Source organism: Aythya marila (assembly GCF_965140915.1).
Source record: "Aythya marila genome assembly, chromosome: 5".
Taxonomy (NCBI): Eukaryota; Metazoa; Chordata; class Aves; order Anseriformes; family Anatidae; genus Aythya; species Aythya marila.
This window is the reverse complement of record NC_139046.1, coordinates 51,782,756-51,906,132: the sequence shown is the minus strand read 5'-3', so window position 1 is coordinate 51,906,132 and position 123,377 is coordinate 51,782,756. Positions and strand designations below refer to the sequence as shown.

General features: G+C 43.0%; 2 protein-coding genes across 7 annotated transcripts; both read right to left on the bottom strand.

The window, feature by feature from the left end:
• Positions 1 to 3,802: 3,802 nt before the first annotated feature.
• On the bottom strand, positions 3,803 to 73,240 carry EXT2 (exostosin glycosyltransferase 2). Its single transcript, XM_082761332.1, has 14 exons — positions 73,172 to 73,240; positions 72,363 to 72,958; positions 72,126 to 72,215; positions 68,054 to 68,170; positions 64,720 to 64,915; positions 61,222 to 61,361; positions 60,348 to 60,441; positions 42,127 to 42,258; positions 32,998 to 33,187; positions 21,028 to 21,194; positions 13,601 to 13,744; positions 12,936 to 13,064; positions 11,682 to 11,764; positions 3,803 to 6,570 (listed from the first exon to the last, which is right to left on the bottom strand). Exons 2-14 carry the CDS (start codon positions 72,899 to 72,901, stop codon positions 6,432 to 6,434), a joined length of 2,160 nt encoding a protein of 719 aa, XP_082617458.1. The 5' UTR covers positions 72,902 to 72,958; positions 73,172 to 73,240; the 3' UTR covers positions 3,803 to 6,431.
• A 2,933-nt stretch (positions 73,241 to 76,173) lies between these two features.
• LOC309878769 (1-aminocyclopropane-1-carboxylate synthase-like protein 1) lies at positions 76,174 to 104,509 on the bottom strand. 6 transcript variants are annotated; one of them, XM_082761688.1, is made up of 16 exons: positions 104,470 to 104,509; positions 104,139 to 104,345; positions 91,207 to 91,814; positions 89,740 to 89,799; positions 86,917 to 86,987; positions 86,288 to 86,357; positions 85,102 to 85,168; positions 84,537 to 84,634; positions 83,876 to 83,953; positions 82,818 to 82,918; positions 82,021 to 82,110; positions 80,944 to 80,989; positions 80,653 to 80,794; positions 79,945 to 80,087; positions 79,408 to 79,561; positions 76,176 to 79,190 (listed from the first exon to the last, which is right to left on the bottom strand). In XM_082761688.1, exons 1-16 carry the CDS (start codon positions 104,492 to 104,494, stop codon positions 78,892 to 78,894), a joined length of 2,259 nt encoding a protein of 752 aa, XP_082617814.1. In that variant the 5' UTR covers positions 104,495 to 104,509; the 3' UTR covers positions 76,176 to 78,891. The 6 variants fall into 6 exon arrangements, with proteins under 6 accessions (XP_082617813.1, XP_082617814.1, XP_082617817.1 ...); XM_082761687.1 differs by lacking the exons at positions 104,139 to 104,345; positions 104,470 to 104,509 and adding an exon at positions 93,175 to 93,734 and having other exon boundaries at positions 76,174 to 79,190; XM_082761691.1 differs by lacking the exon at positions 104,470 to 104,509 and having other exon boundaries at positions 76,177 to 79,190; positions 104,063 to 104,199.
• Positions 104,510 to 123,377: the final 18,868 nt, after the last annotated feature.

Below are 123,377 nucleotides of genomic sequence, written 5' to 3'. Positions count from 1 at the left end.
TAAAGGCCTGGGGTAGAACATATTAAAAAAATAAAAAAGGTTGAAAAAGTTCAGGAAAAAAAAAGAATAAAAAAAATCATTAAAACTGTTGCCATTGTGAGGTTTGTGCCATGCGATGTTAATGCCTATGCAGCCATGTATCACCAGTTAATTACAGTGGAATATTAAAAAAAAAAAGAAGAAACAGCCTTGCAGCTTGGTCCTTTCCATGTTTTTTCAAAGTAAGTTATTGCACTTGCAGCAGCTTTTTTTTTTTTTGGGGGGGGGGGGTGAGGGCTGGAATTTCTGGGCACCAATTTTTATTTTTTCCTTTTTTTTTTTTTTTTTTTTTTAAAGGAGTGAAATTGCTGGGAAAGCCCCCGCTTCCAAGGCCCCCTGGCTGAGGAGATACAAACACTGTTGTTGTTGTTTTGGTTTGCAATAAACTCCTTCTCTTCTCCGCTCTCAACTGGGATCTGTCTGTTTTGTTCCTGACTCATGACAGATGAAATGCGATCAGAGGGGCCTCCAAAATCTCACGTTAATTGAAGTTGGCAAAAAATACTAACAGTGCCCTTTTGAACTGCTGACACAGTGCAGAATGGATTAGCCAGGGGTAGATTAACAACAGGTGGCAGCTCACGGGCCCGCTGCCTCTGCCCCTACAGAGACGGCCAGCAGCCCCGCAGCCAGCACGGGGACATGCGGGGCCGTGGGGCTGAGCCCTTTGGGTTTTGCTTCCCCCAACGCCAAGGCGAGGGCCTGGCTGAACCCCAGGGCTCCCCGTGCACGTCCTTTCCCTCCCTGTGTCCCTCACCTTCCCGTGGCTTGGCCGGCAGCACCAGCTCGCTTCAGCTGCGGCGTGGCTGTTTTCCATCTCGCAGAGAAAAGGAGAATGCAGGTGCTGTTGCGAGCTTATCCATTCCTCTCACTTGCAGAAGAAAAATTCCTTCCCTCTCCAAGCACTCGGAGCCAGATTCCCCAGATGTTGGCGAAGCTCTGACTATTGAGAGCCTGAAGCCAGCGTCGGTAACATCCCGGTGGTATGGGTTTACATCAGAAATCGCTCCTGGCCCGAGCATTGCCAAAGAGCTGAACAGCCTCTCTCTAAACTCCAGCTAGCAGCAGGACCCAGATGAGAAACGTGCCACTTCTGTCACAGCTATGCTTTCCCATCAGTATTACAGGAGTTGTTTAGAGCAGACGGAAACGTTTCTCACTGGGAGATGTGCCTACAGCACCTAGGTTAACATCTTCCTTCTCCGCTGGCAAATGCGACCTGCAGGCAGGGCAAAGTTCAGGCCGTTTTAATGAAAAACAATTTTTTCCTCCTGTAAACTAAACAGATCTGCCTTTTTTTTCTTCCTCTTTTTAAAGGCAGGTTATTAACCTTTAAGCAGATGGATGTACAGTAATCTTCTCGCTGGCAAGAAAGGTAACAGCCACGCAAGGTGCATCTGCTTACGGCCAGATGGAGGCCACATGTAAAGGTGTTGCATTTAATCTGAGACAAACAAGTGTTTATTATTTGTGAAAGGATCTTCCACTTTCTCCTGCTTTTCAGTTCGTAACTTACTCGCGGGGCAGGGACAGATGCTCCGAGTTAGCGATCTGCTCCTTTTGCTGCGGCCCTGCCGAATTCCTGGATCTCATTTTACAGCGCTTTCTGCTCCCATCCTTCTCCCCCGCCTGCCTTTGTATGAAGTGTGGCAAATGGGGGATTGTTCCCCACTGGCCCTCAGCCAGAGGCACCCAGCACTGCCTGTGCCTAGCAGGCAGCTGGGACTTGGCCCTCTCTTCCGAAGGCAGGGTTCACAAAAGAAGGCCTGATACATTTTCAGGCAGCCAGGCCATCGGGTAAGAAACAGCGTTTGGCCCTGAAGCCCTTGGGTATCTTACCAAAGGTAAGGCTGGTAGGTATTCTGCTCCTGCTGATGGGAGATGGTCACACTGGGCGGGTGGATGCCCATAAGCAGCACTTCACAATCAGGCCCACTTGCTGTTAGTTCTCTTTATATGACCTTCGTCCTCCTCCTGCCCACCTCATCCTCTCCTTCCCCACTCAGACAACCTAGCACCGAGCCCTGATCCAAGTTCAGAGACCTCACGAGACCACGGCCAAGTCGCATTGATCTTGGCTCCCAGCTATTGCAGAGCTGTCGCTCTCGGCTGGACAGGAACATTTCCTACTGATGCAAGTAAGCAGGCATTTAGCATGAGGAAAGGAAATCTGAAGAAGAATTACTGGATCCTTTTCCAGACAAATGAAGACAGCAAACAGGCAACCTTGCAGGGAATACCTTTGAGCCGTGCTGCCTGCTTTCAGTCGGAAAACTCCCTGCGTGCTGCGAGCTCCATGCCACTCCACTTAATTGCATCAATTGTCGCTGTTATCCTTTAATGGGAAACATAACTCGCTTTCAAAGCGACCACAAGAAGCTGCAGACAGGGCAATCCTGAAGATCAGCAGAGGTGGGACTGCATTACAGCCATTTCCATCAGGCTGAAATTACACAGAGTGCACCAGGAATGTCTCTAAATGGCTTCAAGCCAGGACAGGCTGCAGCACGCCGGCACTGAAAGTCAAGGCCAGCAGTCCTCTGCCCTGGTACTGAGCTACCCAAGACTCCAAAGCATGGCTGTTCTGCTAAAACACGGGCTTAGGATGCTGCTGTTCAATCCTGTTTTCACCCACACAGCTCCTCTCCATTTGCTCATCTGCAGCAACAGGTACGATGCTGGCCTTATCCAAGCAGGACGACTGGGGTGCTCAGTTTGTTGCCCTGCTCAGGCACAGCAGTGGCAAGCATCAGAAAAAGAAGTTAGGCTATCCTACATATATTTGATCACACAGCACGACACACAAACAACAGATCCACAACTCAACAGCAAAGCAAAAGCGTTCCAGATGATTGTTCTGCTGAACAAATGCTCTCTCTCTCTCTCTCTATATATATATATAAACATAAATATATATATATTTTTTTTCAGGAGGGTGGAAGTGCCCACCTGCTAATTGGATACCTTTCAGGTGCTACAGAAAGATCCAAACTCTGCGTTCAAGGTTTCTGGTTGGTTTTGACAGGAACAAAGTTTTGGGTCCTAAAATTTTTTTAAAAGTCAATATAGGTGGAACATTTCTCTAGTTTTTATTCTGCTCAACTGTTCCAGAACAGCCTGAAGTTAGCAAGTGGACCAGCTCAGTTTATAGTAGTCATCTAAGATGACTTTGCAAAATATTTTTTTGCTTTAAGTATGTGGAAGAAACTCTCCATGATTGCAAGAACTCCCTGTACGGCACATTTGGAGCTATATATTAAACATACTTTGCAGCAGTCTTAGCAAAAATTAAACTTGCAACTCTTTAAGAGTGATGAAAATAATCATACTTGCTCTGTCTTCTCTCTCAGTAAGGCATTTAAAATCCACTTTCTCATCAGCACTGTCAGTTTCAGTTTCTTTCCCGTGTTGTGCTGAAGAGTTGTGGCAGTAGCTTCCACATGAAAGGGATGGACAGGAGATCTCTGCAGTACAAATTAACCCTTTTGAGATCTTTCCTGATGCAAAGATGCTCTCTCTACCTGTGGTAAGTACGCAAGGTGCCAGACACTTGTTATGGAGCTTTCAGTGTAGGGAAGAATGAGTAGGCAAGACAAAATATGGACAGGTCTTGCTGAAGTACATTGTGGATATTTGAGTTTAACAGAGATTTATGTAGCAAAACAGCCTGTCATTGCAATTCTCCTTGTAAATGCAGTCGTCTTTCCTGATGCTTTTCCATATACCAGCGCAGCTCAGAAAGTGAAATACAACAAATGATCCTTGGATTTACCTTTTAATATACCAATGTTAAACTCTTTTGATAACATATATACAACGAAAAGTTAACAATGGTCTTAATTTAACGACTGACAACAAAACCATTCCAAATCAGTCATACAGATACATCTTACCTTTACAGATTTTGAACCAACAAAACCAAAACAAATACAAATGTAGTGGGGAAGCAAGCCGTTTTATTGTATTTATTTATTTATTTTTAAACCAGTCAACTGCCCATTTTTATCTATGGCACAGAGAAAAATTACCATGTAAATGAGACGGGGCTATGAAAGTAAAGTGCTAAAAGGCAAAACACGACTGATACAGGTCACTTGGCATTTTGAGGAAGGGGAACCCACTCAGATACTCTGGGATGCAGACACAAGGACCTGGTGCCTTTTACTGACTGGAGACCATAGACCGATTTAGGAGGGCTGGTTAGGCTGTCCGCACCTGAAAATAATCCACCAACCATTTGAAATCCTCCATGTTTTTTAAGATGCTGGGCAAAACGTGTATTTCTGGCTTTACAGAGAAAAAAAGCAAGAAATCAGAGCAGCTTCACAACTTTGTGTAAGGAAGATGCTACGGCTCAGTTATATTGCCAAAATATATCAGCCCCAAAAGAAAGGCTAAAATTCAAGTGACCACTACACTTTAATAGAATAAATGTGCTGAGCTTCTCTTGATGCCCAAGCACCAGGGCATAAAGCAACAGAAAGATTTGGAAGATTCACGTGAATGAACAAATGATACTGCAAAGGAGAAATAGCAAGCAACAAACCTTCCTCGATCTTGTCATACCCATTGTGCTGAAGCAGTTTTTGTCACTGCACAAGCTGTCCTCCTAGCTCCCTTACACCCCTTCCCACAGCAAATTCGGAATGAAACAAAGACTACAGTGAAAAGCATTTACTAGTAATTAAACGTTCCCAGAGTTTCGGACGATACAGTTTACAGGCACATCCCAGGGGAGTTATGAAGTGAAGCATCCCCTCAGAGCTATTGTTCCAATATGATTTTCATTCACAGCACATCCACTGCGTTGGGCAATAAGATAAGTCTTAGTGGGGGTGAGACAAATAGGAGCAGATGTTTCCTGTTTCTAGCCTGACTTTCATTTGGTTTCTGTCATTGCTGCCTATCCAGCTTAGGAGAGGGGGTGAACTGTGATGCCTAACACTTGTCCTATTGTTTGGGGTTTGGCAAAATCTGAGGAATAAGGCTGCTCATAGCAGAGCAGAAAAACAGCCCATCGAGGAGGATATCCCTGTAACTGGCAGCAAGGGAGGTTTCAAAAGACAGCCAAATCACCCTTATCTGGTAACAGACGTTTTATCAGTGGAGCTGAAAAAGAGATTCTTTTCTCAGCCCAACATGGAATCATCTTTAATATCAAAGGACAAGAGGTAATGGTCCAAGCAATTTTATTTCTATTATTGCTGCATTTAATTTTCTAATTCAGGTTAATTTTAGTATTGAGAAACAATTCCAATGCTTTTCAGAAATGTAAAGCTTCTCCAAAAGCTTTCCTAAGCAGCATGTTTCAGTGGCAGCCCATAGCAATGGGTTCCTTAGTTAAATCACAAGCTAAGACCCAGCAGTTTTTCCAACAGTAATTTACAGGAGTTTGCAAGTGTGTGTTAGTGTCTTGTGTGTACACATATCCCTGCACATCAAAGCTTTAACTGGGAGTTTCTGTAAATTGAAGGTTTTTACAAGTCAGTACTACAACACGCTGCTTGCTGAAGAGGATTCAGATGTTAAAACTTGCCTTCACAGCTGCCGTTCCAATGTATGGCTATGATGTAGAGTTGTTACCTGGCTGTTCTGTTTTGCTAATGAAAAGCAAACATGAAAGATACTTCTCTGTGAAATACTCGCTTTAACACAGTCCTGGTCTCTTGCATGGACGCAGCAGAAAACCTGAGATTTACGCAGAGAGAAGGGCTGCAGCATTTGGAGCTGCATCCTGCAGGTCTCTCTGCATTAAGAAGACCATCCTCCCAGCTGCTGTCTGTCTCAATTCACATAAAAAATAAGTAACACAAAATGGTTTGCCCTTTAAACCACGTGATAAACACAGATTTTGTATAAAAAAAATAATATTTGTCCCACTATGCAGAAAAACAGGTTTGGTATTCAATTAAGCCTACAATTAAGCTCAAAAGTTGCAGGCCCACCAATAACCCAGGAAATAAGCTCCTCCTGAAAGAGAGCACCTATACAATCCAGGCAGTTGTTTCAAATGTATGGGTGCTTAGAGCATCAGAGGACTGCAGCACATTCGATAGAAGAGGTCACTCATGCCACAGAGAGCAATATTCAGTCTTCTTCTCCCAGGCGCACAGCCTCCTTTGGGGAGAAGTGTCTGACATTTCTGGTAGGACGCATGAATATAATCAATCCTCTGTGAGCAACAGAGAGTCAGTTGTTCAGCTTTCCATTCCACCTTTGTGCAATATAAAGGTAAGACAATATACTAAAATACAACATTAGTTCCCGTTTCCCGTGGGTGTAACCCACCCTAGCGTTTTTGTTTTTGTTTTTTTTTTCTTCAGGGCCTCACGTTCCTCTTAGCACCTTTTCCACCGGTGTTTTCAGCACTCAGGTTTGTGTCACAGCTGCCGTTACAAGCTGCCGATATTGGGAAAGCTCTTCAGTTTCTCAGGAAAGTCATCTTTGTACAGGACGGGGTCGGCTCGGTGCTCCACCACTTTCAGGGGCATGGTCCCGAAGACAGAGGCAAACTTATTGATGCATTCAGATCTGGTGAGAGGGAAAGCAGCGTGATTAAGAACCACAATAACCAGGCTGGCTTCCAGCTCCCACACCAACACAACCGGTAGGAAAACAACGCAGTAACCTCCCCTCGTGTGCTTGGAGGTATTTCAGCCATGCTGCCTACTACTCAATAAAAAAGAGAGCCTCATTGCAGAGAGAACTGAAAAGGAGCTGGTGTTCTTTGATTTATCCGTTTAATCACAGAGAAGAGCAAGGGGATGCCGGCAGCAGCACATGTGCACATGGAGGTCAAAGCTGCTCCTCTCCCTCCCCCTAGAATTCCAGTCATTCTTAGAGCGATGTACATGCTGTAAACCAGAACAGATTAACTGCCAACATGTCTCTTAAAGGGCCGCTCTTGGGTCAGTTTGGCTCATAACCACAGCTCTGCAAAATGCAAGCCTTTGTGAAAGTGAAGTTCTACAAAAAGTCTCTTTTTTTTTTTCCAGACCTCTTCAGAAGCTCTGCCTTTTCCCACAAAAAATAATCATGCCTTAATGTATAGGTAGCACTGATTATACTCTAACTTAAAGGTGAAGCTGAATAAAAAACTATAAAAGAAAACCAACTAGCTTATTTTGTCTAAATCATGAGATACTGGGCAGTAAGGCCTCCCATTAGCATAAAGATGAGACCGCTGACGATTCTTTCAGTTTTAATAATCCCGGGTGTCAGCAGTGCTGTGGAAGGGAGCAGCCTTGTGCTCCAAGAAGCAAGCAAGCAGATGTTTAACCTTCCAGTGCTCCTTTAACTCTTTCACTGAAAGACATGCTACCTGTGGAAGCAAGGCAAGCAGAACGTGCCTAATCTCACCCTGGCCAGCACTCAGCTCACAATCACTCCCTACTTCATAATGCAGCTCTTAAAGCTTTCAGACACCGAGAATCATGATGACAGTCCCTTAGATGTAACACACCAGAGACAGGTACAAGAAAAAGGGTCACGTTTCTTCCACTGTTTAGAAACTAAAAGAGAAAACAAAACAGAGACGAGTGCTTTGACTCGGCTAGAGAGGCTGCTGTGCTGCAGGCGGTCCCGGAGCAGGTCTCTCGCCCCACAACCACTGCACTCCCTCCCCGACCCCTTCGAAGGGTTAGGGGGTCACTGCGGCTCCAGGATAATTTTCCTGAGCAGAGCCAGTCAATCACAGCAACCGAGTGTGACAGTTTTGTGATGGGGACTGCTCAACGCTGGCCCGAACACTCGTTTGAAGTAGATGGGACAGCAAAACTGGTTTTCAAAATTAATTCCTCAGCCTCTCAGCATCCTATGGCTCCCTGCTTAACTGGAGTAAATGACTGAAAAACACAGAGCCCAAGCTGTAGAATGGCACATCCCTACCTAGCTGTTTCAAGCTATAACGGTCATATTTCAAGCCCTTTCCTGGCCTGAGAAGGGAGTCAGAAATTGACTTCATGGGCGATATTTGAATAAAATATTTAATGGAGGTAAACACAGAGATTTGGCTTCTCCTCCACTGCTTCAAATCCTGCCTCTGCCAGTAATGACTGAAAGGCATTGTAATGTCACAGCTGCTGGGCTGCCTGCGCGAAATGAATTTGTTGTCTCAGCCTGCTGCCCGAACCCAGCGGCACCTCAGAGCAAAAGGCAAAGCTGGATGGAGAGAGGAGACAACTGACCTCCTCCCTCCACAGGCTGCACTGCTAAACCAAAGGCGAAGTCTCAGGAGAAAATATCAAGACGGGATCCCTCTACAGCTAAAATTATTCTGGTGGTAAAACCATTCAAGCATACCAGTACAGTACCTTCAACCATCAACAAACCACTTTGCTGTTAAAGAAATAATGTTAAAAAAATGGAAAAAAAAGCATGTTCTAAGCATTCTGGCTGAATTGGAAAAGCTGGTCCTCAGGAAACGTCAAATTCAAATATCAGAAGCAGCTTTTTGGATGAAAGAAATGTCACAGATAAACCACAAAGTGTGTTCGAAGGAAAGCTGCCCCTTTCCAAAAATTTCATTTCCTGCACTGAACTAAATCACTCAAATGCCAAAGCATTTGCCACTTTTGGACCACATAAAAGAGAAGGGCCATCCAGCACATTAAACATGCAGAGGTAGGAAGCCAAGAAAAGAAAACATGTCATTGTATACAAAGGGTAGGTGTTTGTCTTCGTTGTGCTGATATTTTGCAAATTCATACTGAGAGAGGCATCTTTGCTTCCCCAAATTATTCATCTTTTCTTTGCTTTGCTGACAATACACGGTTGTGCTCAACAAGGAATTAAGATGGTGTGAACTGGGAAACTGGGAGCCCCGTTGCCCCTGACAGACTGGATCAGCCTTGTTCTTGTTAAGGTCTCTCAAGCAGCTTCCTTTCCCTTCAAATATTTTTGGGGAGGGTAATTCTGCACCTACAGCCTCTGGTCAACCGTTACCCGGCCAGTTTGCCTCTTAAGGGAAAGTCCTCCTGTTTTGACTTCAACAACTATTTATTTACATGCCCTAAATAAGACGCTGTGTTAGTGTAGCTGCAGAAGCAGCTCAGCCTCTTGCCACATTTACTGTATAGACAGCTGCCCTCTAGGCTGCATCTTATAAAGTTCTCAATTTTTTGAGAGCCAGATGCAAAGCTGCTAAAGGCAGAAAACTTGTTGCTACTTAAACAACACCTGTAAATACATGGATTATGAGATCCTTTTAAAGTTTTTTTTCTGAGACCTGATGTAAAGGCTAACCCAGGGCAAGAAGGGGATTCTTGGTTCAAAGCTTCCTTTAGTTGATGTATTTTAATGATGGAGCTCGATAACCCTGAGGACTTAAGTCTTTTATTTATCTCAGAAAAATTGCACAGCAGGACAAATAGCAGGGTTGGCTTTCCCATGACTGGCTGTAAATATCTTCACTACTGGTCAAAAAAAAAAAAATAAATCCCTTAAAATAAGAGGCACAATTCAACCATACCACTGCACCATCTTTCCATCGTTGTCTCTGCTGAGTGTCAAAATGCTGAAGGTAGATAATAGTTGAGTGGTAGATAATTAACACAAGTGGGGTGAGAAGGTTTTATATTATCAATCTTCAAAATGAAGCCTGAAAACACCTGACTTGTATATGCCCACAGCTTTCCCTCCTGCACCCAGACTCCATTGCAGTATTTACAGCTTTGGCTGGATACAAAAAAGTATGTGGATTCACAGTCTACCTAGCATTTCTTGCACCTCAGTTACGTCCACTGTTAGAAACTGCAGAGGAGAAGCAAAGCAACATTTTAAACGTGTTCTCAATAAACTGTCAATGATATTTTACTTTGAGGATACGAGAATTGCTGGAGACATGGAAGCATGACCTTTACCCCGCATCATAATGCACTCTGGAGCAAAGACCACTTTTTCATCTTCTGTTTTTACAGTGCTAACCTTAATGAGAACCTAGTTCGTGACTGAAATTCCTACGTGGTGTTGTAATGCTACTACTACGATCATCGGAAAGCTCGACTGGGTTCAGGGAGCCCATCCTGTAAGCCAGTGCTGAATTGCTAGATAAACAATATCCTCCTGGGCTTCCTTCAGCTAACATTTAAGATCTACAGAGCTTCCAGCCCCTTCCTTAAGAAGTTTTCTGCAGAGAAATTTTTACCATCTTCATGGGGTACATTTGTACATCCAACTTATTTTTTTTATTATTATTTTTTTTAATCTAGCCTCATTATACATCCAGTTCAAACACTTTGTCACTGACCTTGGTGGTTATGCTCTTCAATGCCTGGCACGATGCTCAGTTAAAAATCAACCAGACAAACCATGTATTTGTGTGTATTGTTAAACGTGTCTACACATCAAACAGATAGAGCTATATACTCTTCTTACAAATAAGCCCCTGGACAAAATTTCAATACATAAATATCCTTTCTGTAGCAAAAGGCCAGGAGATAAATACAACACTTTAAATTTGCTGAGTACTGCAGAGATGGAGAGAAAAAAAAAGCTCATTGGTAAGACATAACTATGTTAATTGGTAAGATATCCATGTTATTTCTCTCAGTTCAGAATTAAACCAGTCTATTTTAAATGCACAGCAGGTTTGTTTTTACTTCGTCACCTCTTCTGCTGGTACATTACAGCACTATGGAAGCTACCTTTGCTTACCTACCCCATCAATTCTATGGCTGCAAATGATTTTTCCCATAGATTGCAGGGGAGATGCTACAGCCTAAAGAAGCCTAAGGGGAAATGCCTTTATTGGTTCTAGGTTAATTTCAACCAATAATTACTATATACACTTATTCTCAGGGTTCTCAAACAAGGGTTTCCAACAGCTTTATGAAAGCGAACAAACTTTCCTTCACTTTATGTATTCAGAAGCCAAGGAAAAAGGAAGCTTAGTGCTTGGTCAATGTTAGGAAGCCATTAAACTGTGAAGCAGGGAATGAAACACTTCTGGTTAACCAACTTTCAGTATTTCACTGAACTCTTTCTTTGCAAATACATACTTCATTTCAAAATTAATTTCTCATAAAAGCATTGCTGCCATTATTAGGAAGTGCCACAAGCAATTGTGCAGGCAAATGCCCTTTAGTAATGGAAACAAAGTGATTCAGAATGACAATGTACAAACATCCATTCAACTAGCATTATTAATATCCTTATTAGTCAATCAGTTTTTGGTAAGCTAACAACCGTCTGGACTAAAAAATAAATAAATCTCATATTCATTACAGCTGAAGTTCCATCATGGAACAGAAATGCGGCAGTATTGAAAATAATGCCAACCACCTGAATTTCATACACATCCTATAAGCTTTACAGCAAAATCTGCTAAAAATGGTACCCTCCTCAAGTCCTTTCTTGTAGTAGTCCACTTTTTGTTGTCACATCATCCTTTGTGGGAATGACTTATGTTGATTAAATGATCAAATCCATGAGACATTCTTTCAAAATTACTATTTTAGAGAAATATAATCACTTATGTTTAAATGAGCATTTTTATTCAAGAGCATTAAAAAAAATAAAACAAGCATTTTATTTTATGAGCATTTATATTTAAGTGAACATTTTGATCCTAATTTAATGAGACACAGAATAAAATTCTAGCACTCAGAAAAAGGCAATCAGAGAAATAAAGGGTGGTCACTCACCTTTCTACCATGTGTGTCTGGTCCAGTGATAACCCATCGATTGCTGTGCATTCTGGACATTTGAACTTCTTTCGTGGGGTCACCTGCACAAAGGCACGCCAGATACCATCAAATATCAACAGAAGGGACATTAATCTCCTTGCACAGAGAGCAGCACAATACCTCTGAACATGCCTGCAGTGTAAACTGAGCTGTCTCACCAAGGGGGGGTGGGGGGGTTGTTTGAAAAAAAAAAAAAAAAGCCACTTCATTCCTCCATTCAGCTCCATCTGGCCCGGCTGACTGCAAAATTCACAGGGGCCCAATAAAAACGGCTTGGAGGGGTTTTTCCTTCTGTAACTGAAAAGAAGTGGCGATGACAAGCTCCTTAATTCCTGTTTAATGACTGTTTTCTCACTGCCAAGGTCCCTGTATAAACACCATTTGTTCTTGCAGCCATAACAGCGATGAAATATAGCTTCCCATACTTCACCGTAACGTTAATCCAACAGGCGCTCTTTTGCTCACTCCAGTTAATAGCTGACTGGCAAACTCTGCAAGGCTCTCCGAATCGCACAGAGGTGCCAAATTACTCTGCCTGTGCCCTCGTACAGCTCAAAACCTTTTTCAGCAAAAACACACACTTTATCTTCTACAGACTTTTTTAGGAAGTGCAGCCACCAGTCCCAGTAAATGATGATGGACAGATGGGAAAGTGGACCCTGCTAATTGAAGTAACGCCTGGTGGCCTCTAAATCTCATTCCAAGTTGACACATTTTGAAATGAATGTACAGAGTGAATGTCCAGACTTGAAAACGTGTCGAAACATGTCAGGAAATTAATTCAGGGATAAAAAGTTCATTTAAAGCTGATCTTGCAATTAACATTCTTGCAATTAACATTCCTATAAATCAGCTGTTGCCAGTCCACGACAGAGAGAGCTGTAGACAGTTGGCTATTTCTTTCCTTAAGTCATCTCAAATAGTTAAAATACATGTATGTTGGTGTGGCTATCATTTAAATTACCTTCTTCATACTTCATCTAGTTGTTTAAAATAACCACCAGAAGCAAATGGCATAAAAAAATTCTGTGTTCCTAGTTAGCACAGAAGTTTTACTATAAAAGGGATTTGCTACTATGGAAGAATGAGACACCATACCAGAGGTACATGAGAGAAGAGAAAAGATTAAATAATATATTCAAGACTACTGAATTTACGTGAACACGCAAGTGTTTTTAAACTTTATAAAGCTAAACTGCAGAGAAGTCCTACCTTAATGACCGATTTGCCGGTGACATTTGCCACTAGGAAATTCATGGCAATATCTTCACAGTTCATATGAGCATCCACCCAATTCTTGATGTCACCAGGCATTTTGTATGTGTAAAGATAGTTGAAATACTGCATGACAGATGGAGAAGAAGAGAATTTTTAAATACAGATACAGTAATTTTAAGACTTTTAAATGTTTCAGTCACTGAACAGCAGGCAGCTAAGGATGGATTACAGGCCAACTGACACTGCCTTCAGATGGTCTTCTCTAGCAGACAAGAGAATCATTTTTGGGTGCTTAAGTGCAAAATTATTCCATTCCTGACCAGCACACGGATTTCTTTACAATTGTTGTGGATTTTGTTTGTTTGTTTCCTAAATGCCTAGCTCCATAGCCACATTAATTGCCAAATACACTATGTACTTTGTGGTCATGCAAACTGACTGTTCTTCTGTAAGTTCCTGAAGGTAAGTTATTTTGCTTGTTTCCACAGCAACAGAAAGAGAAAGAAGCTTAGGGAAAGTTTGCAGTTAGTTCTCAGATTGTTGTAGAAAATTATGGCACCACAAAACACTCACAGAATGACAAAAACACATAAAGCTCCTGAAGAGAGTCGTTCATAATGTATACTAGTCGTATACTACAAGTTGTCTATTACAGATACCTTGTGATAAAATGCAGCCCCAGTGAGCACCATTGAGACTTCATTTGTCCATTCTGATTCGTATTTCCATTTGTTCATCTCATGGTCCCAAAGATGCAGGCGACCTGGATATCCAACCAACCTGTCCGGGAACTCACGCCAAACCTGAAGAGAACAAAGACATGACATTGTGCTAACCAGGCTTGCACTCCAAGCAAACACGAATGTGCAGATGCAACCTCTGTTATGGGAAGGCAGAAATACAGAGGGGCAAAGACCACAATCCTCATTAAGTCCTAATTTCTGAAATCAGTGGCTGCCTTGAACAAGTATGAAAAAAACAAGCTTGCTTTGGAAGGACCCTACAGCTCAAGGATGCCACCACATTCCAGAGTAAACAGCCACTAAGCCATGCTAACTTCCTTCTTGTGGAGAAATACAACTGGCTATTCAAGAAGATTTTAAATGCTAACTAAAACAAAGCACAATTAAAATGCAACTTCTGATGTTAACTTCAGTAGATATGGCTACAACCTAACTACTTTCACAGCTGGCTTCGGACCTAACCAACCTGCTTCTTTTGATAGAAATAGGCTTAAAACAGGCTTATATTTTAATATTTCTGGTATTCTTTAGTGGGTGCTTGTATGGATCTGCTGCTACATGGAAGGCCTCTTTGCCCTTGACTTGTTCCAGACAGCTGGATGCAATCAAGATACCATCCTTGTCACTCCATACATTATTTTGTAGCTGACTACAGGATCAAACACAGTAGACAAGAACAAGGAGAAGGGCATCATTAACGCAACCTCAGTTCTCCACACTGCTGGCCACATTAAATAATGGACAATTTTTGCATTAGGAAAAAATAGAGAAAGGATTATAATTATTAAAAGGGGTCTGGATGCTATTTGCTTACTAAATACACCATATGCCTTTAACTGATCAATAATGAAGTTAGTATTTATCTATTCTACTTGAAAATTCAGAATTTATCCTTTATTTTGATTCAAGTAACTGCTAGATTTGTTGGAAAACTAAGTCTTGACTCTCTAACACACAATGTTAAGTCACAAGAGTTCCAACACATACCCAAATTTCATCATGCATGCATGATCAACAACAGCAAAAAATCCCCAAGGGGCAATTTCCAAGCAAACCTTTTCTTCCCTGAACAAAAACAAAGGAACCCTACAGCTGAATTTACAGTATAGAAAGTGTTATCTGTAATTCCACGATACAGCAAACCTCACTTTGCCAGCAGTTTGCTTAGGGCACCTTCCAGGTGCCAGCACGTTTCAGGTGGGAGGCCTGGGTTATAAGGACTCTATGCAAGTATATGGCCAAAGTAGTATGATAAAACAATCAGCATTAATTTACTGCTTCTCTATCTACATTTCTGTGATTTTGCATTACGATATACCTTTTTTCATCTATCCATCTCAACACATTTTATTGCTGTCAGTTAACATAGCTTCAAAATCCCATGATGAGAGCAGTTATTATTTCAAACGTACAGATGAGGAAGCCTGCCAAAAATCAGACAGGAAACAAGAATGGGAACCAGATCTTCTGACTCTCTGACTTGTACTTTATCCAGAAATCAATCTTTCTAGACAGTTCTAAGGTACAGGTACTTGGATAGTATATAGACAGGACAACCACCTAGCAGAGGGCTCTTGAAAGCAAAGATGATTTGGAGCTCAAGAAATAAGATCCACTGAATGTGTTACAAACTGGTGTCACCAACTAATTATTAAAAAAAAACAACAATTGTTTTCAAGACAAGCTAGCGAGAGAATTCAGATACTTATTTTGACACGATGTTAAAAGCACTAATAAAGAGCAAAAGGACAGAGGCATAGCCACTCCCAAAATTTGATTCCTCACTTTCTGGGACTCTAAAAGTAATGATTTTATATATATATATTTGACTCTCAAAATGCCCAATTCCCAGCTGTTGGAATGCAGCACCACCTGAGCTACTGAGGCTCAGCAAAGAATTTGACAGAGCAGTACAGATCTGTATCATACTGGGCTAAGAATTCTTGTAAAGGGAACAACACGCATATTAAACGCAGCTGAAGGAAAGATTAAGCTCAGCTACTGCTTCCCAAGGGACCTCAGTGCCTTCCCAACACTCATCGGCAGCTTCATATTCTTTCTACTTTTTGCTGTCAGTGTCATCTTAAAGAGTCCAAACAAAATAAAAGCCAACTCTAATGCATGTTACCAATACAGATTTCTTTGTATCACGGTAAAGCTCAACACTACCCTGACTCTGGCCTCTGAAAATTGTCAGTTTGCTGCATCTAAAAAATAACTTAGTTGTATTAAACAAAGATTCCTTTTAAAAGTAATGCTATCGAAGTCAGAGGAAAAGCTTGGCTTCTTCTTACCGTTCATCACTAGCTCATTCAATGGTAACTCCGGGAAAGGCTCCAAATAGCTGCATCCAGCTCATTGCCCAAATCCATACAAATGTTTTGTGCCAAAATTATTATGTACAGCTACTGCTTATAAGGAAGCTTTCAGAATAGAAATTGTGGTAATGATCTTTATACTACTCTCTGTTTTGTACTACAGTCCATTTTCTTGTTTGATGGCTGCCTGTAATTTATTAGTCTGTTAGGAATACATTCCATCTTAGACAGTGATCTTATTAGCTTTCACAGACTAAAGAAGGATGGCCTGAGTTAATACTGCTAAGGGACACATCCAGGGAAAAACATATTGCCAAGTGAAGAGGAGGTATGCTTCTTTGCAGACAACGCTATTCCAATGACTCTGCTAGACAACACTGAATATAAATATTTTTGGACAAACAATCTCCCAGATGAAAAATCAGATAAAAGCTCTGACTCGGCAGCTTTACTAAAAATCTTTTGAAAGACACCAAGAGAAAATGATGATTTTTATTTTCAAGTCAAATTCCCCAAGAGACATGGAAATTCAGCCTAGCTAAAATAGCCTTCACCCTCACTTGCCTACAAGTCTCTCTACTTCCTAACCAGAACTATTCTGCTCTATTTCTCTATACCATCAAAACAGCTACAACAGCTACATATAGCCAAAAGGAAGGAAAAGTGCTTCATTCTCCAGAATATACTCCAACACTTATGCATAAAATGTATTATATTATATTAGTGGTTACATGCAACTTCAGGAGCTAATTGAAATTTAAAAATATTCTAGTTGTATAAACTGAAAAACAACCTGTGTTTCCAAAGCTACAATGGCAATATCATAAGAATGAAACATGGACCATGTTCTACAAATTAAAAAAAATGCAGTCAATCAGCATTTCTTCTCTCTTCCCAGAGTCCCTTTCACTCTCAGTTCTCCCTCAGTCCTCAAAGGGATAACTTATGCTATTATTAAAAAAAAAAAAAAGCAGAATGTAAACACAAAGTTCATTAAAAAGTAAGTGATGTTTCACATGCACATAATCTGTAAAATAACTTTTCAATTTGAAGAAATCTGAATGTGGCCAACAGTTACCCATGGATATCTTATTTTGGTATATTACCCCTCTTATAAGGCAATCCAAAAAATACATTTTTAATAGTCAAAATGGGCATGCAAAAATTGTTCTAAAGAAGGCAAAGTTTTACGATGATCTTAGCTTAGTGGAGTAAATACGTGATTCATCAGAGAGGTGTTATTGTATTTTTTTTATTAAAAAAAACAAAAAAAAAAAAACAACAAAAAAAAAACTTTTAAAGAATGCCACAGCAATGAAGCACTGAAAAACTGAGCTCTGAGACCACCATCCACTAGCAGTAGGCGAGAAGTTTCCAACAGAAAAAATAAACTTAGCAAGGCACCAAACTATTCTGCCTACAAACAAAGAACACACAACTCAGAGCAATGATCCCAATTTGGATTATTTTTAATATTGCCGTCATACTTTGTAAGGACAAAGTGCTGTGTGAGTACTTCATAAGAAGTCTTCATGAACTTCATACTTGGAGTTATCCCCGCTTTTCAAATTGATAGAAATGCTAGCAATCTGCCCTGCCAGCAGAGCCTCAGAGGTGGGAATACAAGAATGCATGCCCTCAGTTTCTCATTCAAACACCAAACTCTTTGGAAGCAGCCAATGGTTCTGCTTTAATTTTTTAAGATTATGATATTCTAAATACTCACTCCTTTCCTTGCTCTCCGATATTCCCTCTGTGAACAACAATGATTGGTAAGTGGGAAAAGTTGTCTAGCCCTAGCAGTTTATTTCCAGGGCCTCAAGTCATACCTGTGATTTCACCATGTAATTTACAGAAATAGTCTTTTTTTTTTCGTAAGTCAGAATGTCACAGGCATTCTTATGCTACCTTAATGCAGCAGCACACAGGGACTATTTTTCTGCTTGCTCCAATAGATTTACGCAACGCAATAAATCACCGTACCATAATAGCTCACTTTTAACAAGTAAAAAACGTCTGACACTTTGAGTGTTACTATAATTTTTTATGGCTGAAAGTGTACTGAGATCAAAGTTTTCAGTTTTTTTTAGGCTTGCTCTATACATTCAGACAAGTCTGTGACAGAGGAGATTTTGCCACATGTTTAAATGTAAAGTCTCAAGGATGTCAGGAGGAGAAAAGAAAATTACCGAATGTCACGTTTCCAACCCTTCTTATGACCAAAGCAGAAGCAGACGTACTTTTAAAATAAAAACTTTCTAGTAACATTATATTCTGCTACTGTTCCCTCTGGATTCCCCTGCAAATGAGTCAAGAGTTTGAGAGATACTTTTCTGGTAACACACATAAACAGATAAATAAATTATCACAGGCTGAGGACAATTTAAACATCTGGGAGCCAGCTCAGGCCTGTCAAGCAAGTCACAGACACTCAGGGACAGGAAAGATCAATCTTCAACCCCTGTTTTCTGTGCCAGAGAGTAGGAACTACATCACTCACCCTCCTTAAGAGGAAAAATGTATATTTATAAAATAATTCGCTGTGCTTCTGTATTCAAAGACATTCTTACTCATTTATTTTACAAGTTTAAAAAAAAAAAAAAAAAGCAATCCGAGAATATAAGGGTTCAAACGACCCATGGGTCTGTCTCAACTGTCTGCTCAGTAAGGCATTTTAGTTTTCCATCTAGGCGGCTGTGTGCTAAGCTGGATTCTCAGAATTAAAAACGAGTAGGATTTATAGTCACAAAGAACTGCAAAAGCCGTAAGTTTTAGTCTTCCAGACAAAACAATCCCAAGTCCAAATGGTTACACACACACACACTGCATATAAGGGCTGTTACTCGGACAGCCCCTGCCACCAGCGCATGCGGTCCACAGAGGGCCGACAAACCAGGCAGCACAACCACCACCTGGCCTCAGCTTTTTCCAAGAGGATAACGCTTTCCTGGGCAACTCGTCTCAATATACATGACGTTACAGATGCTCTCAGCCATGGGTGTTTAAGTTAATGCCTCAGACACACGAGCTTTGCAGCTCTATTCTCACAACTGCTGGCTGACAGATCTGACACCCAACTGCAGCGCTGCAGTTCGAGCCTCTGCTCCGAAGCCCTCCACGCCTGCTTTCCCAGTAGCAGAAATTCATTTGGAACTACTTACACAGTCACTTAGATTTACTTGAGCCAGCTCTATGAAAATCTAACTAGAAATGGAGCCAGAATTTACACAGCATGCACGTTATGGATTTACTGTTTTTCATCACATCAGCTCACCCTCAAAACCAGTAGTTAGAAGCACCAACGCAGACAAAAGTTGGCTTGCAGAACTGCCAACATTTCATTGCTCTGCTGCTGTAACACAGTGCTTAAAGCACTCAGTGCAGTCACCATGATACCATATAGAAAAGAGGCATATGTGGCCACAAAAAAAAAAAAATAATCACCTTCCTTTGGTTGTCTTCTCTTCACTGTTGTTCACAGTCCATGTACTAACCTGTTACTCTTAACCTGGCAAGGCAAGTATTTCCTTTCTAGAGATACACGTGATAGATTAAACCTCTGTCTCCAGTACTTAACATCTTCGTTATGGCATCAGTATACCTACATTACCACATGCAACTTCTTGAGGCCAAAAATTTGTTGCTTGCTAAGAGTCTCTTTGACTTCAGAGGAAGAAAGACTTATTTTACCACTTATGTATTCAGACTAAATAAATACTTCTAAAATCTTTCAAAAAACATCATCTTGTGTTAGCAACTGCACTTGAGTATTAAAAATGATACAACTATCATATTTAGTTTGCTTTCTGGACTTTTGAATAGTGATTTTTGTTATTTCACTCAATTTAGATAACAGTCTTATTTTCTAGCTCTTGTGTAAGAAGCCTAGTGTTGTTTTGTCATTGATATTGCAGGTACAGATGTGAATAAATGATTCACACCTTTTTTACATCTACTCTTACATTTTGTAAAGTTTCTGATTTATTTACACATAGAGCATATGTTTGTCTTAAATACATGCACAGAACAGTAATGTCAGGTTATGGACTGCGTCATATACTCAGATACAAACAGAAGACAAAATTAACTCACTTAAGCCAAAGTTTTGGAAGGAAAACAACAGTGGCTTTAAATGCGCTTTTGGACAAACAACCCAAAAACGCCTATAAAGACCTTCACCTCTTTGTACTGCCATGGGTAACTGATTTGGACAAGCTTTCTTTTTGTTGATACCCTCATTACAACAGCAGCTGTTGAAGCTTTGCCATTTAAAGCATATGATACATGTGTCCCCTCTCTGACATTCTTCAGTTCCTCTTTTCACTGCACCCCACCTTACTTTGGCATGTCCTCAGGAGGCCTCCTCTGTTCCCAGCATTTAATCTCTAAAACTTGTCTTGTCCATCAATCTGTACAGGAAGAATCTGATGGCAACATGCCCCCACCAACAGGGAAAACATTGTTCTACAGGCTAAGAGACCAATTAACATTTGTTATGTTTCTTTTTTTTTATTCTAAGGTGCATGAATGCTAACAGATTAATAGTGGGACATCTAAACAAACAATTTTACTTGAAGAGAACACATCATAGCAACCAGTCCGATCAGATGAAGAGCGTGCAAAGATATGGAACTGCAATCCTTGTAATCCCCGCTTAATGAGGGGATTAATTGCAGAAATATCTGAAATACTAAATTGTATAGCAATTGAGTTGTCATGCTTGGAAACCTTTTTGAAACTGATCAAATTAATCCTATTCACAGTCTCCAGACTGTTTCCATTACACATCTACACAACATTTTCTGGAGTCTCTTGGCATCACTCTGCCAGTTATGGAAAGCTTTCTGTTAGCTAGCAGTGTTTTCTATAAAGTAATGACAATCTGTAAAAATACTTTGGAAAGCATTGAACTGCCACAATAAACAGAGATGCAAAATAATCAGCAGATTGCACAGTGCTTCCTCCATTTCAAATACACATACAATGTCAAATTGTGTGAGAGGGGAAAAAAGGCTGTTCTCTTACCTCGTAGCCAAACTGAAGTTCATCCGAGGTTAGCATAATGATATCATCATCAATAGCCAACACTGCTTCTGTTTCAATTTCGTCATAGGGGAAGAAGCGGTTACTAAGTTTGTTTTCTGCAGTCCTAACAACTTTCAGTGGAACACGAATCTTTGGCCAGAGGGAATCTAGAGCAGAATATTAGAAGAAATTTAATTCAATATGTTACTTTGCTTCTGAACAAGTCTGCACTTCAACCTTAGCTTCTTTTTACAATATAACCTGATTTCCATTCACTCAAAGCAAATATGAAGACAAGAGGCAGAGAAGTTCATTTATATTTTCGTCTTTTGCTCTCTATAGAGAGCTTCACAGATAAACTATACAGGGGATTAGCCTGCCCAAAACTGCAGGCTGGGATAACCACACAACAAGGATCAGTGATACTGTTCTGATTTAGGACTCAAAGCAATTTAAAAGAATTTGAAGAAATACATGATGACTGCAAGTCTACGGTCATAAAGAATTTGAAAATAATGTCAACTCTATTAATTGCTGAGAAAAAAACAAACTTTATTTTAACAATTAATGACCTAGATATACCTAAATTGTTAATCACTTCACAATTGGCCATTAATAATTAAGGAGTAGATTCTGTGTGAGCATATTTGAATCATTTCTTTCACCTTCAAAGTCCTGAGTGACAGTAATACATTAATCTGCATAAATGCAAAAGGATTCCAGTCATACCCTACACCCTCTTTACAAGTAGAACAAAGCACTAGAGTACAGAACAATGAAAAATCTCAAATCAAATGATGCTCTAATTAGTAACAAGAAACTGTAGATAGAAAATAGGACCCAATTCAGTCTCGAATGAGGTTACATTTTCATTTCTCGTTGTGTTTAAAATGTAGCACTTTAAGTGGTGCATTAACAGTTTCTGCAAGCTTTTACACATTGAAAATTTTGAAAGTCATATTCTATTCCTACAAAAGCATAACCAGAGGCTTAAGCTTTGAAGTACCAAGCTAAAACTAACACAGCAGAACTAAGAACTGTACATTAAACATTAATTCTGCATGCACTTTTAACCACTTTCCAGCACAAAACAGCAGACATTATTACAGTTTGATGCATCTTTAAAGCACTAAATCATCAAGGTGTAGTTGATGCTTGTCTATTTATTAAACTACAAATGTGGTGTGTTGATTTCTTCCAGCTTTCACAGTAAACATTTATTTTAACAAGAGCTTGAAAGAAAAGAGAGCATTGTAAGATGAGTATGCATTCTAAACGGCAAGGTTGTAGACAGCACACAAAATTAAGACAAGTTTCTTACACTGGTGAAATGTAGGGGCTGACAGAATGATATGTAACAAGAAAAAAAGAGAAAATACACTAAATCAACTACAAAGTGACTACTAAGAGATTTTATAAGTTGCTCTCTGTATCAAATGGAAATGTATAAGCACAGTGTGTAAGAACTGACACAAAGTCTGAAGCCATTGAAATAAATATAAAGTGATCTGAAATAAATATAAAGCTTGGAGACATGAAAAATAGTGTGGACAACAAGGTCATACAGAGCATTCCGGACTGTTTAGTGAACTTAGGTACATTTGAACAAAAAGCAGACCGACAGAGCATTAAACAGCAGGAAAGGCAACTTTTTCTCAAAAGCAGCTACTGACAAAAATTAAGAGGTCAGAGTAGACATTGGCTCTCAGCATGCTGCTTCAGCAAAATAGATTGATGTAGGTCTTCAGTATGTAGATGGGTAAACAGTAAGAAATGTTGGGAAGGAAGTGGAGGACAATTTTTTTGTACGCAGACAGTCAGATAGATGACAAAATACTGTTTGTGGTGCTTTTTGTTTGTTCCAAAGCCTGTCAGAAGACTGGAAACGATAGCAGAAAGAACCATGTAAGTTACCTGAGGGAAGGAGAACGCGTTATGGTGGAACTTGATCAACCTGCTTAGCTTAATAGAAGCAAGAACAAAAATTCATAGTATAGATAATGTAGTTGTCGTCTTTAATAGTATCAGGGGTTAACCTCTGGAAGAAGACAGTAGCTGATTCTGTACATCTTGCCTTTGAACAAGGCTAGGTATTTTTATAGAAAACGCGCTCAAGCTAAGTTGAAGTCACTGGGTTGCAAAGTAATGTGGTGACTGATGACTACAGGTCAACCCAGATGATCTTACTGTCCCTTCTGCCTCAAACACTACGGAGATTGTTGGCCATTGTCAGGATGAGAATAGAAAGCTTGAATGTAAATTCCTAGGACATGAGGATTAATACAGAAATTCAGAAAACAGCACGGGGAAACAAGACCCTTGCTTCTGTGTTTTAAGATCGAAAGGAAGAAGGCAACATGAGTGCCTATAAAAGGCCGAAATAAGGGAAACTCTAACCCTAGGAAATGCTTTTAGTTTGTAAACAAACAAAAGGTCAGCTTCTGGAAGCGTTCTCAGCAGAAGGATCTGAAGAATGCCGGAGTTCAGGCAAAACCAAACGTAAATGAGTTGCAAGGTGATACAATTATGCACACACACTTCTCATTCCATAAAAATCCAGAATCAGATCTCCTTTAAAAACAGTTCTGCCCTCTTTCCACTGTAACTAGGAAGACAGACTTAGCACTAGAGAAGAACAAAAGCTGCCTCAATCCAACACATACAAGTAAAACTCACTCCCAGGAGCAAGTGTCCACATCCTCATTGCCACTGGGCCTCTCAGATTTAACAGCTCACATAATGCTCTTAAATAAAACACAGAGCTACATGCTCCTTACAGATACCAGAGCCCAAGCACTACTTCACTGGGAAAACAAAATCCTCTTTCCAAACCACACCAGAAGTCTTCAAAGGGCAATTTTTCTTGGAGCTTTAGTTTAGAAAGAAGGATTGGCATACATGGGTGGCCAAAAGAAAGGAGAAGAAATAAACCGATATTTACTGGCAATATTTTTATTTAGTTTCCTACCCTGAGGTTATTCCTGTGAGACTAAAAAAGTGACTATAAAATCTACCTTTATCTGGGTGGTCTTGTAGACCATGGCTTGTATTTGACATGTATGCAGATTCTTGTTCAATTTTACTCACTTCTTCTCCTTCTAGCAGAAAGCAAGAGGCATCACCCCAAGTGATGTGACGCTACATCACTGAAGTGGCCTGTAATAACAATTAGTAGTCAGTCTGAAGGATTAAATCATGCTACCGATGGTCTCCAATGGAAGTCAGCCAGCAGCTGGGGGGACAGAGCAAGTCACCAGGGGCCAAAACAAAAATGTTGAAGAGCCAGGGATTCTAATTATAATGAAATGAGTGCGTTTTATTCTCCACATTGCTAATCAAATGCAAGGGCTTTGATTTCCCTGCCTCAGCCATAACCTGAAATGACAACTCCAGTAAGACAATACTGAATTAACTCCAAGATTTCCATCTTATTAGTCATCCTAACCTCAGGAGGCAGTAACACTGGATGAGAGAACAGTTTACTGCAAATTTGTACTATCAAGCCTACTCATTGCTTTCTCACTGGTTTACCATACAACATGCAAGCACCGTATTTGTAAGACAGTTACAGCCACTCCACGGGGACATACATCACAGCCTCCAAAGGCTGCAGATTGTTTAACATTTGCAAGCTACTTAAAGACCTTGGGCTAATTGTCTAGAATTACCCAATTATAAGCTGTGCATTGGTATAAAAGAATTTTAAGTAGCCTGCTGGATCCCCAAGAGATTCCACTGTCACAAGTGTTTGAGGCAAGGAAAATTGCCATAAGTATGTATGTACTTGTAAATTTGCCTTTATAAATATCAACAAACTTTATAATTTATACATGCTAAGTACTTTTTTATTTGGGCTTTTCTTTGACTTTTGCCTGCTATATGTATGAAAAATGAGAACAATATGGCAACAAAAATTTTATTTCAGTACAATAATACCATAAAACAAAAATTAAAACCGAAAAGCCACTAGGATTGTGAAATAATAATTCAGAATAAAATCAATCAAACAAAGACACTTTAAACTTCTAGCTCTTAAAAAAAATCAACCATTTGATGGTTTACTTACAGACATGCCACTTGCATTAAATTATGGTAACAGAAGAAAAAGTAATGAAAAGTGTATGAAAAATGAAGGTGTAATCTAATCATAATTGGCATGCATCTCAGATGTCAGCAAATCCTGTTAAACCCACATGATTTACTAAGGTCTTGGAAAGTCTCTCAAAATGACCAATTCTCAAAAAGAGATAAGTTACTCTAAAATATTTGTGCTTTGAGAAACGTAATACAAACTGTTCGAGTTTGGACTTATGTTAAAGAAATGAATGGAAAATAAGTGTTTTGGAGACACTCTGAATAACGTATTGGGCTATCAGTTACCCTTTCTTTCATTTTGCATACTGCAGAGTAAGACTACTTACTGCCTCGGACGCTAAGCGTTGCTTTACCTACAGAGAGGGGAGCACGTGAGAGACATAATGACACAAACTAACTTGGGTTGCCACCAGACTGACTACCTGAGCAAAAATGACCGTCACAGAGGACAGCAGACTCCATTCAGAGATCCTAAATATTTCTGGTTCAAAATTAGCCCTGCTAAAAGACCCCAACGGAAGTACACAGTCAATAAAAGACGACAACTACTTCAGAATCCAAAGTCTCAGAATCCGTCAGGAAGGTTAACATTGTCCTTCCTTAAAATTGTCCTTCAAATTAAAAAAAATATTTTAAAAGACAAAAAGAGAAGACAGTACTTTTCCTTTCTACGTGTAGGAGGAACGAGGCATAAAGAGAAGTCTGAGACAGGTTCTGCCACTTCTCTAATACCACACTGAGTTTTCATACACTGCTTGGAAAAGTAATGTTCTGAGAAACCTGAGCACTAGCAAAACATATATGGGGGTAATCCTCATTTTAGTAGACTTTATTATAACCAAGGCAAAAGCCCATGCCTTAATTCTTACAGTAAAGGGGCATTTGCATCATTTAACAAAGTATGACAAGGACAAAAGAAGCCCAAGATAAGAAGTGATGGACAAGGCAGACGAAGTCTGACAAGATGTCATGAGGACCTTGAAGCATACAGAAGTAAATACGCATGTTTGCGCTAGGAATCACTTCTTTTAAACTTGGTGAGGGCTTTCTGTGATGCAGCAGAAGACCAAGGTAAAATATTAAAACAGAGCTCCCTGAAGTATACAAAGTCTCTATCTATGCATGGAGCCTGAGGAGAAAGACAGGCCCTTCCTGTTGTATCATACTGAAATAATTACGAGAGACTAGCTAGAGTTTGGATAATACATACACTTGCTCTTTGGCAACAAGACTCCAGGCATTCTTGACACTTTGCTGTTCAGGACTACTGATCCACTGATTGCAGATGCTACCACAGAAAACAGTATGTGGTCTTCTAAAAACAAAATCAGCAGTTTCCAAACTTTCCCAAATGCGGCTTCCATTTCTAATGGGCTTACAGTCTGTAACAACCACATACATGTCTGCACTTCTGGCCAGCCCACAATCCTGCCATTAAGTCCTGCAACTCCACATCTCACAGCAAATTTTTCAAGCATGATTTCAAGATGATTTCCATGAACTTCAGGATTAAAATCAGTGCTAACATCCTCTATCCCAAGAAAAAAAAAAAAAAAGAAAAAAAAAAAGTGTTGCAATTACATTTCATTAATAACTGAGCATTTCAAATAGGAGAATGGCAAAAAGATAAAAATCTTCTAAATATGTATTTCTCAGCTACAACTCTCAGTGAATTAAATGAAAGTCATAATGAAGAGAAGGGATGATAGTCATGAGAGGCAATTTTGTCATAATCTGAAGGACTCCCCTTTCCCTGCCTAAAAATGTTTCCATCTCCATACCCCATAAATCCCTAGGCTTGCTATCTTGGTTGGCATCAGATGTTTGTACCAAAATATAAGTAACACAAGCTTGCAAAATGGTTATATATAATAATGAATTCTTGCTTTCAAATCCATACCTGCTTCTCAGGTATGAGGGAACTGTTAATCAATACATGAGAGAGAGAATTAAAAATAGCAGAGTGATATTTCTGTGGAGCATATTACCTCTTTTTGTCAGAAACAGCATCATCATTTTGTTATATAGCATCATTCACTGATCACTCACTTCTGAGAAACTGGTAAATTACAAACATCTGAAAGGGTCCTCCAGCAGTAGAAGCATTATTTTCTAACTTGTCCACAAACAGAAGTGTGTTTTTATAGGAAATTACTAGCTCTAATTATTCATCATCCATTTCTAGTTTCAGCATTCAACATTGGGAAAGAGAGAATCAATACAGCTGCTGTGCAGAGCCAAACAATAACCTTGGGACACCCATTCTTAGTAACAAGTTCAAAAATAGAAAGTGGTATTTGAATGCAGATGGTTTATTGAATTTAGAGTTGGAAGCAGCAGATAAGGATAATGAGGAGGAGCTGGAAATATGATGTATACTCCTGATGGCAAAAGCTGAATGCTTGCCAATATTAAGAGCAATATGATAAATTAAATTTAAAAAAAAAGATCCACTCACTGGGTACAATAATGGCATTTTGATGACTCACATGAAGCTACTCACACAAACATGTTCATACAAATATGCTTATTCTATTCTACTTTCTCAGTAAGAAAAACTAGGGGAATCTCACGGCTGCTGGTTACGTGGCACCAGAGCTCATACTCAGCTCCGATTTTCCAAAACTCCTCAGAAGTCTACTTGGAAGTGCAAAAAGGAAAAACTTTTCCAAAAGGTATGCAAAGTAGACTAAGATGAATTAAAAAAAATAAAAATCACTAAACATGCCTCTTTGTATGTATCTGTAATTGCTCAGATGCTCAATTCCTACCTGATGAGTTGATACTCATTCTGATTAGCCCATAGCAGCCTGTATGAATTCAACTAATGGAAGTGCATGATGAAAGCCTAATGAGGACTTTCTCTAGTCTTTGACTGAAAGACAGAACTCAGCTCATACCTGAAATTTCAAAAATTTGTCATAAAAACCAACATCGAGCATGTTACATTTACTACTAGCACTCCTTCAATAATGGCTGAAATTACTGAAGAAGCCTGTTCGGGTATTTCAACTGCTTACACTTAAAACTATCTGTCCAAAAAAGATTTCTACCTGCATTGCAATTTTTGTACAGGTCTATTGTAATACATGGAATTCCTCCTAGATATAAGGAAACAGATTACTGGTTTATAGGACATGATTTAGAGCCTCAGCTGGGTGTGTTAAGCTAGATTTGTAGACTTCCTTCAGAAGTAACATTAGATGATTCATGGAAGACTAAACCAGTCTTCAATCAGCTCTCCAGCTATCAAGGAAAATGGCAGTAAGCACATTGTGAAGAAACCAAATTAATTCAAAACTTGAAAAGTAGTTCAACAAAACATTCTTACCAGTGCCAGTAAAGTAGGGAAAAAAAATCTGCCACTGAAGGCTTTTTTTCTTAACACACAGTAACCCAGAGGACACCCAGGTTCATTATCCTCAATGTTTTATATCAATGTGGTCAATTAATAGTATCAAACAAACAAAAATGTGGTTGTTGCAGTAATATCTATAAACCTAGCAATCTGTACCTTATTCTGAAATTATCAGCAATTTAGCTCCAGGAAACACTGCTTAAAGAACTACGGAGAAAATACTACACGGTTTTTTAAAATCAATTTTTTTTTTTCATAAAACTGAACTTAAAAAGGAATCAAACTATCACATGTGATTCCTTACACATTGCACATTTACTAAAAGTAACGGACTTAAGTGTTTTTATACCATGTATATGGTAGACAAGATGATTTCTTCAACTAAAACACACATGATGAAATGTTAGTGGAAATTACTATCACAGACTGTTTTCTTGAACTTCAGAACTAGCAATTTAGACAAATTTAAATGAAAGGGCAAAAGTATTTGGCTGAACAGAGAAAATAAAAAAACATCCTGTCTACGCAAATATTCCCAGCAGCAGACAGTTGGACCACAATGTTTATTTTATTGGATGCAGAGCGAGTGAGAAAAAAATATTTTTTCCTATAGTATTTCAAAGCTTTTAACCTTTTTATTAATACTATACATGTAGTCATGGGCCTGCTGACGTTACGGCTGGGTTGACAAGCTTCTTGCATGCCCCATATGGCTGAGTATAAATGGAAAACTCAGACAAAGACGCAGAGATCGCATCTCCTACATTTACAGAATGCTTAAGATCAGCAAAATGATTCTGCAAAGTGTTGACGTTCCAGATTAAAGTCATTATCATACATATTTCCTCTCTGCTGTTGCACACAAGATCCAACGTTTTTACCATAAGCTCTCTGAAAACTTTGAAATGTCTGCACAAGACTTCTGTGTTTCTCTTACATTCCTCTGCTGCAGCTTTCTCATCCTGATGCACCCCAGGGCACACTGCTGGCTCATACTTGGCTTGCTATCAACCAGAGCCCCCAGGTCCCTTTCTGTGGGGCTGCTCTCAGCCTCTCGTCCCCCAGTCTGTACGTACAGCCAGCAATGCCCCTTCCCAGGCACGGCCACTTGCTCTTGTTAAACTTCATATTGTTGATAGCCCTCTAATTCGTCAAGGTCTCCCTGCAAGGCCTCTCTACCCATGAGGGAGTCAACATCTCCTCCCTATTTAATATCATCCGCAAACTTACTCGAAACACCTTCTAGTCCCATATTCAAGTCATTTATGCAAATAGTGAGGAGAACTGGCCCTAAAATGGAGCCCTGCTGAACCCCACCAGCAACTGGCTGCCAGCCTGATATAGCCCCATTTTCTATAATCCTTTGAGCCCAACCCATCAGCCAACTGTTCCCCCATTGTATCATGTTTTTTATCTATCCATATGCTGGACATCTTGTCCAGAAGAATACTGTGAGAAATGGTACTGAAACCTTTCTGAAATCCAAAAAGATTACGTCAACTGGCTTCCCATTCTCTCTGTTTACAATAAACACTTCTCGGATAACAGCATCAGGTGTAATCGGTGTCATTTTCAATTATGGTACTATTCTCATGTCACATTCGTGCAGCACTATGCCAGCTCCACCTCAGGAGGCCCAAATCCTATTCTCAATTTAGTGTGCATAATCAGTATGGAAGACAACTTTGATGCCCTCCACCCAGCCCCCCACTTACACCCACCAAACAAAACCACAGGGCTGCAATGACAAAAGCCAAGACCTGTTTCTATACAGAAATGTGTCCTGTATATGGAAACACCCAGGAAACATAGCACTTGATGCTCGAGGAGGTCAAGCGCCTCAGCTTTGCTACGACCAATTAAAAGAAAATAGCCATAAAAGTGCAGATACTACTGTAGGGTAATAAACTTGACTTTATCAGTGACAGTGGTGCACATTACAAACTTCAAACTCATTCCTTGCCCTAATCCATCAGAAACTTCCTGGCTTTAACAGGCTATAAACAGCAGAAGCTTTGAAGTCCACAGATTAGGATCGCTAATAGACAGACCGAAGGAGAGACTGGCTGAAGAGCCAAGTGGAATGCCCTGCATGGATCTGAAATAAAACAAGTTAATTTAATCAAACTGACCTCTCTTTGGCCATGGCCCAAGAGATTACAATGGTTATAACAGCAATAAAGAGACGAGGAACGCTGGAAACAAATAGTTATTTACTTCATTGCAATGCTTAGTCTAATGTAAGGGCAAAAGTGCCTGGGCATTTAACTATGCTCTCAAAACACTTGAGAGCAGGGTTTGAAACTCTACAGACAACAGCATTTTTTTTTCTGACACTAGTTTGTCTTCTCAGTAAATGAGGCAGAAAAAAATAAAACATGAATATTCAAGAACTTTTAAATGCAAAATTAATATGAATGATTTAACAGAAAAGTTATGCAATGTTTTATTTGCTTCAACTTTTTTTTTCCTCCACTCAAAGGAAAACATGGAAGCAATCCATTTGGGTCAAGTCCACCTGCATTCAGAGGATACATGTCCTCACAGCTTACATAACTGAATGAACGTTACACTAAGCGTTTTTGCTTTCAGACAAACTTCTTACTGCAAAAATTCCAGTATCATCAATTTATATGCAACACTTCTCACTTCAAAAGACTGCAAACATTTCATAAACCACTGAATTTGAGGTGTTTAGCGCAGCAGTATTACTGAACACTTTTCAAAGCAAACAATAAAGCTACTCTGCTTTGAACTGCAACAAGTTGCCAAAATGGCAAATGAGCCAAGTGAATAGTTGTAATAGCTTGGCTCCTGAGAAGCTGTCAGAAGATGGTAAATTGAGACAAATGGCAAGGGATTAATTTTTGCACTGCATCTTACTGCTGTGCCAAATAGCTAACTTCGAAGAGTGGAAAACAGCAGCAGCTGAAGCTGAGCTACAAAGCAAGGAGTCCTAACCACAAGCATGATTTGATACAGAAGATAGACGAATACACAACGCTCTGTATCACCAAATTTAGCATTTTTGAATACACAGTCCTAGAAGGAAACATTGCTTCTCAGACAAAAACATTTTCCGATGAGAATGACCAATACATACATATGACATGCAGTTGTAAATGAGTTTATTTCCTGTTATATCTATAGTCTCAGGAACAATACTATATTATAGTATCAGGAAAAATGGGAGCTGATGGCACACAGAATCATGGTATTACATGGAAGAGGACAGAGAAACACAGGATTAGGATCTGGGACTTGAAAACAGGCAGCAAGGTGTGAGGTCTGGGCAACCTGAGATGGAGGTCCTGGCACAAGGGTTAATATATGACAGGAGAGAATCTGGAGGATCACAGACCTGGGACAATAAAGCTTGAAGTCCTCACCTGAAGGAGGCACAGCAAGTGAAGCAGAATGCCTGAGCCAAGGCCTAGGGCAAGAACATATGTAACCCCTCTGCTGTTGTTGACAGATCGATGAAGGTAGAGCAGATCAATCCTCACTGCCATACATAACAGCAAAACTACACTTCCACATGTACACTGCAGTGTGGACAAGCTTATAAAGGCAGTTTTGCTACTTGAAGTTACATCTGAACTAAAACCAATTTGTTAATACAGTACAGCAGCATACCAGGCCAGCAAATACTCATGGCAATGAAGCACACCTTGGATACTGAAGATTAAACAAATTAATTCAGATTTATATCACCAAGTCCACACATGAGCAATTAACATGCTTCTGAAGCCAAATCTTCAAAAAAAGTCTTCAGATATAAATCATTTGGGGAAAGGTCTCTGAATATGCTCTCACTTTACAATAACCATGAATTCAAAAACTTAACACATCCTGAACTCTTCAGACTCACTCATATAAAGAACATAGTAGAATATGTGTTGGGAACCAAAACATTTAAATAAAGGTATGTATGGCTTGCTTTATTTGTCTAGCCTTAGTGTTTTCACAATACATCCTGGTGGTGTAGTAACTTTTCTTTAGATACCCAAAACATCTCAAGTTTTCATTTAATCAGTCAAACTACTCACTCATTTTATAGTCTCAAACACTCATACTACTTTGCTGCTCTGAACTGTGTTTGCCCCAGAAAACATCCCAGCAGAATAAAAGTTACAGCAATGACAAAGTGTCTAAAGAAAAATAAACCCAAGCAAGGTCAAAACCAAGTCTCCCTCCATACCACTCCCCAAAATACGGTGAAGGGCAGACAATGTTTCTGCAACTCCTGTATGTTACCTTTGATCCTAAAGTTTGTGCAGAACCATTCATGTGTTGTTTTTTTTTTTGTTTTTTTTTCTTTTCATCTACTTTGGCCTCTCATTTCACTTTCCAAAACATTGCCACAAAAATCCTAATTCGTTATTTTGAAAGAAGCTATGAAATATTTTTTGAAGACACATTAATCAACCAGAATACAGGTTATTTTGTAAACTGGTGCAAGTAGACACGCTACCCCAGGTTCACCCTTTTCCATCACACCTACCATGAGGTCTTACCTTCTGGTGGATTCTTGTTCTGATTGTTCCAGACAACTAACAATTTGGACAGACTAGGCACTTTGGACACCTCAGTGATGACTCGGAAAAGGCTCTCCACCCGGTCGTAGGTCAGAACTATAGCTGTGAATCCTTGGGACTGTGGTGGAATCAGTGGAAGGAAGAGCGGGTTGCTCACACTGCTCCATTTCTGTGAAGGAAAACAATTTAAATAAAGTGAATTATTACCGTACAGAGGAATTATTATGGCAAGGAGTAATTTATGTAGACAGGATTTAACCATCAGATTTGGAATGTGCTCAGATCAGACAGGATGATTCTCTAATTTCAGCAATTTTTTCCGTAACTTCCATATTTTTTTTCATAATTTTCATTCCAATCTCTTAATTCGATTTTTAGTTTTACCTGGCTGTAACAATACATGTAAAAGGATTTTCAGAGAAAAAATAAATTGGAGTAGGCAAACAGATTTGTGGAGAAGGAAAACTACCGTGAGTTTTGAGCTCAGCTACCATAACTCAGTTTTCATTCACTAATTACTATTTCAATACATTTATGTTTACAGACAGGACTTAGCGAACAAACAAACTTTATCAGTATTACAACTTCAGAAGTGAAAAAATATTAAAAACATCAGAATAGCAAAAACCATAAACGTGTCATAAAATGGGCATCCAAGCAAAAAAAAAAAAAAAAAAAAAGCACAAAAGCAGGCACTCCGAGGAAAAACGTACTAGCTCCCACAAAACTGCATTTGTTCAATGGGGTGAGAAAAACTATTGTGTTTAAAAAAAAAAAAAAAAAGCACGAGATGTGCAAAGATGAATTTCAGAGACTTATCTACCCCTCCTGAATTTTAACTAGGGCATCCCTTTTAAGACTTTAAAGGCCTTGTTTCAATACACTGCCAGCATACGAGGCCAGCTCAACTGGCAGGAGGCAAGACAGACAGCTAAATTCTCACTGCGTGTGCCAACCCCGCTTGGAACCGACAGCGACGAGGAGGAAGCAGTGAGGGGATCACTTGACAGGAATCAAAGGTGTTTTGGTCCCAGGTTTTGCATCCCAGCTGACATTCCAAGCAGATACCAAGGGTCAGACAGAGAAGCAAAGGGAAAAACAAGACCTTTTGGGACGAGGTGAAAAGCCGAGATGGGAAAGCCAAAACTCAGCGATGCTGTTTTGCAAGAAGTCTTGTTTTGTAACTACTAGGACAAGGAGAACAGATAGCCTAAAAGAAATCATAATATTTTTTTTTACCATTTTGGCAAAGGAGAAAAAAAATAGGTGAATATTATCGCCTTCTACAAGCACATCAACACTGACATGGGGGTAAATGTGATTAAATTTAAGCACAACGTTAGCACACTGTTTTATCCGTGATGCTCTAACGATATGTTCCAGGCAAGAATCTGGCAGCAGGAGTAATGTCTTCTATTAGACTTCCCAAAATAGCTGGAAAGACAGGCTGGTCTTCAGCTACACGTGTCCTTTATCAGGCCTGGTACAAGTAGCATTTGATAAAAACTGTCATAGAGGTTCCCAATGGAAAACACACAGCTTTTACCCACCAGGAGTAACAGGGTAACATAATAATAGTAATAGCACACCACGGAACTTCAGTTCATGAAAAGGACATGGCTACCTGTGATAGAGGAGGACTATGCTCAGTAATTCAGAAAATATACATCCATTACTTTATGGATGGATACAAATCTGCTTTCAGATTATTACAATTTCTAAAATTAAGGTTTATGTACACACTTTTGCTAATTTTTACAAGACAACTGGTGCCAGAAGAGGTCAGCCCTCTGCTTTTGTTCCAGCTTCAGTAATTCCTACAGCAACTCACAACCTAAGCGTTAACAGGGCTCAATCCACCTCATTAAAGCTTTACAGACTCATTTCCACACAAACCCCACCCCAAGACTGCTGTTACCCAAATGATCCTTGTAACGTTGAGAAACTCTTTAAAACAACTTCCAGAAAACTCTTTTCATTAATACTTGTAGCAAAGATTTAATTTCATACCCAGCAGGCTGCCGAGAAAATCTGATGTTTCTGTCCTGCAAGTAATAGTACCCAGTAAAGTAATCTATAGGCAATTCTGTACTCATGACTTATAGGCAAGTCTTGCCACCTAAATTAATAGCCCCTCCCTCAAGTTTAGTTTATTTAGCAACTTCTTCTCTGGCCACAGCATTTCCTAACTTGCTAGATATCCCTGGAAAAGGATTATCTTTATATCATTTTAAGGTGATTTTAGGTACCCACAGAAAAAATGCAGATGCATGACTGTGAGCACATGCATATGCGTCTATAAAAAGTTATAACTGGCCTTGCTGGTTATAACTTAGGAAAAATAAGACAACTTTTAAGTTTTTGCTCATGCATCTACTAAAGGATGACAGAGGGAGGGAAAAGCCTGTGGACCCACACTAATGGACGGGAGAACCAAGCCTCTCATTTGAGAACAACATTTCAAAACGGCAATTAAGCATCTCTCAAGTGCCATTAAAAGCCAACCCCCTGCTGCCTGCCTCAAGAGTGTGTCTACAGTCTGAGACCTATTGACCCCACTTTCTGCAGGAAATCGGGCAAATTCAAGCCTCCATAATTTACTAAAGTCTTCCAGATTTCTCCTTCGGAAAAGCAAGCCATACAGGCGATTAATTCAACAGCAACCTAATTAAATCTCCATTATGGCAGCAAAGCATGAAATGGGGAACGATGCAGGGAGGGGTTCTCCCAGTCATTGCTCAAGAAACCAAGTGCTGAAGGAACATTTGCTCCAGCCCCATCTTGATTAGCATTCATGATGGAATTCACAGCAACTTTCCCTCTCAGAAAGAGGAGCAAGCAGTAACAGTGGACTGATCATCCATCACCCCTCCCTGACAAAGTGCTGACATTCAGCTATCAATAAGACAATCCTTCAGTCTTGCCCTCCCAGCTAATATTATTACAGGAACCAGGATAATTAATCCAAGATTAATAGGTTGCTTGCTGTGAATTATTTTTATGGGCAAAAAGGATCAACTTCAAATGCCCGTTTCCTATGAATAATCTCTTGTGTCACTTAAATCTTGCAGTCTCAGATGTCTGACAACTCTTGTAGATCACACGAAAAGACAAAGTAGTGGGACCTGAATGACAGCAAGAACTCACAGGTGGCATGAAGCTGGGGAGAGAGAAGATTTCAGGAATGGGTATGTGTATAGGGAAGGATTCAGACTACTGCCGCTGTCACGCATGCTTTCCACAACTGTGCGTGTGTAATAATGCCCTTAGAAATAAGCACTTACCTTTACTGTAGAATCATTAAAAATTGTTCTCCCTCTCGGTCATTAATAACAACTTTATTCTATTTTAGGAGAAGTCAATGCATTGAGGATACAATATTAAGGGATTTGAATTCTCGTGTGAGATGCTTAGGGTTGGACTTGATGTGGAGCCTTCAGTTCCAAGTTAGCTGAGAAGTTTTAAACAGGCTGTTCTCAGGACACAGAGGTGAGACAGGTATGAGTTTCACAATGCTACTGAACAGAGCTGGCTGATCGTTATAAATACCACAGTATCTCAAAGTTACTGGTATCAGACACAACTAAGACAGGGTCCTACGTCAAATTTCATATTTGAGTGTACACTGGGTGTCACCAAAAGAGACTCGAAGAAACACACAGCAGCCAGATTACAAACTGCAACACGAAATGATCTCTAGGAAAACAAGGCTGTATGATGCTGTTCCATATTACAGAAAAGAGTCAAGAACTCCCCAAGCTATCATTTAGTGGGAAAATTCAGCAAAAGCACTTTAGAATAAAATTCCACTGTTCCCATGAACAAGGCGGAGGGTTTTCCTCCCTATGTATTTTATGTTCAACAACCAGTCTTAGAGCTTGTTATAACCAACAGCAGTGAAACCTCTCAGTTGGAATGACAACAATTCTCAATTAAAACCACAGAGGTAAGGCCAACAGTGCTGAACTTAATGCAGCAGCTAAGCAGCTCATCCATACATCAAAAAAGCATTCATAAATTCATAAAGCAAAGCAAAGATGCATCCCTGCCTCTGTGGGTAAGGCTTTTTCAGCTGGGTAGTTCAGAGTATCAATCCTAACCTCAATGTGGTTTCAATTATGAATTATCAGACCAAAAATGCCTTGATTTATTCTATTTTGCTCCGATTATTCGTGATAAGTTTTTATTGAATACTTTGAGAAAGTATTTCATCGTGCTTCCCATCCTCAAGTGGTCATAGGGCAGAACCAAAGGAATTAACCCCCTCTCCCTCTCCGGAGCCAACCACAGCACTCACACTCCACAGAATCACAAGTCAAGTTGCAGAGGCCAACATTTCACATTCTGGTCAAGATTATAAAACTTCCTCAACAACATGTAAGCCATAAAGGCACGCAGGAATTCCTACTTGAGTAATGAAATCTGGTATCACGAATTTTGATTGCCAAAATGTATCATGCAACTAAAACACTGTTATTCAGCTTTTTTTTCTCTTTCTTTTTTTAGCTGCTTAGATTTAGCCAGCCCTTCTGATAGGGCATCTATAGACTGAACACAGATTGAACATATTTTTTGATAGGAAAACTCAATTTCAGGTTTACCTCTTCAACTCTTATTTTTAGTAATATGCCAAAGGAAGCGATTTTCAGTGATAACAGAATTAGCTAGAATAAAGTTCATATTTAAGGTTTCCATAAGGCAGGTAAGTTAAAGAATCAACTGTCCAATCATGTTTCCAAATAATAATAATAAAAATAAATAAATAAATAAATAATAATAATTTTAAACAATCAATATTTATAACTGAATATCTGTGTTACAGTCTATTTGTCTATAACATCAACACTGCAAAAAGCATATAATTAAACTGAAATTTATTTATTTGAAGAAAGAATATGTATCTTCTAACATGGTAAATAAAGCAAAATTTCACCCAGCTGACTCAACCTATCACACAATGTAGCTGGAAATAGAGCAGGAACAGATATAGTATCGTTCAGTGGAAAAAAAAATAAATCCAGATGTGCATTGCCAAAAAGAGTGCTAACTTATTTTCATTTACAGGTAAAATTAAAAAAAAAAAAAGTATATTAATGATTGGTTAATGTTCTGAGGATGACGAGTGATAAGAGGATGGAAGTGCAACTATAACAATTGGCATAATCTGGGGACCATGAGGTATAAAAAAATTAGTTTAATCATTAAAATCAGTTTAATCATTTAACAAGTGTCAATTGTCTGGTAATTGGACGAAGCCCACGAATCAACATGTAGCTTAGGCATCACTGTTTGAATGGCACTTTTTGCACTGTTAATTTGGCTATTCATTTCGGTTTAAACCAAACGACGCCTCACTGGGAGAAACGACATCTGGTATGCTTATTGCTCAGCATAGTCATATTCTCAAGTGGTTATTAAAGTACAGCTTCTATCTCCCAAGGTCAAAACTCAAATGCAGCTACTGGCAAACAAATCCTAATGTTTTACAGGTCTAAGTTAGGAACAGGCTTAAAAGAATTTCAACAAAAACAATTAAAGAAAAAACGCAAAAAAGAAAACATCCGCATTTTTCAGCAACCCGTATATATTAGGAAGATATTATGCAAAGTAAAAGGAGAATTTAAATAATCACAATCAACTACAAGTGAGAAAGTGATTTTCCTCTATTAAAGCATAACTAAATACTTAACTAAGGTGACAGATCAAGGTCCTTAGCTCTACTGCAGCCCAAACTGGTAACAAGCAGGCTGCACACCATGCAAGTCATCATTTTCTGGCTTTCTTGAACATGACTGCCTCTACCTCACGGATAGTGGCTGGACCAACAAATCCAAAAGGCATTGAATTCACATGCTGGCAGCCAAAGACTAGCTGAGACAACAAGGGAGTCAAGTAGCCTAGGAATGAATTTGAGGCCCCCAAAACATCATTTGTCCCCTTCCCATTAAAAGGGGGAAACAAAGGACATTTTTATTGAAAGTTACATATTAGCACTACCAGCCATCCACTTCCTCAACAGGACAGCCTGTGAGGAGGCGAATTACCTACACTACATTTTTTCCTTTGGAAAAGGCCAACAGCCTCCAGTCAAATGATACAAACACGTACAAATGTTTGAATCAAATAATGTATTAAGTATGGAATTAACTGCATATGCATTTATCTTCCATGTACCTTCCACCCCCTCCTGCTGGAAAAACATCCTGATGCACTGCTGCTGTGCCCACACTGTGGTGAAGATACTCAGGCAACAGTGTCACAGATGGTCTGAGCCAATGTAAGCCAAACTAATGCCAAAAAACACTGCAGTAAGCTTCTTCAATTAAAACGGTTATTGCACTCTCTGCACCTTCTGCTAACCTGACTACGACTTTTACGTACTCTTTCTGCTCTCTGTTCCTATCTGAGCTGTGTAATGGGAACAAGAGCATACGGACGAGCACTGCATCTGATCCTTACCATCCACAACGGCACAGCAAACAGCAAGGAGAGACGGAGGAACTGGATGCTGAGCCAGCCTAGTTCCTTGGGAGAATGCATACGACAAGTTCTGGAGGTCCCGTTCTGGCCAGTAACACGAGAATTTATGGTGCTGAGTTACTCGCACATCTCACTGTGGCATTAATGTTAACTCACAGGTGCTCCACTTCAACAGTTACCTGGGTCCTGGCCCTCAGGCCAATCTGAAATAATTTTCTTTAAATGCTTCAGTATTGGAGTTTAGTTAGAGACTAATTCAGCAGTTCTGCTGCAAATGAGGAACACATTAAAGTCACCTTTAGTTACTTTGTCTTATCAGAGTTCAAGAATACACTTGGCATCTTCTGCTACCCCAAATATACAGGTGTACCTGCTTTCCAGCTATCATTTTTCAACTAACTAGCAATCGTAACAGTGCTATGAGTGCACGTTAGGCACAAACTTAGGTAAGAAACATTTATTTTGCAACAGGCAGAATTCTGACAAATACCACAATATATATATTTTAAATCTTTTTAAAAGAACCCCATGACTTAGCAGGTACGGTATATATCATCCCCTTCTAAATTGTCTTTAGCTAGATATTAGCTGAGTCCTGGAGAATATGGTCCCCTATAGATCACAACTGTAATGTGCTCTCACCTCAAAGAGATAATATATAATATATCCAGGGAAAAAATAATCTAAAAGGTAAGTTGGAGAAGGCTCCAGTTATTCACTTCCAAGGAAAGAACACTGTTCAAAGCCCAGCAGAATTAGATAGTTAAAAAATAAGAAGAAAGAGCTTGATGGAATGAACTTTTCATGCATGCTCAGAGTAGCTATTAAAAGCTGCAGTTAAAGGTATCACAGAATTGTGTACTTCTGTTCTACAAATTTAACTGCTCTTGAACACTTCCCGAACTGAATTCTATTTTCTTTAACTGACCCTGTGAGAAGAGGTCACAGGCACTCTGTATTGCTGGCTAATATGGAGCTTATACAGCCCATAAAGGAGCTTTTTTATGATGTTTCTGTTCCACACTAAAGCAAGAAATGAATTCATGCACATATTAAGCAATATCCATAGACTAGGGTAAACATCAAATTCTTTCAACCGAGACATAAAACCACCAAGGAACTGACCATTCGTGGCACGAGAGAGTCATGATACGAGGTGTTAACTCCAACATCCTGGACAAATTCCAGCCTGTCTAATTGCAGTCAGCCTGCTAACTTCTCTTAGCAGTTGCACATCGATACAACATTCCTGTTTACTCCTCGTGCTGCCCTAGCGTGGCACAGCTGCTATGTGTTCCAGCACAGCTTCAGTGCTCTGTTTGACATGTTGCTCAGTCAGTGGCAATAAACCTGCCTGAAAACCTCTAGGTTGAAAAACTAGTATAAATATTTTTTTCCAAGAATATATATTAAAAAAAAAAAAAAAGAGACGCCTGCTTGTTGCTCACAGTAAGAATTGCTTCCCCAGAAACTGATGAGTTTCCATTACACGAGAGAACCATAAATGGTGTTTTTTTAATTCCCTTTAGAGCCCCTTTAAGGACATTTTCTTCATTTTACTAGGTGCTTCCAGATGCTCAAGATGCTTAATTTGCTAGCATAATCTAAAGGTGTTAAGATGCCCTGACCCCCTAATTGTAGAATACATACTTCTGCAGCCTGCTTTGTTCCTTAAATACATGTGTTACACTTCCTCTCTAGACAATGACAACAGTAGACCAATGCCTTTGGTTAAACAACAGAAATTTGTCCTCTGAAACACAGCCATGAGCTTCTCACCCCTTGTAGCAACTGTTCACACTCTGTCAGTCTGAGGAGTTCAAAGTCAAGCACGCTCCTCCCGAGCACTCCTGCCCAGCTTCCAGAGAGACTCTCTCTAACCCATCATAAAGTGAGACAGTTAACAAGTTTGCTTTTATTAGTAAAACAAAACTATTTTTTATATTTTGACACAGAGAAAATTAACTGATTATGAGTGAAAATCATCTGCAGGCTTTTATATAGTAAAAAAATCAGAACCAGCTGCCTGGTGCAGAAGGTTAATTAATTCTCCAGCATTTTTTTTTCTTAACAGAGGCAGGTTTAACTGGTGAAACATTTCTTTAAGGGAAAGAAAAAACAACCCAGCAAAACTCTGATCATCAGTTTCTGCAGTAGAGAAATTACGTAGAAGTAACATGGAGGAAATTGCAGGCATAGGACTGATTAGCTATTTCAGCAGAATTACATTAAAGACCCTTGCAGATTAACATCTTCAGTATTTCCACCATTTCCATTGCAGTAATTAATTTTTAAGAGCACTAAACTCATACTAAATTCAACAGAAATAAATGTGTGGATGCACGCATGAAAAATAAATAAATATATAAATAAGCAAGCAATTTGGAGCGTGCAATAGCAGAAGTTAGAAGTTTGCATTTCACAGCCAGGACATAAAATGAACTGCTAGGTATTTTGCCAGCTGTCATAAAATATATTAACTTCATCTGCGCAAGTTACCAACACAATGCATGCACAAACACACACACAAACACACAGAATTATTACCAAGTTTCATACCACATACCTTTTATACGAGGAAAAAAAAAAGCAATTTGTTTTATGAGTGAATCAAATGAATTTACTTACCACAGCTGGGGGATCATTCCAATCTTCGTAAGAAATGGCAGCATATGGGTAAATTCTATCATTGATAATCTGAAGAGTAGCAAGAGCGATTGCTTTCATTGATCGAAAGTATGCTTCCCAGAACCACCTTGCCTGTAAAGAGAACAAAATTCACTTTCACATTGAACAGATGCAGTGCTTAATAATCCGTTTTGTCTTGACTTATACAATCTGTTCAATGCACTCTACAAGTCAGGTGGAAATTAAATCAGGAGGCATGTTTTTTGTAACAAGAATATTTTCATAGAGCCAGAAGACTTCAAACTCCGTCCCGCTCTCAAGAAAAAGATGACTTACAGCCCATAAAATGAAGCAGCAGCATTAGTTTGCAAGTGACTAAGTAGAATGGAAAAACCTTGCAGATACTTAAAGAAATCAGTTCCTTCCATACTTTTATCATTATTTTTGCTCTTCAAAAATGTCAAAAGCAGTTTGACCACAGAACGGAAGTTACCATTGTACTGTTTTTCCAAGGCAGAGGGATCCACAGTGCAGCTAGGAAGCTTCATTAGAGGGCATGCAGCCTAAAACATGGAACTTAAGTCATTTTTTAACATCAGTGTTAGAGACAGCCGATCAACTAGAGAATTTTAGTACTCCTAAACTCTATCAAACTAGTAACTTCCAAGTCTGTCAAGAAAAACCTCAACACTGTTATTTATACAAGTTAATATTAAGATTTTTACATAAAAGTACATACATGCATATACGAATTAGTTAAAAAGCATTCATCGGGTCTAATTTGCAACATGGGTAGTGTAAAACAATGCTGAAACAAAGCCTGTGATTTTCTTGTACAGAGGCACACTGAACTTCACAGACAAGTCAATCTCAGGTCCTGTATGGCAAGTTTTAATCTCACCCTGGTTTCTATGTAAGACAGAAATGCTGGAAGAAAAACAGGGAGTTGGAAATGAAAATGCTGAGTTATCTGATATCCTGTTAGATATAAAAACATTTTTTAAAAATACCTAGAATCATCAAATGATCCTGTAGGATTTCATCCAACTCATAAGGAAACATATTATGCCAATAAATATAGTTCAAGTGTTTTGGCCAAAAAATGTAAATTTATTCAACCTGCTTTTTCTTGAGGGAACTCCAGCACCTGAAGTGTCCAGAAGGTAATTTAATTTAAAATCTCCTCGTGGTTCAGTATGAACTGTAAGAGTATGTGTTTGTATCTTGGTGGTAAAACAGAAGAACTTTTTTTCCTAAGCTTAGAAGCTCTCACACCAGAATACAACTGAAGAAAACATCACAAATTTGGACAAACATTATTTTATTTTTGTTATGTAGTTTTTAAACAGCAAAAAGTATCTACAGAATGACCCCTTTTAGCTATGTGTTATGAGAATAATAACTAACGTTATTTAGAATATTAAGTTACTGAAGGAACACTGGAGCTTTTGGAGATACAGACTTTCAGACGAACAAAAACTAATTTTTCTTTAGCTGTAATGTTAAGTTGCTAGTGTATCTCCAAATGCAGTTAACAGCTTTTTCATAGAAGATGGAGTGATTCCTACTTGGATACTGTGCGCTGTAGTGTTCCTCAGCTAAAGCACAATGTAAAGGAAAGGAACAGGGAAAAAGGGAAAATGCAAATTCATGTGCAAACTTGCACAAAATCATGCATTTGTTACCCTGTATGTTACTCTGAGTATAAGCTGTGGGATTCAGAACTGAGAATCCATTGCCAAAACACTGGCCCCAAAACCCTGCTCTGTGGGTAGTCTGTAAAACTTGTTCTTCAGAATAGTTTTGTTAAATATCGAAGAAGAAAGAAAAAAAATCACGTTCCAATTAAAAAAACTAACAGAAGTGCTCTCTGGAGCACTATTTTTATCGTGAGAAAACAATAACATAAGACTTACTGGTACAGTTCAATATTTTATTAAGGAGACAGATGAGTGTGTCCAAAATATTACACTTCTCTGAAGCCTGTCAACCAGAGAAAATGTAAAGCAATTTCACTCTAGAACAGAATCACTTCTCTCTCCATATCCCTCTCCCTGGTGGACTTAACAGCTGGATAACAGTCTGAAAGAGTATTACCAACAACACAGTACAAAACAAATATTATGCCCAACTGTAAAAGCAGAAGAATTACATGAACAGGTAAGAATAAATATTGTCTGACTTCTTAAAATACCCAAAAGGCACTAAATAAACACCATGTTCTAAGAAAAGATATATTCTTTTTTCCTTGTCCCTTTTCTTAAGAAAAATGTATTATCCAGAAGCAAGTGATTTGAAAAGAAAAACAGTAGTAGATTAAGAATTAGAAGTAACCAGAGCAGCAAAATGAACCACTTCTCTATTCAGGTGTCCTAACTGAACAAGAGTAAGAACACAGACTCCAAATTTCATTGTCACATTGGACATCAGTTTGAGAAAATCACTGCTATATGCAGCAGTAACTGGGAAAAATAAATTATTTTATGTAGCCTTTTAACAGATAACTTTAAATAGTAATTGAGTAGCATGGGACTACGTATTTCATTCTTGCTAAATGACCCTTTCTTAACCTGTTCTAATTCTAAGATTATTTGTATTGTAATAATTGTAACTGACTAGCTTGGTACCAATGAACTCTTTCCTCCTTCAATAAAATTGGGATGGATCTGATCTAGCATCTCTTTGCTGAAAGAACGTTTGCAACGTCAGGCAAAACTACACCTTTATACCAGAAGCAGAAGTGTAGAGGAGGGCAGGGGGAATTTACTTTTTATAGACTAATATTTATATAATTAGTTTTTTGTAAGGAGCTAGAAAATGTTCCCACAGTTGGTTGTAATTTTTTGGAGTTGTGTTTCTTTAAGACAGAACTCAAAACCTTCTAAGGGGATTCTAAGTCTCCAAACAGATGTTTCAGGGTCTCATTACTTCCTCCCCACCTTGTTTGCTTTTATAAAGCAGAACTGATTAACATGGTTTGCTAGTCTCCGCTACTCAGCATGGTGAGTTGCTAAACATTTTGGGAAAGTTTTCTATTGGGAAGATGTGTGTCAATTCCATTTGAAATGTATTTTCTGCTCTACTTGGTGTGGTTGAAAAGCTTATGTTGGAATGTAACGAATACCTAGGGGGAATAAAAATCCCATGAACACATACAGGGATACCGGAGAGAAAAACAAGAAAACCAGCCCCGAGATATATTCCTGACTCTTATGCCAACTTTTAGTATTCTTGTATAATTTTTTCCAAGCTATCCATTTCTCTTTCCCTTATCTGTGAATTTAGGAGACTAATGGTTATGTAGCTCAAGAGTAGCTTTAAGATACTAGGTAATGGTTGTAAGAGATTGCAATTACAACATACTAATTAGAGCTGACCTGAAAGGCTTAGAGGACCTTGAAATAAATGATCCACATTTATAGATCTTGTCTTCCACACAGCATTAATTATACAAGGGCTACGATTAAGATATGGTCAGGATACCATTCCTTTCAACTTGAACTGAAATTCATTTCTAGTACTCTAGAAGCCTGCTTGATTAGACTTTGGAATTTTCTGAGGAAACACACACGATGTGGACCACAGATTTGTAGCGAATGCTAAACGTGTGTACACCCAAGTATTGCTGTGGTCACAGGCAATCTAAATTATAACCAGAGATCAAACGTGTAGTTTGTACAACTGCCAAAACAGCACAGATGAACACATGTTCACCTACTGGATTTTGTTCTGGGTGTATGGCTTACCTGGCAAGAGCATGGGACAGAAGCATTTGCAGCTATTTTCATAGCTGTAACAGGCAACAGTACGCAGCAGAAGGGTAGCCTACTCACAAAAAGTAACATTTATTTAGGTAAGGTGTTATTTTCCTTAGAAATAAATACACTCGGGGGCCTAGCATCTCTTTATAAGCCAGCATAGCATCAGGTTACAGAGTCCATTCATATAATGTTTATAGGTTCTAGTGTTAATGCCGCTAATGGTGCTCCAGCACAGAGCTCAAGACAGATCAATGTAAATCTTGTGATTAGTTTGCAAAAAGAAAAACACTAGGCATGAGGCAAGGAAAGGAATGCTTTCTGTAACGTTTAGATTAAGAGGAAAAATATTCCATGAAGGGAACTTTCTAGTCTCCTGTCCTTTCACCACCCTACAATTTGGTGGGAGTTTGTCAAGTTAGCAAAAGGGAAAAGACAAGATTCGCAGAAGAGCAGTAAAAGTTAATTGTCCATAAACCATCATTTCTCTCAGGCTTCTGGGTCAGGCGACATGATGCTGTAAGATCTTGCCCCACGGCAGGACTTCAGTGTTTCCAAAATGCCTTGAAAAGATTTATGAGGCCTCGAAACGTAACCATTTTCGCACTGGCTGAGGTGACTACTTCAGTGTTTTCCCTTTTCAATGGCTCTCAGTGTTTCTGATTTCTTACTCCCTGATCAATCGAGTTAGGGAAGTCTGGCTGAGGAGAAGAGCACGACCTAGCTCTGCTGTGTATACATACCAGCTCTAGTCGTGGAAGGTCATCCACAAAGACCTTCAGGCTCCCAAGTTACACATGATACTGCAGTATAATCAAATGCTTTCCTAGTTACTGAGATTTAACAAGTTATTGTCCATTAAGTAAGCTATTATAGTCAGCCACATTCACCCTATAACCTTTCTGTTGCGCAGTAAGATTAGGCAGGCTACTGAGGTTCAAGATAAACTGAATTATCATGTATTTACTCCACGCTAAAGATACATACGAGGATAACTGATGAAATATAATAATCAGATAGCAAAATTGAGCTCTCATCCCCTCCAGTCTATCCCCTTAAGGTAAAATGGGACTGAAGAGGGAACATACGTTCATCTTTTGGAAGAACAAACACTTTATACATCATTTTCCAAAACAAATCTTCAGTTTAGATGGAAAACCCAAAAACACCAAATTCACACATTTTTCTGCCAAAAATGTATAATTTGACTCCTCCTTCTGGAGCAATGTAACGTGTCTGCAGCTGGTTCCCTACCCCAACAACCTTCTTGCTGATCATATCCATCACTTTTAGCATGCAGTTCGTCAGCAAAACTGATACCAGCCGGGTCAGCTAAAAACAGCGCCATCTTTGCTTCCTTAGCAGGCTTATGAAAAACCCTCAGAAGACTTTATACAATTAAGAACAAGATGGCAGTTTGTTTCTATAAAGTGATAAAAATTTGGATTTTTTAAAAAAGTGCTTGTTTGATTTCGGACCCTTGGGAGCAATACCACACAATCAAATTCAACCTATCTAAGGTTGGCTGGCTCCCTCTTTTCTTACTGATCAGTGAGGAAAAAATGGGGTCCTTCAGAGAGAAAGTGAGAGCGATGGTGATTTCAAATACCTCCTGAACAATCTGTGCTCCTCTTAGTAAGGGAGCATCAGAGGAGGACAGAGTAAGTGACCAGCTTTGGGCCAGGATATTCCCCTCAAAGCCCTGAGGGCTCTCATTTTTCCAGAAGGGCACAAAGATTTCAAATGAGCAAAACCAAAAACATAGAACACACTTGTCAAACATAATATATATGTCTCAGGCTATGGGGAAAAAAAATAGTCACACTCTGAAAAGCCTGCTCTCTTTTGGGGTGCCAGTATAACTACTCTGTTATAAAACTAGAGGTAAGCTCTCTAGACAAGTCTGAAAGTGAAAGGAAAGGAATACTTTCTGTAATGTTTAGATCAAGAAGAAAAATATTCCATGAAGGGAACTTTCTAGTCTTCTGTCTTGAACACTTGATTCCCAAGTAAATAGGTCAATTAAAAATTTTGGGGGCTTTAACTCAAAGAATCTATATGACTGGCATATGGAGAAATATTTCTTTACTAGAAGACATTTCTCCAGGCTGAGCAAGCAAAGTATTTAGATTATTACAGTCCTACGCTTTACAAAACAGATTCTAGATGGACATTTTGTGGTGCTGTTTATCTATCATAATGCAATCTCCAAAAAATAGTTCTTCAAGAAGTAAAACAGAAGGTGAATGTTAATATAGTCCGCTATAGTAATTTCAGTCATAAAACAAGCATATTTGCCTACCTCAGATACAAAACAAAGAGCAGAAAATAAGCCTTTCCACTATCCATTTTTTTGCTCTTTTTCTTTTGAAGCTGCCAATTCATAAAAGGAACAGAGGTCAGAGTTCAAAATGCTAGTCTTACCCTTCAGATACCAGCCACTTGGGAGTAACTCACTTCTGCTGGCTCTCGGTTTTATTGCTGTACACTGCCTGACAAATGCTGACTCATATGAGAGCTCAGGGTAAAGGAAAATGTTAGTTCAAGAACAGATATTAAGTTAAAAATTTAAGTCTTTCTTCCATACTCTCAGATAATTTGTAGCTTGAGTATTTTTTTAAGGTTGTCATCTTGTTACAAACAATAACCTGCACTGCTTAATATCCTGCTCAAATACACAAAGTAGCTATTTTTATTAGAATGACATGGTAACATTTTATATTGTTTTGAAATCCTACATTATCCTGACCTCCTAGAACAGATTTGCACTACTTTTGATCCTAGAAATAGTTACTCTGTTTTTAAGATAGCAAGAACACAAGACCTGAACAGATACACCACTAAACACTGGTGATTTCCAGCAGATTTCTGGAGCTCAAACTTGCTTCTTTGGTTAAGGAGTACGTCAACATGACAACTCTGCTGCAGAATGCAATGCTGCATCAGTCAGGAAGCCTGACTTAGTGTGCTGGCACCCTCCAAATCCATTGCCAAAATATATCTCGGTTAAAGAGCCAACAAATAGATACCAACGCTAGGAGCAGCACAGAACCTGCCCCTTCTCAGCTGTGAATACTGCTGCAAAGCACAAAGACAGTCAGTAAAGAAAGAAGCAGAATGAAACAAGTGTAGTTTCACAGAGCACATAGAGCTTCGAAACTGTCATGCAGAAATGGCCACTATTTCCTGCATTCCCTTTGCTCCCACAGAACATTCAGCTCTGTCCTGCTATTTGCAGGCAAATCCATATGTTGGCACCACAGAAAAAACACAGCTGAGAGTAACACAAATTCTCATCTGGCTTCCAGACAGCCATATCTTCATAACCATCATTGATAATGACAAAGACAAAAATAAATAGCCTGTTCTTTCCCCTTGTTTCAAGGAGTTTGTTCCTGATCACTCCAATTTCATCAGGCTATGACTGTGAAGGAGCAGGCGGACCCAACCTGAGGAGCAGTCACAACGACTTGGGTGCGCATCATCCTTTTTGCAATAGTTTGGCCTTTGCACAATCCCCATTAACTGCATGAAACCAAACCAACGATAAGCTGGGGTTATGCTATCATTGATTCAACAGTGGTCCAGAAAAGAATGGAAAACAAATATGTGTGTGCAATGGTGGAGGATGTTCAACTACAACATGACCACGAGCTGGGGGCTGGGGGCAGGTTTTAGCCACATTTCTTGACAAATGATGGACAGCTCCTGAAACTGAAAGCAATAGGTTTCTAGTCCCAAGGGTATTGCCTTCAAATATGTCTATGTTCTCAGGGTAGATCAGTTTTCCCTGCTGCAGGCATCCTGCTGAGGGGTGAGGTCCCAAGCAAAACACAGGAATCTGACTGCGAGCCTTTGAGGTGGCAGGAGCCAAGGGGGGTTCAAAGACAAGGCTGGCTGGTGGGCAGCACCTCTGAGTATTGCAGAGGTTAGAGGTTAGTAAAGCAGGAGCCACTGGCCAATAAAACAGTGTTTGGAGAGCCCACTCTACAGATAAATTGAAGATCTGTTTACACCTTTCCCAGCTTTCTGAGTTACACACACTGATGCTTCCCACTGCGATCTTGTCCTCTGTCCACTAGCATCTCCCCTCCTCAGCAGCTGCCCTGCTCTCTGCTGGTTGGCTTTATAACATGGCTAAAGGATGCTTGGAAACTTTTAATCAGCATCCAGCATCAAAAATAAATAAATAAAAGCACAACTGCTTTTATTTGTGTCAACTGCTGCAACAAGATCTGTCTTGTTTGAGATTTCCCATGACTGCTGTACTAATGCTGGGAGAATAGAAGCTTAAATTCCCTTGATTAGAGAAGTTAAACACAAAGCAAGCCCAATGCCAATCACACACATGAAAGGACAGCTTTTTGAAGCAAGAAAAAAAAAATCTAGGTAGGGTTACCACCATATTATAGCATTCAAAAATCAGCACATACCTCATTTCGGAGCTTAAGCTCTGTACCAGGACAAACTTGTCCTTTTGATGAAGAAATGTTTTCGTGCTTCCTGTAAGCTATATAGTTCTATTTTAAATAAGCATAAACATACACATACTCCACCCATATGCAGTGCTCAACATTGGACAATTTTTATCCACAGGCATTACTTCAATACCTGTGAAGATAAAAGCTGAAGGACTGGCAGCCGTGGTTTTCTCCTCCGTATCTACAGTACAAATTTGGTTTAGAACATGGTGCTGCTTTTTTTTCCTCCACATCTCAAAAACAAGTGACATTAGCTCATGTTATGGAAACGCATCTCATCCCTCATTACTTGAGCTGTGTATGGCTGTGTGACTGTCTGATTAAATAGGTAAGGTCATTAATAATTGCCGGTTGTGTTCACATTGTGAGATGGTCACACTACAAAGGAACAGCATTGAAAATAATTTTACATGGACAAAATGATTTATAAATAACTCTACTTGATGTCTTATTTCTTCTTGAAATACATCCGAAATAGTGTGCTATACAGGAGTGTTCTTTACTGCATGAAGCCAGGTTTTGCAAAAATGGAAGTAATCAAAGAAAAGTCTTCTCAGAGAAGTCGCTGCTATCTCAAAAAAAAAAAAAAAAAAAAAAAAAGTACAGCACTGACCTGTGTTTGCATATTTATTCTGGTTTGATCTTTTGCTTCACCTGAACAATTAAGAATGTCAGGAAGGAGTTGTTTTTCCTCTCCCCTTGATACACATGTAACATGGCCTCTACAGTAGAGGCAGCTCGATTCCCAGTGGATTCCCTGAAGCACTGATTACTAAACACGGGTAACAACAGACTAGAAACAAACAAGTGGTGAAAGGAAGAATGCAAAGCCTGGGTTTGGTGCTGCTAGTTTACTGAAGTGCCCCAGACAGTTGGTTAATGGCTGTTACATTCATGCTCAGGCATGAATAATCACCAAATTCAGGATTGGGAAAGAGTTTTTCCCCATAACTCAACAGGGACCATTGATTTTTTTTGCTTTTGTTTGCTACAGTGTTGGGAAGCACTTTATGGTAGACCATGCTGTGTGAGGAAGACACAGAGACCAAATATTCTGTGGGCCCTGCGGGACAAGAATGCATTACCCTGCTGAGTCCAGTTGCAGGAAACTATTCCTTAAGTTTAACAATAATCGAACAAGGGGAAGAAACTAACCCAAAAACACAAGCTACACTGCTTGTGAGCCAAAGGGCATTAGAGCATATTCCTAGCACAGCCCGCATGTTCAGTTCTAACAAAAATAGAGTTTTCCTACACACAAGAATCTAAGAAATTGTTAGATATCTCTGCACAACTTAGGAAGACTAAAGGAAAGGCATCCAAAGATTATCCAGCATCAGGCTGTTTCTACTGAACACGCAAAGCCTTTGTAACTTAAAGCCAAACATCCCTACCATGTTGCAAGATACGTTTGATTTAGTTATTAAAACAGGATCCAGGACTTTTAAACTCCATTATTAATACTGTGATTTGACCTTGGAGAAGTTATATCTCTATCCACTCATCGGAAAAATGGATCCAAGACAAAGCTGTATTTACTACAACACACTCAAATGCAATTCCTGCAGCAATGCAGTGTGCTTATGGATAACTGCTAATGTTATAACAGTTCCAATAATGAAGGAAGGGGTAAGTGAAACAAGTAAATTTGACAAATAAATTTGATGTTTACAGACTAAGCAGCAGCAGTAGGAGAACAGAGAGCAATGGAGAATTCGTGGAACACCAGGAGAGAGGTTTGATCATCCATTTATCTGCAGCTAGCTGCTTCACGGGCATGACATGAAGATTCTCAAGTATTCTTTTAAAAGAAGTTCATGCTTTTCCAATTTTTGGATCATGTGGGTTTATCTGTAGCATATTCAAGCTGTGTATAGCAATCTGCAAGGGATAAGCACCAGAAGTTCACTTTACAACAACATACAGATTGATTTTAAAAAGTCTTAAAATAACACAATCTCCCTCCTACAGTTCAAGTTTAACCTTTTCAGGTTCAGAAGCTGCAAACCTGAATATTAAGGCAGCACAACTGCATCCCCCAAAAAATGACTCAATGGGGTGCTGATTGCTCTCAGTTTTGTGAGCCCTTGCTCAGAGATGCCATGAAGACCACCCTATAATGCAGCAAACATAAAAACAGCCTTCTTCAGTCAGGAAAGCATTGGCTGGAGAGACAATAGGAAAAAAAAAAAATCTAGGATAAGAATACTCGCCACAACAAAGAGGAGGAGAGGGGGAGCAATGAAAGCCTCATATACAAATGCCAAGGATTCTACAACTCCCCTGGTGACCCTGGCAATAAGCCAGGAAAAAGTTTTCTCTTTCCTCTGCTGTTTGCAGCAACAAATCTTTCCTCTGGGGGAAGGGTGAGAGAGCTGCAGCTAACTTCAGTGCATCTGATAAGATGGCAAATTGTCCAGGCCTGACATTTATGGGGGACCCGGAGCTCCATTGAAGCACTCTGGGAGGATTAAAGCAGGGTTAGCCTCTCCGATCGCACTCCTTAAAATGCTACAAATGGTAGACAGATGAAAGTTCGTTTAAATTTGATAATGATGAGTCCAAAGCACCCCGAGACAGAAGCTGTCCCCTGTCAGGGGAAGACTGGAAGTTGAGTATTCTCACTGAAAAGGAGTTGTAAAATCTAACTATACCCAAAGAGCATCCAGCGTCCAGACACTGAAATGAAGCTCTGCTTAATTGATTAACAAGAACTAAATCCCACCTCCTTTAGGTGAGCCGCACCACCCACCATCCATTTGCCTTAACTCCATCCAGGACCGTTTCGCTTGAGGAATGGGAAGTTTCACACGCCTGCACTCCTTGCCTGGAGCCAGCAGAGAGGCTCATATAGCTGTCAGCAAGCTGATAAGAGCTGAAATTACTCTGCAGAGCCCTCTTTAAAGAAGAGCCAAAGAAGCACATTAAATGAGAGGGAGGAGGGGTCAGAAAAGCCAGCCACTCATGTTGTCTTAACGTGGCACTAAAACAAGTCATTGATTTATGCATGTGTCTTCAGCTCCGTTTGACCTGGAGCCTGAACTTTCCTTCAGGTCAGGGCTGAGGCACATGGGACGTGCACTAGAAAAAACCTAACAGCTTGTCCAGGTACTCTGACTGTGGGAACAAACACTGCAAAACACACATTTTACTATCCACTTTTTTTTGTTGTTGTTGCACATTTTCAAACTGGATTTGTATATTTTTTTAAGCTTTCGATTGTCTATCCAGTCTGAAAAGACAAGAGGCTGTGACCACCTAAAGCTTTCGGTAACAAAATCAGGAATGCCACATTGTCACTATTTGAGGAAAACGCTTCGTGGGGCTTCAGGAATCTGAATTACAGATTCACACAAAGAAGGAAGCTATACATCATAATAAAAATTCTCTCACTGAATTGTCTGGCATTCATTGAAGTCGAGATATATTTGAAAATCTGCCAAGGCTATTCCACAAGGCATCATACTATCAAGGTCTTCTGCAAATCCGAGTCCTGAGTCACCAAGACTGCAACGCACCCAGCTGCTCCTATATTCTGACAACAGCCCACAGCAAACACCTTAGGAACTCCTACACACAGACATCACAAGCACAAGCCACCACGTCTCTAAAATATGCTCTAGCTCCCATAAGTTTGCAACTCAGGAACTTCCTAAGCCAGAGGGCATACCTTTTCATTCATCTCTGACAGATCTTCCTTCCCTGGATTTCCTCATTCGCCCTTTAAGCAGATTCAAACCCTTCACTCACAAAATCCTAAAGCAGTGAGTCCCACAGACTAAATTTAAGTTCTGTGACAAGGTCATTTCCTTTTATGTTTTTATAGAACAGATTCCCAACAATGAAGTCCTAGAGCACATCAAATGAAATCGTACCAGACAGCGTATAGCCATGTCCATTCATTTTACTCATGATCTTGTTTTGTAGTGCTGTATTATATTCCAGCTCCTTATCTTATCCCCAGTAATTCATTTTCAAGATGAAGAGTCTTAGGCTGCTTAATCACTCCTCTCATGAAATCTCTCATCACCCTTCCCCTACTATATTATCTTTACGATTAGAGAACTGTAACTATGGATTGTATTAACAGTGCAGATACACAACAGACTTGCACAGCAGTGTAGTGGTCTCTATTTTGTTCTCTACCTCTTTTCTAAAAATTCTTTATATTACTGCTTTTGACCGCGACTGACCACGGAACTTGTCTTTTCATTAACTGCTCATGGCTGCTCAAAGAGAACACACGAAGCCATCCTGTCTTACAGACTAGATACTAATTGAAAAGTTTTATTTTTGGAAGGTGGAAAGTGTTATATAGTCAAAAAGGAACAGGTTCATACGCTAAGCCTTCTTGTGAAAATCAATCTCCTTACCTAAAATCCATTCTGTGAAAAAGAATGCCTAAATAAATGAAGGAATAGCTCTTTCATTCCCATCTCTTGATCACTTCCACATTCTGATTCTATGCCTTAATGAGCCTCTCTCTGTTAGGGGACTTCCAAGTATGCTGAAAATTAGTGAGGAAAAACATTTACAGTATGTCCATATTTTCAAATAGATTCAGCTCACAAAAAAAAAAAAAAAAAAAGAAGGGGAAAAAGGCACAGAAGCTAAAATTTAAGTTGTAGAAAACTGTCAAGCAAGTCAAAGCATACATTTCTGTATCAACTACAGAAGTATGTTTCTATAGATTAACAGACTAAAAGCAAAGCACTAGAAAAAACTTAGTTGGAAGGGAAACTATACAAGACACGGGATAAGAAGATACTAGCAATGTTTTTAGCAATGTTTTCTTTTGCCTTTCTTTCTCTATTTCACTCTTCCTCTTCAGGAAGAAAGAAAAAAAAAATCTGATCTCCCTCTTCATCATATATATGTACTACATTTACTTCTTGCCCCTCCACTTCTAGAACTTTGCTACTAACTAGGTGCTGGTTTGTGGTGCAGAGAAAACAAAGCGTAAGGATATAGCATCAAGTCTGCTGGGTTAGTAGCCGTGCAGCTGAACTACTTATCAACTTGCCTCTGGGCACTTCTGCCAGTGTTTCAGACTCCATATGGAACTATTTGTGAGAGGGGGATGGTTCAAGGAAGCTTCAAAGAAAATGAGAATGACAACCTTACTGTACAGAACAGACAAGACAGCAGGCCCAGAGATGCATAAGGCGGCTATTAACTTTGTCAGCTCAACTAGCAGAGGCTTTTTTGATGATCAATACATGGGAGATTTTAAGAACTACAACATGCCGGCCTCCAGTTCTCACAGGCATGGTCCGTGCATGTAATACTGAAAATACATAACAATTTTTCACAACAGCATAGGCCAGGGTATGAGCACAGCATTGAATAACTATTCTGTTTGTGAGGAAAGGCAGGAAACTGAACCAGGAATCGTTGAGGGCAAAAAGTTCTGCAAGCTTGATTAATAAAAGTATACATTAATATAGCTCATCTCTAGAGATCTCAACGATCAGGTATAATTGCAGGGCAGTAGGAATTAATTCAGATTTCCCACACGCTAGACTCTGCTCACATGACTAAGTACTAATGCCCCTCTTTCTCAGCTCATACCACATACTGTCTTACAAAACTAGGCAAAATAAAGCTGTATTATAGGAAATTATAGGCCGAACCAGCAATATAAGGCACCTGTATTTTACCCTTCTCATGACAGCAGTGTGTGATGCTTATGACCAGTGTATTAAATCTCAGAAAATCTTTTCAAATACAATTTCTTCTATATTGTAAGTGTAGTACTTCTCTTTAAGATCCTCTTTTCTTCAGCAGTTCTACGACTAAAAGTGCTTCTAGAAACAAAGCAGAAATTAAGCATAGATAGAAGTTCACTTCCTAAAAGCAGACAATCTATGTCAACTTGGGAAAAAAAATATTTGTATACACCTTGACATGTCATCTCCAGAGAATCAAATGCAATAAAATACTGCACAAGTGGTACCTGATCAACTAAGAGAACTAGCAAATTAACACAAGGATTTTTGTTTGTTTGTTTTTTAATTATGAGGTTTTCCATGTATGGATAACAACTACTTCATTATCAAGAGAGCCACTGAAACCAAAGCAGTCAGATAGCAAGACTTCCCTACCACAATGATTATAACATCCAGAGTCTGATATTTATGATGAAAGTATGCTTCATCCTACTAAAAACCAGGACAAATTTAGAGCAAGGATTTGTTCTGTTTGGCTAACGAGAGGATGGTCTCAGCCATACTCATGTCAATTGATTTCTTAATTTACTGAGAAAATATGTTAATCGGCAGGTAAAAGCAAAGCATATTTCACAAGTCTTTATCAAAAATATATGGTTTCCCTTAATGGAATTCTAGTAATTCATGTGGAAATAAAACCAAGTTTTTAAATTAAAACCTAAACACAACCCACCTGTAAAGGAAACTGTGCGGTGGTGTAAAACAGTTTTTGCATCAATTTTAGTCAAAGCTCTTTGCAAAGGTCACTTTTTCTTCATTTTAATATCAGATATTGACCACCTTTTTTGTAACTGTTAGAGCAAACTCCAGGCATTTCACAATATAAATAGAAGAAACAACATGATTTTTGTTATCTAAATGAATTTGTTTCAATCTAGGCAAGAACAATTCTTAGTAAAAAAAAAAAAAAAAAAAATAGAATTGTCAGAAAAAAAAAAAAGGCTACAAGGCCAGTTTTAGTCAACTTTCTTCCACTTGACAAAAAAAAAAAAATCAAACTGTTGCATATAAACTGTTATTAGCTCTTGAAGTGGTTTAAGTTTTACCAAGAAACATGAGTTACTAGCAAAAACAGTATTTTGAAGTTTTGTTGCTCTACCATGGCTAGGCAGAATAAAATGTATTAATGCCTGCTACTGATCACATCTGAAAGCATGCATAAATCTCACCAGTTCACTTGCAGTTTTATTCCACAAACACGTATCAGATGAGTTTCACTTCAGTAGTTCCTTCCTAAGAAACTAAATTGAATGCTCATCACAAATTCACTTTGCTTTTGAGCAACTACAATGAGCACCAGCCTCCTCAGAAGATGCATGCCAACTTGAAATTCTCTCTTCTCCTAGCATCACTTCAGCTTTATATTGTGAATCTTTATTCATTTATCATTGTACGTTGTCAATAAGCCAAGACACTGAAAAAAACATGGGAGGAAATTTTGGCCAGCCAAAAAGTCCTAAGATTTTTTTTTTCCAGAAACATTCAAATTGAAAGAAAGTAAAGCATGTAACTGCTCCCGACTGTGAGACTGAGGAGGAGGAAGGAAACAAATCTGTAGCACAGGTGGAATATTACTGCACATTTATCAATAAGGAAAAGCAATCAAGTTATTGGTAGTCAGCACAATGTCAGTAAGTAGTTTTTCACCATATGAGATTTCTAGGACACAGAACCGTGTAACAGCAAGGGAATTTCACAGATGCTTACACTTGGACTCCACCTTGTAAATACAGCTGACAGCACACGAAACATATGGATAACACGTTCAAGTATCCTCAATATGCAGACAGAAATAAATTCAGGAAGACAAGAGAAAGACAGACCTTATAACTTCATTCCAGTATTCTCACCACCAAAAGACAAAACTATATTCACAACAAAACAATGTGTGAGACAGAGCTTTAGAAAGAGATGATTCTCACCTCCAGTCAATAGAATTGGTGTTTCCAACGTGTTCAGTGATGCTTTGGACCCAATGACTACTGCAAACCATCTATAATCCAAAAATTCTCACCAGACACAGACTAAAACTGCATTCTATGTATTTAAATATTTTCTATTTTAGCTTAATTTTGTAGAGAGTTACCTATAACATAGCTTACAGATCATCTGACTTAGGGTTGTTTTATTGCAAAGTATCCAAGAAATACATTGTAAATGTAAAGGGGAAAAGTAAAAGCAAAAATACACAAACCAGTGTGGTTTCTTCATTTCACACTTTAAAATCACTATTTAAGCTGTCCATGATGTAAAGCACTTTCTCTGTAGAAGAACACTACCCTAAATGATTATTTTATAATATTAGTAAAATGAACAAGAAAATCACTGCACACTTCAACAGACTATCAATGTCAGTTCTAAAGCTTTACTACACTTAACATCCTCGTGTTAGTATATCTACATTCATGTCAGTGAAAAATAAGAAAAATCAAGCAAAATTATGTTTCTAGGCATTGTAACAGTGAAGCTATTTCTCCTTCTGCTATTGCCCATGGCAATTTGGTGCTGCCACTGGGCCCTTCCAAAATAGATCATTTGTGTGCAGGGACTAAAGAGAAAGGAGACCTCTGATGGCTACTGTGATATTTGCAGCAAAGTGAAGCTGACAAAATAATTCAGGCATGAAAGATATGTACTGCTACCTTTGAGAGCCTATTTTATCCACACATATCCAGCATTATTAAACACAATGCAGATTTTAGCACTGTCTAGGTAAAAATAATTGAACTAGAGTGCTGTAGAAACCATGGCTTGGGTTACTTTTTACAAGTACCACACGAAAGATGACTTCGTCACTGAGGTTGTGCAAAGAAATTTCAGAAGTATCTTCACAACCATTGGAGAAACCTCACCACAGAAATCCTACACACCTCCACAAGTCACCTGAGCTCAGATAGTTTACTTTTTCATTATGTATTTAGCACTTAATTTCTCTATGCCTGGGTTCCTCATCAGGAAAAACATTAACAATATCTCCCTACCTTATAACAATATATGTTCGGTACAAAAAGATGAGAAGGATTACAGATCCTGGTTATAAATTTATAACATATGCTAACATCTTCATTCATCTCTGGCCCAAAAATGTCATCCATACAGTCCAACCACCAAATGAAACATGGTTCATCAACAGCATGGAATAACATGAATCCTGCCCTACATGTAATTTGGCAACAAATCTCTTCACACTGCTATCAGTGCTGTAAGCATGAGCTCTTGAATTAAAGCAGTCTATGATGGCTGTGCCCACAGCAGCAAAGCTTTGCTGCTGTTACAAACAGGAATCAGCATCAACTGGAGTTAACTACATAACACTTCCTTTTGACTCTACCCAACCAAACAGACTTTGTTCACAAGCTTGGATGATTTATGATCTTGGCTCTTCCAATTGCAAAATAAGTGAGATCTCCCCCTCTGAGGAATCATCAACTTAGCCAGAATATTTAAAACATTTTTCAATTCATGTTTCCCTCACATTTTGAGGGATTAAAATTTATCAACAAGCCAAAGTTTCTCTTGGGATAGACTCAAACTTTTTCTTTCAGATATCAATCAATTCAGCTACCGTGTAGAAAGAAGAAAACAAATATGCTCTGCAATTTCACCAGAAACATGTTAATATGTAAGAGCAGGCAGTAAACTTGCCTTCAGCAAGAGTTTCCATCCCTGTGTGCATTAAGAAAGCAGAGTGGATGCAAGAAAAAAGCTCATGAAAGCAAAGTTTGACTACCTTGGTAGGAACCAGTAGTCTCCACTCACGGCAAATACAATATGATCTTTACATGAAAAAGCAGGGGGTCAAAACCTCAATTTCACATTTCAGATCTGGATGGGGAGCCTTTGATCACTGTGGATCCTAAGGATCCTATAATACGTTTCACAATAGCATGTAAGTTAAAATAGAGGGGTTGGAGAAATTCCATTCTGAATAACTGAACCCTGCCAACTCAAGTATTCTGCAATTGCAATCATATGCAGTATTCTTAACTTCCTGACCTAAAGGGTAATGTAGTACTGCTCAACAGCTGCTGTTTAACAGATTTAGCTGTACCAGTGATGGCTAAAGATAAAATATTGGAAAGTAATGGTGAATGCATATGCTAAACATAAAGAAAGGAGAAGATAGACTAATCAAAATACTAGCATGGAAGTATAACTGATACTGCATTCCAACAAATTCCACTGCAATGTAGGCATATGAACCCACATGACCTGCAAATAAAGGATAATTTAAATACAGTACTTTATTTTACCTGTCTTTGCATCTCTTCGATCTGTCGCTGGGGAACACTTTGCAGAATACTGTACATTTCTGGCATCTTTTCTTCTGGGATGACAACAGAGGCCCTATAAGCAAACAACCAGGACAACAGTAAGGTGAGAACAAGGAAGTTCCATGTTAAAAGAGGTCAACCCAGAACCTTGTCCTATTCCAATACGATGTGCTCAGAAGATGTTAGCAGAAATAAGCAGTCTCCTCTCAGTGTAGTTAATTATTTTACCGACTGATCAGTGGAGACAAACGACTGAATGTGGAAAGGACAGACTCAAACTTCCTGAATTCCCATCCCCAGACTGCCACTGACTTGCTGATATCTTAGATCTCTTGGAGTGACAAGTGATAGCATATAGGCATAAAAATTAGTAATTTTTGTATGTATTACTCTAAGATAACATAACTGGGCATTGTTTATGCATGGCAAAAAAATCTAAACTCACAGTATGCTCAGCTGCAAAATAATTATACTTTTCAGTTTCAAACTAACCTAGGAATTCTGATACAATATAATAAATTCAGTGTTTATATGATTCCCTTTTTGGCACATACTTGGGGATCCTAATGCAGATCCGTCATCACACAGCGCAAGCGGAAGACAACAGAAGTCTGTTTTAGAACAGGTATCGCTGGCTACAGGATAACCAAAAGCTCAGTCATCTCTACCTCCTTTGTTTTCCACTCCTGTTTTTGATGCATAAACACATCAAGGACATCTGTCTTACCAAGTATTCTGTTCACTGTACCCTGCCAGTACATTTGACTTATTATAGTGATTCCACTCAAATCACTGAATGTAATCTGGGTATCTCTTATGCACGTGTTGGATGTACAATAATTAGCGTACAGACCTCTTCCAGTCCAAAACCTCAGAGAAAGGTAAAATGTAGGAGTCAGCAATGATGACCGGGACACAGCCAGCTTGAAGAACGTCACTTAGCACAGCCTGACCCAGGCGGGCTCCACGGAGAACGACACAGAATGTAGCTTCCTGTCAACAAATGATAAATAAAAAATAAAGAAATTTTATAGCTTTATTACATGCATAGGTATGTATTATGCACTCCTGCCTTGTAAAAAAAGGAGTAAAAAAACTTTTTAAAAACAAGTCAAAAGGAAAACAGGCTTGCTCTGTACTATCAACATATTCTGAGTTATCAGCAAATTCAAAATAATTACAGAACTTTATCTACTAGTGACTTATAAATACCAAGCGTAGAGTTAAGAAATCAGCTAATAGGACTATTCTATGCTTTGTCATAGTGGCCTAATTTAGAATTCTAACTGAGAAAATTCAGGGAGAAAAGCAACATTTTGCGAGTTTGGCATAACAAGATGAGCAACAGCCAATATGAAGTTATTGACTACACACTGCACAAAGCCAAACCAATTTCTTTCCATTATAGGGCAATCCAGCTCTATGGACAGCAGAGAAGTTACAGGTTTCATATCTCAACTTTAAAAGGCGCTTGACGTAATCTTTGATAATATTTTCACAAGCAAATTCAGAAATCATAGGCTTGTTAAAGCCCTCATAAGCTTTCTAATTACATAAATTACAGTTACAAAACTCTAAATATAAAGCACTTAGCACTGGTTCACAGGTAAAACGGAGTGATGGATCAAAGAGTTCCAAAAAATCTCTCCTAGATCTAGACTTAATGCATCCCTTAGGTTAGGTGAGCAGCAGAAGTAAGACCATACTTACTAGACGTGAAAATACTTATATTTTTGTTACTAATCCTGGTAACAGGATTAGAGTTTGACACCATATGGAGAAATTGACTAAAAATACTGGTATGTAGGGTTCAATATTTAGATAAGAATCACCAACCACACAAATATAAAGCAGGAAGTAATGAGCTATGTTTCGCACTCTGCAGAAAAGGTTATTTCATACAAAAGGCCAGGAAAATGAAGGATATTCACATGCAACAACATCAATGTTGCAAAAATGAACCACCCCACCCAGAAGTGCTATTAGAATGTAGACAGAAGCACAACCTAAGAGACCAGCAGTACTCACTCGCTCTACTCAGCAACGTTAAGACCCCAGACAGAGCAGCGTGTCCTGCCTTGGGCAGTACACTTCCAAGGAATAAATCAATGTATGATTACTTATCTCGAGAACATGATCTACAAGGAAAGACCAACTTCATCAAGACTACCTATTCTGAAATGCTAACAACAGGAGGAAGATGGCTAAAGGAAACTTTGATGATATAAAAAACTGCTAAAAAAAATGAGTGTTATCCATTTATTCACATCCACAACAAACACACGAGTTTAAATGCTCATCCTGCAAATAGGGACTTTAGTTCTCACTGTCACTGAGGAACCTCGCTACAGATTCAAGATGGCAAAACAAACATGCTTGCAGAGTTTAGCTGCACAAACAAAGAAAAAGCCCAAGTCAGTGTTATTCCCAAGTCTAAGAAAGAAAAATTATGAAGTTGATACAGGGGCTCCCACAGATAAGAAAACATCTTTTCGGCTTGCATTCTGTTGCCTGAGGAAAAGGAGCCAGGAGGCACAGCAGGGCAGCAAAACATCAAAATGGAACGAGGAAATACAACAGGGTTTGCTGGCTCTTCACTTGTTTCCTAGTGCAATCGTGGGACCTGCGTTCATATCTACATAGCAGCGATTAGTATGAAAATCTCATCCAAGAGAAGACTGCAAGCAGGAAGCATTAGCAGCCCAGAAGCCCAAGAGCCTGTCTAGTAGGAAATCTGTAAAGGCAGTGCTGGAAAGGATGAACTGTGATCAGTCCTCAGGCTCCCCCCCTTCCCCCACCACCAGACAGGAAAAGAAGGCTTGGGGGGAATGGAAGGAGCAGAGCGAAAGAGCACACATTTTAACCATTCACTCGCTAGACCGCGGAGGAGCAGGTGGAAGAGACCCCAGTAAGGTCTCGGAGAGGGGGAGAAAAAAAAAAGAAAAGCCCAGATGTGGACACACATGCTCATCTGCCCAGATAACCATTTTTCCTGTCTAGACAAAGGTTACTATAAATACTTCTCCTCACATCACCACCGTTATCAGCCAGACATTCCAAAGGGAGATGCAGGGCTCTGCAAAGGAAAGTATTTTAACAATCTCGGCATGTGCCAGCTCCCTTCAGAGTTATAAAATAATACATAGCAAGATAGAGATATAGATCCCCGATTTGCTATCCTTGAGCAATCCAGCCTGTATTTAAAGAAATAAAGCAAACAGGCTCTTCACCCCCCTCCTGGCTGCAGGCTTCGGGCTCACGGTCACCCGCGCCTCCCTCTCCCCCTCCCCCCCGAGGAATTTTAAACATATTTCCTCCAAAACATAACAGGAGGGGTGGAAACTTTCCCTTTCTTCAGCCTGTTTGTTATTTTACCATTATTTGTTGAAGTTCAAAGACAGATTATGTGCTGGTGGCCACAGACGGAGCACAGTGGCCTGTGGCATAACTCACTTCACCACGCCGCATGCCAGAGCACCTCTCCGTCAGCGAGCTGCCAGGAGACCCAGGGGTCTGAGAACGCTATCTGGTTTTATCTTCACTGACACATCAAAAGGCCTCTGGAAGTTGGGCCACGGCCATCAAACACATTTCACCTAGATGTTTTCATAGCTGCATGCTGACAAGTCTTCCAGCTCAGTCTGTTGTATCTACAGAGAGCATTTTCTAGGGTTTAACTACTAAGTTGCAAACAAAAAGATATAACCCAACCTACTCTCGTTAAACATAGCACCATTTCCTCCCCCAAATTAAATCTCTACATAAACTCTGTAAAGCTCATTTTTATCCACCTCCAAATGACAAAGCAGGCTGCTGTCCTAATCTTCATCTAACAAGGCCTGAACTGTCAGAATTTAGATATCAATTCCAAATTCATGCCTGCTGAAGCTCATTTTGCCAGTTATTCTGGAGAGCGTAGATTCTGAAGTTCTACCCCAGTTTTAAAGAAACCCCAATTGTGTCTGACCTTCCAAAGTTTCACCCCTCATTGCAGCTGGATTTGGTGGTATTTCCATATCACTTTTTAAGTTTACATCATGTGGTACTAGAAGACCACCACAATCAACCCCACGAAGATGTTATATATAAGCAGTTTTTTCAGACTGCAGAGTAGCCTTTATATAAGTTTGAGTACACAGTTCTCAGCCCTCTTAAAATAAAGTTTTGGATAAATAACAAAGTTAGGATATAACATCCAAGCTAACGTAATGAACTGTGCATTTTCAAAACACAGTCACCATAGCAAGTTAAGTAAAATACAAAAAGTTTCCTATCAGTGCTAAACAGCAACAGCTCCACAGGCAAGACAGGCACCAAGGAGAAGAGAAGATTGCAGGAGAGACAGCCTTACCTGAAGCACTTGAGGATAATCAAAGATTTGATTGTTGTGACAGCGTTTGCGAACAGCAGGGACCCCGTCGGACAGATTTGTGCATTTGTCTAAGACTAACACCGATTCCCCGTTCTCAGCCTGAAGAGCCTCCAACTCAGACCGGTACTCTGGGTGCAGAGCCATCTGAGATGACAGAATGAAATACCTGCGGGGACTGAAAAACACAGCGAGGTTACTTGGCAGCACCGCAAGTTCACTTCCAAGATGCTCTACAACACATTGACTTTTCCAGGGCGGAAAGCAATCTCATTCTGCTGAATGTGGACGCAGTACTAAGAGAGTATTTTCAGACAAGAGTGAGAAGTGTAATGGTATGTGGGAAGAGTGCTTATTATATTAAAATCAGCACTTGGATTATAATATATTTTATAAACTGAAATAAACATTATTTGGCTATATATAAAACAGCTTACTGCTGATGCTACCATTGTTTGTTTTATTATTTGGTGCTTGTGTACTGTTACAAAGTAGACACTGAATGCTGCTACTAGTTTCTTCTCCCATATATTTTCTCATCAATTTCAATGGAAAAAAGATGCCAAACTGTCACCTCAGCTACCCTGCGCATATTTTACCTTGATATGGTGTCAGTAACAACAGGACAAGCTCATCTCATTAGCTGTGATTCAGCTCTGTCCCTCTAGGGCACCCTGAAGGCAACACCTCCAGGACAAAGAAGGCGGCTCCGTAGCCTGCTCACTCTCAACTCCTACCATGTCCTAGAAATATGCACAGTCAAATTAGATGCTCACAGCTTTAACAAGTGGGTTTTGTTAATGATGAAATAGAGCACGCCTTATAAACATACTCACTGACTTTGATTTTTTTTTTTTTTTTAACAGATAAAATAAGTCAGACTACTCCACTGCTTCCCATTCAAGGGAACACGCAGTGAGAGCCTGCCCTCAACTCAGCCAAAAGAACACAGGAAATAGGAGGCCTGCACTTAGGATTCCAATTCTGCTCCACGTGATGCTATTTTTAATTTACAGCTTTGGGAACACACACAAACACACACTTTATAAAGTCAGACCTCTCCCACTGCTCTTCTCACCTCTATTACTTATTTTCCTGCTGGTCACTTTAGTTGATCCAATTAACAGATAAGATTTACACACTATTTTTTTAAACACTCTATTTTTCTAAGTCTCCAACTGCTACCATCTTGCTACGAAAAGCTTTCTAGAATACACATTACTAGCAGAGTTGCAAGTAAAATAATCTAAACCACTCAACTAAAAAGGAGAATGAATCAAAAATCCTCAGCTGTTCTCTGTAAGAGGAACAAGAACAGATTTGCCTTAAAAAAAAGGAAATACTGCTACACAAGTGATAAAAAAACAACCAGCTAAGAATTGTACAGGATTGTTTATGTGTTTAAAACCAAATTTTGCCTTTAAACTGTCGTCAACGTATGACATCCAAATGTAGTGATCGAATCTTGTTACGAAAAAAAAAAAAAAGCACAGTGCAGCTACCAGGAAATAAAGCCTTAGTGTAATGGAAAGTAATCATTTACCCCAATCAAGCCTGAACTCCAAGCACTGCTCCCTTGTCACACCCTTCCTGCGTAAAGCAAACAAACTTTCACGTTTCAATTCGTTAATGCTAACTGGCCACTAGATGGTACTCTGGAGACTACAGTTTGCTCCTCACAAAAAAATTGAGTGCCTTTGAGAACACGGAACCTACACACATCCACGGAACACGATATCCTGCAGCATTTAGCTGACTACATGGACAGGAACAGGATGACCAAATCTCTCTTTACAGCAGATTCTACACACGCTGAAGCCTATCATCATGTTCATGCTTCCCAGACAGAAACACAAAGCATGCTCTCACTCTGTGTTTAAATAATACCAGGGATATATGAAGAATCGACTGGGATTCAGATGCCCCTATACCAGCCAGGTCCAGGAGTATCATAATCAGGATCATGAAATGTGTGACTGAAGCAAACCACTGCTGTACATGTCTGTCCCTTACTTGGAGCAGCACAGAGCAACAGCAGGAACGCTTCTCTTACCAGAGAAGAAGACAAGGAGCCGAAGTACAACAATTTTTTTGGTCTGTAACTAGCAGCACCCTTTCAAATCACAGTTTTCAACTCTAATCATTCATATTCTCTGAAGGATGATGTTAGAAGAAAGGACCTAAAGCTTCTGCACCTCCAAACCTGATCTTCACAATCAGTGAGCATGTCATTTACTGCCACTGCCTCAGTCTGCTCATCTTTTAAACCACAGCACAGGTAAGACAGTGAAATGTTTTCAGCTGCATAATTAAAGGCTTATGAAATACAGAAAGAGCAGCCTTTCATAATCAATTAAGATGTTTTACAGACTTCTTCCTATTCTTGTTCTGAAGACACGAATGGATAAGAGAAGCCACTATTTCCCAGAGTAGCTCATTTTAAATGGCTAATTACATTCTCTGATAAAATTAGTGCTTCATGTCCCACTTGTCTTGCTTTACTTCCAAATACAGTATCATGGTGATTTCTTTGTTTGTATGTCTTACTCCAGTACTTTGTAAAATAAATAAATAAATAAAACAGCAGTATTAAAATTTCTGGATGTAACTATTCACCTAAACAAGTCAGCTCTCATTCTTCTGCTTCATAAGCTAGCCACACGAGCCTCCTTAAGATTCTTTCTGCAAGAACTTCCTCTTTTCAGAGCTCTATTTCCAGGCTTCTCCTAGTACCTCTTCTACCATGTCATTTTCAAAGGACTTCAGAACTACAAAAACATCTACACTGATTTAGAAATAATGTATCAGTAAGACACACAGAGGTAAATATCACATCCTTGCTCCCATTCTCCTGTTACGTATTGGAAGTTTGCACTGTCTGAGGCACACATGCTGCTCCCCATGATCCCTTTACCTCTTTAAAGTCCCAATGGAGGTATAGCCTGCTGCTTTTACCATTGCTATAGGCATCTCTTGCCCTTACTTTGCTTTTAAGCATCGTAAAATCGGTTATCTGAAGAGATCATTTATTAGGGAATCTATATTACTTTGAATTACTGCCTTGCTCTACCTAAACGTTTAAAAACAAAAACAAAACAAAACAAAACAAAAAAACTATTTTTATTTAGTTCCAGTGAGCTGACTTGATATATTAGACATATTGAACCTAATGCCACAAGAAACATTGCCACTCCATCATCTTTCACACCTCAGTTTCTGGAGTGGGTCTCCTAAAACACTATATTCACATTTTATCAGCATCCACATTAAACACAATATTGAATATATTTTGCCCAACTACTCGGGATTGCTTTACCCTGGTCCTCTTTCTGGCAGATCCACTTCCCCAGACAGCGGGCTGTAAACAGGAATACTGACATCGTAGCCTTGCCGGTAAGTCCACGTGGAGAAGCCTCCACCAGCTAGCAGAGCCCTGAAAGACAGGAAAGACCACAAACAGAGCATGTAGATCATCCCAACTCAGAGCAGTATTTACTGATCATCATTACCAGAACATCAAAAAGATGCATCTGAGATAACAGTTTTTTCCCTCAGCTTCTGTCAGCGGCATTTTCCCTGCAGTTTTTACGTTCACTTTGGTTTTCCTGAACTGGGCTTACTGCCAGGTGGGATCCAGTCATCAAGGGAATGTTTACAATTGCATATGATCACTGAGGAAGGAACTGTTCTTGCATTATTATAGGGAAATGGAATCTATTGCAGTCCTTATGACCATCCTGCATTTTTGCAAGCTTACACATACCAAGTCAACTTTAACTTAAGGAAATACATTCTTAATTATTTGCACTAGTTAACATATTTCTTAACGTCTACCCTAAAACAGCATGTAGCACAGCTCAGTGTTAGAGCAGCTCTATTCCAGGTACAAGTCCAGATAAAATAATACAACGTTTTTGGAGCCTGTAACAACTCAGGAGTTCTCATGCAAATACCATTTGTTTGTACTGTATTTTCAGGGTGATCACACTAACTAGTAAAGCTTATTTTGTTTCTATATTACACACACAAAAAAATGCTATAAGTAGAACACAATGCAATGCAAGTTTGATATGCTCCAAAACTGATCTCCAAGAGTAGGGGCAGCATGGGTTGCTGTGCTAGAAAACAGGGGAATGGATCCTAGAAAACAAGGATAGATAAATTAAGGCATATTTCAGTCTCCCAACGGGACAAACCTGATGGTGGCTTCTCCTAGACAGGACAACCTTCTATTACACAGAAGTAATGAGCTTTAAAAAACAGAAGAGAATGTGAACAGAAGAAACCAATGCATCATCCACAGTCCTGGAAGAAGCGTGTGTTATCTCCTGTCCCAAACCTAGCTTCTTTGAAATAAACCAGTAGAGGACATCAGCTTTGCAGTTACCTTTTCATCCTCAGTGAGCAGGTGGCACAACAAACACATCATCCTGTTTCCTAAAGAAGCTCAGATTCAGCTTCTTTAGTGAAGCAAGTCAAAATGAGGCCAGATGACGTGCTGACAACCCATTAGGTGATACTCCACTTTTCAGTTACCACTGAATTAATTCCTCAGTATAGTGTTTAGAGCAGTTTTTCCCTTGCTGTTGTATAACAGATTATTACTCTACTTAATTGTCATCCAAGACTGATTGTTTCTTCCCCTTGGAACATGACACCCTGGTTAAACGCCAGTATGTTTTGCCTGCTTTAACTCCCCTCAGATGTGCCGCAGGATACTTCACTTCCTGCCCTGAACTGCAGCACAGTTGTTCAGCATCCCAACATCACCAGCACATTTGGGGCATCAACGTGACTCCACCCAAGCAGTCAAGCAGGCAGTGCTAAATGTCATTTAAGAAGCTCTTTGGAAATTGTAGGATTGGATTAGAGATGCGATTCAGTTCGATGACAACTACAAAACCAAAACAACTTGCTCTATTACTCTCCAGTCAGAGCACGAACTGTTTGTAGGAGCAGAAATCAACCTGAGAACAGGGATGATAAATCAAGCATGTGCCAAGTGAGAGTTTATGCTCTAAGTGCTTATTTGGGGTTCCTTTCCAGTGCCTCTCCCCCTTTGGTGGGGGCATGTGCACGTTACGTGTACAATGCTCTCATGACTGGATCTCACCCCTGAAGTTGCGTGTTCCAGGGTTATCCACATCAGTTCAACTACAAGCAGGGAGGAAGAAAAAAAAAAAAAAAAAAAGCTGGCTTGGGTGTTGCTGTTCTTACACTTTATACCCCTCTCCTCTTTTTATAACCCCCTAATTGGGAAACTACAACCAGATTGTTTTAATTGGATCCGGTGAAAACATGACAGCACCTCATCAGCCTTGAGAAAGCAGGTGTGTGTCGTGCAGACCATTACTTACACAAACCCACCGGGAACCAACACCATTTCAATAACTCCTCGCAGATTTTCGTTGTATGGGGCACTAAGGGAAGAGAGATATTAACTCCTAACGTACTCAAGATGAGTAATCTTTAAATTGTACTGACCAACGAGGAGTAAGTCTGCTCCCAAGCAACTTTTCACCACTGCTCGGGTACTGATCCTTCTTTCTCTCCAGGAAGTGCCCTGACTGCTCTGCACTCTCAGTATTTCTGTCCAGCTGCCATCACCATCAGTTTTCTGCCAAATCTCACAAGTCACTGAAACCAATTCATCAATCGAAGCAGAAAGAAGAAGTATCTTAGTCCAGATGTTGAACCCTACAGCTACAGAGTAGCTTAGCGGAAGAAATCCCTTCATCCACACTGTTGTACCACATTCAATAGCACTTATTAACAAACAACAAAGAGCTTATCTTTTAAGGTTTATGGCAGAATATTACATATGTTATGGCAGCTAGTACCAGCAACATAGCCTCCATGCCTCCAGGGCAGACTTTTATCTTCAAAATAATTGGAGTAAAGCACTTTTACACTGTCTCCTGGAAATTAGATTTAAAGACTTAATAAACGAACAACCACTCAGTGAGCTAACTTATCTAAGGTCTTTCACAGGTGTAAAAACACTATAGAACTGAATTCCCTCTGTGCAAAAGGTCTTACTCTACCTGGATTAATATTCTGCAGCAAATCAGCAGGACATGATTCTGTCATATCCAAGATCCACTACTGTGAAACTTCAAACATTACCTGTGTATTTCACCAGACATCCACAAAAAACGGGCACTTAAAGTGTGGACGTACTCAGCTGAAGAAAGCATACCTGGTTCACTTCTTCTGTTAGCTATGAACTACAACCTCCAGAGGACTCCAAAATCGTACTGTAACCACACACTGCAGCACTCAGGCCTCTTTGCTCTGGTGACCAGAATCTGTACTACACTTAGTACAGCCTAATTGTTGGCTGCCTACAGAAATGAGTTTCCACCTTTTCTCAGTCCTACGCACTCACTGTCATTGCCTCTCCACTGTATTACGGCTGGTGATTGTGCAGCCGCAGGGCAAAACAGTTCAGCAAGCTCTGACAACTGCTGTTTGCCAAAAAAAGGGTTTGATATTTTTTTATCCACTCCCAAAACAGTCCATTCCGTTAAACAGAACACTGTCAAATAAAAAAAATCTTGTTAAGAAATACAAATCTTAAGACAACAGGTATGTACTAACAGATCAACAGGTTTGGTTACAAAAAGAACAATGCTTGACTGCCCTCTTCAGGATAACACCCATCCATCTAACATTTCATACAGTCAAAAACTAAAGCATTACTTCACAATCTGTGACGTAATTAGGAAGAATAAACAGGCTCTTTGAACATGTCCAGAAAAAAACATGTTCTGTTCTGGCATTGAAGAACAATGTTTTACAATGCCTCTGGTGCAAAGAAATCAAGATACACTATGCATGCAACATTCCTCGCATCTCTCCTGTATCTCAGCAAGATTTTGTTGACAAAACATTCAGCAGAAGAAAGTTAACCCTGATCTTCAAAGAGAGGGACTGAGTACATGGGACCCAACTCAGCAGTACTAAACACATACGTGAGCCCGGTAGAATCATATTCACTAGCAGCTTCCAAACTAAGGACTTCTAATTTGCATCAAATGAGACATTCTGTAAAGACTTCAGGTTGGTAACACAAGATACAAGTCTAAATTGAAAATTCTCCATCCCTACAGCAAGCCCAACAGGTAAGACAAACGAATGCCACAGATCACATCCCTTGTAAAATTAAGAACAGAGTGAGCTGTAGCATATCTGTCAGCAGGAAAAACTTGTCCTATATGAGACAGGGACTTGTATACTTCCCTTTTTTGAGAGGAGATGAAGCCACACTCCAGTTTTGTAAAGACTAAGGTGTACATCCTTTGCTATCAGCTGCACTCCTGGGCCTGCTGCCCCTCCAATGGCACTTAAACTCAGATCTATGCATTCAAATACAGCAAAACGCATACCTATCCCTGGGAACATCTAGTGCAGTGTTGTAATCTGGTGGCCCTCCGGGCAGCATATTGAAGAGCAAGTGATTTGTGCCTCGATCCCACCTAAAGCAAACAGAAAAAACAGACAATAATTAGAGAGGTGCTCTCTACAAACGATAAGCTCTGTCAAAATCTAGCCCCGGCACCATTAACCTTAATTTTTTCCACTTGGGGGTCTTCAGATCCCCGCAGTGGAGCTTCTGTAAGTACCTGGATAACTGTGCCAAAGCCTGAGCCGTCTCCTTGATGCGCAGCGTGTTCTGATTGAGGACGTCTATGGAGGGCACGAAGAGGCAGGCCCGGTTGACATCGTCCGTGTAGAACTCGCTGTCGGAGATGGCCGTCAGCAGCTCGTTGTACTCCCTGGAAATGGTGTTGCTCACCGACGCCCCGTACTCATCCACGTACTTCTTCAGCGAGTAGATGTAGACCTTGATTTTGTTTTTGGGGTTGAAGCCACAGCGGTAGACGTCAAAGCAGGTGTGCATGCGGCAGCTGAGGTCCCCCCGCTCGGGAATGGGGCTGTCGGCGGGGAGCTTGACCACGGGCACGTCGTGGACGCTGCGCTTTTCCACAGCCCAGTCGCTGGACGACTCGATGGAGTGGGGCCAGAACTGGAACATGCCCGTGGCGATCAGGCCCAGCAGCACGATGGAGAAGAGCGTGATGTAGTAGACGCGGTGCTTGGTCTTCATCCTCGGGATGAGGGCTGGACCCCGCGTGTTGTACTTGGCCGACGCGCACATCATGGAACCGGCCACCTCTGGTCTCTGCGAGGCAGAAAGCGAGGAGCTGAAGGCTGAGCCCTGGAAAAGACGCATAATTATTATTATTAAACTCAATTAACAACCCACAGGCTCTCTGCCTCAGCATGCTGACACCCAAACCCCTCCACACACCCACAACCCCCCCCGCAACAAGACCAAACGATGCCAACCGCTGACTGCACTGGGCCTGCCACCCGGGCTCCAGCAGCCCCCACACCCCTTCCCCGACCCTAAATCCCGGTCCCCGCTCACCTCCGCCCGCCCTCGCTCGGGTCCCAGCGCCCGGCGCCCCGCGGGGGTTCCCCGCTGCCGCCCGCCGCCCGCCCGCCCCTCGCCCTCCGCCGCGGCCCGGCCCCGGCTGCGCACGCGTGCGGCCCCCCCCCCGCAGCCGCTCGGTGACGGGCGGCGGAGCCGCTGCGAGGCCGCCCTCAGGCGGCCGGAGGGCGCCGCGCCTCGGCACGGCCCCTGTGGGGAGCGGCTGAGGGAACCGCTGAGGGGTTGGTCTGGGGGGTCTCGGAGGGTTTTCCAACTTTAATGGCTCGGTGATTCAGTGAAACCTTTCCCCAGCTGTCCTCAGGGGGTGCCTGCTGGCAGCAGGGTGAATTCACGGCACAGAACTCCACCTCTGCACCGGGTTCACTCCAAAATAAAGCAGGTGTCGACACGCCACACCGTCACCACATAGTACACAGCTGAACACACGTTCATGTCCCGTCCCCACACCAGCCCCTGTGTCACCAGCCCTGGCAGCCACCTCCTGCCTTTCCCCTCTCCCCAGCACAAGCTCGCTCTGGCTTTCAACCCAGCTTAAAACAGCAGCGGGTGTCCCTGCCCACAGTGCCTGCTGTGGGCCAGGCGTGTGACAAGGACGGACACCCACACACCCACACACCGTGCCACATCCAGCCCACACAGCGCCTGCTGGCACCTCCTTGCCTCCCCAGCCCCATAGCACAGGGGCTGGGGCTGGGACATGGAAGGAGTCCCGCTGGCAGCTCCATCACTGCAGGAAAATTTGGAAGGCAGCGTGATTTTTTTAAGAGCTTAAAATGAAAGATATGCAAGCGGCATCAGCTCTTCTATTTCCAAACAACAAGAAAAAATGGAGGAGGTAGTCTGTTTTGATAGAGATTTCCCTGAAACCACATCAGGGAGCCTATTGGTATTCCGGTGATGCTGCTGAGCCAGACAAGTCTGCAGCACAGCGCTATTTTTGGACTGCAGGCTGCCATTTATAGCTTGTAAAAATATTCATCAGCATCTGGGTAACAGGCTATCCATTTTTATAAACGTACAAGGGAGATCGCATATTTTACCTCACTTCGCTTCGCCCTTCGTGTCTTGCCTTATTCGACCCTTTTGAGGTCACCTGGGAATTTGTTGTTAAGTGCCCTGCCAGCACGCCGTACATTTGCCTGCTGTCGCATGCAGCACCATCGTGTATTTTCTGCTGGGACGATCGGTGCACAGAACAGAGAGGAACAACCGCAGAGCCCTGCCGTGCTGGGTCTGCGTGCATGCAGAGCAGCTGCAGGTGAGGTTGCGGGGTACCTGATGCAGCCAGTGCTGGAAGCAGCACATCCTCAAAACTCCTTTATAATAAATAATTAAAATAATAATAATAAAAGGCTAATAGGAAAGGGAAAACAAACGGCTTGCAGACATCTTTTCCACCTTATTTTCAGCCCGTGGCATAGCAGAAGTAAAAGTCATAGCTCGTATTTTACTTCTAAAACATTAGCTAATGGCTGCTATCGATAATCCAGGTACTGGACTGAACGAAGCAGTTTGGCTCTGGTGTAAGAGAAAGCAAGATATTGTACCAGATACAGCACTGCCTTGCATCTAACTAAATGATATCCTCATTTATGTCACTGAGTTTACAGCTAGGCTGAGCAATAAGCTGCATCCAGCAGCTACCTGCCCAGCTGCAGCCTCTCAAGCCATCACACACCTCCAGTGGTGCTGCACCGTGGTCCGTGGCACTGGGCAGCAAGCACATGCCTGACCTCATAACTTGAGGACAACTTTACTGCCTTCCCAAACCGAAAGGAGAAAGAAACGTAAGTATCTGCTGCTATGGCTCCTGTGGAAGGACGTGAGCTGTGAGGAGATGCAGTTGAGCAAGCGTTCCCTGCGAAGAAACCCTCAGGTGACGGAGGGACACAGACTGAGATGCTCTCGGTGCCTCTCCCTGTCCCCACAGCCCCCAGCCGTCACGCTGTGCAGAGGCAGTCGTGTTTCGCCAAGCGAGTGCTCCCTGCAGCGCGTGGGCAGCACGCTCACACCTCGCTGGCCGGCAGCGGTGAGGGGACGGAGCTGCTAAAAACAGCATTTCCTCGCGGTGTTTTTCCAGACTATTTCTGATTCTCCGCTTTGATAAGGTCGACTGGCTCGTTACTAAAAATAACTGATCCCGGCAAGCTGAGGACAAAAAGCAGAGTATTTATAACCATCTCTGACTAACGTACATTTGTCACTGGTCAGTTGCCAGTGCTTTATGTAAGCTGGTAATAAATAAAGCAGAAATTGGAGTGAAGAATGAATGTACCTTGCCCCTCTGATTTTCTCAATCAGAATACGTGTATTTTTGCATATATCCTTGCAGGTTACCTTGTGTTCTTCATGATGTAATCTGATTTGCTTCAGAGAAAAAAAACAACAGTGATCCTCTCTTAGTGAGCCTGTCTCACTAAAATGGCTGCACATGTGCTCAGAAGTGCAAAAATGGCTATGTTTTTTTGCATGCCTGATATTTTAGATGTAGATGTGTTTAGGGGGGATTCACATGGCTTTCTCCATGAAGGTTTTTTATCCAACCATTAGTCTGACCCTCTCTCCAATTAAACATAATCCTGCTGACAGCAAGAGAGCAGAGGAATTCCCTAACCAAGTAATTGAAAATATATATATATATATATAAATAATAATTTGACCCCTCAAAAAAAACACATTTTGAAAAACTGGGTGGTTGGGGATGAGGGGAGCACACAACCCTTGGCTCTGCTGACTGCTCTGTTGTCAGCACTCTAATAGAGAAAGAATATTTAAGGTATTAGATTTTTTTTGTTTTTTTAATCTGAAAAAAATATATTTAAAAAAAAAATCTATCATGCAGTACATTCCAGCAGCAGCCCTTCTTCAGTTACAGTAGAGGATTATTTAGTGGGTATTTTCCCTCAGTATTTGCCAGGAACACCCATCTTCTCAGATCTGTTCCTTAAGTATGCGTGATTCCTCATAAATATGTGTCTGGACTGGGCCCAACCCATGCTGTTCACTTAGCCGCAGTGTAACACAGGTTAATAATACGGAGATTTACTGATCTTCCCCTCCCGCAAACATGGGCACACGAAGGTTGGACCTGAAATATAGACTAGGGCAGTTTCTATGACAGAAAGCTGTGCTATATAGGAAATTACCTCTTCTAACTGAAAAACTCCGAACGTGCCCCTGGGATAGAGAGAGGAATTAAAAAAAAAAAAAAAAAAAAAAAAAAAAGAAAAACAAGACTGGAAAAAAAGATCTAGCATCCTTTCTGTACTCAAATGAATCATAATCTGAAAACAAAAATTACAAGCAAAGTGGATTTTATCATTGTTTAACTACAGTGGACATAAAGTGGACATAAGCAACAAAAGCAGAGTGTTATACACAACTTGATGGCCATTCTTATATTTTTGTAAAAACACAGCATTTTTGTAAAATATCTCTGACCAGCTTCATCATTTCAGATACTGTTCTGTTTGCCTGTTGCCTGCCAGACTGGAAAAAGAAATGCAGGGGGCACTCAGACCTTACTCATTTCTGCATCTTTTTTTTTTTTTTCCTCATGTACGGATTTGCCATGAAGGGAAAAAAAAAGGCACGTTAATGATGATGATGAGCAATAGTGTGCACAGAGAACATCTGACACGGCGGCAGCAGAGGGAACAAAACACTGACACAGGCACAGCCTGGGGAGGACAGCGTGCCCGGGGGGCTCTGGCACAGAAAGTCCCCACCATGGCTCCACTGAGCTCAGCCTCAGGAATTTCTTAATGTTCAACAATTCTTTTTCATCCAGAGAAGGCCATTTTCAAGGCTTGCAGGTTTTGTACAGTCAAAATGAATGCTGCCTGTTCCAATAGCAGGCCTCTGATACCACATTTCTCTCTTCCCTCATTTCCAGATTTTTGTTCGTTTGTTTTTTAGCCCTGATGAAGCTAAGCTGCCTCAGCGGAGAGCTCCTCAGGTGCTAAACCTGAAAACACATGGAAAAAAAATGTGCATCTCCCCTGCTATTTTTAGTCACCATAAACTCAGATGGAAGTGACCTTGGACCACATTATATTAGTTATGGGGATTTTGAAAATATACTGCAGCCTCTTTCCTAGGGAGAGGCGTGTTTAACTGGCCACTTCCACACAGACAGTGCCAAACCCATGCTTTCTGAACAGTAAACATCTACAACCATGTGAATGTTGTATAGTAACATGCTCCGGCTGTAGAAATGACTAGAACATCCAAACGAAAGTAGGAGCAATTAATGGCTTGAAATTGCTACAAGAATCCCCCAAAATGTAGTTTTAAGTACTGTCTATACAGCCTTACTTCGTTCTTCATTTCAAAGAGCTTTCTCCCTAAATTTTTGTTGCAGATACTCCTTGGGGTACGTAAATAAGAGGAACAAACCAGTAAGTCTATTTGTATATTGGCTGCACATTTTATCTCCCACTCTCATGAGGAGACCTGTCTCGTGCTATAGCTTTCTTTGTGGACAATCAAGAGCACATGCAAAATTATCACAACCTCAGAATGTCTTTAGAAATACTGTGCATGGAAAAACAAACTAAGCAAATATGATGCTTCTATCTGTCCCTTGCACTCATCTCACCAATCATCTCACCACCCTCGCCTCCACACCATGGTGTCTGAGACGGACCCGTTCCTTCTAGCAGCAGCTCGACCTTCTCCTCAGCAGCTGGTCACTCTGCTCCTCATCGTCCCCGCAGTTCCCCACAGATCCACAACTCACCAAAGTTCATCTGCAGTCATTATTTGCTCCCTTTGCCGTGGTGATTCAAGTTATGATATGCACACATGCCTTTGCTCTTCAGCTGTGATCAGCAAGCTCAAACTGCTTTGATATCACAGGATTTACTCCGAATTTTATCTTTCACCTCTCTAACTCATAACTTAAACAGATTCCATAATGCTACCAAGATGTAACTTGGCACTGCCAACAAATTACAAGAGGAGAAAGGTGCACTTCAATGTCTTTGAAAATGGCATTAAAAAAGGCCAATAGGTGCTTTTTATTTACACAAGAAGGACAGAAACAAAAAGAGGCATTTCACCAACCAAGGGGGTTAGATACTGTCTGATCTGAGAACAGAATGGGAAACAACTCAAAATGAAAAGCTTTTACAGAACTCAAAATAAATGATCATGTTCTAAGAGCCCCAAGTATGCACGCTTATTTGATCTTAGCTGAGGCTACCTTTGGGCTGACACCATGTTCTATCTCCCAAAAACATTTCTTTGTGAAAGCAGTCATCTTCTGGCACTGAAAAAAATTAATTATGTCTGGGCTCATTCAGGAAAAGGCAAACTTCACACATGTTAACAATGTCATGTCTCCGTCTTCCCAGACAGAGTGAAATAAGAAGCATAAAAAAGACTCCACAAGACCTTCTAAGAGAGTTAAGAGCATATTCATTAGAAATGAAATACAAAATACAGTGATGCAGCAGGACGAGGGGCAGCAGGTGAACAAGACCCCCATCATTCCTTACCCTCACCCCAATCCGAGGAAAGCACCTATATAATACAAATCAGAGATCTCCAACAGGGGGTAGAGGAGGGGTTTTACAAAGTGATTTTCTTGCTATACAGAAAATATATTATTTGCTGGAAGTCAATGCTGAGCTGTTAGGGGCCCAGGGCCAGTCACTCGGTGCTCAGGAACACCCCTGAAGGCACGCTGACCCCTACTGTTTCCCCACCAGTTTGCTGAACACGTCGTAGATTTCTGGCTTTTCCTGTGCAAACTGCTCTGCTGTGTTTTTCTGGAGCCAGTCAGATGAACGCATCTGCTGCTGCAGGAGGCCAATGAGGTCACCGAGGTTGGAGCTACCAGAACAGGTAGGTTCCTGGTGGCGGGATACAAAAATGACTTCATCTGTGCTATCTGCTTTGCCATCCTGGTCTGACTGACAAGGCTGCTCCTTTTCCTCAGCCAGGATCTCCTGCTCTCGCTCTTCCAAAACCTTGCGGATCCGCTGCATACCTGCAGAGGCGTAAGGAGGGGAAACATTGGTGGATTAGTTTAAGCCACAAGGTTCTCCAAATCCCAGTCAGATCCAGAAAAATTTGGAGGATGGAAGGAAAGGAAGGAAGCATGGAGAAGACAAGGATAATAATAATAGGATAGTTTAGGATTAAGGAGAGGAGGGAACAGTGCTGCAGGAACTCCGAAGGGAGGAAGAAGAGAAGACATCACTCACCCAGCTGTAGTCGGTGGGTCTTGTCAGCAAAGATGATGCGGAACCATCCAGGCTCACTGCACTCAAAGGCTTTGCCGCAGGACAGGAGGACCTTGTTGTCGAGAAAGCGCCTCCAGAGCAACATCTCCTCCTCAAATGTTCCTGTCCTAAGGTACTGGGAGAGTCACCAGAAGGGCCAGACGTTAGTCACATATAGGCTAACTCACTGAGATCCTCATGAATTTGTGATTCCCATGAGGTCTAAAAAGGCCAGGGGAGACACCTTTTACCTCTGAAGTACAGCAGTTGTGATAAAAAGGAAGAAATGGGGAGGAAAGTGGCTTGAGAGCAGTAAGATTCCTGCAAGGAGGGAAATGCACAGACAGACGAAAGGAAAAGCACGCACAGAAATACAAGGCAGTCCCTCCCTCTGCTCACCAGACATCAGATGGGGTTTTACCAAAATGCCTATCGCAATATTGAACTTTCCCCTGGACGCAGCTGCACCGTGTGCCTGCCCTCATCCCAGGAGAAGCCTCCTTTCCCAGGCCTACCAACCTTTCGGAAATCAATCCAGACAAAGAAGCCTGCGTTGCGGTTGAGAAAAGGAACCCCAAGTGTCTTCAGCTCATCTGTCACATATGTATGGGCAGCTTTTAGGCGGGCATGGTTGGCCCTCAGGTACACCTGGTTGATCCAGTCTAACCAAAGGGAGAAGAAGAAAAAAAATATTACAAACTGCCTAAGAATTCAGATCTGTTAAGGTTTCTAAAATACTCACAATGATTTTTTACATTTCACCTTTCGACTCCTTTTTTGTTTCCTCAAAAAGCAGAAATGGGGGCAGGAACTATTTAGCAATTTCATGTCTGTGTGTATCTTTTTCACCATTTCCCTACAATCGTGGCTTTTACAGCTATGGACTGTTAGCACTCCAAGCAGGGCAAAGCTAGAAATCCCAGTTCCATTTCCCTCTTCCCATGAGGTTGTACTCTTTTGCCTCTGCTCAGCTGGTGCTGCACAACACTAGCTACTTCTACACACTTAGCTTCTTCAGAGCTGCTCCTCTAACTGCTGCTGGGGAGCTCTGCAGAGATGTTGCTCTGCTGTGGAACTGTCAGCCATGGCTTACGCAGGCAGCTTCAGGATCAGGGAAGGCTGCCAACTGCACACACAGAGACCATCTGGGAGAGTAAGGGGGCAGAATCCCACAAGGTACCAAGACACACAGCCAGCAGAGGATCCCACATCAAGCTGCTGACTCACCTCTGTCTCTAAGCAGCTGCGCAACCTTGTGCTGGACAGTTCCACAGACCCCGTGGAAGTAGCACAAAGAAGCCACCGCGTTAGCAACATCTTGGTTCTCTGTGTACAACGTACCAAAGCGAATCCCAGAGACAGCAAAATCCTGCAGAAGACACAGAGAGACTACTTTATTGCACGGGAAGGTTGGGATCCTACAACCATTGCCTTGTTCTTTCTTGCATAAGGAACCTGAGGACAGCAAGCCAACCACAGCGCTGAGGAAGCCACGGCACGGTGGCAACCAGCACTCACCTTGCTTATTCCCCACATCACATGGGTCCTCTGTGGATCAGGCAATCTGTATGTAGAAGGATGCAGATGGGCAGTTAGTGTCATAGGTGCTGAAGCTTTTGGGTCACCAGTGCAGCAATGCGAAAACAGAGAGGCAGCATTACACAGTGACAGGCAGCGCAGCACGGAACAGCAGGCAGGCAGGAAAATCCCAATCTGACCTAACTTCAGCAGCAAGGAACTCCCAGGAACTAATTTTAGATGAGATTTTTAGATATTTCAGATATATTGATACTTCCAGCAAGTGCTGTACTTCACACACAAATTTTCTGCATGTATATAGCTTGTACATTTAATGCTACCAATCAACTTCTATTGATTTCAATTTCTAAGAATTTAAAGCAATTTTCTTTCCTTATTTCTTTCAAACCACAATACTTTGCAGAAGGAGGTTCTTCCTTTGCAATGCTGTACGTCCAAGCTCAGCAATGCTGAGAAAACAGCCAAGTATAATTTTATTTCTTTGCAAATGAGCACAAAAAGAAAGATAGCACCACTGGTGAAAACCAGAAAGAAAAAACGATTATAATAAATATATTCAAATATGAGTTTTGCAAAACATTTTGTATCATTAAATTAATACCTAATAAAACCCATTCTCAAATCTGTAGTGACACTGTGATCCGTGACTACTGTATGAAAAAACAGAAAGTAAACAGCAACAGAAGGTCTTTATAGCATCAACAGAAACATGGGAAAGAGGCAGAAATGCTTAAACGGGAAAGAAAAGCCTCACTCTCAAGAAATGAAACATTCTTTGCATTTCTGGGGGGACTGGCACAAGCAAGTACTAAAGCACACGCTGGAAAGGGTATCACAGCAGAAAATGAGTATTTTTTCCTTGCTAGATTTTTCCTTGCACTTGAAAAAAAATGCATTTGCCATTCAGAAATTACAATAATAATAACAAAAACAAACAGTGTATCGCAGATTCAGAATTTGCTAGCTCATGACTTAACTTCCAGTCACAAGTTCTCAGCAAGGCATCATGTTGAATTGTCACTGGAAGATGGCCAGGGAAGTAGGAGCTGATTTTACCTGTCCATGCCCAGGACACTGTGAAACGTGGCTGATTCATCAAAAACTGACAGCATGTAGATCTCATCTACTATCACATGCAATTCATGTCTGCAAAAGGACAAAATGGAAGTTACAAAAAATATGCTGCTTCTGGGCTTAGAAGCAAAGAGAAATTCTGGATTCTGCAAAGACTGGCTTTATACAAAGAAGAGGGACACCAAATTTTGTAGCACAGAAGCACTTTTCGACAGCTTGGAAGGTCTGTTGTGCGTACACTGAATTGCTTTGAGTTATATCCAGCTAATTGTTACACACTGCAACCATACAATGAGAAAAAAAAATCAGTCATTTCCAATGCACTTGTGAAAATGAACTGCTGCAGGTACCACCCTTCTAGAGTATGATGTATTACCACCCGCTCACGATTGACCACATTTCAGAGAGCATCAGCAAGGAAGCTGGGCAGCCATATTCAAATATTTATTAATATTTCTGTATGTTTTTCTCTATAGATACAGAGAAACTGGGAGGAAAGGAACTCAGATTCCTACCAAAGACACACAGCACAGCTGCGAAATAAAGCTTTTATTCCTTGACACAAGTTTCCTTCCCACTCCTGATGACTGGAAGGTCCACGCTCCCTTCTCCCCACCAGCCCTCTCTCCTCTTTTAAGCCTGCTGCGTGCTGTGTGAAGAACAGGCTTTATGCCCGTCTGAGAAAATATTCACACATAAATTAGGAGACAGCAAGTAGTCCGACAGACTCTGAAAGCCGTATCTGACTTGGGATACCTCAGCCCTCCAAACTGACATACCTTTTAGCAAATTCCAGGTAATCCCGTAATTCTGACAAGGAATAGATGTCCCCAAGGGGATTTTGGGGATTCAGTAGAATTAAGGCCCTTACAGTGATGCCCTGCAGAACACAAAAAATGCAGTAGTAAGAGAGCATTCATCACAGGACAGATTTTCGGTTCCTCCACTGGAGCACTGAATGCGATACAAGACTCTCCTTCAGCTTCCACCACGACAATTTCACCTCAAAGGTTAGATTTGTAAGAGACAACTTTTAGCCACAAATTAAGATATTTTTATAATTACAGCGCTTGCAAAGGGAACTGGGGAAAACACTATAGAATCAGTCTACGATTTTGAAAAGGGGGAGTTCTGCTATGATTGCTGCCATCTGGTAAGCCAATTTATAACAAAGATGCTCTCACACATTCTCAGTGTGGAGGAGAATTGTGTCTCAGCTGCATCAGCAATCAGGAAGGAACAGATTACTGAAGTTTGCCCATGAATGAGGCAAGAAAGAGAGGAATTTGAGCTACGTGGATGCAAATTGCTCACATTTAGAGCACATGCGGCTGGAGATGTCAGAGCCAGTAACGATGTAAAGATGCAGCTAAACCTGCATTGGGTTTAGGACAATTTCAAAACCTACAGACTAAATATTCAAAAACAATCTGCATTTACCTTCTAAATTTGCCCCTCCTGCAAATATTCTTCATCGTCTTGCTTGATTCTGCTGCACTACTGAGTATAGCAGTAGTTTTTGGGGGAACTCAGCTGGCTTTCCCAAAGGAGAAACTCTGGGTAGTCCCTACATTGTAGCGCGTGCCCAGGTACATATGACGTGGTGGGATTCCTCGTGCAAGTGAGGCTCAGTACTCTGCCACAAGTGCAAACAGGATTTGCAAGGAGCCTGATCTCAGCCTTTCTGTAAGGACCGTGAGAAAGCCAGGCGCTAGGTTCTGAAATTGTTTTGGTCTTCAGGCCATTTCTGGGACCAGCCATTTCAAACATACTGCTGACTTAATACAAAGAATTTGAATACTTGTAGACCGATAATAAGAAGCTCAGCTACACTCACCTCTGCACGGGCATCCTGCAAGGCTTTTTCCAGTTTTTCCACAGTAAGCTGAAAAGGCCGAGTGCTTGTTCCAGTAATCTGAAAGACATCACAAAGATACAAAAAAGGCCAAATTATTTCAAAAGAGTCTCCTTGAGCCATTCCCCTGAGAAACGTCCCCAAAACAAAATGAAAACCCAACAATAATGACCAACAATAAAGAGTATCCACTCTTACCTCTTTATACTACAGAAAGCGTAAATAAATAAAATCAAAGAAACGTTCATCATAGACAGGCCACAGGCACAGAATTCTCTGGCCATTCTTAATAACTAAAGCAATGCCAAATCTCCATGTGCTCTTCGACCCCAGACCATCTCTAGTGGGACAGCACCTACTTCTGTCTCTAAGGTTCATAATGGCCATCTTCCCCCCTCAACAGCCATTACTGAATGTTTATGGGAAGTAACGTGCAAGAAAAGGAGAAGACTGGAATACAGATTTATGCCCTCAAACAAGTTTCTTGAAAACTACATCTCCAGTCTCCCAACAATAAATGGGAAAACACCCACAGGCTGCTGCCTAGCCTTGTCCTCAGGTCCCCAGAGCTTGACGCTTTCCTGTGCCAATTATTTTTTGACTGCAGAGGTTGATACATGTATTCCCGCCTCTCAATTCTTACCTTACTGTCTAAATAGGCGTACACCAGCTTCACATTGCCATACAGAAAGACGCTCCGGGTGATACCACCATAAAAGGGAGTAGCAATCAGAACAGCCTCTGGAACCGAGACAACAAAATTTGTCAGCCACAGGCCCCAGTCCTTCTCTCTCTTCTAGCATATTTCAGCTAAGCATGAAAGCTTTTCTACACTTATGCCCTCTGGAAACATTTTAATGTTACTGCCTTTTTCTCTACTTTCTTTCTGTATTAATTCTTCAGTCTTCTGCAAGAACTAGGACACTGTACATCCATCCTCGGTAGCCCTTGTAAGCTTGAGCATAGCCCACATTTAGTGGGCTAAACAGAACACCCCAAAACAGTGAAGGCAGACAGGGTGAAACACAGAGTGTGAGCACCAGAGATCTGCAGAGTGTGAAGGTGATGAATTTCACAGCACAATGCTGCAGGAAACAAGAACCTTGCAGTTCTAGAACCTTGCTTCTATCAAACAATATTTAAACTGAGTAACTCATTATTTCCCAAGAAAAACAAACATTGAAAACATCTCCCGGCAATCCACTTACCTCCTGGATCACAAAGGACTGTAGCTAACGCAGAAAACAAAGAGCCACAACCATTCAGAACAATCACCTAGAGAAGAAAGAGACAGGTTAGTGATAAATCAGTCCATAGAAAGATACCACCACAAAAAATGATTTCTAATAGTATCAACAAAATATATTTGCTCCCTAATCCTCTAGCACGGATGTTCCCACAATTTTCCTGCTGAATTCCCACTTCTACCAGAAATAACTTTAATCCTGTACTCTGTTTCATGACGCTTCGTCCAGGTGCCTTTCTTGATTGTAATATGCAATACAGTATTTAGAAATAGCAGGTTTTATGTTGGGGGGAAAAAAAATAGTTCTGAAGCGTTAGAAAGGCAAAGTCCTTGTCACCAGCTAATTCGCATTATGTTCTCTTTGTGGTAACAGCAGCTCCTGCCTCCTGCCAAATTTGTGCAACAGTGGAAATTGTCATCTCATACGGGGCAGTTTTGACTCCTGCTTCTAGAAGACCAACATCCCTTGACGTCTAGAAGACTTAAGGTCCCTTGAGTTCAATCCAAGAATCAGGTAGAATCTGCTGCCTTGGAGGGGCAATGATCAGCAAACTGATCAGTCACAACTTCAGCGTGTGTGAAGTAGGGGCCTCTGCTTGAACTACAGTAGCCAGAGCAGCAGTGGCTGCTCCTGCTGCCTTTACAACCCAGCAAAAACAGGACTGATGCATGCACCGAGCCCAGCCTGCATCCCTCGTAGGTCAGCAAGTCCTGCAAAGCCTGAAAAAGTTTGCTCTTGCCAGGTAAAACTACTCTTGGCTTAACGACAGATTTTGTCCTGAGGTGTAGCAGCAAAATGGTAAAAAATAAACCCAGCTGAAACAATGGGCACTCTTTGTCCCTGAGGGACACAAGCGCCATAGGTCCCAGAGCTGAATACAGAGATAAAAGCACAAAGCCACATTGAAAGCAATGGCATGAAAAGTTGGCACACAAAAGTAAAGAATAAGGCAAATGAACAGCAGAACTGAAGTGTTTTGGCTAAAGTGTTCATCAAAAGCTACTAAAATGGCTATGATTCAATCCCATTTACATGATAAAAGGCTGTCATCTTACAAAATCACTTGTTTAAAAAAAATAAGATGAAATTGTTTGACAACAAATGGCAATACATTAGAATAGACACCAATGGAAAGTGGGTTACCCACATTTTCTGCCTTAAGAGGTGCAGGGGCCTTGCAGTAATAGGTCAAAAACCGAGCCACTTCCTCCCGTAAACTGAGAAAGACACAAAAGCAAATATTGATTCAGCTTATTCTCCAAGAGGCTGGGCTTCCCCAGGTCCGCATCTCAGGAAAATAAAGCCAGGGCACAGTAAAGTCTGATGCAGATAGCTAGAAAACAGGATAGCTCAGGCCCGTGCCACAGACACGACTGTTACACATGGCAAAGGTGTCACAGATAATGGCTACAGCTAGGCATACATTTCTGAAGAGCTTTAACTGAGAACAGAGCTGAAGGATTCAAGTCCCCAGTGTTCATGATGTCTCAAGGAACTTTTTGGAGTTACCTGATCTGTTAATGTATACCGTGTTGTTAAAACTGCATTGGCTTTAGAAAATCAGCATCTTCTCTTACATAAAAGGATTTTTAACTGGATTTTTAACTGGGCTTTTAACTATCTGGGTGACTAATTTACACTTTTGAAAAGAAAAAGATGATTAAGTGACCTAGAAAAGTTTTAACTAATGTGTAGCAGAAGTGGTTTGTACTCATCCCCTTTGTTTATCAGACAAGTACTCAAAAAGCAAAGCATTACAGGCATGGGAAGACTTACAACATATGTCCCTTCCAGTCAGGATACTGAAGCAGTGGAGGCTCCATGAGGTTCATATCGGTCTGCGTCAGCTGTGAGCAACAGAAAGAGGCATTAAAAGCACAATCACGGAAACCAGAAACACGGAAATAGATAGATCCACGTGCAGGCACATACCTGCATAGACACATACACACAAAACTTCAACAGCCTTAAAACTGGATTGAGAAAGCCACTGACCACCAGAATTAATGCAGGTGGGAGAGGCAACGATCAGCAAGCTGACCAGTGACAACTGCAGTTTATGGAAGGTCTTTGCTAAATGATTGCAGCCAAAGCTTCTCTGCCCAGAGATCTACAGAAAGGATGCCAAACAGGCAATACAAATGATGCCCATAAAAAAAGAAGCCTGCCGAAGACCTTCTGAACAAATGAAGCAATCAAGTGTCTCAAGGAGTGCTTTGCCCCATTATCAGAACAGCAGCTTTCAGCTGGCAATTAAGTACCAATTATGGAAGCTCTACCATCATGAAAGCTCAGGTCTATATCGTCGGAAAGAGACGGACAGGATTTAAAATCACAATCTGATACGTGTTTTCTTTTATTATTTTTTTTTTTTTAACTTTCAACATATTAATTTTTAATGAATTCTACCTTTCATTTATATCTCAGTTCCAAGTTACTTCAGACCTACAATCCTGATAAGTCCTTGTAAGCATTAGAATGTAACAGGAGCCTTCAAAAGACAAGTGAAAAATAAAATTATCTTCTTGAATGTCTTCCCTAGGGCAGGTACTCTGTCCTTTATTAGGAGCTTATTCCGCTCTCAAAGTCAGATTCACCTGAACTGTGGGCGAGCTCTAGAGCCCTTTTTAATGTTTATATTTAGATAAAATAAGCACACTGCTTTTATCTAAATATTTTCAAGGTTGTCATTATCAGGGTTTCACAAAATCCAGTTCTATGAAGTTGCAAGGGGAAGTGCAGCGGTGATCAGGGCAGAAGGAAAAGGACATCTGACACGAACAAAAAGGGGATAAACAAATGTTATATGCAAGGTAACTTCCAAACATTTGATGGCAACCAATCTATGAGTTAATACTAACAAACACAGGGGAGTGTGGACACAACAAGTAAGTGATGGTGCAAAAGAGGAAGGAAATTTAACATGCAGTGTGAATGTCTACCACAGAATAACAAAACCACAACATTCTGTATTGGTGTTTTAATAACTTGTGCCAAGCTCTGGAAACTGGACAGTTTAAAGACACTGTCCTCATCCCATGCAGAATTACAACCTGACATTTGGGGAATAAAGTTCCTTTATTCATCTGCAGATGTTCTCGAAGCCTATGTAGCACAGAACTATGTCTCCTTAGATCTCTCTCCTAAACTTGTCTAGAGAATGCAACATAAAACGTATCAGCAAACTTGGCCAAAAAGGGCTATGCAATAATAAAGAGGAGAACCCTTAAAGATAATGCTATAAGGGCTAAGGAAATCAGATGGGCCATCTAAAATTAAGATTGTCTGAGATCTCAAGCCACAGAATATTAATTATCCAATTTAAGGGTCAAACGTTGAAGACAGAAATCTGATATGCTGCTTTATTCAGTGGGAACAGTATTTATTTTCCCCAATAGCAACAAATTATTTTTCCCTGCAATCCCAGCTGGCACAGCATTCAGTGAAGCCCTGCTGTAACTCTGGGCTGTGACGAAGAAGCTGGAAACAATAACACTGTCCTACTTGTCGCCACTTGCACGATGGCTCATCACACTACAGCTTATTCTCACAATAAGGCTAACGAAGATGCAGCTGATTGCTGTCTCCCTCTGCACTACTTGCTGCAGACGCCGTGTTAGTGTAGGGGAAGGACAGTGAACGAAGGGAGGTACAACCTACACAGCCCAGAGGGCACCTCCTGTGTGCACAGCCGCCAGGCAGCAGCTCTGCCTTACCTGTTCTTTTAGCTGGAAGGCCGAGTGGTGGGGTAGCATCCCCGAGTCAGTGGTGTGGCAGGCAGGAATAAAACAAGGAACACTTTGAGGGTGGGAATTGGTGGAACGGGAGTAACAGTGAGCTTCAAAGCGCAGAGACTGACTGCCAGAACCCCAGCCACCTTCCCTCCCCACAGGTAGCTTCAGCTAGGAAAAGTGCAGCCTTTCCACCTTGGAGGCTGAATCTGGTCAGTAATTTTAATGGAAATCAAGAAACATTCCTCTAAGGCACAGGTCTGTCACTTTCTTTTGTCTTTTTTGTTGTTTATTCCTGATTCATGTCATTTGTTTCATGCAATTGAACAAAGCGTCTGAAAAGCAGCCAATCCACTATGATTTCAAGAGGTTTCACAAGATGCCCCATTCACTGCTGCCACCCTCTCAAATTTTAGGGAAGTTCAGAACTAGGAGTCCGAACTGTGAAACTTTACAATGGACAGAGCCAACTTCCTTTGTCCCAGGCTATGAAGACCCTCAAAATTAAAGAGAGATCAAAACTAGTTCTGAGACCTCTGTATTAAATGAAATGTGGTCTGTGGGAGAAAATAAAATTCATCTTATTTTCATTTAAGTACTGAGTCTTAAGTATTTGAATGAGCCAAGTACATTCCCACAAACACACTATGAAAAGGAACAGAAAAATATCCCTGTTCCTATCCTCCTACTAAAATAACGTAAGTAAGTGTACAAAGAGCTGGATTCAAAAGTGACTTCCAACCATAAGAAATACACAAGGAGAAACTTAACTAGAGAACCCTGAACGGCAGCAATAATACTAGGAAATTAGAGACACTGAGGAGGAACTACACAGCACATTTGCTTTTCTTTTTGGAATAGAACTTACCCGTTTAGACATCAGGTCAAAGCAGAGTTTATTCTCACTGGTGCCAAAATTAATTATACCCTAGAAAAAGAAAGAATTTATCATTTAGGGACACAAAAAAATATGTACATACCACCACCTTCGCTGTCACTTCACTGATGTGCCCTCAAAGAGCTGACCAAGGAAGTCAAAACACAGTTCACAGAAATATAGAACATAATATAGAACTGGAGATGTATACGTATGTTTGAGTGTTTACATACATATCTCAGGCACTTAACTTCTTAGGCAATAAACTTTGTGAAAATGAATAGCTACTAACAGTTTGTACTTCTTCACAAGGCACGTTTAACTTATTCTTGAATTCCCTCATCGTTATGCATCTAACTGCAAACACATCTAAAACGATTCTGGGGAAACTGAGGTTTACACTTCTGCAGCAGCTTGAAGAAATGTTTTTGATATATTTCTTTATCTAAAATAACTCATTTATTAGTCGTTACCATTCCACTCTGCTGATTTTTTCAAGTAACCACCTAAATACAGTCATTACATTTTCCCCTGTGGAGAGACAGTCCTGCAGTTCCAGGTCTAGGATTTGGCCCTGCTTATTTTATATTATATATTAGATGCTGAAGAGCTCAAGTCTACTAGCACAGTTTCATTACTGGAAGAGGTTGGATAAATAAATTTAGAAAAATACCAAAGGCAACCTAAACAATTGTACATTTATGCTGTTTCTAAAATACAAGCCCAATTTTAGGCATTTCTTTAAACATCTACTACTTACATTGTTAGTAGAAGCTAGTAGAAGAGTTGGTAGAAGTGAGAGTTTCTGCCTCATAACGCACCTCTATCAAAAAATTGATTGTGTTTTTGTGTCTTAAAAATCTATTTTTCAGCTCCCAACACTGTGTGTGACTCAAGTCAGGGCTCAGAACAAAACATTCAAAAAAATTTCAAGTAGTTCAGTATCTGAATGCAGGATCTCTTTAAAAGTAACCCACGGATAAATCATTATTTATAATCACTACACTTGTTACTTATTCAATACCAATTATTAACATTCAGCCTCTGTGCCACAAGGGGGTGTGTGACGAGCTACTTACAACCGAGCAGCACAGCTTAAACAGGCAGGGAAAGTTCTGAGGTTTTTTGTTTTAAATGTCTACTGCTCTGTGGTTTTATCTCGTCCACCACCCATCACCAGCAATAATCGGTGACTGTCCTCAGTGGGAAGCAGGGGTGGTGAGATAAAAAAGAGGAACAGCGTGTTCCTGCAGGTTTCTTTTGCCTTTGAAGGTTTGCTACTGCCACTGGCTGGCTCCCGACAGGAAAACCTGGGCATGCAAACCTGTGCTGAACACAACGTTCACCTTTGACGTGGGAGTGATGGGCATAGTTACTTTTTATTTCACGTCCCAGAACAAACAGCTTGGCCCACCACGTCTGCGTGAGCCAGGAAAACACTCGGAGACTCGCACTCACATTGGGGTTCTTGTCTTCATCGTACTTGTCAGCATGATAAGCTTTGTACCCCTCCTCGGTGGAGCCCCGGAAAATGTTGACGACGTTGCCCCGAGCGGAGAGGTAGGGGCTCCTCTGGAAGTCACCGGGGTGGCAGAAGCCGTGCATGTCAACGCTCCTCTCGGCCTGCGATCGAGCCCGCAGCTCTTGCAGGTCACCTCCTCCGAGGCCGGTCATTTCGGACAGCGCCTGGTTGAAGTCCAAGCCCCGAGGCATGGTGATGGAAGAGGAGGAGCCACCGTGGCTCTGCTTCAGGATGCTGAGCATCTGGGCGAAGACGTTGAACATGCGGTACTCGTGCTCCCGCTCCAGCTCGAAGCGCCGCTGCTCCAGCTGCATCCGGCGCTCCTCCACGTCCAGGTCTCGCTGAAATCGGCGCTCCTCCATCTGCAAGAAGCGCTCCTCCATGGCCCGCTGAGACGTCAGGGTCTTCAGCAGGAGGTCGTCGAGAGGGTCCTTCACCCGCTGGCCTTTCCGCTTCTTCCTCAGGCGATGCAAGGCGGAGAAGCCAGGCCGGGGAACCACGTTCTGCATCCGTGACGAGCTGGCCATGTTGGACTCACTGAAACCTGCGAATATTTGAAAGTAGGAAGAAAAATGAAACGTGCAGCAAGTGAAACGGTGCGGACGCATTTTGCGACCTTCCACTGCCCCTCCTAGAAAACACCAGACTAAATACAGTAGGATTTTAAAGGAAAAACAAAGTAAAATCAGCCAGGTACATCCTGGGAGTATGCTAGTTTGGTGGTATTTTTATTTTTTTTTAAACTTCACATGCTGGGCTCCCCATTTCGCTGCCAGCCCCTGGCCTGGCTTCCCGTTTGCTCTCTGAATTGACCTTCATGAGTCAACCCCTTCCGACAGCGCTGCCCTTGGCTGCCTATGCAAGCACCACGGTGAGGACACAGCGTTTCTTCCTGATCTCGGAAATAAGGCTCACGCTGATCACCACCTCTCTTCCTCCCAAGCACGCTGTGTTCTTCCATCAACCTGTCCGAGGCCGGCTGGAAATCTCTGTGATTTCCAGACTCCACCTTCCACGGCAGCCAAGTAATGGTCTGTTGCACGCCCAACTCTCGTCTCCTTTACACACATAAGCTGTTTCTACCAGTGACTTCCAAACACGTCTTCTTTCCAAGTCCTAATTAACAGATTAGAAAGCCGGGCAATGATTATCCCCAAGCATTCTTCACTGCTGAGTGGTCTAAAAGATTAGATAGGGAAAACATTTAACCAGAGCGCAAGGAGAGTTTCACCTGCAGGTTTGCTGTGTCGCAAGGGCAGAAGAGGGTCTCCTGATACAATTCAGCATGAGGACTGCAGACAGCCCTGGTCATGTTCAATTGACACCAAAAAGCATGCAATTTTTTATTTTTTTTTTTGAGTAATGTACACACTGTCAGCATTATATGCAGAAATCCAGCACGAATGCCTATCCCAGCTTATAGCGGATGTGACAGTCCTTTGGATTTCATACACAGTATTTAGCCTAGCATGGTAATTATAGAGTTGTTTTTTTTTTTACCTGCAGCAAGACACATTTCGGGAATTGCCACAAGACTATTAATGCAGATACCAGCCTTCTACTTTAAAGCTTTTTGGGACGTGGAATCCTTATTGGATCCAAACGCCAGCGCATAAAAAGAAAACCAAACCAGGTGTCCATCTCCGCACCAGAAAAAAAAAATAAATAATCTCTTTCTGGGAAATGAGGCAGCAACCTTATGCTGGAATGTAAAAGGCCATCCCTACCTGAAGGTGAAACACTGGTTTCAATGGGAACCTCCACCCTGGAGATGGGAGAGTCGTCCTGGGCCCTCTCCAAGAAGGCTCTCTCCATCTCACCTTCTTCAGGGGAGCCCTGCTGGTAAGCCAAGGCGGCTGGGGGCTCGGGGGTCAAGCAGTGCTCATCAGAGTTCACCTCCTCACATTTGATCTCCATCAGTTCGGGGTGCTGCGCGTGCCCGAAGGCGAACTGGTGGCGGCGGTGGCGGTGGTGGTAGCTCTCCACCATGGCGCCCTGCAGCACCTGCTGGGCCATCACGCCGCCGCCCAGCGCGTAGGGCAGCGCGGGGCGGCTGTTGAGCACGCGGTCCATCACGTCGAAGAACTTCCAGCCGCGGCCGCCCCGCGGGGCCTTGGCGTTGTCCTTCAGCCGCCGGTACTCCAGCTTCATCTTCTTGATCTTCTCGCGGCACTGGTCGCCCGTGCGGTGGATGCCCTTCTCCCGCAGCACCTCGGCGATGCGGTTGAAGACGTGCTGGTTGCGCAGGCAGCTCTCCAGCTCCACCTGCACCGCCTCGTCGGCCCACAGCTGCAGCAGCTCCACCACCTCGGGGTCCGACCAGTTGCTGCCCCGCTCGTACTTCTTCCCCCGAAAATCCATCCCGACCGCCGACCGCGGCACGCGGGGGCGAGCGGGGCCGGGGGGCTCCGAGCCTGCCCACCCCGGCACCCGGCCCCCCGAGCCCACGGCCCGAGGGGCTCCGGGGGGGGCCGGGGCCGCCCCCCCGGCCGCAGGAGCCCCTCGCCCCCCGTCCCTCACGGCCGCCCGGGGGCTCCGCGTCCCCCCCCCCCGGCCCCGGCCCCGGCCCCGGCCCCGGCCCCTCACGGGCGAGGCGCGGCCGCCGGCGCCCCTGTCCCGGCCGGGCACGGCTCGGCACGGCTCGGCCCCTCCGCTAGAGCCGGGCGGAGCGAGCTAGCGGGGAGCCGTGCCGGCATGTTCACATCCGGGGTGACAGCACATGCGTGCAGCCCTTATTCCGGGATAATTTTAGCCCGTGCCAGCCGCTCGCCGCGCTCCCGTGCCGTGCCGGGACAAGAGGGAAGCCGCAGAGCCTCCCTTCAGCCTTCCCTTTGCTCGGCACGGCTCGGCTCGGCTCGTCTAGGCTGCGATGGGTCAGGCTGGCGGCAGCCCGAGCCGTGCCGAGCCGTGCCAGAGCCGCCCCGCCCGGCCCCGCCTCGCCCGGTCCCCGCCCGGCGGTGCCAGGCACGGCTCGGCTCGGCTCGGCACGGAGCACGGCGAGGGGAGGAGAGGGGGCCCCCCGCCGCGAAAGCTGGGCGAAAAGGGGGCGAAAATGCCTGGCTTCGGGGCCGTGTTGGCGAATTCTGTGAAAAGTGCCTTTACGGGGAGAAAAAAAAAAAAAAGCTTTTCAAACGGTACTGCCTTGACTCACAACTTCTCCTCAGATCGCAGTTGGGATTTCCTCACTTTTTCTGCTTCCACACCTCTGTGTGGCTCCCTAAGATTTTTATTATTATTTTTTTTCCCCTAGGGTTTTTCAAGGCAAAGGCACCCGTGCGCTGGCTCCGTTACACAAGGACGCCTGCCCTCCCTGCTTGCTGGAGCACACAAAGAGCGGGGTAGCGATGAATAGGGCCATCCATGACATAAGTTTAACACCAGATAGACACAGACCAGAGGCAGCACGGAGCAGGCTCCTTCAAAAGCTCCTCAAAAAGCTCCTCAGAGCCGCCTGAGAGCCAACGGCACCCCGGGGCCATCGCACACCCCATAAACTCTCCGCTTAGCCCTGGCTGCAGAAGCTGTGGCTTCAGCATCCCAGCACCACAAGGCGTGGAGCCCTCAATCATTGCATAAATCGGCAATAACAAATGCTGAGCTATTTTCTCGCTCACAGCTCACTTGTTTCCATCTCTGCCATGCGAGGTGGAAGGCTCGGCTGGCAGAAATCCCTCACTGCCTTTCTCTTTCTCCTGTAGCGTGCAAACCGAGCGCTGCCGCACGGCGCCCTCCTTCCCAAAGCCTTCCTGCCTCCATCTCATCCCAGCAGATAACACCAGAGTGCTGCAGAGCCTGGGCAAACCTCCCCTGACCCTCAGCTCCTTGTCTAGAAAGCCATAATACACAATCCTGAAAATTCCCCCCTCAAAAACAGTGCTGAGTTTCCCAGTTTTGCTCCGGGTCTCCAAGCCCTTCACGCAAACAGCCGGCGGCCAGCTAAACCTTAGGCACCAACATTTGCCCTGCACACCCCAGAACACCGGGTCGCACTAAATAAAGGTGGTATTCACATTAAATAAAGGTGATATTCCCACTAAAGGTGATATTCCCACTAAAGGGTCCCTCCCTTCGGGGGCTGGAGCCGAGGGAGGCTCGGGGTGCTGCCGCCGGCCCCGCAGCCCTGCAGAGGGTGCTGCAGCCCCGGCGAGGATTTATTGGGCTGTCCCGGCTCTGCCCAGCGGCACAAATATTTTTGGTGCTTAAAACTTAATAGTAATATCGATTAGCCACACAATCCCCCTGCAAAAACCCTCAGCCCAGCCCCTGAAAAGTCACAAAGCGTCATTGAAATAAAGCATGGAAACCTCATGGTGACCATTAGGGCATCTCTAATTCATCACTCCTCCATCTCATCCCGTTTTGTGGAGATGGGTTTATATCTCACTGGCTTTTAGCGCAAGCAAGACCCACAAAACCTTTACGGATACCTTCTTTGTAGGCTTCCTATTGTATTGGCAGCCAGAGCAGGGCTGCACTTGGCCTTGTACAGTTTGGTGACCGCTTTAATAAGCAGGGTCAGCACAAGGACATGAGAAGGGAAGCCAAAATTTCAGAGGGACTCGTGCTCTTAGTACATCCCCAAAGGGTTAGTTAAGGGACTTTGCAGTAAAGCCCCCAGAGGGCAGTAAGGCAGTCTTCAGAAACCTACCATAAAGCAGAGCCGGAGAAGAAAAATAAAGAAAAATAGCCATTTCATGGTTAATCATGTAGATTCCCTAAGACTGACTTTTTGGAAGGGTTGGGGTGAATTTTGGAGCTGATTAAGCAGCACGCTGCCACTCCTGAGAAGTTCTGGGCAGAAGCACGGGACGTGCCCAGCTGCAGGCAGAGGCAGCTGTGGGAACTGCTGGGCACTGTTCACCCTCACGCTCAGTGCATCAGCCACACAAAGAGCAGAGGAATGGTGTTTTTCCATCTTTCTGTGCAAGTTGCTTACGTCAGAGTCAGGCCTGCTTACTCACCCCATGCAGCTCGTTAATGGGATTCCCTGGGGCAGGAAGCGGCGGTGGGTCTGGGGGTGTATCTTAAGTACTGGCTGACCCCATGACTAATAACAAACAGAGATAAAGTGAATCTGAGTGTCCAACTTCATATGTTGAGGGAACGAAGTAAAGGAATGGATTCCAATTCCTGGGACCAAACCTACTTCTGGCAACTGCAGGATTAAAAGGAAGAGGGACCAATTATGTATATACACCTGGATTCATGTAGGTTCCTCTATCATAACACCCTTTCTGTAGGTTGTGACTAACTGAAGAATTTCTGCTTTCTACAGCAGAAATGGTGACAAATTTCAGAACAGGAGTGGATTGCACTTTGGATAAGCCAAAGAGTACACAACAGTTAACTAGGGAGTGACAGGATCCATGTTTTCTTCTTCAAAGTGAAATAAGTGGCCAACGCCCCAGACAAGAAATCAAACTCGATGTGCCCATCAAGGCAAAGAAATTTACCTCTCCGTATGACATTGACTCTCTTCATACTACGTGTCAAGAAAGTTCTTGTGGTGCTGTACATCCTGTGCATCCTTCAGCACAGGCTTGGAAAGCACCTTGTGGCACTCATCACCTGCAGATTCACACGTACATTTTTATCTCCTCGTAGAGCTGGTTAAAGGCCTCCCTTCCTGCCCCCCTACATGCAGAAATCTGGCACTGCCCTTCCCAGAGCCATAAACCCCAAGAGGCCTGACTGTGAGGCAGGGACAGGCTGTGCGGCCTGCTTGCAGCTTCTTCATGGCCACCGACACTGGAAGAGGACCACGGGGGAAAACCACGATGAAGAGAGTGGAAGAAAAGTGCAAACACTGACTCTTGCTGGAACAAGAGCACTCAGAGCTGCTTCCCTCTTGACACACTGTTTACATTAGCCTGTCATGCATTTTTATTTGTTTAGTTTCTTTCCTTTTTGGCCACCGCTTCTTCTCAGGCTGGATCTGGTCTGTACTGCGAGTTCCTTGCAAGAAGACATGCAAATGTTTTCTCACTCTCTGCTGCCAGAGAACAACATGGTCAAGCCAGGACCTGCAGACACCAAGCCAGGAGCCCCTCAGCTGACTGTGGGCCTCAAGGCCCACAGCTGAAGACTGCAGAAATCCCAGCTTGGTAGGACAAGCTTACAGTTCTTGTCATAGAAAGTCATGTTTTTTGACAGGGTTATCCTGAAAGAAGTACTAAAATGGTAGCAAACCTCTTAGGGAACAGAGCCACGACCTGCAGGGATGTATGTGTTGCTATATAGCTCTACAAAATCGGGACATGCTCACACCAAAATTGCGTGAAGTCAACGAGAGATAAAAGTCCAAAGGCAATGACGCAACAAATCCAAGTATCAGCCCATCTCCCTCTCTTTGGCTGGCTGCACTGCTCCGTTCAGTTTCTGCACGTTTTTTGTCCCTCCAGCTTTAAGCAATGCATATTCAGGTTCTGTCATCATTTGCCTTAAAAGAGAAAAACCAAAGGCAAGGAAAGGAGCTGGCTAACTGGCCCTCATCTGACGTTAAATATAGACACAGCAATCTTCCTGTTTGCCCTGACAGGATTAGATTTCTAGATTAAACCATGGGTGAGAATTCTTCAGTATTTTCATTTATAATAGTGAGCAGTTTACATAGCTTTTGCCTGAAATAGCTACATGAGCTGTAAGTGGGGTTGTGTTTCCTGTAGCACGACCACAGCAAGACCTGTTCATCCACGCCGAGGCTTTCCCATCCAGGGGGTCAGAAGTGCCAGCAGCAAAGATTTTTGCAATTGCAGGGGAAATTAAATATTTTTATAGAGTGGGAAACCAAGTTCATCACGAAGCCTTTCCCACGTGGCTGTAATGCTGGCCTGCAGCACCCACTGCCATCGGTGTTCCTGTTTTTCACAGGGCTCTGCCAGTGCAGCTCAGCCCCAGCTTGCAGGGGCCCCGCAGCTATTCTAGCCCAGTCCAGCCTCCCTGCACTGACAACAGATCATCCTCCTCATCCTGACCTTCTTTTCTGCTCTGCCAGGCCTGAGAGCAACACAAGATGCTAGCATTTATGGGTAGCTTTGTGTCAGAGACTGAGGCCACAAAACTCCTGCCACTGCTTACCTTGAACAGGGAGAGCTACAGAGCAGCAACCATGTACCCATCCAGCTTGGCTGAGCTCAGATCCTCCTTCCTGAACCAAGGGCAGCCCTCAAAAGGGTATGTTCCCCTCACATGTTGTCAGAGCTGTCTATCCTTAGTAACTGACAACAAATAAAGTCCTCCTGTTTGTTTGTCTCAAAGCTCCTCCTTGCAGTCAATCAGTGAGAGCTGGAGACCTTTCTGCTCTCAATTCTCCCCATCTTGTGCAAGAGCTTCAGAGACGTTGACCTTAACAAGTCTCTAATTGCTCTTTGTTTCCCAGGAACATTGATTGTCCTTGTGTAACTACCAGAACACTCAAGAAACAGCCTGAGATGCCGTGAGACTACATCGGCCTGGCTGAACTGCATTACACCAGCTGCCCCAGACTGCACAATGCTCATCCAGCTAAACCACGTTTGTCTGAACTTGGGGTGGCCCAGAAAAGAAACCGCAATTTTTAAACATGATATTAATGCAAAATTTTCAAGAAGGGGTTGGGGAAATCAGTGCAAGGTTGGCTGTGCAAGGGAGTGACTGACAGGGAGGTGTTTGAGCTGCCTGAAGAAAATTTCCAAGCAAGCATAAAGTTTTTGCTAGCCTATCATTTAAATTCAAATAACCACACTGGATTGATTGCTCTCTGGAAAGGAGACACGACCAGAAGTTAGAATAGCATCACTATCTGATACCATTAAGTAGATATTTGGCAGTGCTGCTAAAAGCCTGTATTCCCTTTAGAGCAGTGTGTGAATGAAAAAAACTGGTCGTGGAAAGAAACACAGAACTGGTCGGGATAGAAGTCAGTTCTCTCACGACTGTAAACCCTCCCAGTTCTCCACATGGAACACAGAACTAGGACCTGAAACCCCTCTAAAGAGGGTAGCACTTATATTACATGATGGGAGAGGATCCTCCTGTCCTGACAGATTTGCAACCTGACATTGGTATTTGGAAAGTAAAATTAAGGAGAAACAGTCAATAAAAGCATGTAGGTCCTTCTGCTATCTTTGTTTCCAAAAGGGCTGCCAAGCACCTCTTTTCTTCTTTTTTTTCCTTGAGCAGCATCTCCTGCTTCTGCCCTTCGCCTGGCACGGACCAGCAGTGACACAGCCAAGACCACTCCAAAGCCAGGTTACCAACATCTCAAGACTGAGAAAGAAACCTCTTTGCCCAAATGTCTGTCTGGTTTTTGCGACTGTACTGTCTGGGCTCTCTGTTGTGCACTTTTGTTAATTACCTCTCTGCCTATGGTAGCAATACCTTTACACAGTTCCTGAAAAATATAAAGTTTTTGTATCTCCAGCTAAAGAATCCCCAGCCTCCATAAGCAACCTACTCAGTGCTTTATTATACTTGGCATGAGAGAAGTTTCCTAATGTATGTCCCCTGCTACAATGTTTTCAGTAGATTTCTTGTCCTATCTACCACCAACGTGAGAAAATGTTTGTCTTCTTTCTTTTGCAGCAAGCTGAGAGGTTAGCATGCAGTCTTCTCAGAAAACACACAAAAAATAATATAATATAGTCCCTAGATTTATAATTAGTTTTGTTTTTCTTCTCCCAGCTCTCTTAAACCAATCTACAGCTTCTTGGAAATCCTGTATCTGCAGTTAGGCATAATACTCCAGACAAAGCCACACCAGTAGTAATCAGAGAAAAGAGGCTGCTTCAGAGGCTATACTCATGCCTGTCAGTCCTAGGATAATGTTGGTCTCTGAACAGTCGCATGGCATTTGAAACACATTCATGTTGTCATCCATTATAACCACTAAAACCTTCCCTACCTTGCAAGCCATTCCCAAACTTGTATTTTTACAGTGGGATTATTCATCCCTATTTTGTGGCTGTCCGTACCAAATATTTTTCACTTTGGTTCCCCAGCTTCCGAAGACCACTTTGACTTCTGATCCTGTTCTCTCACATGTTTGCATGCCTCCTGGCATGATGCTGCCAGCAGGTTTGATGAGCATCATCTCTGCTACACTTACGAAGCCATTAACAGCAAGACTGACTGCCCCAGGAGGGACCCCTGCATCCCCCTCACTGCTCCCTTCTCATCTGATGCAGGGCCCCAAGGATTGTTCTGCAAATAGGCTTTTCCACAAGACTGTGCACCCATATTCCACCAGTTTCACCTGGGATGTATATCCATAGCTGGCTTATGAGCATCAGGTGAATGAGGGTGGAAAACCTTACTGTACTGGGAATGTAGGACATCTCCATTTTTTTCCCCTGGTTGGTTATTCTGCCAGAAAAAAGAGGGCAGGCTGCTCTGACAGGATTTCTTCCTGACAGTCCTGTATGCCTGCAACTTATCGCCTTGTTATCTTTGAGATGCTTATGCAGAGATTATTTGTTCCACTTTTTCCAGGAGCTAGGTTGACTCCCATCCAGTTCCTTTCACCTCTCTCTCTCTCTTTTCTCTGAAAACCACCACTATGTGCACCCTTTTCCTGTATTTTGAAATCTCATCCATTTTCCTTGGTATCTTAGAAACAATTTCTAACACTTCTATAACCGCCTCAGCCAGTTCCCAAAACAATGGGCTTCACCAGTTCAGTGAACACAAAGTAACTAAGCAAGCTCCAGTCTTTAAAATGTTGTTCTCTCCACTGCTGCTCCCAAGCCAACCCGTTCCTCAAAGCAGAGCAGCCACGTCCATGCAACGCTGGGTCTGACCTAATCACCTTTGCCAGACCTCACTGTTTCTTCTCGCTCCTCACCTTCACCTGGGCAGCTCAGAAGCATCACCCACTGATTAGCAAGCAAAGATATTTCAATACAGTGCTGCAGACCCACCCAGGAGGTTGCCACAAAGCTCATTTTTAATGGCCCTGAGCTGGTTTAATCCTGCAGGCAAGCTCCTCCAACTAGTCAGGATGTTCTTCCCTAGCAGCCAAGTTATGGTGAGCTGACTAACAGTCATCCCTCTGCACTGGTTCAGTCCCAAAAAGTTGGATGAGGAAAAAAAAATAACTCTTAAGTACCTAGCTGCTGGCCATCCCAGTCTTGATTTCTACTTGCAAATGCTTCATGAGTGCTTATGACTATAACCTTACAACCCAGTCATGCAGCTTGCTCTCAGTCAACATCTCAGAAAAAGAGGCACAAACGAATTCAATGACTTGCTACAGGTCAAAAATAATGTGTGCAAAGAAGCGCCAACAAAAGATGCTAGCTGTCTTGTCCAAGTTCAGCGCCCCAGCTGCAGCAGCATCTGTTACCCAGAACTAGGGTACTCCAGAAATGAGACAGGCTTGTTTTCTAAAGCGAACAAATATATTTCCCCATACCTTACAGCTGAAACAGAACACTGGAGTAAGATACTGACATTTTGCTCTTACCTGTGGACTCTGCTAGCAGAAATAGGAATAGGTTGTCTGTCAGTCAGTCAGTCAGACTTTCTCATAGAATCCTAGGCACAGCTCCTGTTATAACTCTGGCAAAAAGGCTGAGGAAGTGCTCTTTTTCATAATTGTTTACTTTGTCAGGTGTGTTCATTAGACTCAGATTGCATCAAGGAGCTCCCAGAAAAGCATGTGGGAGAATCACACTCCCCCCCCCCCCCCCCCCCCGCAGGCTTTTCCCAATCAGGGGACGTGTCCTTGTGCCCTTGGCTAGAATCACGTGCCTTGCCATACTAAAAGAGCAGCATGTGTACGGGTTATCAATCATCGAGCACAGGCCTCCTGGGGTGGCAGAAAACATTCAGAAATTACGGTTATTGCTAGAAATTTCTGAAAATCTGATTTCTCTCAGGCTGACAGGGGTTTTATTATAATCAGTAAAAGAACAAAGTTTGTTTTGAGTTTTTTGGCAAACCTTTTCTGTAAGAACTCCATCTCAGTTCAAACTGTACTGTGTTCAGTCATTTTAACTGGATGGTGTTTACTGAGCTGTTCTTAGGCAGTGATTCATTCTGAAGAACTTCACAAAAGGTTCTAAAAACATTTAAGAAAATATTTCTAGATTTTCAAGTGAAAGACTGTTGAGCTGTACTCCGGTCCAGATGTCAACAGCAATCAGATGTCGGTGCCTTGAGGAATTCCAGTGCAAACTCTGCTTGCCACCCCCTCAGTTCAGATTTGCAAAGAGTAGAGGGTTTATGCAGAGGTCTCCTCCTAACCTGAGACTGTCCCAGGCAAATTCTAATCCCAGAGCTTGAAGCAATACTTGAGAGCCCTCTTTCCAGTGCTAATTAACCTTCAGCAAGTTGAGGCCCCTTTGCAGGGACTCTTAAGTCTGCTGAAAGTCAGTCTCCACTGCTGACACGTTGACATTATTTTTCAAACATGCTACATGGCAGCAAAAGAATCTGCTCTGTTTTTGTAAGTGATTTTGTAAAGCAATATTTATGTGTAGTGCCAGTGAGTCAGGGTCCTCATGCCCCATATACAGCCAGGAGGGATGTGTCATGCACAGCAGCAAGTGGAAACCTTCCCCTGCTGCCCTGCCATGGCTGCACAGCTTGGGGCTGTTGGGTGACTGCAAGAGACGTGAAAGAACATCCTGCAGTCTCCATTTCAGTCTTCTTCATTTCAGCAAGGCTTCAGAAAGGGGGGCTGCTTTTGTGCCATGGCAGTTGCTCAGCAGAAACAGAACAGAGGCCAGCTCCACCCAAATCCTCCACCCAGAGCACTGGGATTTAGCCAGGATGACCACCACTTTGCTGACCCAGGCGAGGAAACAGAGATCACCTGTGCTGAAGAGGTGAGCTGCTTGGCTTGAACCTAAGGCAGGTGTCTGCAACTAAGGCAGTCACAGCAGCCTCCATCCTTCATAAATCAGGGATGGGTGGGAGAGAGGAAACAAGGTCTGACCTGCAGTCCTGTTAGAGGCTGAAAAACAAGTTTTCACTTCACATTCCCAGCTTCACGGCCTTTCAGTCTATCCTGTACATGCCAAGAGTATCTTCCCCACCCTTAAGAGACCTTGCTTTAATTTAGCCCAAATTTAAGTCAGCACTTGAAATGATACCTTGCTGGTCAGACCCAGTTCACGGCCCTTCATCCCTTCTCCTCTGCAGTTTTGGGTACATTGCATCAGCCTGAATAGGGTAATTATCAATACAGGAATTACTCATGCAGACTTTCCCTTTGAAATGTGTGTGTTACACCATCTTCCTTTCCTCTGTTTTCCCATGTTTCAGTTTGGCTGGAACTGCTCTGGTTCAGAAGTGACCAAGATTACTGTAACTTTTGTGAAGGAAATTAGTTACATTTGAAGCCAGCTATTTAGAAATGATGAATACTGCACAGAAAAACCATTAAGACTGTTGTTGGCCCAGAGGTTGTGACTGAAACAGACTGTTTGTCCCACAAGGAAACCTGGCTTTTTCCAGTTGGAAGCAAAAAAGCATTTTGGCAAGCAGAGGCGGCATACATGGGAGCGTGTTTTGCCATGCCCACGCTGCTTCAGTCTGATGGATGGGATTTTACTCGCTCTACCTCCATGAAATGCCTTAAAGTTTGCTAAATTCAACCATGCAGAAAGAGAGAAATCTGAGTATAATTATGTTCAGATAGACAGCACAGATTTCCAAGACAGCTCTCATCGTTAGCATACTTTGAACCCCCTTGCAGACAGAAGGACACCGTTTTCAGGAAGCACCAGGCTCTGTTTAAGCTAGCAGGAATCTGCTTTAATTAGCAGCAGCCAGTTTTAAACCACTCCAAACCTCATTTGCATCACCAACCTTTCAGGCAGGGGCTTTGCTGAATGAATGGCAGGAGTCACTAGGTACCCAGGAGGCAGCATCATCTATCACTTACATGTCTCCAGGAGCAGAAGGCACTGGGGTGGAAAACCTCCTGCACCGAGCTGGAGTCTCCCCCAGCCGTGCTGTCTGACCAGGCACTTGCTTGTGCTCCAAGCCCTTGGGGGAGAGGGAGAAATCACTGCTGCATCCCTCCCAAAGTCAGGTCCAAGCCATGTGCCTGTCCCACGTGGAGAACACACCAGGTGCTCCTCAAGTGATGCTGGGGAAAAAGCACAGGTGATCCAATGGGTACACGGTCAAGGTCTCGCCTCTGGTCCCAACCCAACCGTAGTTATTGACAGAACAATTGGCGTGAAGGGATGAGGGAAACAAGTTTTACTTACAGCTTTCATAGACTTTTTTCTCCATCAGCTGCTCTGTTAAAAGAAAAATGTGGATATTAATTCACACAAAAATACGGAATTCCCTGAGGTCTGTGTATCCCCCATTCTGATTAATAAAACCAGAAATTAAAACCAGCCTGATTTCCACCAGTGATTTTATTATCAGTATACTGAGTTAGAAAATGTTCAGAAACAGTCATCCTGACTTCCTCTTTTCTAGGAGACTCGCTTTAAAGTTCTACTTTCTGAGAAATAATATGTTTTTTTTTTTCCCCAGGATGCTATTAATCAAGATGATTTCAGACTCGCCCCACTTCTACCTTCACACTACAAACACCAGAGCTAGGAAGGCACTAACTGCGTGTAAATAAGTAAGCACTGATATTTCCATGGATCTGGGGCATTAAGAAGAGTGACAACAATCACAAGGCTGAAACAAAAATCCAGATTTGGCAACCCAGAGGAGGTCTGCTCTCTTTCCCACTTGCATTCAGTCAAGCTGTTGGCTTCACTCTCACCCTTTTCCTCCCTCTAATCCAGTGGGAATATATATTTGCGTATAAACAGGCTTCAGAGGCTACCCCAAACCTCTGGCAACTTCTTCAGGATTTGTGCTCTGGTTCACAGCCTCTGCCAAAACGATCCGCAGCAGTGTCAGATGTTACTGCTCCCAGCTCTCCACTGAAGATCACCGCTCCTGCAGGTTGTGGTAACACTCAGCAAGCCTCTGGGTGAGCTTTAGAGAGAGGTTTAGAAACACCTGAAACCTCGGCAGACAAAGTCACTGGTGCCACACTTAGAGCTTATAGAAGTAGGAGAAATTTCGCTCAATAAGGGTGAGCACCGCAGTGCCTGTGCTCTGAGCGAAGTGTGCTTTGCTGTGACTTCTCCCCAAGATCATAGAAAGCACTGAAAAATTGAAAGAAGAACGTGTCAAAGAAATAAAGAAGCTGTTCTTCAGTGAAAAGAGTTGCTCTATGGTGCTAAGAGGGGCCTGGGACCCTGCTGGCTTGGGAAATCACCATCATGGAGTGATGTTCCCGTGGTCTGGGGTTAGAAACGAGCTGAGTATGGTGGCACCGTACCTCTGGTATGATGCATTGATCACAACTGTTCATGGTTTAAGTATAGGCCTTCCCATATCCGCTCCAAGACTTTCGTTGGCACATGCTAAGTAACCTTATTCTGTTCCGAGGAATACACTGAGGTTTTTGGTGACACGGCTTCATTGCTTTCTCCTAAATATTTAGCTGTGCAATCTCATGCTGTTCAGCTCTGGAATGTCTCAAGATGGAAGAGGGAAATGAGCCTGCCTGGAGCTGGGCCCAGCATTTCTCTGGCAAATGTACATCAAATAAAACAAAACATTTACAGACATAAATAGGAGATGAGAGATCAAAGGGGAGGAGGAAGAGGGAACCCAAATATCTCTCCTGCTGTGTCCAGCTTTAACTCAAACACAAATATTAGAGATAGGGGAGAAGAGGAGAAAATGATACAGAGAAGAGAACGTGGAAAAGCTGTTCATACCAGCCCAATCTCAAACCCATCAGGAAGACAAATGAGAACAGGCAGGTAAAAGTGTTGCCTTTTATGGGAAATTCCACGTGCAGGAATTCTCTCAGTTCTGTGTGACTACATCTAGCTGGTCTTTTCCCCAGCATTGTCTGGTTCTGGATTCACAGATCCTGTCTACAACTAACCACAGGAAATGTTTCCAGTTAGAGTCACTTTGCTTCTCACAGAGCAGAGAAGAGACCTAACAGAGACCTACCAAGAGAAGGCCCAGAGCTATTAGATTTACTTTAGAAGTAAAGTTATCTGTGTTTAAACCAGCATGCTTAAGGCAAGTGGAAGAGGATGCAACCTGTCATCCACAGATCAGAAGGGAATTAACTCCACCTCTCTGTCAAACTTCACTTTTCTTTCCGATGTGGTCAAGAGACGACAGCTGGGGTAGTGGTTTCTGGGCGGAACAGGTCTCCTAAGAACACGATTAAGATCTGCCACAAAACAGCACCTGGTGAGGACTTGATAGCTATGTCCTCAAGCAGCAGTCATCAGGGAGATGCCAGAAGCAAAAGGACCTGTTTTCTTTTCACAGGTGTCCTCAGGTAACACTGCCTTCATGACCTTTGAGTCAACATGTTATGTTCTTTCGGGGAATTGCAGCTTTAACTTCTTTCCTCTGAAACTAAAACATCACTGTAGCCATATTTCTTCCAGAAAGTGGGAATGTCTATGAGATGCTGCACTGGTGGCTCACACGCCAGGTCCATCAGAGGGGCTGCTGCTATTCGCTGCCGAATTTGAGTCAACAAAAGGCTTTCTCTGTTCATTGTTATTCAACAACATTGGGGTTTACAAGAATAGAACAAATTGTAATGAGCAGATTTCTGTGCTCGCAATGAACCAGCCCCAGTGAAGGGGGTAATTAGCCAGATGAGTGCGTCTGGGGAGCAGGAGCCAACCTGGGACGCGTGTGCTTAACAGAGCCATCACAGAGCTCTGGCGGGGATGCATTCTGGGAACCAGGAATCGTGGAAGCTCACAGTGAGCTCAGAAGGAAATACAGACGGGGATCGGAGAGCGAAAGAGGCGTGGGGAGCCCACGTTGGCGGGGTTGCAGCAGGACCGCTTTTGGCCCCTGTACAAGCCCACCTCCATTGCAATTCCCTCCGCAAATTCCCTGCAACTCCCGCCCAAGTTGCCGGCCTTTCTGAGGCCTGGCCGCCTCTCATGTTTGCGTGTTGGGAGTACAAGGGTGTAAAAGCCTGTTTTCCACTTCGTGTCCTCCTGCACAGACTGCCGGGTCTGCAGCAATGAAACCCAGCCAGATCAGGCTGCTTTTAACTCATGAGCTAAGAGGAACAGAGCCTGGGAAAAGCTGAATCCCTGCTGCTTTGGGGTTTCCTCACAAACTGCAGCAAAAGGCAGCTCTGCTCAGGTTCACAGACTTTGTCAGACCAGGCTGTGCTTTGATCTTGGTCCCTCGCCTTGCTCAGAAGGAGCGAGTGGAACCTGCCCAAAGCCCCCTTGTGGGCAGGGCTGAAGGGGAGCAGCGGCACCACGCTCACACCACAGCACAGGGCCCGTTTCCTCTGCAGAGACCCCAAATTTCATCGGGTCCGTGAGGCCCTGCAGAGCCTATCACAGTGCAAACAGAGAGCAGCTGGAGCCTGGGCAGCTCGTGAGACTTTTCCAGCTGGGAGGCCCCGGGGAGCCAAAGCAGTGGCAGCTGCTGTCCCCAGGGGACCTGCCACAGCCCCAGGCACCTCTGCTCGGAGCACCTGGAGGCCTGGTGACCTGGAGGCACTCACCCCTCCTCTGCTTTGGGATGGACGGGGTGAGAACATTTCTCCCTCCTCCAGTCCCTTCCTCATGGCCCAACCTCTTCTGACTTCTGCTCTTCATTTCTCCTCCACTCTGGACACCACCCAGGGGTTGCTTCTTCACAGCAAATGTCGATCCGTGCTTGTAAGCAGCTGAGAAGATGTGCATGGGCCACTTGAACAACCCAGCAAGCTGAGGTGCAGGCTTTAAGCTCGACATCTCTTCTGCAAACAACCACCTGATGGGTCCTGGGGGTTACGGAGAGAGAATATTCACACAGACTACACAGATGGGTAAAGCCAGCAGAAAGAAGCTACCCCAAGCCTTCCGAGTTCACCAGTTTCAAAGGGTTTCATGCTTAATCCCAAAGGATTGGCTATTATGAGGATTAAAAGCAACAGAAATAGGACATAACTGAAGTGGAAAATAAAAAAATAAAATAAAATGGGACAGGCATGTTATTGACCTACTCTATTATCTAATTGCTTTGAAAAAAATTAACATTGAAGCCTCTGGTAATCACTCGTGAGGTTTTCAAAATATTTCTCAGAATATTTTTGCATATGCTATAGTTTTCACCCACACTTCCAGGGGCGACAGGGAAAGAAAGGTCTCTGAATCGAGTGACATCCCAGCCAGCATGGGAAAAAAATCTCTGCAGCGTGGGAAGATTGAACAGAATTAAAAAAAAAAAAAAAAAGTTACTCAAGAAAAAGGGACCAAACTGCTTTTGCCCTGAGAAAAGGAAAAGGGAAAAGGGATAAAGGAAAGAAGGGAAGTAGGACAGAGCTTGCTGGGGAACACAGTAGCCAACCTGCCTTGCCAGTCCTCTGGTGCAAGTGCAGCAGGGGTTCAGGACCCAGTTTGCTGTCCCCAGGGGTCTCTTGCCCTAGATCTGTCCGGTTAAAGCCTTCCTCAGCTACTCCCGGGAAAGCTGGATCTACGTTATTGCAGGAGGAGCACGATCCTGACAAAAAACATCATGTCCTGGAGGAGAGAAGGGATAATCCTCCTGGTTAAGGTCTGTGGGTGATATCCTCTGGGATACTACCACTCAGTTATGGGTAGCACGTCACCAGGAAGACGCTGCCGAAGTGGGAATCCAGAGAAGAGAAACAAATACACAAGAGAGAGCTCTGAGCTAGAGCTGAGCTGTCTCTGCCACTTGGCTGAGACACAAAGCAGACGTGCTTGTAAGCCTGCAAATATGGCAAAAATAAGCAGAAGATTTTTTTATTTTATATATCCATGCGAAAAGGACCTAGCTAGAAAGAAAGAAAAGAAAAAAGAAAGGACCTAAGAAAAATCACACAATTTCAGTAATTCTGAAAGTTTCAATACAAGAGTATTTTTTCAAGTTAGACTGGTCAAGATGCTAAGAAATCCTGCAGAGAGCCTGGGTTTGCTTTAGCAGAAGGGACAGGAGGGAAAAGGGGCGATACCACAGACCTGCTTTGTGGTGTGTGAGGAAGGGGCACAATGTGCTTGGGAAGCTTCAAAGACCTAGCAGCCTTTTCTGGTCTGATGGTCTGGTGAAGTTATCCGTGAGCGAGGGTCTATGGGGAAAAGAAAAGTACAGAACAGCGCTGCACCCAACTCCCTGCCCTCCGAAACCCCGTGTGTTTCCACAAGAGACGCCACAGTCCCAGCAGCCCCCCCAGCACGGAGTCCCTGAGCTGCTCGAGCACTCCAGAAACGTGGAAGCACATGTGACAGAGGAAAGGTTGCGTGGAGGCATCTTTCACCATCAGCTCTGTTTACCTGTCCAGCACTTCTTCCTGCACTTCACTCCTGTAATTGCATCCTGACCCTACAATAACCCGTGATTTTTTTTTTTTATTATTTTTTTTTTTACATCTTTTAACCAAACAACACAAGAAATCCTGCTGATTTCAGCATCCAGGAAGAAAGCACTCGATGTAAGCAACAATAACAAAATCAGGCCCTGAAAGTTCAGATTAAACCACGTCAAATTGCAGCAGTGACTCACTCTGCCGGGTGACTCCTCGTTCAGGACGCCGAGGAGCACGGCGCTGCCTGCAGATGATCTCTGTGTGCAAACACATTGGGAAAAAGGATGTGCAACCCCATCGCAGGGAAGCACGGAGAAAACCTGCAGCACATCAGTGCAACGAGATAGGCGAGTTTATCAGCTAGACTTCTCTCCAGGGTCTGCCTAGGTTTTGATCTCTGTGAAATCTGCTAAGCTGCGAATCCCACCGGAGCGGTCACATCCAAAAATCAGCCCACATGTGTACCCAGAGAGCTGAGCAGCAGCAAACTCCACCTGCCCAAAGGTTTGGGCTTCAGACTGCCCTGGTGGCATGAGGCAGAGGAGGAGGAGAGCTGGGAAGGGCAGGGGTTACAGCGTGGAGGTGTTGAATCATGCAAGTTGGAGGAGAGGATTCATCAGTACAGTAATTAATCAATTAATACATGGAGAAAGCCCTACTGAACCCACAGAAAACAAACACAGGGAAGCTTTTGTAACTACCTACCTACCTTCAGACCTCTGAGTAGGTCTGGAGGCACAGGTGTCCCAGAAGCGTTGGCTGGGCAAGACCCGTGCCACCTGAAGGCAGGCAGGCAGGCAGGGTGGCAGTCACCCAGCCCACCAGCAACACGGGGACAGCAGCAGTCCCTCCGGCAGGGGAGGGAGCACACAAACACCACACAGCCCTGCCATGGGGGTGGGAGAAGGGAACGAGTAAAGCACTTCGCCAGCTTCCACAAGAAGGGAATGAAAATGACAAAATGAGAGCTTTAATTGCAGAGCAGAGACGCGTCGTCCCCTCCTCCCTACACCCCGTAAGGATGTGCCACGCAGATGTCTCTGGCTGGGGCGCCTGCCAGCAGGCTTTTGCAGAGCCATTGTCCCTGGATGGGAACTGTATGCTGGCAAAGAAATTATGCCTTTTATGCGCCTGGTAACTGCAATCGCGGCTGCAGCTTTGTGTGCCTCGCCTGTTAGAAGACAGCTTGTTCCTCCTTCCTCCTCATCTATCCATCACGAGGAGGAGAGAAGCTTTATCACGGGCTGAATAACAGCTGAGGGGAGAAAGGACAGATGAGTAAAAGCACAGGTTTGACATTCGCAGCGGAGGTGAGAGCATGCCTGCAACACACACTCATCACGGATGCAGGGAAACAGGAGAGCCAGAGGCAGCAGCCATGGGAGGAGGAGGGCAACCGAGGCCAGGGCTTCGCCATGCCCTTCCTTGGACACCTGCAGTGCCTGCAGGAAGGCGATGGCCACGGCAGCAGGAGCTGCAATCCTTGGTATTGTTCAACTTATGTTTAACTTGGTGCTCACAGAGGCCAGGTGACGTGGCCAGGCTCACCCCTCGCTGGAGGACAGCCCTCACCCTGCCTGCTGCTTACCTCTCTGGTTGTTTTCCCTGGGGAGAAGCTCTACTCACCTCGCCCACAGCAGGCAAGGAGGTGGGCCAAGGGGATGATTAATTCGTTTTGTTCCCTCACGGAATAGGGGAGGGGGAAATAAAAATGCAAATGTTTTTGTGAGTCCCTCGGAGATGGAAGTGTTTTGGAATTTATGGCAGACTGAAAACATTTGGCTTCAGAGTAAGTGAAAGGTTTTACTAGGTGGGAAACAAATAATTTCCCTTCCTGGGGGCATTTTCTATAAAAGCCTAGGGAATCAGAAGAAATAGTTGGATTCCCAAGGAAAAGGAGGCGATCCCCTGAGAAACTGGCTGTGGAGCCACATCTACCCTGACCTAAGGAGCCCTTTGAGGCAAAGCAGAGCCCTCCAGCAGGACACATTCACTGTCAGCCAGTTCTTCTTAGAGTTCCAACCTAAACCTGAAACATTTTGTTATAGAGACATCCACGAATAAGTCAGTACGCACTTCAGTCATAATGGCTGAAACAATATTTTTACCTAAACCAGATTATTTTTACCCGAACCAATCAAGCATTTCAAGCAAACAAATACCGCAGGTTTTGGCAATGAATGCTTCCCCACAAAACCCAGGTGCAAAGCCCAGCAGGCAGCAGGATGGCTGAAGCAGAACACGTTATTTCCAGCCTTGACCAACCAGTCCATCATTTCTTGCACAGCCACAGAAAAAGCCTTGCCAGCCGTATAAGCAGGAAAACAGGTGGATTTCTTGCACTTTCAACTCAAGAACCGACTGCATGACAAGCACATAAAACCAGTGGCAGAGCAACCGGCTTGAACCCTTCCCCAGGCCAGGACTTTAATCCTTAGCACTCTCCTCCCAGCTGCCTGCGATTTGATCTAGAAGGTAAATACTGATGGCTGTGGGCGAGTTTTGCATCTCTCTTACAGGATTGCGGTTCTTGGAATTCACCTCATCCAGATCTTGCTCTCTGTTTACGTATGGGCAACAAAACTGTAGCACAGAAAAACAAAGCAACCCACAGTTGTATAATTGCAATATCCTGTGAAGAAACTTGGACATGAAGGTGGGAGGCATGCCCTGGCTTTAGAGTCATGATAGTTCAGGTTTGATTTTATTCCGTAATAGGATAAAGAATAAACAAAACTGTGTCATTGGATCTCTTTAGGCAATAGACAAACTCCTGGAGGTCTGGGTTCTTTTGGGTGGTTGTTTTTTTTAAGCACTCAATAGACCTGTGACCAAATTCTCAAGGAAGTAAAATCTCCCGCATGTAGAAAGTACTAACGCTTTCTGTCCCTTTTGAGATTCTTTCTGAAGAGACAGAACATAGCAATATCTTATCAGAGCCCATAAAACAATTTTCTTTCTCTTTACATAGTGTTTTAGAAATGGCCAAGCTTGTTCTGCACTTAGTCTCCCCTGAACGCGCCCCCTGGGCCTACGTGGAAGCAAGGCTCAGATTGCACTGCCATTTATTCTTCAATAGCAGCCACTGCTATCTAGGAGCAGAGTGGTTGTCCCAGCAGCTCCAGCCACAGCTGCTCAAAACCTCAGCACCGAGGGGATGGGAGTCTGACCTCAGCCTAGCTAAACAATGGAATTCCCTTCCGTAGGTTTCCAGTAGCTTGAAATGCAATTCCCAGTAGGCATAAGAAAGTTTTGCAAGTTTCCTATGAAAAAGAAAATCTGTGAAATTTGATTTCAGAAACACTGATGCAAATGTGGTGTTTCTAAAATATAAGAGGAAGCTCAGGATGTCAGTAGCTGTTGAACACAATTACCATTTTTTCCCCCCGATATTACAGCTGTGCAGCACTGAATAGGGACAGCAAATTTATTTGGGAGTGAGCGACAGGGAAATTTCTTAAGAGTCCCATCAACTCCACTTGGGAGCCAAGCTTCCAGCTTCCAAGGGACAAGAGAAGTCCCCACTCAGCCAGCCAGAAGATGCCAGGACCACAGGACAGGAACTCAGGGGCAAGCCTTGGAAGCTGTGTTTCTGTGCAGCACCCAGGTCACATGCATGATACAACTGACGAGTTGCCCAGCAGAAGACTGACGTTAAAAGTTAGCCAAACTACATATTTCCATGAACCATTTCTGCTTCACAACATACACATTTTCTGGCTGCATCATCTTTGCTGAAACATCCCTAACAAGCTCTATTCAATTCTGCTCGCTCCCCAAATTATAATTTCTCTTCATACAGACTACATGAGAACTGTCATTAGGATGCCATCAATGCAGATCCTTTGAGCATGCAGATGGACAGCCTAATTCTGTCACCAGCAGCATCAGCTGCAGCAAATTGTGCACGCGTGCTTCCTTAACCGATTTGTCACAGTGTTTAGGAACGCACTGCCACAGCACACAGACAGCACCGGCCAGCTCTGCAGCTCTTCATTAATTACTGTGGAGCCGTGACCTAGCATAGGTAGGTGCTTTTCAGTGGGGAGCCACAGAGAGCAGCTTTATTTTGGAAAAAAAGCACCTGGACAGTCCATACAAACACAGGACAGCAAAGACAAACACGTTCCAATTAACCACTAACGACTTATTTTCCTTTGTGTTGAACAGATTGTGCTGAACAAAGCAAAGCCCGGAGCCTGGAGTATTTAAACAAAAACACAAACCAGTGCACTGAGAGGCTATAAAAGGAAGCAGTGCGTAAGAAGCCTCATTTCTGCCTCCTTTTACAGCTCTGTCCAGGAACGCACAGTGCCTGGTGCAGCCGCAGTACCAGGGCCATGGAGCTCTCAGCTGCAGAAGGCATCCTACGAGGCACAATGTGCTCAGCAATGACCGAATTCTCTGCTCGCTTGGAAAAAAAACAGGCTCTGTGGTTCCCACGATCAAAGGGGTCACGTCAATGGGCAAACGCAGTCAGGCCCCTGCTGTCACAGCAGTCATTGCTAAACCACTGCTGGCAGTCGGGGGTGCTGGTACTCGGAGTACAGGCAGGAGCAGCAGGACGATGTGGTAGGGCCTCCCAGATCCAGGGCTGCATCTTCCCATGGCACGAGAGCAGCTACGAGCACAGCCTGCTCCACGACCTGCCCCTCACAGACAGCCCCTGGCCTGATTGCAGAGCAGCCTGAAAGCCATGCCCGGGCACGTGGCACCTCAGGAGATGGCCTCCAGACCAAGCCTGAGGTCACACCAGGGAGATCTTGTCCTCCAGATGCGGTGACACTGACACCTCCGAGCTCTCTTTGGAGCAGGGATTGTTGGCTTGTGTCAGGCTTGCAGCCTCTGGAGCTCACCGACCTGGGGGCGATTCTGGGACCAGCACAGCCTGTGCTAGCTGCACCAGATGTGTCCGAGTGGACGTGCAGATGCACTGACAGCACTGCCACGGTGTGTTGCTGAACGGGGAGGAGCAGGCTTTACCTGCACACATCGGTGTGCCCCGTTTCAGGCACATTTTGTTCGGCAGCAGGAAGACGGCTGCCATGAGAGATTTTCTCTTCCACGAGTTCAAACTCGGATGAGTTAAAGGAGAAAGGGCCTCTGTCCCAGCTGCATAAATAAAAACATTTCCATGCCGAACAGGACTGAAATGGAGGTTAGATAAGCAAGGCCTTGGCAGCAGGAAAAACAAACAGAGCCAGTCCCTGCTACGCCCACTGAGGAGCAGCCTGTTTTGCCATCAGCACTTTGTCACAAAGGCTCACAAGCCAAGCAAGACCAACTCAATGAGGTTTCTGCGAGCCCAGCCAGGAGGAGAAAGGGCCCGTGTCGGGGATTATCTCTGGCTGGATGCTACCTGTGTTGTGACAGGGGCACAAGGCGGCACCCACAAAAGCCAGGCCAGGTGGCTCAGCAGTGCATGAGCAGGGAGAGGCTCCTGGCCCTCACATGAAGGCCACCACGATTCCCCTGCCAAAGCCAGATACGCGCCGTGTTGGCTGAGGACAAGGTGCAGCTTCAGCCAGACCGTGCAAGGGGAAAAGGCTCCCTGGCAGCATGGACACGGGTGCAAGGCTGTGCTGGTGAACAGCTTTGTGGCTGCAGGGATGATTCAGAGGCAGCTCAGGGGAGAGCAGGCAGCCTGTCTCTGCTGCTGAGGCCCCACTCCGCCCCCCCTCAGCTCCCTCCCTCTGATTTTATTCCCTGAGCCCAGAGATTGCTTTTAACAAAGACAGTTGAGTCATTTCCCGGCCCTGATGTGCCATCCACCAAATGCTTCAGATGACTGATGGCTGAAGAAAGAATCTAGCCTGTTCCCTTGCTGCACCTCTTAAAGCAGCTGAAATGGGGCAATTATACCCGATTTCTGTGACAAAGAACGAGAAGTCCTGTCATTATCACAGCTTCCCCTTGGAAAGGCTGTGGGTGAGAGGAAGAAATACATGAGCAGTGTCACAACAATAACAGGCTGATGCACGCTATGAGCCACAGCAGGCTGCCAGCCTGTAACAGAGGTGTCTCCGTGTGTCGAAAAAGCCCAAGAGGCTCCTCGGGGCATTGCAGGAGGTCAGTGCTGCTCGATGGTGGGCCTGAAGGAGCAGGGGGCAGCCTGTAAGGGTCCCCTACCAGGTGGCTGCCCATACCCACGAGCATGAGGCCAGGCTCTCTGCACAGCGCCCCGAGGAGCCTACAGATTCATTTCTGGTGGCCTCACGTCTGCATGCTTTAATTCCCTTCCACACGTAATCCTGCTGTTAGAGTCACAGGGAGCACCACGCTGAGTGCTTTTGAGGGCTCCACAGGGTCTCCACAAACCACACAGTGCCTCCCCCCAAATGCAGCCCCACAGCTCTTCCTTCCTACCTCAGCCACCGGAGGACACTGGGGGTGTCACACCACAAGGTGCGTGGCAATGCACCTCTTCCACCTCTCCCTGTGGGCATTTGAACCATAGGGCCTGGTTACACCTAGGTCAATTACTTCCCCAGCTCCTGGATAATTAGCTCCAAAGAGCAGAAAATGAAAAGCAGCCTGGGGCTTGCCCTCTTACTGATGCAACAACACCTTGGGGTGCTGAAACGAAAGCATGAATGAGGGCAGAATAAAGGTGTGGGCCCACACCCCTGTGCCTGGAAAGCTGTACACTGTTTGTACCATTGCAGGGAGGCTGACTTGATGGATAAATCAGTATGTGCTCAAGTTCCCAAGGCTGAGTGTAGCCCATAGCCTTTGGATGAAACCCGTGCACACCTTCCAGAGAGCAGCTATGGCAGTGGTTTTGTTCCTGCTAGCGGCAGGAATATCCTCGGACAAAAGTCACCGTCTGTGTGGCAGGGTCACCGACTCAGCCTCGCCAAAACCACAGCCAAGTTGTTTAAAGCTGAGCGCTTCTCTCCCCAGAGCAACTCCCTGCCTGTGACACCAGTGGCTGTCAACTCATCTCTCTGTTGTCATACGAAAGAAGGAATAACAAGTGAAAACCACAAACCAGGGTGGCCTGGGAACATTTTGACAGCCTGACAAAGAAAAGCAGGGGAAGTTTCTACTTGTTTATACATTTTCAGATCTCAGAATAAAGATTTCTCTGAAAAAACGTGACTTCCCCTAACCAGATGAAGAAAACAAGATGTCAACTTGTATCTCATCAGATTTTTCTGGCGTAAACGCTGGACCAGATATTGAAATGGATGATGCCATTCATTGAAAATAATGTCCCTTTTGTGAAGCACAACCTGCAGTTAAACACACAGACTAAGCTAAGCCTACCAAAAGAACAGAGCGTACAGAAACCTCCAAGCCACCCACTCAACCTCAAAGATGCAAAACAACCCAACCCACCGCAGGGAAGGCAGGCAAAGCCACAGCAGCCACGCAGAGGTGGCTGAAGGGCTGCACGGTGCTTTTCCCCCCAGACAGCCCTTCTGGCAGGTGCCAGGTCCCAGCTTTAGGGGCAGCTGCTGGGCCCCAGACCCACAGATGCACGTCGCACCCACATAGCCCCTCTGCCAGCAGAGCTGACCTCCCTGACGGCCCCAACACCCGGCAGAGGCACGGGACCAGCAGGAGCTGCTCTGGTAGGTGCTGGGGACAGGAGTGACCTCTCCTGGAGACTGCCAGCCCTGTGGTCCTGCTCCTGACACCTGCAGGAGCACAGCCGCAGGCTCTGACCACGTTGCCAGACCACAAGAGAAGCCCCCAGCAAATCCCTGCAGGCACCCAGGGCCGTGTCCCCCACAAAACCCATCACAGCAGGCAGCCTCAGCAGCACTGCCAGCCCACAGGAGAAAGAAATCCTTTGTATCAGGTTTGTGTTTGGCACAGGCAGGATTATCTGATTATGAAGTGCTTTTTACATGGAGCCCTTCAAGCAGATGCTGATAAATGAAATATTTAAACCTGCAGAGCCTACCCCGCTTAACCTGTCACAGGAGCAGGGTGAAATACAGAAAGGTGACTACAGAGGACAGTGACAAGTGTTAAAAATAGAAAGCTAATTAGCCACATAATTACAGAATAATTTGGGTTGGAAGAGACCTCTGGAAGTCATCACATCCGGGCACCTTCCCAAAACAGGTCTGATTAGATTGGGTTGCTCAGGGATTCATTCAGTTCAGCTCTGAGCATCTCCAGAGACAGAGATTCCCTCTTTTCCCCAGGAAACATGCATGATTTTTAATGGAACCAGGCCTGATTACAACACACTTGGTCCCATATTTGGTGAGATCTCGAGTTTATTTGATGAAGATCAATACATCAATATGTTTACCTTGTGGGGCATTCTACGAAATTGGTACTGCTCATAGGGAAGAGGTATCGTTGAGAGTGATACAAAATTGGTGGGTTTGGAAAGACAAGGAGCACGCTTAGCTGTACAGACCCATCTAGAAGATGGTTCCAGCATGATGAATTCATTTCTGCAATGTGGTTGTTAATATCCCCAAACCCAAACACAGACCATTCATATGGTAACAAAGGATGGCGATGGTTATAGGCATAGAGTAGGACACAGAATCTTGCAAAGCAGCACCTTTGGAAGGGATGGTTACGGACCTGACTCTACCCCAAGGTACTTCACGGTACACAGCCTGTTAAATGTGACCCCCTAACATGGTACTTTTGCTAGGAGAAACGTGATTCTTGGATGTACAATCCCATAATAGTGGAGAGAAGGTATTACCTCGGCATACTGTGCTATCAAAACAGCAGCAGGAACTGCTGCATTACATCGAAACGCTGTGAGGCTTTGTGTCAGCAGTAAGAAAAAAACAAACAAACAAACAAAAAAAAAAAAAAAAAAAAACAGAAATTGTAAAGGGTTCAGAAAAGAGCTACAAGAACGATTCAGCATCTGGAAAACATTTCTAGTGAGAAACTTAAAGAGGTCAATCCAAGTTTATCCAACAGAAGGTCAAAAGATGACTTGAGCACTGTCCGCAATTACCAGTGCAAGAAGAAATGATTAATATTAGGGCTCTTTAATCAGGCAGAGAGGGGAAAAAAAAAAAAAAAAAAAAAAAACACAACAGGAATTTAATTTGATGCGGTGGTTGGAAACAGAAGCTAAGCAAATTCAGATGAAATACAGGGTGCACTATTTAACAAAGGCCATTAGAACAATTTACCTAGAGATGCAACAGAGTTTCCATAATTTGAGGTCTTGAACTAAAGACTCAGCCTTTTTTTAAAGATACATTTTAACTCAAGAAACGTTGAAGCGGAAATTATTGGGTGAGATTCATTGTCAGAACCGATAATCATAAAGTCCCCTCTGGTCTTAAAAATATGAAAATCACCCAGGAAGAATGGTGAAGACCTCTGAAATTGCTGGAAGACATCAGAGCAAATTCTGCTGGGCTACAGAAGTTTACAGAATCATTAGAAGTTATTGTTAAAAAGTGTGAAATCTTATTTATAAAAACCATGATTCCTTTAAAAAAGATGAAAAATCCAGTGAGAAAAATCCAAAAAGTGCTTTGTGCAGCCGCAAACAACTGAAGGGAAGAGAAAGACCATTGGTAGAAAATGAAAAAGGGGACAGAGAGCAGAATTTCTTTTCTGCATAAACTGATCATACATCCAAAACAAAGTAAATCCATACTTATTTTAGTGCAACTGACCTCTCTTTTAATGAGGAAAGTCACGGTTTTGTCTTCTCACGAAATCACACACAGAAACCACTGTCTGCAGACTGCTGAAAGCCTTTGGGTACGCCCTGCCCGGTGCTGGGGAGCTGGATTTGGGCCCTGTGGTACCATCTTTGTAGAGGCTTTGTGGGTGCCGAGCAGCACCAGAGCAGCCACCGTGGTGTCCACTTTGTGCCAGCGCCAGGGCTGACTCCCAGCTGCAGGCAGAGCAAGCCCTGGGAAGCGCGCTGTTCTGGTGTGAAACCAGATGGTGTTTCAGCCGTGTTTTGCCTTGAGATTTCTGGGTTCGTTCAGGATCTAGAAAACTCAGGAGGAGGCAAACCATAAGCAGGCAAAAACAAAAGCAGGCAGTGAGTAAAAAAGGTCTGCAGGAGAGCCCCCCATGCCTGCCCCCGCTGGGACGGGGCAGAGGAGCCGTGCCATCAGTGGGGACATGCAGACGGGGGAGATTTACAAACCCAGCTCCTCAGACAGATGGGAAAGGAAACAGGAACTCAAAACAGAATAACGCTTTGCAGAAGATTTTTTTTTTTTCTAAAATAAATCCCAAACAACCGCCAGCTGGTTCTCATTTCAGCCTGCAGATGAGCAGATTTCCAGCCAAAAAGCAGCGGCAGATGCCTGGATGCTGCTCTGTGGGAAGTAGAGGGATGACCATCAGCTGAGGAGGCTGCACCAGCCCGCTCTCACGCACTGCTGCAAGGAGCCTGTTGTCTGCAGGGAGCTCGCACCCCTCTGAAGAGCCATCGGAGCAGCCAGGGACACTCTCCCCTTGGTCATGGCTTTGGGCTACTGCTGGCAGCATTTTGGCAGCCTCCTGCTCACACAGCTGCTCCCCAGCCTCAGTTAGGGCTCACAGGACACCCAGCCCTGCTGAATTACCCCTCCACGGCACTGCCCTGGTGCCAGAAGCAGGGCAAGGCTTGGGATGGGAGCTCTGCAAATTGCTCAGTGCTGTTTTATATGGCCAACACACAAAAGAAGGCAGCTGAGGGCTGTAGGCTCTGGAAGTGGGTGAGAAGGTGGCACCTTCCTCCATGCAGAGCCACAGGCTAAAGCCTCTCTATTCCAGAAGAAGGGGGGAATGCCCCACAATACATTTTGGGACCCCAGGAGCCCACCAGGCACCGCCCTGTCAGCCAAAGCCAAGGGCTCCTGGCCTGGGAGCCTCTGCAGTTACAGAGGTCCTGGAGTGACACCCCACAGCCCACCCCACCTCACAACCTGCGCTGTCCAAGAGGCCCTCCAGGTCCCCAAAGCCCCCCTAGACAGCTGTGACACCACATGGAGGAAGGACCAGGATTCAGGGAAGCAGCACAGCACTGGCCAGGAGGCACAGACTTACCGCCTCTCAGGGCTGTTGCAGAGCTTGCAAACCCCTCTCTCCACGCAGATGCTTACAGGGGGGCAATTAGTGGGAGCAGAGCCTTTGTCTCCTACAGCTTTTAAGAGGTGGCAGCAGCTGGGTTGAGGCTGGGAGGGGAGCACCTGTGTCTGTGCTGCAGAGGCAATCACGTCCTCCTCCTCTCCTTCCTCTCTCTGAACCCTGGCCCACCATTCCTGGGTGCCAGGGGGGTTATTTTCCACCTGTTGGAGCTGGGGTCAAATGAGGAGAGGCAGCACAGGTAGGAATCAGCAGGGCAGGTTCAGGCACCATCTCTCCTGGGGGCCTGCCAGCCATTGCCTGGTTCTGCAGTCAGCATCCTTCAGGGCTGAGCCTCGCTCACAAGCTTCCTGGGATGGAGGCCACGTGAATTTGTGTATAAAACAGAGGGAGAGCATGTACATGCTTTATATAAACACCTTTTGGCGAGGAACTCTGCCACGGTTAACGTATCCTCAGGTCAGCTGGAGTTGTTGTTACAACTGCAAACGGCTTAAGTACGGCTCTTCACATCCAGGAATTTGTGTTTTAAATATCTTCAGGGTATCACGCAACAAACACAGCCCTACACAAACAGGACACGTGCCTCGGTAGCCGTGTGTTATGTGGTTACACTCACCTCTGGCTCTCCTGGTCAACCGTCCTCTGAAAGCCTGTGCACCTTCCAGCCACCCTGAGCAAAGAGGAGATAGCTCATTAGCTCCTCGTGACAAACCAGAAGAATTGGTGAGCTCTGTGTGGCTATGCAGAAGCTGGTTATGGTCTCTTTGAGGCTAAATAGTGCCATTTTAGTGCCATAGGTCCTGCCACCAGGTGGCTACCTGGGTGGAAAGCTGGTGATCGTGGTGAGGGAGAGGGTCACGGAGGAAATCGGGAGGAGCAGACAGTAATTCTTGCACTTGTTTTGAGATGGACTAAAAATAGAGGCTCTTGAACCTGTTTCACTGTAAGAAGCCTGCATAATTCAGGCAAGTTTTACCAGTAAATTGCAGCTATAAAGCCAAATCCCTGCAGCCTTAAAAGGTCTCTTGAAGCCAATCCAGAAAAGTGTGCTGCCCAAGTGCCTGTTAGGAGAGGGGGAAGGAGGAGGGGGGTGGGAAAGCAAATGCCCAGGGAAGCAGCTCGGGGCTGGTGGGGAAAGAACAAACTTTGCCCCCAGCCTCTGTGCTGTGCCTGTGGCTGGGACAGCACATCCCAGTGCTCGGGGCAAAAGGGAGTCCTCTGCTTGCTCATCTCAGCGCTGCCACCCCCAGTACACGTGCACTGCCCCGGGAGCTGCCTGCTGCCCAGGGAATTTCAGGAAATAACCAGGAGGGATCTGTGCTTGCCACACTGCAAGGCGAGCCTCTTAAGAGCAGTTCTGCACCTGGTTTTGTAACAGTGTCCAAAAACAACACCAATTCTTTGTGTTTGCAAAAAAAACAAACACCATACCCAGCCCCAAACACACATCCATCACTCCTCTGGCTGCTCAGGTGATGGCTCCCCCTCATCCCTGTGGGTGCCAGTCCTGGCACTCTTCCTCCACCCTCTCCTGCCCTCTTTTTGGCCTTCCTCTCCCTGGATTCCTTAAGCCCCTGCTCGCTTCCTGCTTCCTCCTCATGGTCTCCTCTCAGCATTTTCCTCCTGCAGAAAACGCTGTAGCCAAGGGTTAACCCTGGCAAGGCTCATCCCCTTCTCGTTTGGCCTGTGCGAAGTTTCCCCGTGTGTTATTTGGTTTTAATTCACTCACTATCAGTTCCAGATGTGCAAGGATACAAACCTCCTTCTACTGCAAATGTTTAATGCATTACTTAAGTTCGGTGTCACACATGTCCCTATCACAGGGTGGAGAGCAGCACCCATCCCTGAAAACACAGGTGCGAGCACACAGCTGAGGTGGGGTGAGGCAGACAGGCTCATTCCCTGGCCAAAAGCATTGGGGTGCTTTTAGGAGTCAGGAAGATGCAGCAGCATCCCCAGGGCAGCGCAGGGAGCTGCCTCCCCACGGGCTGCAGGCACTGTTCCCACTATGCCCCCTTGCCCTCAGTCCATGCTGGGGGACGTGCGAGGGGAAGCAGTACCAGCGTTGCCCTCCCAGGGCTGCAGCACCGTGGCAGAGCTGTTTGTGGGATGCAGATCAAGCTTTTCAATTAAAGATGCGTCTAGAAATAACGGGGGGAGCAGAGGCAGGGACAGCAAGCGCGGTGCCATTCGGCAGAGCAAAGCCCTTCCAGCTCCGTGCTAAATGAATTGGATTTGGGCAGGAGCGCCCCGCTGTGAGACAGCCCGTGCTCCTCCCGCGGCCAAGCCTGAAGGCTTCCCACTCGACAGCCAAAGACGTGTCTGCGGAAACAAGGAGTGAAGCAGAGCTGACAGGGGCTGGGAGGTGAGGCTGACGCTTAGCTTTTGCTTGGGTCCTTAGAAAAACGTCTTAAAGTGTCTCACGGAACAGCGCAACCACCCTGCTGGAGTTGGGGGCTGTCACACAACGGGTGAGACACGATTACTGGTGTTTTTCAGGCAATAAAACGCCCAGGTCACAGGATCCTGACAGCACACCGATGGAGGTCAACACAAGGCATGCATGTGTCCCGGTCAGCCTTTGGACTTGTAATAAATAAAAATGTGCCAGCTGCTCACCTCCAGCCAGGTGTCCTTTCCTCCCTCACAACCAGGGACCGCAGGGAGACGACTGGCTGCCTGCAGGTTGGTTTCCATCCACACGTTAATGGGTCTGGTCAGTTCTGCTACTGCCAGGCTTTACCCTGT

Excerpts from the sequence above, each read along its gene's own strand:
- LOC309878769 (XM_082761687.1), bottom strand. The coding sequence starts at position 93,631 with ATGGATTTTCGGGGGAAGAAGTACGAGCGGGGCAGCAACTGGTCGGAC. Across the intron at positions 82,919-83,875 it reads TGCAGGATGCCCGTGCAGAG|GGCATCACTGTAAGGGCCTT; the intron begins GTGAGTGTAGCT and ends TGTGTTCTGCAG. Across the intron at positions 80,088-80,652 it reads GCAGCTGCTTAGAGACAGAG|ACTGGATCAACCAGGTGTAC; the intron begins GTGAGTCAGCAG and ends CCCTTTGGTTAG.
- EXT2 (XM_082761332.1), bottom strand. The coding sequence starts at position 72,901 with ATGATGTGCGCGTCGGCCAAGTACAACACGCGGGGTCCAGCCCTCATC. Across the intron at positions 64,916-68,053 it reads CTGCCAGAAAGAGGACCAGG|TCCCCGCAGGTATTTCATTC; the intron begins GTAAAGCAATCC and ends TGTGTTTTTCAG. Across the intron at positions 13,745-21,027 it reads AACTTCAGTTTGGCTACGAG|GTTTGGCGTGAGTTCCCGGA; the intron begins GTAAGAGAACAG and ends TGTTCTCTTCAG.